Source organism: Bos mutus, chromosome 3, assembly GCF_027580195.1.
Source record: "Bos mutus isolate GX-2022 chromosome 3, NWIPB_WYAK_1.1, whole genome shotgun sequence".
NCBI classification, from domain to species: Eukaryota; Metazoa; Chordata; class Mammalia; order Artiodactyla; family Bovidae; genus Bos; species Bos mutus.
Genome location: NC_091619.1, coordinates 11,604,617 through 11,736,792, shown reverse-complemented (window position 1 = coordinate 11,736,792; position 132,176 = coordinate 11,604,617). Strand labels below are relative to the sequence as shown.

Here is a 132,176-nt window from a genome sequence, read left to right as displayed (position 1 = left end):
GCGGTGCCCCTGCCTCCAGCCTGGGGCCTGAAGGAGAGCACCGCACCTAACTGGGTGCTGACCTGGTACTTGGGAATGACTTTCATAAAACCGTTGTCTGTTAGTCCTCTCACTAACCGCCACACCTTGGGCAAACTCCTTGACCCCATGCCCTGAGTTTCCTCAGTCATAAGATGGGGCTGATAAAAAGAGCTCATAATCCCTAAACCAAGAAACCTGGGGCTAGATAACTCATGGAATCCAGTTTGTTCAGAGCTGAGAAAGGAAATAAGGCATATCTTATATAAGAGAGTGGTGCAGCAGTGTCTGGAGCAGGGCCCTGAAGACCCCTGGAAGCAAGCACACTGTGAAAGACACCAGAGGACTGAGGGGTTTCCCCGGAGCCCGCACAGTCCTGCGCCTCCGCAACACATGGCCTTAGTCCTCTGCTGCTGGGCACGTGGTGCGTAACTAATATTTGCCATATTGATTACACTGGGATGGCTCTATAACTAAGGAACTGTCACTTGGGGAGCTCGGTTTCACAGGTACGCAGAGTGATCACAGCTTAGGCTACACTGTGGGACAGGGCATCCTCTCATTCCTGCCACTGAGAAGCGGCAGGGAGTGAGCTTACAGCCACCCTGCACTCCAGCATCAGGCTCTCCGTTTGCAACAGAGTTACTATGTGTCTTTAACACTCAAAGTCTCTTGAGAGCAGTCTGTTTGTAGAGGGCTCTGGTTTCTCACTTTCAAGTTATTTGTTTTTGAATAGGGCAATAGGAACAGAATCAGCTCTATAGTTTGAAGAGTGACCCAGAATTTTTAGGGGTGTGAGGGCACAAAGAAGGAAAGAATAAGTTCTTCTGATAGAGGCATGGAAATGTACAGTGGCATGATCTTAAACTGTCCTCCCAGTTAAATACACTATAGAAGTAAACTCAGTTAAAAACATTTAAAATATTTCACATGACTTAATCCTATATTTACTAATTCATTTAACAGTCAGCACTTGAGCGCCTACTGTGGACCAGGCACTGTTCTGTGCCCTGGGGATGCAAGGTGGAACAAAACAGACGAGGTCCTTGCTGTGTTCTGAATGGTTATGTCCTCCCCAAATTCACATGTTGGAATCCTAACACCAATGTGATGATGTTAGAAGGTGAGGAGGGCTTACTTGGAGAGGTGATTGGATCATGAGAGTGGAGCCTTCATGACTAGGATTAGTGCTCTTATAAAAGAGATTGCACAGAGCTCCCTTGCCCCTTCCACCATGTGAGGACACAGAAGTCTTTGATCTAGAAGAGGTCTCTTTTCTGATCATGCTGGTACCCTGATCTTGGACTTTCAGCCTCCAGAACTATCAGCAATAAATTTCTATTGTTTTTAAGCCACCCAGTCTGGTATTTTATATCAACAACCAAATGGACCAAGATAGTTCTCCTCTCTGAGAGTTTCCATTCTAGCAGAGAGAATGAAGTCATCTAATTATTCATTGTTGTAAGTAAGTGGTAGGAAGGCAATAAAGCAGACCGATGGTGCTAGAACTGACTGGAAATGACTGTGCTAGGTGGGGTGGTGAGGGAGAGTTCTGTGAAGTTATCTTTAACATTAGAGAAGAGTACGAAGAAGCTGGCTTACAAACTGCTCACTTAGAAGTAAGTTCTTGGAGGAAGGAAGAGCAAGTATAAAGCCTTCAAGCTGAAAAAGGCTTGAGATGTTTGGAGACCAACAAGGAGACATGTAGCTGGAGCAGGGTGAATGAGGGGAGGAGCTGTGGTTTGAGAGGAAGGCAAGGAATAGCTCAGGTAGGACCTGCAGGCTGGGCAAAGCAATGTGGATATTAAATGCAATGAGTGGCCGTGGAGGGTGTGAGGAAAGAAATAACCTGCTGTAATTTATAACAGACTGGTTCCAAATTGGGAAAGCAGTACGTCAAGGCTGTATATTGTCACCCTGCTTATTTAACTTATATGCAGAGTATATCATGAGAAACGCTGGGCTGGAGGAAGCACAAGCTGGAATCAAGATTGCCGGGAGAAATATCAGTAACCTCAGATATACAGATGACACCACCTTTATGGCAGAAAGTGAAGAAGAACTAAAGAGCCTCTTGATGAAAGTGAAAGTGGAGAGTGAAAAAGTTGACTTAAAGCTCAGTATTCAGAAAACAAAGATCATAGCATCTGTTACCATTACTTCATGGCAAATAGATGGGGAAACAGTGGAAACAGTGTCAGACTTTATTTTTGTGGGCTCCAAAATCACTGCAGATGGTGATTGAAGCCATGAAATTAAAAGACGCTTACTCCTTGGAAGGAAAGTTATGACTAACTTAGACAGCATATTAAAAAGCAGAGATGTTACTTTGTCAACAAAGGTCCATCTAGTCAAGGCTATGGTTTTTCCAGTAGTCATGTATGGATGTGAGAGTTGGACTGTGAAGAAAGCTGAGCGCCGAAGAATTGATGCTTTTTAGCTGTGGTGTTGGAGAAGACTCTTGAGAGTCCCTTGGACTGCAAGGAGATCCAACCAGTCCATCCTAAAGGAAATCAGTCCTGAGTGTTCATTGGAAGGACTGATGTTGAAGCTGAAACTCCAGTACATTGGCCACCTGATGCAAAGAGCTAACTCATTGGAAAAGACCCTGATGCTGGGAAAGATTGAGGGCAGGAGGAGAAGAGGATGACAGAAGATGAGATGGTTGGATGGCATCACTGACTCAATGGAATGAGTTTGAGTGAACTCCAGGAGTTGGTGATGGACAGGGAGGCCTGGTATGTTGTGGTTTGTGGGGTCGCAGAGAGTCAGACACGACTGAGTGACTGAACTGAACTGAACTGAATTTATAACTACTTAAGGAGCGTCAGAATTTTTTTTATAGTGTGCTCTGGTCTATGATTTTTCTTACATCCTTAATGGAATTTATAAGGAAAAACTTTTAAAAAATTTATTAAGGAGAAAATGGGATAAATGGAGGAAGTAGCATCAACATGTATACACTACCATGTATACCTGGTGAGAAGTTGCTATATAACACAGGGAGCCCAGCCTGGCACTCTGTGATGACCTAGATGGGTAGGATGAGGGGAGGGGAGGGAGGCTCAAGAGGAAGGTGATATATGTATAATTATGTCTGAGTTGCATTGTTGTATGGCAGAAACCAATACATTGTAAGGCAATTTTCCTCCACTTAAACTAAAATTTTAAAAAATTTATTTTCTATATTTTTGGCTGTGCTGGGTCTTCTTTGCTCCACTTGGGCTTTCTCTCTAGTTGCAGTGGCTTCTCTAGGGTGCACTGGTTTCAGTAGCTGGGGCATGTGGGCTTAGTTACTCTGAGGCATGTAGAATCTTCCTGGACCAGAAATCAAACCTGTGTCTCCTGCAATGGCAGGCAGAGTCTTATCCACAGTACCAACAGGGAAATCCAGGAAAAACTTTTTAAGGACTTTTAATACTCATTCCAGTTACTGAATCTATTATGCTAGTAGTCACCCAGGTTACTAACACTGCCTTCAGTCACAATTTAACTTCTAAAATCAAATCATCCCCCACATTATGAAACCTGTGATTGTTGGAAATAAGGCACTTGATCTAGAAAACGTGGATTTTGTACTGTGCAAAAATATCCTGACATTACATGAATAAGTATTTATCAAATATTGGTTTAAGTAACTGTGTATGGAGCAAAATTTAAATAAGATAAGCCCTATATGCAAGCCACATAGCATTATATATGTCACAACTTAACTTGCATTTCCCATACTGCTTTTAGGGAAAATCTACTAACAAACAGCCAGGTCACTTCTATCACCCCACACCACCCCACACCTCCCTGCATCACTCCTGCACTTTTTTTTTTGGCCGAATGGCATGCAGAATCTTAGTTCTTCTACCCAGGACTGAACCTGCATTCCCTGGAATGGAAGTGTAGAGTCTTAATCACTGGACCCCCAGGGAAGTCGCAACTCCTACACTGTTTTGATAAGTGAAGATTTTGATTCCGAGCCTAAGCCTGTCAGTGACTCATTGCAGAAGCAACAAGAGGAACATAAGAATGGGTGTTCTGAATTCAGTGTAGCGCCTGCTACTTTAAGACCTCTGACCAAAGCCTACTCACTCACCACAAGAGAGCAAGCCAGTGATTTTCCTTTGTTCCTAATGAAACTTTTACCTCCATAGGTAGCTTATGTTTGCCTAGGAGACAAACCAGGTCATGTTAACAGTAAACTCTAATTCTATGGCCCTCATCTCCACTCATGACAGTGGGACCTTTATTTCTCTCCAAGCTTCTCCCATCACCAAGGTGTCTCTTGCAGGCTCACAAACAAATGAACGCAAACTCCACTGCCTGCTGAGGCCACCGTTGCCTGCCCTGCTTCATGAGGGCCCTTCCTCTGTTGTCAGCACCATTAGCTGAGCCACTTGAAAACGGCCACCGTTGTGTCAGCTGCTCCACTGCTGCCAAATGTTGTTGCCACCATATGTACTTCCAGTTTATGTGGCTGAGTTTCTCTTTTAGTCACTTTTCCCCTTTTCATTGTGTTCCGTTTCTAGACTAAGGCATGAGACCAGAGGAGAGTACAGAGCTGGACTGGAGGATAAATATAACTTGTAGATGTTTTTCTAAATCCATAACTGAACACTAAGGTTATATAACTTCACCAACCCCAAACACCCGTCTTTCCCGGAACCTCTTGGAATTCATGCTCTGTCTTAATTCCCCCTCTTTGTGTGATGCGATGACACGCCAAGATAATAAAAAAAGTTATAAAAAAAGATTCTCGTTTCTATCTTGCTGGCCTTCTCCTTTTCTCCCTCATTTAGCTGCTTCAAGCGAAACCAGCTGCCCTGGTGTGAGCTGCCAATGGAGGGGCCCACATGGCAAGGACAGGGGGAGGCCTTTAGCCAGCTGCTGCTGCCGCCGCTAAGTCGCTTCAGTCGTGTCCGACTCTGTGTGACCCCACAGATAGCAAGCCCACCAGGCTCCCCCATTCCTGGGATTCTCCAGGCAAGAACACTGGAGTGGGTTGCCATTTCCTTCTCCAATGCATGAAAATGAAAAGTGAAAGTGAAGTCGCTCAGTTGTGTCTGACTTGCAGCGACCCCATGGAGTGCAGCCCACCAGGCTCCTCTGTCCATGGGGTTTTCCAGGCAAGAGTACTGGAGTAGGTGCCATTGCCTTCTCCACTTCAGCCAGGAGCCAGCAAGAAACTGAGGCCTGCCATCTAACAACAAAGGACTGAATCCTACCAACAACTGTGTGAGTGACCTTAGAAGGGGATCCGTTCCCAGCAGATCCCTGAGATGACTGCAGCCTGTGGAATAATCCATTTCCCCTACACAGCTGAACATGCCTGTCTCCCACCACGGGGTCTTCATGCTCCCTTCAACAACAGCTATCTTCCCAACACATCCTGTCTCTGTGCCCATGTACGTTCTAGGTCCTCTGCATAAAACCCTCCCCTTCCTTCTCTCTCTCCTGCCTTCTCATTGTCTGCAAGCTTCCATTTATCCTTCAAGTTTCAACTCCGATATAAAGCCTTCACTTGATGTAGGCCCGAGTTCCTTCTTCTAGTTTCCTTTGCCCCTTGCATAGTTCTCTACATAGCACTAATGACACTGAATTAAAATTTTTTTTGTATTTGCTTATCTGTTAATTAACCAGGCAGAAATTTTCCTAAAAGGTAGGGACAATGTCTATTAATATTTGGTATCTTAACACTTATTACAGTGCCCCCAGGGCTTGACTGACTCACTCAATGCATGCATACTTATGTAATGTATAAATCTAATACACAAATGCATAAAGAGAGGGAATTTTAGCATCTGGCAGGCAAAGTGGATGTATATCTTATCTTGTTATAGATACTCTCATTTGTACTCAAATTACTATGATAATGCTGTGAAAGGCTAACTTTTAGTACAAATTTTAATTTAATAATTTTCTTCTGACTTACAGATAACTTTCTTTTCCTATTTAATATTACTAAATCATTGAAATACTAGGAAGATTACTCTTCTAAAGCTTAGTTGATGTGCTTTTGATTAAAAACACTTAATTTAAAAGATGTTTGTTAATATGTCTTTTTATTTACCAAGCTCTATCTAGGCAGGTGGAAAACATGTCCTATAGATTGAGAAGCATCAATAATTATTTCCAAAATATCTGGGAAACCATTGTCAGTCAAATATAAGTGTGCATGAAAGAGTAAAATGTAAAACTTAAGGTAGTCAACAAAACGTTTGTATTACTGCTTTTTAAAGTCTGGGAATATTTGATTAAAGTGAGCGTAGATAATAAGTGTGGTAGAAAGGACATCTTCAGTTCAGTTCAGTCGCTCAGTCGTGTCCGACTGTTTGCCACCCCATGAGTTGCAGCACGCCAGGCCTCCCTGTCCATCACCAACTCCCAGAGTTCACTCACACTCACGTCCATAGAGTCGGTGATGCCATCCAGCCATCTCATCCTCTGTCGTCCCTTTCTCCTCCTGCCCCCAATCCCTCCCAGCATCAGAGTCTTTTCCAATGAGTCAACTCTTCGCATGAGGTGGCCAAAGAACTGGAGTTTCAGCTTTAGCCTCATTCCTTCCAAAGAACACCCAGGACTGATCTCCTTTAGAATGGACTGGTTGGATCTCCTTGCAGTCCAAGGGACTCTCAACAGTCTTTTCCAGCACCGCAGTTCAAAAGCATCAATTCTTTGGCACTCAGCTTTCTTCACAGTCCAACTCTTACATCCATACATGACCACTGGAAAAACCATAGCCTTGACTAGACGGACCTTTGTTGGCAAAGTAATGTCTCTGCTTTTCAATATGCTATCTATGTTGGTCATAACTTTCCTTCCAAGGAGTAAGTGTCTTTTAATTTCATGGCTGCAATCACCATCTGCAGTGATTTTGGAGCCCAGAAAAATAAAGTCTGACACTGTTTCCCCATCTATTTGCCATGAAGTAAGGGGACCAGATGCCATGATCTTCATTTTCTGAATGTTGAGCTTTAAGCCAACTTTTCACTCTCCTCTTTCACTTTCATCGAGAGGCTTTTTAGTTCTTCTTCACTTTCTGCCATAAGGGTGGTGTCATCTGCATATCTGAGGTTATTGATATTCCTCCCGGCAATCTTGATTTCAGCTTGTGCTTCTTCCAGTCCAGCGTTTCTCATGATGTACTCTGCATAGAAGTTAAATAAGCAGGGTGACAATATACAGCCGTGACATACTCCTTTTCCTATTTGGAACCCGTCTGTTGTTCCATGTCCAGTTCTAACTGTTGTTCCTGACCTGCATATAGGTTTCTCAAGAGGCAGGTCAGGTGGTCTGGTATTCCCCTCTCTTTGAGAATTGTCCACAGTTTATTGTGATCCACACAGTCAAAGGCTTTGGCATAGTCAATAAAGCAGAAATAGATGTTTTTCTGGAACTCTCTTGCTTTTTCAGTGATCCAGCAGATGTTGGAAATTTGATCTCTGGTTCCTCTACCTTTTCTAAAACCAGCTTGAACATCTGGAAGTTCACGGTTCACGTATTGCTGAAGCCTGGCTTGGAGAATTTTGAGCATTACTTTACTAGCGTGTGAGATGAGTGCAATTGTGCGGTAGTTTGAGCATTCTTTGGCATTGCCTTTCTTTGGGATTGGAATGAAAACTGACCTTTTCCAGTCCTGTGGCTTACTAATGAAAAATCACATGCATGGACATTTTCCTGCTGAAAGTAGAGATGGGCAATGAAATTTCTTAGTACCTGCTTGAGGAATTCCCATTTAGTAAAATTATTATTTTTTTCAGAAGGCATTAAAAGAAAACACCCAAAAACAGAAGCCAGTGGAAAGCATTAAATCTCAAAAAAGAAATTAAATGAAGCAAACTACAGATTTGCAGAAGAGAAAGTAGGAACAGAAAGAATGGAACAAAAGTAACAATCACTAAGATGACAATTAGGAATTACTGAGCATTTGTGATGTCTCAAGTACTATGCTGTGTATTTTCAATGTATTATCTCATTTAATTTCCACAAAAACCCAGTGAGGTAGGAGCTATTATTCCCCACTTTTAATGAGGAAGAACTCATCCTATCAAGGTCATAAATAGGTGGCTTACTCCAAAGCTAGCTCTTTTCACCACTTCACTAAGCAACCTAACATTTGAAATATGCATACTGCAAAGAAGAAAGTTCCTAAGCAATTGCAGATAGCCTGAGAACCTTCTACAGTTGGTATAGCTGTCCTGACACAATTCATTTGTCAACAGCATATCATGCGTGCCTGCTGGATGCCTGGCATTGTTCTCAGTGCTGGGATACTGCTCTTGAACTAGATGAAACTGGGACTGATAGTGACCCAGACAGATAGAGAAGGGTGACACCATGTAAAAGATGTTACACCTTTCACCAGGATGGAACCCAGATGAAAGGAGATTACTATTTCCCATTGGACCTATGGGAGGTGGGGATCAGTTCAGGCTGTTCAGAGATGGACAGAAAGTCCAGATGAGAAGCACTGGGATCCAGACACTCCTAACTAAGGGCTTTTCCTAATCCTCCAATGTGGAGAGTTTGATAATTAAGAGCTGAAGTACCTGTTGCTATTCAGTTGTCCTCATTTGCTAATTGTTGATTTATAAGGCTTTATCTGCAAAGCATTCCATCAAATATTGCTCATCAACTCGGTCATTCAAGAAATATTTATTGAGTGCCTACACTGCCTTGAGGATATGGAAATGGACAAGATAGACAACATTCCTGCAGCTTTTATTCTAACGAGGGAGACAATGAACAAATAACCAGCTATTATTAAATAAACATGCTAGTTGCAGAGGGTTACAAATGCCTAGCTAAATAAATATGTTGTTGCAGAGTGTTATGATTGCTATTGTTGGGAGGGGACAATTTCCCCTTTCCTCTCTCGGTTCTTTTAACTAGTTGAATAATTAAAATGATATAAGCCAGGAGACATAAGGAGCTTCCCAAATGGCTCAGTGGTAAAGAATCCATCTATTAATGCAGGAGACACAGAAGATGCAGGTACAATACCTGGTCAGGAAGATCCCTTGGAAGAGGGAATGGCAACCCACTCCAGTATTCTTGCCTGGGAGATCCCATGCACAGTAGAGCCTGGTGGGCTATAGTCCATGGGGCCGCAAAGAGTTGGAGGGACTGAGTACACAAACACACACATACACACACACACATGACAGGAGAAAACTTTAAGTATTACTGGGAATCCACATAGCATGAAAGATTCCAAAAGCTGTCAGGCTAACTGAGATCTATGTCATCTTGGGCTCCAAAATCACTGCAGATGGTGACTGCAGCCATGAAATTAAAAGACACTTGCTCCTTGGAAGAAAAGCTATGGCTAACCTAGACAGCATATTAAAAAGCAGAGATATTATTTTGCTGACAAAGGTCCATTTAGTCAAAGCTATTGTTTTTCCAATAGTCATGTATGGATGTGAGAGTTGGACTATAAAGAAAGCTGAGCGCTGTAGAATCAATGCTTTTGAACTGTGGTGTTGGAGAAGACTCTTGAGAGTCCCTTGGACTGCAAGGAGGTCAAACCAGTCCATCCTAAAGGAGATCAGTCGTGAGTATTCATTGGAAGGACTGATGCTGAAGCTGAAGCTCCAAAACTTTGGGTACCTGATACAAAGAGCTGACTCGTTGGAAAAGACCCTGATGCTGGGAAAGATTGAAGGCAGGAGGTGAAGGGGATGACAGAGGATGAGATGGCTGGATGGTATCACCGACTCGATGGACATGAGTTTGAGCAAGCTCCAGGAGTTGGTGATGAACAGGGAAGCCTGGTGTTTTGCAGTCCATGGGGTCGCAAAGAGTCAGACATGACTGAGCGACTGAACTGCACTGATGTCATCCCAAACTAAAAAGAAAGGGGTAGGAGTCTGGGACTTCAAAGGAAAATAAGACAATTCACAGGAAAAGGAAAAAAAAAAATCAAACATTTGGTAAACAAATGTTTTCTGGGCCATAAACAACAGGACACAGACAGGAATTTAACAAACAGACTTTGTTGGATTCTGTGAAAGGAAAGTAAAAATGGAGTCGGTATTGCCAAGAGAGCGCTCTAAAATGGAACCAGGAAGGTATTAAGGAAGTGTGACTTATGCACACTTATGTAACTTATGTCTCAGCCTGTTTCAGCCAGGAAGGACTCTGACCTTTTGACCTGATGAAGTCATCCAAACACCTGCCAGAAACTCAAGATACTAATTGGACCCTTCCCCTAAAATGACTTGTGACAGTATCTGTTTGTTGCACATTTACCCTAAAATGACTGATTCCTTAGGGACAAATATTTTCTGACTCTAAAGTCATCATAATTCTCACTAGGCCACTATGAGGTTGTTACCTCATAGCCTTTTTTTGGCTTTAACAATCCCTGACTCTTTTCCTTAGAACACTCTTTCAGGGTAACCTAAATCTGTGTCTCCTGAATTGCAATTCTTAAAACTCCAAATAAAGTCTTTCCTTATTTGCAGCTTCCTGTATTACTTTCTGGCTGACAGCACTTCTCTGTCTACAACAACTGGTTCACCATACACTACAATTATCTATGTTGATAGCTCCTTCCTGGAACAAGTCTTCTAATTCTTGTAGGCAGTGAGGGGGAAGCTCAAAGTTTCTTCCTGAGTCTTTTGGGGCTTGACTGTTTCCAGCTCAAAATAATTCATTAGATTAGCCCGTATACTTATGGATTCTTATGGATATGCTTATTCTCTGCAGCTGTCACCACTGCAGAGAATAGAATAATAGGACAGAAATAAGACATCCTCCAGAATATTCAGAGAGCTCTTAACCAATTTTCTCTCAAAAAAGGATAACAGCTTCATCTTCTCAACAAAGGCTCTAATTACTAATTATGTTTATCACTGCAAATCAGTCTTGGCATTGTAATTCCTTTGAATTATCTCATGTTGTTCTATAGATATGAAGTTAAAAGGCATTAAAAAAAATCTTAGATCGAATGATGTAATCATATCAGAGCTTCTTGAATGGACCAAAGAAGTACCAACATTGTTTATTAGGGGAAAAAATGCCTCATGAATAAAATGATATTCTTCAAAAAAAAGAAAAAAAATTCACATGCCAAAGTGGCACATTTTGGGGTGACTTGTTCTGAACTACTACACTATAGAAATAAACAGGGTTGTCCAGTAGAGAGTAACCCAGGGAAGCATCTTAGGAAGAGTGGTCAAGGAGACACATTTAAGAAGTGACATTTGAATGGAGATCTAGATGTGAGTAGGTAGCAATTCTGGTGACCAAGGGAGGAGAATTTTGAGCAGAGCAGCCAGTGCAGAGACAGACACAGAGGGGAGGTGCTTCAAACTAGAGGGTTTCTTGACCGTATTATCATGCTCAGGTGCATGAAACCAAGTTCTAGGTATCTGTTTTGTAATGGGGGCAGTAATAGGGTTTACTGTTATTCCATCTACAACAATAGTGGTATAGCAATAAACAAAAAAACACTTGTGACCTTCTTGCAAAAAAATTATTCATATTCTGAAAGTTACAAAAGGCCTCTGTTTCACATGTTAGCAGAAAAACAGAATTTAGAGCCAGAAGATGTATCAGATATCATCTAATCCAACTCTTCCTTTTAGAAATGAAAACAGAGGTCCAAAAAGATAAAAGTTTCAGGGTCACATGACTTGACAGCAGCAGAGCTGAGATCAGAACTCCAAATTTGAGACCCACGTGTTTTCCTTAAGAGTAACAGATGAAATATTTGTAATTGGAAGGCACTCAATCGACTTGCATTAAATATTTGTCTTGAAAACGATAAACCTGATCTTCCTCCTCTTAAATTCCTCCCATTTCGTTTTCTATTTAGCTTGAAGTTCTCCCAAATTCGGCTATTAAAAAACTTGACTAAACTGTTCACCCCTTGATTTGAACGTGCAAGCAGACTGTGAAACACCTTTTGGCCACCAGAGGGAACTGAAGGCTGCTGCTCGGAGTAAATCTCGTTTCTGCACCCAAGTTCTGAGTAGCCTAAAATCTCTGCGGCTGAATATGGGGAGGCAGAGTTGGAAGCAGGAAGCGGACGCAGGGCTTTGGCTCACATACCTGTAGCTCCCACCTGCTCACTTGACCAGCCCAGGGCAGCTGAGGGAAGTTACCTTACCTTTGTTGAACATCTCAGCCTCAGAGACCAGATTTACAAGGCTTACAGAGTTGACAGGGCCAGGCTTACTAGTGACAAACGCCTGCAGCAGCACTACCACGCAGCATATATAACAACGATGAAAATTTGGGTTTGAGGCCACGCCAAGGAGATGTGGACTCACTCCGGGGATATGTGACTTTAGTTTACAATTATAAAGAACGCAGATCAGCTGTTATGAGGTTACTTATTAATTCCCAAGAGTATCAGAAAGAGGAATCACTCTAGAATAGACTGTAGGAGGAGAAAAAGGAAATGCCACTTACATGGGAGGAGGGCCAGCAAGGGGAAGACATTTATGAAACCACTGCCCCCGAGCCTGATGAGTTAGGTCCACAGCTGGCTCCTATGCTAAGTTGCTTCAGTTGTGACCGACTCTTTGCGACCCTGTGGGCGGTAGCTCACCAGGCTCCTCTGTCCATGGGATTCACCAGGCGCGAATACTGGAGTAGGTTGCCATTTCCTTCTCCAGGGTATCCTTCCAACCAGGGAGGAACCAGCGTCTCTTATGTTTCATGCATTGGCAGGTGTGTTCTTTACCACTAGCGCTGTCTGGGAAGCCATAACTGGCTTCGATGAATTCAAATAAGTGCATGGAACCCTGACAATACCAAAGTGTCTCTATCTGAGAGTCTCCAACGCCAGGATTAGTTTACAAAAACAGTCTAAATTGGGGGCTTCTGTCCTTCTCTCTGGGACCTTTTGCTGCTCTTCAGAGCCTACAGAGAAGTAAACGGAAAGGAGGAGCGTAAGTAGGAAGCGCAGCAATCCCTCTCCGATATCAGGTAGTCATAACCAAAGGTATTAAAAGAAGGCGTACATATGAAAAGGCTGGTCCTTTCCTAGTAGTATGACTTAGGCAAGTTGCTTAATTTCTCTCAGTCTCCGTTTTATCAGGCATCGAAGAAACCCCTATTCAGGACTATTTCCCAATCCTCACGGCGGCGGGGGCGGAGTGACAGGGAAGTGGATAACCCGTCAGTTCCAGCAAGCGGAGGAGCCCGCCGAGGGACACGCCCCCTCCGCCCTCCACCCGCGGGCTCCGATTGGTCCCCTTCGAAGGGGGCGGGGCCCGACTCTGGGCTATGCTTTGGTCGGGTAGGCAGCCGCGCTCCCAACTCTCGTTGGGGTCAGCGTCATGGCGGGTTGTGCCTGCGGATTCGTGCGCGCAGTGCTCGCCTTTCTGCTGGCGCCCGCGCTGGTGACTCTACTGGTGGCGCCGGCGCGAGGCCGGGGCGGCCGGGGCCACGGGGACTGGGACGCCGCCGAGCTGCTGCTGCCGCCGCTGCCGCCCCGGGAGAATGCGGCGCTCGTGGCTCGCTTCGTGACGAACGTCTGTGACTGGGGCGCACTGGCCACCATCTCAACGCAGGAGGGGGTGCGCGGCCGGCCCTTTGCCGACGTCTTATCGCTCAGCGATGGGCCCCCGGGCAAGGGCAGCGGCGTGCCCTACTTCTACCTGAGCCCGCTGCAGCAGTCGGTGGGCAACCTGCAGGTGAGCCGGAGGGGCAGTGTGGCTTCGCGGGGCTGGAGCGCGAGCCTTTCGACTACCGCTTAAATTCTGCCTGGAAAGGAGAGCCGGCCTCGTAGAGATGAGTTTGAACTCAGCCCAAACCTCTGGATCTTCTCTCCTGCGCTGGCTAGGCGTGCATTGCAGCTTTCCAATTGTTGGGCAACTACATACCAAGAATTGCCCACACGTCCTTGTCACCGTGCCACGCACTTGGGGGGTATTCTTTACCAGCACCTGGAGGACTTCTCACCTGAGTCGTCTTGGGGCACGGTGTCTCATTAACTGGGTTTTTATTATTAAAAGTTCTAGGCCTCAGGTGCACATCAGCCTCCCACGTAGGGAGCAGACCGGACTGGAGAACTAGGTCCTCACCCTTTGTCCACCTTTTGGGGCAGAGCCAAGTTAACACGTCTCCGGTGGATTTCTGATGCGTCGAGTGGTATCACAACCTGGAAACTAGAGCTATGCTGAGTCCAGGGATGGAGCAAGATTTGGGGAAAGTTCCTTTTGACAAAAGATACCTAGATTTGAGGTTAACATTGTTTATGGGTGATATTGAAAGAAACCTGTATTTGATGAGGCACTTGTGTGCCAGGATGAGCTTTCCCTTCATCTTCCACTCATTCTGTCTTTTAATCACTCTTTGAGGTGGCTGTTACCACCCTGGTTCTGCAGATAAAGAATTTGCCCTAAGCCCAGTGGCCACACTGGAATTTCATGCCAGATTTGTTGCCTTCAAAACTCAAGTCATGAACTGGTGGTCCATGAGCTGAGTATGTCCCACAGATGGGTTTTCTTTGGCTCACGCAGAGTTCTGTTTTGTTTTTAATAAATTTGTATTAGTTACCAACATTCAAAAATGGAGCTTGCAGTTAGAAGCCTAAATTCCTAACTTGTTGAAAAATGGGAAGATCTATGACACTGGGAGCCTGCATACTCTGAGCTAACCCTCCTTTAGTTAGGGTATATACATCCCTGTTCCTCTATTTTCTTATTCCCAGTCACCCACTCCACTCCCTTAGACATTTGCTCAGAGCAAGTTCATTTCAGTTTCATCAGTGATGGTCCATCTTGGCTTCAAATACAGTCACCTGGAAAGACTTTAAAAGTGCAATTCCAAAGCATTTTACTAAAAACATTTTATTATAAAACAATCCCCCAAATCCCTCCTGACGCTTCTAATGTTGGGAGGGGGTGAGAACCACTCCTATACACTATTATATTTAAACTTTTGCTGATATTATCTTCCTCATTTCAGGAAATGAGTAAACTCACACTCAGGTGCAGAGACTCAATTGTGACTAGTCAGCTAATGGCTGTCAGGTGGAACTCAAGTCTAGTCTTTGACATCTCTAGAAAATGACAGTGATGAGGCACTTACCCAGTGAAAAGGCATGCCACCTCAGCATCAGTCTGACTCTGATTCTGTCGATTAACCAGTCAAAGTTGGTTTCTGCTTTCCATTTTTTCTCCTCCTTCTAACCCATCTTCTTCTGACTATTTCTATCCACCCTACCCACCCGAATAACATGAACAAAATACCACTCAGCATTGCCCTCTGCCCAGAAACCTCTAACAACATCTGGCAACTTAGACCTGCATAAGATTGACCTGGGTGTTTGTTAAAAATGCAAATACCTGGGATGGGAATGGAACCAAGAAATCCGCATTTTAACACGCTCTCCAGAAAGGTGGTTCTTAAAGCCCTGACAGATGCCAGCCTATAAAATACAGTTTTGACTCCTTGGCTTGGAATTGAGGCCCTTACTACCCACAGCCCTCTACCTCTCACTACTGTGTCCCTAACCCCTTCCCCTCAGAAAGCTTGCTTTCATGCAAATTGGGTTTTCACTACTCACAGTCTTGTTGTATACTTTCCCCATTCTGTGTTTTTGCAGTTGCAATGACCTTTGCCTTTAATACATGTTTTCACTTTTGTGCTGATTTTGACTATCTTACAAGGCTCCCTGGAGTTTCCATATCACTCCAGGTTGCTGATATCTCCTTACACTGAACTTCAAATATGCTTACCTGTATCATTCGCTTGGCAGTGTTTATGTGCTGCCTTTTGACCTCTTCTATGTCTTTGTTTTGCATTTTTAAACTTTGTTTATGTTTGACTTTTCAACCAGATTATAAACTCACAGAGAAGGGAAAGACCTTGTCTGAGTCTCCCCATTCCCTATTTTTGGTCTCCCTAGAGCCTTGCCTAATAGGTTTTGCTGACAGCAAATTTTTGGCCTAATAATTCCAAAGAGATCTCTTTATTGCTCACTGTTTTGATGGGTCACTGTGAGATGGCAAAATCCCACACACAAGACATTTGAGGTTTAAAACACTAAATGTAGCATGTGAATTTTGCTGTAATCTGTCAACAAGCCTTTTATGAAGCTGATTTCTGAATAAGAAAGAATTAGGAATTTTGCTTATATCACATTTTTAATTTACGAATTCTCTTACTGGTAGAACAGGAGTGAGCAACTTCTCCAATTTTGAAATCACATGACAGTTTCTGCTAGCATAAGATAACCAAGAAGCATGATTCAGCAACTTTCTTGCTTAAATTGTTCAGTTAGCTAGTTGAACCACTGTGGTATTTTTATGCATTAGTTTCACATTAGTCTAATCCTTTAACTCTTTCAGTGAAGGTTGGAGATCAGCCTTGTATTTGGGTGGTAATGTAGTTATAATTCCTCTGGTAAGTATGGGACAAATTAGGAGTCTAAGAAAAAGAAAAGTGTTTAACATAATTCTTACCAAATTAGTTACTTAAAATATGAAACAACGTCCAACACACTTTTTTGGAGAGAGGATAAAGATCAATCTCTATCCAAGTAGTATTTTCCCAAGTGGAAGGTGGTATTTTCCAATTCATTGTTTCATGAAAGAATGATCAAGTTCTGGGGACAATGTGTATGCAACTTGTGAAATTTATTACCTCTCAGAGACAATATTTCACATGAGAGGTCTTCATTTTCTCTCTACAGGAGAATCCATATGCTACACTGACCATGTCTTTGGCAGAGACTAATTTCTGCAGGAAATATGGATTTGATCCCCAGAGTCCCCTCTGTGCTCACATAATACTATCAGGAACTGTTATCAAGGTAAATATCATGTAAGAACAGATACTAGTTTTGGAAGATCATTATGTTATTATTAACAGTGAAGGAAGACATATTTTGAGAATAAAATAAAATTTGTGATTGAGGTACAGAGTTAGAATATATTCTAATATGTAAAGTAATTTCATAAAAACTAAAGGTTTTAATTGGTTACTTTCATGTAGGTGTTCAATAAGATATTGAACTATTCAATTGAGCAGATAGATGTTCAATAAGAAAAAGGAACTATTTTTAAAAGCTGAGCAGATGTAACAGCTATTAGGCTCCTATATAAGGAACATCTGCGCAAAGTTCATACTCCTGACCATGTTGTACACTGTACAGTATTTCCCATGTTTGGATTCCTTGTCTCCATATTTAACAGTGGCTTAGAGCAGAAAGCAGATTAAGCATATTAAAAGGGGAGTATGCACAAATCAGTACACACAAATCCCTTCATTCCTATACACTAAAAATGAAGAATCAGAAAGAGAAATTAAGGAATCAATCCCATTCACCATTGCAACAATAAAGAATAAAATACCTAGAAATAAACCTACTTGAGAGAAAAGAACCATATACAGAAAACTATAAGACATTGATGAAAGAAATCAAAGATGACATAAACAGATAGAGAGATATGTCAAGTTCTTGGATCAAAAGAATCAATATTGTGAAAATGACTAAGCAATCTTTAGATTTAGTGTAATCCCAATCAAATTACCAGTGGCATTTTTCATAGAACTAGAATAAAAAAATTTCACAATTTGTATGGAAATGCAAAAGACCATAAATAGCCAAAGCAACCTTGAGAAATAAAAATAGAGCTGGAGGAATCAATCGTCTTGATTTCAGACTATACTGCAAATCTACAGTCATCAAGACAGTATGGTACTGCCACAAAAACAGAAATATAGACCAATGGAACAAGATAGCCCAGAGATAAGCCTACACGTCTGTGGGCACCTTATCTTTGGCAAAGGAGGCAGAATTATACGATGGAAAAAAGATAGTCTTCTCAAGAAGTGGTGCTGGAAAAACTGGACAGCTACATGAAAAAGAATGAAATTAGAACACTTCCTAACACCATACTCAAAGATAAACTCAAAATGGATTAAAGATGACCAGAAACTATAAAACTCTTAGAGGAAGACATAGGCAGAACACTCTTTGATATAAATCACAGTAAGATCCTCTATGATTATCTCCTAGAATAATGGAAATAGCAAAAATGGACAAATGAAATCTAATTAAACTTAAAAGCTTTTGCATAGCAAAAGAAACCATAAACAAGATGAAAAGACAACCATCAGAATGGGAGAAAACAATTGCAAATGAAGCAACTGACAAAGGATTACTCTCCAGAATACACAAGCAGTTCATGCAGCTCAACAACAGAAAAACAAAAACCCAATAAAACAATGGGCAGAAGACCTAAACAGACATTTCTCCAAAGAAGACATCCAGATGGCTAATAAACACATGAAAACATGCTCAACGTTGCTTATTATTAGAGAAATGCAAGTCAAAATTAAATGAGGTATGACCTCACACCAATTAGAATGACCACCATCAAAAAATCTACAAACAATAAATGCTAAAGAGGATGTGGAAAAAAGGGAACCCTCTTGCATTGTTGGTGGGAATGTAGATTGACAACAGCCACTGTGGAGAACAGTATGGTGATTTCTTTAAAAACTAGGAATAAAACTACCGTATGACCTAACAATCCCACTACTGGGCATATACCCCAAGAAAACCATAATTGGAAAAGATACGTACCCCAGTGTTCATTGTAGCACTATTTACAATAGCCAGGACATGGAAGCAACCTAGATGTCCACTGATAGATGAAAGGATAAAGAAGATGTGTACGTATATACAATGGAGTATTAGTCATAAAAAGGAATGAGTTTGAGTCAGTTCTAGTGAGGTATATGAATCTAGAGCCTGTTATACAAAATGAAGTAAGTCAGAGGAAAATGTTGTACATTAATGCATATATATGGAATCTAGAAAAATGGTACTGGTGACCCTATTTGCAGGGCAGCAAAAGAGACTCAGACATAGAGCACAGGCTTATGGACGTAGAGGGGGAAGTAGAGGGTGGGATAAATTGAGAGAGTAGCATTGGCATATATATATGACCATGTGTAAAACAGAGAGCCAATAGGAAGTTGCTGTATAGCACAGGGAGCTCAGCCTGATGCTCTGTGACCACCTGGAGGGGTGGGGTGGAGGTTCATGAGGGAGGGGACATACGTGTACCTATGGCTGATTCATGTTCATGTATGGCAGAAAGCAACACAACACTGTAAAGCAACTAATCCTCTAATTAAAAATAAATTTAAAAAATTGAAGACAAGAGTATCTATATTAAAAACTAGAAGTAAATTTAGATAGTGGGGGGTGAGTGCTAGAGAGAAGAGGTTAAATAAAACAGTGGGAAGGGCAAAGGGCAAGGTGTCATGAGGACTGATCTGATTGCTAAGCCAGTAGGCAGACGTCTTGACCTTGTCAATCATGAATACCTCAGATGGGTTTTAATCATGGTCTCAAAATTCTGTGTGGCTGCATTTCTGGAGCTGAGTGTTCTTCAGTAGTCAGAGAGAGGGGGAAGGCAGCAGATGCACTTGAGTTCCACTGTGCTTCTTCTAAAGACTTCCATCCTTTATGTGCACCCGTCTACGTGTTTAACATACGCCTGCTGTGGGATGAAATTGCTAATGTCACACAGCATAAGCACCAGCAGTATTTTATTATAGTACTTTGTGCCAACTACTCTGATAGCTCAAAATTGCTATTTCACAGTGAAAACTGGTACTCATGATGTTCTCCCACTTCATTATAGTACATGTTATCACCAACATTTGAAATCTCCATTGTTCTCTGCATTTCTTCAAGCTTCTTTTACTGCTTAAGGTCAAACTTTGTAGTAGATGTTAAAAGTGCTCAGCACAAAGGGAAAAAAAGGCGAGAAAAAATTACTACTATGTGTAGTGATGAACGTTTTAACTAAACTTGTGATTATTTTGCAGGGTATGCATATATCAAATCTTTATATGGTATACACCTAAAACTAATACAGAGTTATAAGTCAATTATTGATCAATAATTAATTTTAGAAATAAAAATTTTAAAAATCAGGATTTATAACTAAATAAACTCTTTAGGGTTTGTGGAATGCTAGAATCACACATTCTTAACAGCCAAGAAAACAAAATGTTATTGCTATGAGTAGGTTTATTTTATATATGTCTTTTAGGTGAGTGAAACAGAAATGGATGTTGCAAAGAATTCGTTATTCATTCGACACCCTGAGATGAAAACCTGGCCATCCAGCCATAATTGGTTCTTCGCTAAGTTGAATATAACCAATATCTGGGTCCTGGACTACTTTGGTGGACCGAAAATAGTGACACCTGCAGAATATTATAACGCCACATCTCAGTAAGTATTTACACACCTGCCATCTTTCTAATATTGCAGCCCTTATCAGTGGTCCTCAATCTTCTAAAGCAAAGGGGTCTTAACCATTTCCTGTACCATGGATCATTTTGGCAAGCTGGTAAGGCCTACAACTCCCCTAGGAATAGTATTTTTAATACGTAAAGTACATAAGATTACAAAAGAAACCAACTATATGGAAATACATTTATAAAAATATTTTATAAAATGTGGGGTATATAAAATATAGGATATATAGTAATATGTTGGCTTTTTAATGAATACATTAAATAGTAAGTTCCAGTAGAGAGTCCATAACCTTTCTGTACTTTCAGAGTAGTAAGAACTGAATATTTTAAGACATCAGCAGCAACAGTGCCGTGATATGAAAGTATCTGTAATTTCTATATTTCTGTTAGTGGCCATCACAGGTACACTGTCACCACTTAGTTTATTGCCTACATTCATCATTAAAGAGAATAATACGTTTCAGTTAGAACTTAATGAGAATGAAAACCTCTTTCCATCCCAGTTTTTCCCCATCACAGACACCCTGAACTCTATCTACAAGCTAGGACATCAGGTGGAGACTATATATATTTTTTTTGCCTGCGCCCCATGGCTTGCAGTATCTTAGTTCCCTTATCAGGGTTTGAACCTGGGCCACAACAGAGAAAGAGCTGAGTCCTAACCACTGGGCAACCAAGAATTCCCAAGACCCTGTCTTAGGTCTGTGCTTGTGGAGCCTAGTTCTGACCCATGATGGCATTTTCTCATGAGAGTCAGACCCGGGTAATTTACCCAACATGAAGGATTCACATGCAATCTGAGCATGTGACCCAGATCCTCAGGCCCTGGTCCTGTTGTGCCTGTGGGAGTGTGTGGTATATCCTGCCAGGAAATGGACATTTGGAGGGAAGGAGCAATCAGAGAGAATGAAAGAGAAGAACATAACCTGAAGATGGGAAAGGGTGGGAAAGAAGGGTGTGATCAAGTTTTTTGAAATTAGGTTAGGGTTCAAATGAAGGAATAGAAGGGACTGGTACTTTTCCCAGGCGGCACGGGTCATGCTGGCCTGTCGGGCAGCCTCAAGGCCTCGTGGATGGTGATGACAGTAACAGCAGCAATAACAGCGGTAGCAGTGGCGTCTGGTGGGCATTGTTGGCTGGTGCTAACTGGCGGCTTCCCATGTCTGAACTCACTCAACTCTCACCGCAGTCCTATGAGTTAGGTAGTCATTTTTTCTTTTCTTTTTTTTTTCTGGATGAAGAGCTGATGCACAGAAAAGTCAGAAACTTGCTTAAAGTTTTAAGAAGCAATAGTGCTGGGATTCAAAGCCCAGCATTCTAGCTCCAGAACCTTCACCTTGTTTCTAAAGGAGGTTTTGCTGCCCCCCTGGTCACATCGCGGGCAGCTGGCCAGGCTCCAATTCCAGTGTAATTTAAACACTTTCTGCTTGTGACAGACTGGCTGCTATTTGTGGAGGTGAGCGTGTCCATGCTAAGCTAGACTTTGTAGTTTGCAGCTCAGGTTTGGGCTTAAATTCTCAGCATTCATGTATTCTGCCTTATTATATTGTATAACAGATCTGTTGGTGAACCATTGCCTTTCCATCGTGACTGTAAATCTCTTCACAGCAAAACTCAAGTTTTAGTTTTGGATTTTCATTCCAAACAGAACCTAGTGCATGGCACAGAGTAGGTGTGTAATAAACACTGGCTACTTGTCAGGCTGATCTTTTGAGACAGATTCTTGACTGTTGTTTGAATAAAGAATCTAACAACAACAAAAACGAATCAAACAGTCATGGCATTTATTCTGCTGTTGTGCCTGCAGGAGAAGAGGTCCAGGCCAGTGATTGTGCTCTGGACCTGAAAGCCATCTTTTCAGGAAGGAGGACAGAGGCAGCAATTATAACATTATGGCTGGGCAACAAATTATCAAGGAGGATGGTCAGTAAGATGACAGGCCCACTCTTCAAGGTTAAAGTTCATTTTTATAGGACATAAAAGTCTCTGAAGTACAGTTATCTTTGTCTAAATTACATGCCTGAGGGCAATGTTTGCTTTAATAACAAAATAAAACTGGAAAAGAAAACTCATAAGTCTGCACATTGAATAAGTCAATGAAAAAGATAAATTTGAGGTTTCTACTTTATTAACATGGATGAGTGGGCCTTTTCTGCAGCTTGGAGATAAGAGGGAGCATTTTTCCCTGTCCTTGTGAGAGGAGGGCAGAAGACTAGCCCAGGGTGTGACCCCTCCTGAGACAGGATGCGAGAATCCTAGGAATGGGCAGTGCCTTGAATGTGACCTGGAACAGATGCTTCTGACTCCCACCCATTTCAGAGTCCAGGACTGGGTCCCCCACGTTTCCACCCACCAGGTCTGCCAGCAGGATTGTTTAGTAGCCCAAGAGAGTGTACAATAGTCCTTGTCTTGCTAGACTTGTATTGAATGGAGGGTGGTAATGTTTACCAGAAGTATTTGTAGATGTGGTTGGGTAAGCAATTCTCATAAGTATCAGCAATTGCCTCCTCTCAGTTAAGGCTGAGCAGCAGGCCTCTGGGGAAAGACAGAGGTAATGAGAGGTCAATGGATTGCAAACGTGCCCGCCCTCCCTTACCTGGAGATGGATTTCCTGATGGAAATCCGTGGTCAGGGCTACAACGGGAAAATGGATCGCGGTCACCTCCCTGGCTGAGTGCTGGAAAACTGCTGCTCTTTTGCTCTAATGTTTGGGACCCCCTTCTGTCTCATCTGTCTTTTAACTCTTCCGATAATCTTGAATGAGATGGTCACAGTAGCCACAGCTGCTGATCAGTGTTTTGTCCTGGCAGTGCTTGCTAAAGTGCGTCAGCATCATACTTGGAGAGGTGGGATGAGAGCTGAGATGAAGACCCTAGGCCTGACCCTAAACCAGGACTCATTTTAGTAGTGAATTTTTTGCGTGTTAGCAATCTCAGATTTTTCTTTACTACACTAAGTGGCCAAAATTAACTTGAGATCTTAAAAACTTTTAGATCAGAAGTGTTTCTAGCCCTTCCCAAGAATGAGTTAACTTCTCATTTGTCAGTTTAATGAAATAATTTTTCTTCCTCTCTCTTCCCCTCTCTAGGTGAAGCAGCATATGGCGAATTTAACCTCATGTGTGAAATTTCTGAGGAAGTTTCACGTAGATCTGAAGCACTTATTGTTTTTCTATGGAAAGTTTGCCAGAAGATTAGCCAGTTTTCTTTCTTTGCTTGCTTGCTTACAGGGTTGAGTTGGATTATTACTGGATTTCTTGGAGGATGAGATTGTTGGATATATTATATATTTTTTCATATTTTGAAGCCATTTTCAGAGAGACATGTCTTTATGATCAGCATTTTATTCCATTAATTCCAAATAGTTTGCCAACAGTGCTCCTTGAAGAGGAAGAGTTACCAGTTTTAGATTGACCATTGGCATTCGAAAGTACTCAAGTATGTGTTCTTAATTCCTGAAAACCCGCTGTGCTGGGGAGAGGGCCACGCCCCCACAGCTGCTGCCTGCGTCTGTAAGGGCTCCTATTACAGTGCACCTGGATAAATCTTGCCAAGACAAACAAACAATGATGAAACACAAGTGGAGCCTCCCACTCGTGGTCCACTTACGTTTGACAGTCCTGGGTGTTGTTAATCCAACACAAGGCAAAACTATCTCTTATACAGAACATAAAAAAAAAATACTCTTCAAGTCTAAAGTGATAAATATCTAGAACAAAGGATGATAAAACTTCCTTAATTTGACTTAATAAAGGAAGTTCATAAAATTTTCTGAATTTGATTTCCCCAGCTAAGTGGACACTGTGTAATTAGTTTCTTCTACTCAAAATACTTACACACAAGCACTTTTTTTTTTTTTCATCCCAAAAGGGGATTATGAAATAAAAAGATGGGGGGGGGCATTTTATGTGTAAGTTATTTCTGGTGTTCTTTTATAACATTTTTTAACATCAACCTGGACATGGACTAGGTTCAACCAGATCCAAAATCCGTCTTCCAACTCTCTCAATAATGGCCCAAGCCTTTTTCAACTTCTTCAGATCTCTAAGGGGCTTCTAATGCTGTTACTGCCTAAGTCAGGTCATCAGAGGGGGGACAACACGGTTTAAAAAATCACATCTCTTCAGAAGGGGAGAAACTTTGCTTTTATTACCTATAGACAGGATTTTAGAAGACTCTACGAGATCCTTTATAAGAGGTGTGTCAGGAATCAAGCAACTGAATCCTTAAATGGCTAAGAGAAAGGAAGTTGAATATGAGTTTGAAACTACAAAATGAACTTACCTGCAATCCAACAAACAGCTTCTCTTTAAGAAAAATCATGTGTCTTAAACTTGGTGGAGAAGGTTTCTTACTCAAAGCATTAATAATAAAAAGCATTATTTTCATGAAATGTGTCATTTATTTTCTTACACAGAGATGGTAATATTTATTGCACTTTTTTTCATTGTCCACTGCCGAAATCCCTTTGTGTTTTTATTTTAGCAGGTTGGTAAATTAACTTCTGGCTGATTTAAAGCTTAAAGTGAATAACGTGACCCTTTCCTATTGGTAAACGATTCATTGTGTCTTAAAATTTGGAGGTCTGCCAGACTGCAGTCTTTGTCAAGGGTCTTTCCTCAGGGCCTTGGGTGGCAAGGTAACTTGTGATAGAATTAAATTGAGAGTATCTATCTGTATTTTCCCTTTACTCAGTTATTGTGAAATTTCTCTTCATCATTTGGTACCATGTAAAAATACCTGTATTCAAGTAAGATCCAATTATCACAGAGGAGAGTCAAGCACTTTTTCACTGAAGGTTCTGTGGCTTCCTTTTTAATTGAATGTGCACATTAAGTCCCCATTATGTTCTGATGGGGCTTCCCTTATAGCTCAGTTGGTAAAGAATCTGTCTGCACTGCAGGAGACCCGGGTTCGATCCCTGGGTTGGGAAGATCCCCTGGAGGATGAAATGGCAACCCACTCCAGTATCCTTGCCTGGAAAATCATGGACAGAAGAACCTGAAGGGCTGCAGTCTATGGGATTGCAAAGAGTAGGCACGACTGAGTGACTAACACTTAACATGTTCTGATTGATCACCAGGGGGCAGTGTGGACCACTTTTTGTGTAGATGCTGGTTTCTTGTACAGTAATCTTCCACATGCTTACCCAAGTGGCTCAGTGGCAAAAAAATCTGCCTATAATGCAGGAGACACAGGTTCCATCCCTGGGTCAGAAAGATACCCTGGAGAAGGAAATGGCAACCCACTCTCCCGCTCTAGTATTCTTCCCTGGGAAATCCCATAGACAGAAGAGCCTGGCAGACTATACAGTCCGTGGGGGTCACAAAAGTCAGACATGACTTACCAACCAAACAATAATTGCCCGCTTATACATGGGGATCTTTTCCAAGGCTGTCCCCAGCCCTTGCAGGTGCCTGAAACCCAGGGTCGTACCAAACCTATATGTACTATGTTCTTTTCCTATACATACACATGATAGTTTATAAAGTATGGGGTCGCAAAGAGTCAGACACGACTGAGCGACTGAACTGAACTGAGAGACCATATGAGTTGTCAACATTACCCTTGTACTTGGGACCATTAAAAAGTAAAATAAGGGTAACTTGAACACAAGCACCGTGATATCAAGACTACTACTACTAGCTGACAGGTACTGCTGCTGCTGCTGCTAAGTCGCTTCAGTCGTGTCTGACTCTGTGCAACCCCATAGACGGCAGCCCAGCAGGCTCCCCCGTCCCTGGGATTCTCCAGACAAGAACACTGGAGTGGGTTGCCATTTCCTTCTCCAATGCATGAAAGTGAAAAGTGAAAGTGAAGTTGCTGAGTCTTGTCCGACTCCTAGCCACCGCATGGACTGCAGCCCACCAGGCTCCTCCATCCATGGGATTTTCCAGGCAAGAGTACTGGAGTGGGGTGCCATCGCCTTCTCCAAACTGACAGGTAACATACAGCGTCAATTCGCTGGGCAAAGGGATGATTCATGGTGAGATTTCATCATGCTACTCAAAGCAGCACACACAAAATGTACAAATTGTTTATTGCTGGAATTTTTCATTTAATATTTTTGGGCTGAGGTTGGCCACTGGTAACAAACTGCAGAAAGCAAAACTGTAGATAAGAGTGGACTGTGGTACACAGAGCTGATCAGGTCCAATGGGCTGGGATGGGATGGGTGACCTCGATAAGATGACCCTGGAGTAAAAGTAGCCCAGCAGAGCAAAGGAGAGAAGCTGAGGCTGGTCTGTGCTGCTGCTGGCGACTCTCGTGGACTTACCCCTCTCTGTCATGCGCTTCATTACCTGCTGCAGAACTGGGGCAGAACCCTGACCCGAAAGAGAGAGGGGATGAGTGTTTTGGACTCAGACTAGCTTTGGCCCAGAAAGCAAGGCAGGCCCTGATCAAGAAAAAATCAGAAGTAGGGAGAGGGAGTGGCTTAAGAACCCTGAGTTTCTAAGCCCAGGGGGCTGTACCTGGTGGATGTTGTCTTCACCCTGGACTTGTGCTTCGCTGGTCAAGGCCATTTATCTTTACTAGACTGTGGCCAATAGTCATGGTTCATTCTGTCTTTTAGTCCAGTTTTAGATTCCTTTCAAGTATGAGGTGGAGTGGGGACCTTTATGACTTGAGGTTCAGCTCCATGAGATCAGTGCATACATATTCTGACTGGAGGTTGTTCATATCACATTTTCCTTCTTAGTAACAGTCAGACTGAAGATCACAAAATCGTTGAAGAGGAGACTCTACTTTCCTGTAGTGGGGCATGTTTTCAGATTTAGAACTGGGGGGAAAAAAAAGTTCTACTTGATGCAAAACTGTTAGGTCAATATTGTAAGGGAAATTCCAAACTGTCACTTCAAAAAGAGGTGCTCTGTATATTTTCATCTGAGAAGACAAGGGTAACTTAGATCCTTTTGGAAATTAAGGAAGGTATAAATTAACCAGTAACATTGTATCTTTTTCTTAATTTTTCCTTATACTTATTGTAAGATATATATCTTTGTGGGGGCTTCCCTGGTGGCTCAAATGATAAAGAATCTGCCTGCAATGCAGGAGACATGAGTTTGATCCTTGGGTTGAAAAGATCCCCTGGATAAGGGAGTGGCTACCCACTCCAGTATTCTTGCCTGGAGAATTCCATGGGCAGAGAAGCCTGGTTGGTTACAGTCCATGGGGTCACAAAGAATCAGGCACGACTGAAGCAACTTAGCTTGCATGCATGTATCTTTGTACAGAAAATACACAAAATAAAAGTTTAAAAATTAATAATCTCACCAGCCAGCATGACTGCTAGTATTCTGATGTGTTTTCTTAGAAGAAACATCTTTGCTCCCAGGAAATGTTTAACTAAAAAGAGCATGTTATATGTTGATTGGGTATCACACTTCCTTCACTTTCTCATAAGCTTACATTACTAGAAACCATTCATAAAGATGGTTTAGAATGGCTGCAAATATTTCATCAGATTGATCTCTTTCAGCTACCAAATAATGATCTGTGTTAGTACTCTGTTGCTAGTGACAGAAACCTGAGTCAAAGTAGTTTAAGCCAAAAGAAGAGTTCATTGATCTTAAAATATTCCTTCAGAATCAACTCTTCATCTCCTGGCTCCTCTTTCCACTGTGTTGGTTTTAACTGAAGTCAGCAATCTTAGGGCAAAAAGGATGCCTCTTTCCCAGCCATGGGAGCCATTCCTGGATAATCTCTATCTGAGAATGAGTTCATCGGCCAGGTTTCCATCCTGTGTCTTTCCCTGCAGTTGACAGTTCAGCTCAGCACTGGTCAGAACCACATGGATCAGACAAATTTTGAAGTGGAGCTCCTGAAAGGAAAAAAAGAACCTATGTTAACTGAAGGGAGACTGGATAGGCCAAAGTTAAGGGCTGTTACTGATTTCTCCAGTATTTGCCCATTTAAATTACTTCCAATTTTTCCTTGTTATAAGAAAGAAATCTTTATGCGTGAAGTATTTTCCATATCTCTGTTTGTTTCCTTGGAGAGATTCCCAGCAGTGGAATTCCCAAGCCAAAAGCTGGTGGAATCTATTACACATTGCCCTTAAGACTTTGTGTCAATGAACAGCCCTGCATCAGTCTATGAAAGTGTTCACTCTACACTGAACTTACAGGTAAAAACAGTCTGTGATTTTAATCAGCAGCTCTTATGTAGCGGTGTATGTGTGTGTTTAGTGCTCAGTCGTGTCCGACTCTTTGTGACTCCATGCACTGTACCCCGACAAGCTCCTCTGTCCAAGCTCCTCTGGGATTTTCCAGGCAAGAATGCTTGAGTGGGTTGCTGTTTCCTCCTTTAGGGGATCTTCTCAACTCAGTGATCGAACCTGCATTTCGATCTGCATTGGCAGGCAGATTCTTTACCAGGGAACCGCCTGGGAAGCCCCTAGGTAATGATGACACTACCTGTGTGTGCTCAGCGGCTCAGTCACGTCCGACTCTTTGCGACCTTTGGGTTTTAACTCACCAGGCTACACTGTCTGCGTGATTTTTCAGGCAAGAATACTGGAGTGGGTTGCCGTTTCCTCCTCCAGGGGATCTTTCTGACCCAGGGATTGAGCCCGAGTCTTCTGTGTCTCCTGCTTTGCAGGCAGATTCTTTACCTCCTGAGTCAAACTCAGTAAACACTCGTTGCTTTTCTTTTCTTTATTCAAATATCAGTTGGTAACTATAGGTTGAGTTTTCTCAAAAATAAATGTTATGTTTGTCATAGGACTTAATTTTATAAAATAGGTTCACTCACAGCATTTTTATTTAATCCTTGCAACAAGTCCAAGAAGTAGGTGGAACACACATTATTTTTCTTACTTTGGGGAGAAGGTTGGGGTTCGCAGATAGGTTGCGGGAGTTCACACAGTTGCCTATCAGGCCCTGTCCTTAAATCTAGCTCTTTCCCCAAGTATCCAATGACCCTTCATCTGCTGGTGATATCTGGGTCTTTTGAAGAAATGTCTTGCCATTTGTATTAAAGATGTGTAGTAAAAAAAATAATTGGCAAGAAATTATTTTTCTTTGTAAGAAAACCTCAGGTTTTCACATCTCTCAGGGCCAGCAGCACACAGGAAAGAGTGTGAGCTCAGTTCAGTTCAGTTCAGTTCAGTCGCTCAGTCGTGTTCGACTCTTTGCGTCCCATGAATCACAGCACACCAGGCCTCCCTGTCCATCACCAACTCCTGGAGTTCACCCAGACTCACATCCATCGAGTCAGTGATGCCATCCAGCCATCTCATCCTCTGTTGTCCCCTTCTCCTCTTGCCCCAATCCCTCCCAGCATCAGAGTCTTTTCCAATGAGTCAACTCTTCGCATGAGGTGGCCAAAGTACTGGAGTTTCAGCTTTAGCATCATTCCTTCCAAAGAAATCCCAGGGCTGATCTCCTTCAGAATGGACTGGTTGGATCTCCTTGCAGTCCAAGGGACTCTCAAGAGTCTTCTCCAACACCACAGTTCAAAAGCATCAATTCTTCGGTGCTCAGCCTTCTTCACAGTCCAACTCTCACATCCATACATGACCACAGGAAAAACCATAGCCTTGACTAGACGGACCTTTGTTGGCAAAGTAATGTCTCTGCTTTTCAATATGCTATCTAGGTTGGTCATAACTTTCCTTCCAAGGAGTAAGCGTCTTTTAATTTCATGGCTGCAGTCACCATCTGCAGTGATTTTGGAGCCCAAAAAAAAAAAAAAGTCTGACACTGTTTCCACTGTTTCCCCATCTATTTCCCATGAAGTGATGGGACCGGATCCCATGATCTTCGTTTTCTGAATGTTGAGCTTTAAGCCAACTTTTTAATGCTCCTCTTTCACTTTCCTCAAGAGGCTTTTGAGTTCCTCTTCACTTTCTGCCATAAGGGTGGTGTCATCTGCATATCTGAGGTTATTGAGATTTCCCCTGGCAATCTTGATTCCAGCTTGTGTTTCTTCCAGTCCAGCGTTTCTCATGATGTACTCTGCATAGAAGTTAAATAAGCAGGGTGACAATATACAGCCTTGACGTACTCCTTTTCCTATTTGGAACCAGTCTGTTGTTCCATGTCCAGTTCTAACTGTTGCTTCCTGACCTGCATACGGATTTCTCAAGAGGCAGATCAGGTGGTCTGGTATTCCCATCTCTTTCAGAATTTTCCACAGTTGATTGTGATCCACACAGTCAAAGGCTTTGGCATAGTCAATAAAGCAGAAATAGATGCTTTTCTGGAACTCTCTTGCTTTTTCCATGATCCAGCAGATGTTGGCAATTTGATCTCTGGTTCCTCTACCTTTTCTAAAACCAGCTTGAACATCAGGAAGTTCACGGTTCACATATTGCTGAAGCCTGGCTTGGAGAATTTTGAGCATTACTTTACTAGCATGTGAGATGAGTGCAATTGTGCGGTAGTTTGAGCATTCTTTGGCATTGCCTTTCTTTGGGATTGGAATGAAAACTGACCTTTTCCAGTCCTGTGGCCACTGCTGAGTTTTCCAAATGTGCTGGCATATTGAGTGCAGCACTTTCACAGCATCATCTTTCAGGATTTGAAATAACTGGAATTCCATCACCTCCACTAGCTTTGTTCACAGTGATGCTTTCTAAGGCCCACTTGACTTCACATTCCAGGATGTCTGGCTCTAGGTCAGTGATCACACCATCGTGATTATCTGGGTCGTGAAGATCTTTTTTGTACAGTTCTTCTGTGTATTCTTGCCATCTCTTCTTAATATCTTCTGCTTCTGTTAGGTCCATACCATTTCTGTCCTTTATCGAGCCCATCTTTGCATGAAATGTTCCCTTGGTATCTCTAATTTTCTTGAAGAGATCTCTAGTCTTTCCCATTCTGTTGTTTTCCTCTATTTCTTTGCATTGATTGCTGAAGAAGGCTTTCCTATCTCTTCTTGCTATTCTTTGGAACTCTGCATTCAGATGCTTATATCTTTCCTTTTCTCCTTTGCTTTTCGCTTCTCTTCTTTTCACAGCTATTTGTAAGGCCTCCTCAGACAGCCATTTTGCTTTTTTGCATTTCTTTTCCATGGGAATGGTCTTGATCCCTGTCTCCTGTACAATGTCACAAACCTCAGTCCATAGTTCATCAGGCACTCTATCAGATCTAGGCCCTTAAATATATTTCTCACTTCCACTGTATAATCATAAGGGATTTGATTTAGGTCATACCTGAATGGTCTAGTGGTTTTCCCTACTTTCTTCAATTTAAGTCTGAATTTGGCAATAAGGAGTTCATGATCTGAGCCACAGTCAGCTCCTGGTCTTGTTTTTGCTGACTGTATAGAGCTTCTCCATCTTTGGCTGCAAAGAATATAATCAATCTGATTTCAGTGTTGATCATCTGGTGATGTCCATGTATTGAGTCTTCTCTTGTGTTGTTGGAAGAAGGTGTTTGTTATGACCAGTGTTTGTTATGACCAGAGTGTGAGCTCTGAAGCCTTCAAATCCCAGCTCAAACACTGTGCTGGTGCCCTATGCAAATGCTCTGTGGGAGGGTCCCCTTGGTGGTTGGGGATGATGCCTAGGATGGGAGGGGTGGCTATGAGCATTATTTAGTCTCCATCACCATGTGGGATGGCCCACAGCCGCTCATGACATGGATACACTGGTCAGGCTGTAGAGGAGCAGAGAGCCAACCATTTTCTCAGTAATAACACTGCAGGAAGGTCTCCCCTGGCATGTGTCAGTCACTGGTCTTCGCTGAGCCTTGGGGGAAGCCCTCTCCCATCATGCCTCGGTGTGTGCCATGGAGGAGCAGGGCTAAACCTGCTCAGAGGTCAGCCCAGGCACCCAGCTGTGGAAGAGCCAGGGAAACTGTAATTTGATGAGACAGCCGCTAGAGGTCCTCGTGGAATTGCATTGAATTGCCCAGGGAGGGTTGGCCCAGAGCAGGAAAATCCTCTTTACTCCTCCCGTCATGTAGCGAGGGCAGCTGCACCGCTGGAATTACAGCCCCCTCTGTCTTTTAACCACTCTGTCTTCCCCATAAGCTGGTGAGTGTTCTAAGGGACAGTAAAGGTCTAATGTGGGGACCCACAATCCCTCTCCAGCAGTCCCTAGAGGTAGGCCCCCTTCAGGCTAATTTCTGGGGCAAGAGGACATATGGCTATTTTTTGGGTGGCGGGGCGCGGATTCCCAAAGTCCAGGAGAAATATCAACCACCTCAGATGTGTAGATGATACCACTCTAATGGCAGAAAGTTGGGAGGAAATAAAGAGCCTCTTGATGAGGGTGAAAGAGGAGAGTGAAAAAGCTGGCTTAAAACTCAACAGTCAAAAAATTAAGATCATGGCATCTGGTCCCATCACTTCATGGCAAATAGAAGGGGAAGAAGTGAAAGCAGTGACAAATTTTGTATTCTTGGGCTCCAAAAGCACTGCCGATGGTGATCACAGCCATGAAATTAAAAAACACTTGCTCCTTGGAAGAAAAGTCGTGACAAATCTAAACAGGATATTCACAGCAAAGACATCACTTTGCTAACAAAGATCTATATAGTCAAAGCTATGGGTTTTTTTCCAGTAGTCATGTATGAATGTGAGGGATGGACCATAAAGAAGGCTGAGCATCAAAGAATTGATGCTTTTGTATTGTGCTGCTGGAGAAGACTCCTGAGAACCCCTTGGACTGCAAGGAAATCAAATCAGTCAGTCCTAAAGGAAGTCAACCCTGAATATTCATTAGACGGACTGATGCTGGAGCTGAAGCTCCAACACTTTGGCCACCTGATGTGAAGAGTTGACTCCATAGAAAAGACCCTGATGCTGGGAAAGATTGAAAGCAGAGGATGAGATGGTTACATAGCATCATGGACACGATGGACATGAATCTGAGCAAACTCCAGGAAATAGTGAAGGACAGGGAAGCCTGGTGTGCTGCAGTCCATGGGATGGCAAACAGTCAGACCTGACTGAGCGACTAAACAACAACCAAAGGCAGCCTGGGCTTAAAGAGGACTTCCGAGCCAGCCAACTGTCTCTGCCCCTGGCAAGTTCAGTCAGTCCTTCCCCTTTGCAGATGACAGAAATGTGACCTGCATGAAGTCAGAGCATCGCCAGCACAGTCAGGCCTGGCAGACCCCTGAAAACCAACATCCAGAACCTTGAATGGAATCCTGGTCCCCCTGCCTGCCCTTGGGTCAGTGTGGACGACCGGCAAGGAGCAGCAGGATCACAGCACCCAAGATGTACTTGTGGCAGGGCAGATGACAGTGGGCAGGGCTGAAAGGGGGAGGGCGGCACTGGAGAGGCAGGAATAATTAAACCTAAATATAAGTTCTGAATAGAGGACAACTAGAGGGGCATCTAGTTCAGTCCTTGCATCTCTTTTTAAGAAGAAAGGTTCTTTATTTTTTTTTTTAATGTTTAAATTACAAATACAAATCAAGACCACTTTTTATGTAACAAGCACATACTGAGCTTCAAGTATATGCAAGGCACTGCACCAGGTCTCGTGGTATTAGATAGCCCTCCAAGTGCTGCTTTTCTGACACGGGAACCCAAATATCTTTATTTATTTCTCAGGATATTTTTCAGTATCAAGTAATGGAAAATTCACCTGAAAATTCAGCCCCTTCATCTTATGACTGAAGACACCAAGACCCAGAGAGAGAAAGTGATTTGAGGTCACATGGCAAATTAAAGACAAAGCTGGGAGAAGATCCCTATCCGTGCATTCCCATAGTAGCAGCTCTCCGCGGCGCCATGCTGAGGGAAGGCCATTTGGTAGAGTCAGAAGTGAGTCTAAGCCCTGGCTGAGGCAGGGAACATGAAAACATTCACTGATGCTAATACAGTTATGAACTGGGTTCTCAGATGTACTGGCGTCTCATAGTTTGAAGCTTGCTCATTTCAGAGGACGATTTTGTGTTTGCTCAGATATCTAGGAGCAGACTTTTTAAAAAATTTAATTTTTATTTTATTTTGGAGTGCAGTTGATCTACAATGCTGAGTTAGTTTCAGATGTACAGCAAAGTGATTCAGTTATACATCTACATACAGCCATTCTCTTTCAGATTATTTCCCCATATAGTTTATTACTGAATATTGAATAGAGTTCCCTGTGCTCTATAGTGGATCCTTGTTGATTATCTATTTCATATATAGCAGCGGGTATGTGTCAGTCTCTAACTCCTAATTTATCCCTCCCCCCACCTTTTCTCCTTTGGTAACGATAAGTTCGTTCTCTTACGTCTGTGAGAGTTTCTGTTTTGTTAATAAGTTCATTTGCATCATCTTTTTAGATTCCACATATAGGTGATATCATATATTTGTCTTTGTTCGACTTCACTTAGTATGATAATCTCTAGGTCCATCCATGTTGTGGCAAATGGCATTATTTCACTCCTCTTTTATGGCTGAGTAATATTCCATTATATATATGTACCATATCTTCTTTATCCATTCATCTGTCGATGGACATTTAGGTTGCTTCCAAGAGTGGACTTTATGAGACTTCTAAAGCTAAACTTATTACCCAAACCAGTCCAGGAACTGGAATCACGTGTTCATAACAAACATGAGCACTAAGTTCTGACCTGGTGTTCAAGAGCTGCAGGATGCAAAAGAGGGCGCATACCATGGGGCCTTGCCTCCCCTTCTGAGGACTTGCCTACCTCATCCCTCATCTGCTCCTCTCTGTCTCCCACCCTCTCCACAGATGCTGGGACCACCCCCTTACCATTCCTAGAAAGATTTTAAATCCCCCATAATCTGCCCCAAACATTTAACAACTCTCTGGGGTCCTTTTCCCAGGCAACTATGGTGAGCTCACCTCCTTTGAAAGACATCAAAAGGAATAACTCTTTCCAACACCTTCTATATCAAGGACATAAAAATATCATTGTATTCGTTCCTCCAACAGTCCAATGAGGAGGGCATTGTTAGCCCATTTAGAAGAAGGGGTTTCAAACATTATCAATGTAGTCAATAATCAGGCAGGTAGTTAATGGTAGGACTGGAATTTGAACTGAGGTCCAGCTGTTTTAAAGATCATGTTCTCCCACTGCCAATAACCAGGACCCAGAAAAGCTAAGTTCTAATCCTTATTTGGCCACTGCCAGCTTTATGACCTTGGGCAAGTTACTTAATTTTTCTGAATCTTAGTTTCCTTAACTATCAGGTGGAAACCATATACCAGTATTGACTACCTTACTGAGTCATCATGAAGATTAAGCGTGACGATATATGTGAGAGTGACACGCAAATGTAAAGGCATCCCCAAAGCAGAAAAGGTTCTTTTTCAGGTGGAAGGTCTTTGACCATCAACAGTGATATTCAGTAGGTTATATCATCCCTTGATGGTATCTCTTTAATTTACCTACACCCTAGCTTATTTTTACCATCTCTTGTCATTTTTAAAATCTTTTATATCCTTGTGCAGTCTTTTCATTTATGTTTTTCTTGTGTTTGGACATTAGGTATGCATTTCCTCCTTAATGTCTCCTTAAAGAAAATTGTCACTTAATTTTCTTAAAGACAAATAATCTTTTGAAGGGAAGGGCCGCTTAAGTAAAACTCCCACAAATTAGACACAAGTACAATTATGAAATTTACAAATATGTTTTTAATGGTTCTGCATTTTCAGCATCTGTAATATTCAAGGCTGCTTCAAATGCAAGGTACAGAATATAAAGCAAATAGTATAAGAGAAGTTATTGGTGGCTCCTGGTTCAAGATGACGGAGTAGAAGGACGTGCGCTCATCTCCTCCTGTGAGAGCACCAAAATCGCAACCAACTGTTGAACAACCATCGACAGGAGGATGCTGGAACCCACCAAAGAAAGATGCCCCACATCCAAAGACAAAGAAGAAACTGCAGCAATAATGTAGGAGGGGCACAATCATGATAAATTCAAATCCCATATCTGCCGGGTGGGGGACCCACAGACTGGAGAACAATACCAAAGAAGTTCTCCCACTGTGGTGAAGGTCCTGAACCCCACGTCAGGCTTCCCAGCCTGGGGATCCAACAAAGAGACTGGGAATCCCTGGGGAATCTGACCTTGAAGGCCAAAGGAGTTTGATTATAGGAATTCCACAGGACTGGGGGAAACAGACTCCAGTCTTGGAGGGCACAGACAAAATCTTGCGTGTACCAAGATCCAGAGGAAAGGAGCAATGACCACACGGGAGACTGAGCCCTAACTACCTGTTAGTGTTGGAGGGCCTCCTGTGGGGGCGTGAGTTAGCAGGGGCCCAGCACAGGGATGAGGGCACTGGCAGCAGCAGACCCGGAAAGTCCTCCATGGCATAAGCCCTCTTGGAGGTCACCATTAGCCCTACCAGAGAGCCTGTAGACCCCAGGGCTGGGTTGCCTCAGGCCAAACAAATACCAGGGAGGGAGTGCAACCCCAGCCATCAGAGATAATTGGATTAAAGCTTTACTGAGCAGGGCCTTGCCCACCAGAGCAAGACTCAGTTTTTCCCACAGCCAGTTTCTCGCATCAGGAAGCTTACACAAGCTTCTTAGCCTCTTCCATCAGAGGGCAGACAAAAGATGCAAGAAGAACCACAGTCCCACAGCCGCCAAAACAAAAATCGCATTACAGAAACTTAATCAGGATGAAAAAGCAGAAAGTTATGTCCCCAATGAAGGGGCAAGATAAAACCCCAGAAAAGCTACTAAATGAAATGAAGATAAGTAACCTTCCAGGAAAAGAATTCAGAATAATGATAGTGAAGATGGTTCAGGATCTTGGGAAAACAATGGAGAAGATGCAAGAAATGTTTGTCAAGGACCTAGAAGAACTAAAGAACAAGCAAGCAGAGATGAATAATACACTAGAAGGAATCAATAGCAGAATAATTGAGGCAAAAGAATGGATAAATGACCTGGAGGACAGAATGGTGGAAATCACTGCCACAGAACAGCATATAGAAAAGAGAATGAAAAGAAATGAAGACAGCCTAAGAGACCTCTGGGACAACATTCAGCACACCAACATTCGCATTATATGGGTCCCAGAAGGAAAGGAGAGAGAGAAAGGACCTGAGAAAATATTTGAAGAGACAATAGATGAAAACTTCCCTAACACAGGAATGGAAACAGTCAACCAGTCCAGGAAACAGAGAGTCCCAGGCAGGATAAACCCAAGGAGGAACACACCAAGACACATGGTAATCAAACTGACATTTAATGACAAAGATAAAATATTAAAAGCAGCAAGGGAAAAATGACAAATAGCAAAAAAGGGAACTTCCATCAGGCTATCTATCAGCTGATTTCTCAACAGAAACTCTACAAGCCAGAAGGGAATGATACAATATATTTAAAGTGATGAAAGGGAAAAAGCTACAATCAAGAACACTCTACCCAGCAAGACTCTCCTTCAGATTTTATAGCGAAATCAAAAACTTTCCAGACAAGCAAAAGTTAAAAAAATTCAGCACCACCAAACCACCTTTACAATAAATACTAAAGGAACCACTCTAGGCAGGAAACACAAGAGAAGGAAAGTGTGTGTTAGTTGCTCAGTCATGTCTGACTCTTTGCGACCCCGTGGACTGTAGCCCACCAGGCCCCTCTGTCCATGGAATTCTCCAAGCAAGAATACTGGAGTGGGTTGCCATTCCCTTCTCCAGGGGATCTTCCTGATGAAGGGATCTAACCCAGGTCTTCTTCACTGCAGGCAGATTTTTTACCATCTAAACCACCAGGGAAGCCCACAGAAGGAAAAGACCTACAGAAAATAAACTCAACACAATTAAGAAAATGGTAATAGGATCAAATGCACCAACCCAAAGACAAAGACTGGCTGGGTGGATGAGAACATGTGCATGGAGGCACTTCCACTTACCACATCACTCTGCTTGACCCCACCGAATTGTGTGTGATTATTTTATATTGTTAGGTTAATCATGTTCCCGTTATGGCTTGCAATTGTAATTATCTTTAATTTTTTTCTTCCTATTGATTGTGAAAACTGATAAACATCGTTTACTATTGTGATTATGTAACAGTTACTTAATACCATTTTATCATGATTGGTCAACAGAAAAATAATAAAACTCTATCACCAAAACTACCATTTAGTAGAAAAACCTGTAATCATTTTTTAAATCCAGATGCATTTCAGAATTATCTTGGAGTATTTTGAAAAATACAAATGCCCAGGTATTGCTTTTTCTCTCCAGAGCTCCAGATATGTTTCTAATGAGCAGCCATGTTTAAAAACAAATGGACTATATGATGATCTTTTACTTTTACCTAGGTTTTTTCAATTTTTCTGTTTCACATTCAGGGCCCCTATTTTATTTAGTTTATGTTTTCCAATTTCTCCATCTCTTTTTAAAAATGTTCTTTCTCAAGCCTTTAAATCAAATGTAGTAGAAAAGCTTTTGTGCTGAAGCTCCAATATTTTGGTCATCTGATGCAAATAGAGGACCCATTGGAAAAGTCCCTGATGCTGGGAAACATTGAGGGCAGAAGGAGAAGAGGGCATCAGAAGATGAGATGACTGGACGGCATCACTAATGCAATGAACATGAAGTTGGGCAAACTCTGGGAGATGGTGAGGGACAGGGAGGCCTGACATGCTGCAGTCCATGGGTTGCAAAGAGTCAGACATGACTGGGCGACTGAACAACAGCAACAAACATATAAATAACATATATGACATATATATTTTAGAAAACTTATGAATTTTTGTTTAACTAAAAAATTTATGACATTTTGATTCCACTTGTTTGACTTAGTATGAATGTGCTTAGTCGCTCAGTTGTGTCTGACTCTTTGTGACCCCATGGACTGTAGCCCGCCAGGCTCCTCTGTCCATGGGATTCTCCAGGCAAGAATACTGGAGTGGGTTGCCATGCCCTCATTCAGGGGATCTTCCCAACCCAGGGATCTAACCTAGGTCTCCCGCATTGCAGGCAGATTCTTTACCATCAGCCACCAGGAAAGCTCTTATATGAATAGAATGCTAGATTTCTAATTGAAGAAATAGATATGCAACAAGCAACAAAAACTTACTGTATAGCACAAGGAACTGTAGTCAATATTTTGTAATAACCTATAACGGAAAATAATTTCAAAAATAATATACATGCATATGTGTAACAGAAGCACCTTGCTGTGCACCTAGTCAGCTATACTTCAGTAAAAATATATACGAAGAAAAGATAAAGTTAGAGATAAGCAAGTAAAAAAAAGAGAGGTTATTGGCTTATGAAATGGAAAAGCCCACGGGCAGGCCTTTAGGTGTGGCATCATCCAGGTTCTCAATGGATGCAGTAAGTGTAAGTTTTCAACTTGTCATTACACATTTCTTGTTCTGCCCGCCTCTGGGTTAGATTCATTCCCCAGCAAGTTTCCTCCAATTTGGGAGAAAGATGGATTGGATATCAGACATACCTGATCGTCACAAAGAAACATCTTTTCCCATAGCTCTTCTGTGGGAGAAAAAATCATAAGTTGGCCTCCAAGATTTCCATACTTTGGTGTATATGCCTCTCATTATCTCCTTGATGATGTAAAGGACATGTGACTATGATGAGATAGCACTCCTGTGATTATATTATTTTATCCTGGGTGGCCCAGATTCAATCAGGTGAACCCTTTGAAAGCAGAGTTTTCTTGGACTTCCCTGGTGGTCCAGTGGTTAAGAATCGACCTGCCAATGCAGGGGACATGGGTTCAATCCCTGGTCCCAGAAGGTCCCGTATGCTATGGGACAACTAAGCCCACACACCACAACCCCGTGCTGCATCTACTGAAGCCTGTGAACCCTAGAGCCTGTGCTCCGCAACAGGAGAAGCCACCACAGCGAGAAGCCAGGCACCCCAACTACAGAACAACCCCCACTCACCACAACTAGAGAAAGCCTGAGCACAGCAACAAAGACCCAGCACAGCCAACAAATAGATGAATAAAATTATACAAAAAAGCAGAATTTTCTCAAGGTGATTGCAGAGTAAGTCAAAGAGATGTGCTCTGGTTGGGCTAGGAGGAAGCAGACATCTATGCAGTGAACTGCCTACAAGGGCCATAAGGGAATGCAGATATTCTCTAGGGTCTGAGACAGTCCCTAGATAATCATTAGCAGGAAAATAGAGATCTAGCTCTATATTTGTTTGGAAATAAATTTTGTCAATAACCAGTGACCTTTGAAGAACACCTTGAGCTTCAGATGAGAACTGCAGCCCCAGCCAACACCTTGATTTCATCCTCGTAAGCACCTAAGCAGAGAACCCTCTCCCACTGTGCTTGGACTGACCTACATTACTATGAGATAATAAATTTGTGTTGATTTAAGTCACTTCATTTGTGATACTCTGTCATCCAGCAGTAGAAAGCTAACACAACTTCTGAACATTCCAGTGTATGAGTTAGGATCTTTTGGTTGTAAGCAATAAAAACCAACTGTAGGTAACCTGAGCAAAAACAGAAATTTACTGGAACAGTGTTCATAGAGCCACAGAACGTGAACATTTCCTGGGATGGATGAGTCCAAGCAGAAAAAATGAATGAAGAATGTTTCTAGGTCTTCTTTCTCTTTCTTGAGATTTAAATTCCACGGAGAAAGAAGGTGATTGGCTTTACATGACAGCCTCATCAACATTGTAACCAGAGGGGAATAGTTGGCTTTTTAAACCGAAATTGACAGAGTGACATCAACAACATGGCTGAGTAAGACATACCTCATGTATAATCCACTCTCTATAACAACAATTTGACATCCGTCAATGGACAGAAGTGCCTTTGTGGGAGCTGTGGGATCCAGCACCATATACCAAAGGATTCAGAAAGAATCTTGCCTTGCTGACTTGTTGGGTAATGTGCATACAGACCTTATCCTGGCTGCGGATCTTACAGTGGCCCATGAACTGGCTCCAGCCGCTCTCATCCATGGTATGGGAGCCCCTGGAAAACACTATCTCAGACAGTCATCCACAGACAAGAGACCCTTTGTGGAAGTCCAGGTTCCAGAGAAGAAATTCTAGCACTCTGTTGGAACAAAAAGTATATGCTTTTGGATGTATTGGCATGGGTAAGAGGAACAGCTTTGACTTGCATCATCCCTTCCCTGAGGTGGCATAGCTAAGGAATAAACATCTTCTCAGGCCTGTGATTTCTTCTACAGGGCAAAGTGAGAGCATGTGAGTGATGCTCCTTAGCTGTGTGAGGTGCTCCTCAAAGGGCTAATTTCTCTCTCATTACATCCAGAGTACTGAATCATGATCTATATGAGTAGGGGGCAGGAAGAGATAGGACTCCTAGGGGCACTAAAGGGATGCAGATTCTACTAAGTGCATTGTGGGCTCCATCAAGAAGCTAGTCCACTAACTCTGGGGCTGTCTTGCCTGCACATCCCCCGTCAGAATGGCTATCATCAATGAGTCTACAAATAACAAATGAAGAAGGGGTGGAGAAAAAGAAACCTTTCTACACTGTTGGTGGAAGTAGAAACTGATGCAGCCACTATGGAAGACAGTATGGAGGTCCCTCAAAGAGTAAAAATAGAGCTACCATCTAATTCAGCAATCACAGTTCTGGTCATACATCTGAAAGAAATGAACTCAGGATCTTGAAGAAATATCTGCACTCCCGTGTTCATTGAAGCATTATTCACAATAGCCAAGACATAGAAAAAAAACCCCAAGCATCTGCCAACAGGTGAACAGATAAAGACAATGTGGTGTGTATATATACACACACACACACACACAATGGAATATTATTTAACCATGAAAAACAAGGAAATATGCCATTTGTTATAACATGGATGGAACTTGAGGGCATTATGCCAAGTGAAATAAGTCACATAGAGAAAGACAAATGTTATCTGATATCACTTATATATAGAATCTAAAAAAGATGAACTTATAGAAACAGAGCAGAATGGCAGTTACCAGGGGGTAGGGGGTGGGAGGAATAGGGAGATTTTGGTCAAAGGGTACAAACATACAGTTATGAGGTAAATAAATTTTGGGCACAGCAAGGTGAGGTGGCAAAGATGAGGCCCCAGGGAGGTGTCTGGGTGAGGTTCTGCAGGGATTGGCAGCTGTTTCTGTTCCAAAGGAGACCTCTCAGGAAACAGCAAGCACTGGCCTCCCATTTCTTTTCAGTCTAGGGCGTTCTCTCAGCTCCTGACCCTGCCTGTACCCTCCCGTAGGTCCCCGTCCTATCCCACTGCACTCACCAGAACAAGGCTGTCACTACTGGACAGCTATTGTTTCATACAATACCTTTCCATTTCTGCCTTTCGTGATAAATGATTCTGGTAGGGTTGTTAATCATAATGTCTCATCTCTAGGCTTGTCTTGTTCCCACTGGAAACAATGGTTGATCCAAGAGGTGAGCATAAGACCCAGCCTGGGCCAATTAGATCGTTTGCTGAGATTGATATGAGGATTTTGAGTGTTTCTGTTATCTAGCAGTGTAACAGCTATCCCAAATTTAGTAATTTAAAACAAAACCTGTTTTAGGTATTTATGATTCTGTGGGTCAGCAGCTTAGGCTGGGCTCAGATAGGCAGTACTCTGGTATCAGCGGGCATCACTCATGTGACTGCGGTTCCCTGGTGACTCTGCTGTGGCTGGATGATCTAAGATGACTTTACTCACTTCCCTGGAAGTCAGTGCCGGCAGTCAGTTGAGTTGTGTCCCCAGCAGACTAATCCAGCCTACTTCCTATGGAGAAGCCCGGATTCACCTTTTGGATTCCCATGGCACCAAGAGTTATGGCAAGTTCCAATGTGCAAAGGTTTCTCAAATATTTGAGGGATTTTTTAAAGATGGGAGGAAAAACATGCTTTATATTGATAAGAAGAGATAAGGAGAAAGAAGAGAAAATTTCTGGAATAAGGTCCTTGAGAGGCAAGGAAAAATGGAACCCAGCAGAGAGGGTGATACCAATATAATAGGTAAGAATGTGTATTCACTGTAGTTATAATTTTGGTTTATTTCATTTTGAATGATATTGAGGATTTTTCATTCATTTAAAAGCCAGGACTTCCCTGGCACTCCAGTGGCGTTCCATCTGCCTGCCAATGCAGGGGACATGCTGGCACCTAAGCCCGTGTGCCACAGTTACTGAAGTCTGCACACCTGGAGCCCATGCTCTGCAGCAAGAGAAGACACTGCAGCGACCGTGCACAGCAGTGAAGATCCAGCACAGCCATAAATAAATAAACATACAAACAGACATTTTAAAAAGCCATCTGCTACTTCCTTTTCTATGAATTTTCTGTTACTCGTTTTCTAATATGTTTTTAGACCCTTACAAGCCTGAAAATTTCATGAGGGTGAAGATTCTTTGTTTTACTCAGTCATATCTTCAGCATTATAGTACAGTGCTTGGCACACTGTAGGCATTCAAAAAGTATTTGTTGTGGACTTCCCTGGGGGTCCAGTGGTTGGGAGTCTGCCTGCCAATGCAGAGGTTTGATCCCCAGTCCGGGAAGATTCCACATGTTGCAGCGCAAGTACTGAAGCCTCCTGTGCACCCTTGAGCCTATGCTCTGCAAGAGAAGCCACCACATTGAGAAGCCTGAGTACAACAGCTAGGGAGTAGCCCCTGCGTGCAGCAATGAAGACCCAGTGCAGCCAAAAATAAATAAATAATAATTTAAAAATAGTGTTTGTTGTAATTGAACAACATTTGGGTACTTATCATGTGTAAAGGTACTAAGCCCTTATGACAGTGCTAGAATTGTATATGGAATCACTCAATATTTACTTACTCTTTGCCTGGCTTCTTTCACTCAGTATGATTTTGAGGTTCAGATATGTTTGTCTGTTACTAACAGCTTATTCCTTTTTATTATTGAGTATTATTTCATTATGGATATATCATAATTCATCCATATATTCGGTGATGGATATCTGGGTGGTTTCCAGTTTTTGGCTATTATAAACATAAAGTTGCTATGAATATTCACATATAAGTCTTTGTATGTAAATATATTTCCTTTACTGTTGGGTAGATACCTAAGAGTGAATTGGCTGAATCTTATATTAGACGTATGTTTAACTTTTTCATAAACTGCCAAACTTTTTCCAAAATTGTATCATGTTACACTCTTATCATCAAATGTATGAAAGTTCCAGTTCCTCCATATCCTTGTCAACACTTGATATGGTCAATTATTTAATTTTAGCTATATTAGTAGGTTTGTAGTGGTATCTCATTGTATTTTAATTTGTGTTTCCTTAATTATTAGTGATGTTCAGCATCTTTTTCATGTGCTTACTGACCATTTATCTTCTTTGAGGAATTTTCTATTCAAATATTTTATCCATTTTCTTGTTGATTTAATTATCTTAATATTAATATGAAGGAGTTTTTTTAATATATTCTGGATATAAGTCCTCTGTCTGATACATGTATTTGCAAATAATTTCTCTGAGTCAATGGCTTGCTTTTCCAGTTTCTTAATGGTGTTTTCTAATGAACAAAGGTTTTAATTTTGATGAAGTCAAATTTACCAATTATTTTTCTCTTGTAGTTTGTGCTTCAAATGTGTTAACATAAAGATTTTTCTATTTTTTTCCAGAAGTTTTATGGATATTATGTTCTACATCTAGGCCTATGGACTATTTCAGTTAATTTTTGTGTGTAGTATAAAATAAGGGCCTGTTTTTTTTTTTTCACCATAGAGATACCGTTGGTTGGTTGGTTGGTTCTCCACTGAATTTTCCTAGTCCCGTTATAAAAAACCAATTGACCGTGTATGTTTGAGTCTATACCATCACAACTATTATATGGTAATCATGTCTCTCTGTATGCTTAATGTTTTGCACAGTTATTTCACACTCATTGCTCCTCTTTTACAGAGTTTTCCTGGCTGTTCTTTTGCTTGTTTGGCATTATTTTTGTCCTGAGATGTAATTCCCTGAGTCTGCCATTTTGAAGTGTACAACTCAGTGGTTTTCAGTATATTCACTGTGTCAGACATCATCACAACAATCTACTTCTAGAACATTTTGATCATTCAAAAGAAACTTCATACCTATTAAGAATTAGTCCCAAGTTTCCCCTTCCCTTGTCCTCTGAAAGCTACTGATCTACTTTCTGTCTCTATGGCTTATTATAGGCATTTTGTATTAATGCGATCATATAATATTTGGTCTTTTTGTGTTTGGCTTGTTTCATTTAGCATACTGTTTTCAAGTTTCGACCATGTTGCAAGTATAATATTTTATTGTTTAGATGTACGATTTGTTTATCTATTCCTCAGTTCGTGGACATCTGGGTTGCTTCCAGTTTGGGGCTAGTTTGAACAATGCTGCTATAAACATTCATGTACAAGTTTTAATGTGCACATGTTTCAGTTCTCCTGAGTATATGCCTGTGAGTAGAACTGCTGGGTTGTGTGATAATTCTATTCAAATTTTTGAAGGAAATGTCACACATTTTCCATAGGGAAATTTCCCACATTTCCACCAGTAATGTATGAGTTCCAGTTTCTTAACATCCTTACCAACACTTTGTGTTTTAAAATTTTAGCCATCCTAGTGTGTGCGAAGTAATAGTTCACTGTAGTTTTGATTTTCATTTCCCTAGTGACCAAAGATACTGATCATCTTTTCATGTGCTTGTTGCAGAAATATCTATTTAGATCTTTGGCCGATTTTCACTTTTTTTTTCTAGTTGAGTTACATTCTGAATACTATACCCTTATCAATATTTGATTTACAACTATTTTTTCTATGGATTATCTCTACCTTCTTGATTGTGTCCTTTCTGCACAAAAGTTTTAAATTTTGGTGAAGTCCAATTTACCTGTTTTTTTTTTTTTTTGATTGCTTGGGTTTTTTTTTGAGTCCTCACTATTTTTTGTACATTAATTTTTCATGCAAACTTTCAACCAAGATTATCTTGTGCTAAAACTTTTGTTGGTATTTGTAGAAGTATGGGTTGATTAATTTAGAGAGAATTGTGGGCTTCTTAAAAAGAAGTTTCCTATCAAAGACCAAGATACATCTTTCCATTTACCCAAGTCCTTTCTGTATTCTTCAGTAATGTTTGAAAGTTTGTTTCACACAGATCTTACACTTTATTATACTGTATAAATAATACAGTTTATTTATGAGTGTTAATCTTTTTCATTATTGTAAGTTGGTTCAATGTTTAAATGCTGTCAAATAACGAGTGTTTGAAGTATTATGTGGGCTCTTCTGTTTTCTATGGTCCAAATTCAAGCCAAGTTCAGATCTGCATCCTCAGCAATTTGCTTTATCGGTAGGGACGCTGAGGTCTAGAGATGTTGAGTGACTTAATCAAGGCCGCCCAGCAAGCAGATAAGAGAGATGGCACTAAGACCCAAGTGTTCTATCTCCACATTTTACCTGACTCTGAGTCTAGAGCTCTGTCGTCTCACCAACCACCATAAAATACACGAATCTAGGAGAGCAGCGAACATTCTTAAATGCACCGGGAACTTGTATTTGCTTAAGGTGAACTCGCTCAGTTGTGTCCGACTCTTTGAGACCCTACGGACTGCAGCCTACCAGGCTCCTCCATCCGTGGGATTTTCCAGGCAAGAGTACTGGAGTGGGGTGCCATTTCCTTCTCCAGGGGATCTTCCCGACCCAGGGACTGAACCCAGGTCTCCTGCGTTGTAGGCGGACGCTTTACTGTCTGAGCCACCAGGGAAGTCATGTATTTGCTTAGGGGCTGACTACACCAATCAAGATAGGAATTAGATAAAAATTAGACAAAAAGAAGGAAATGGCAACCCACCCCATTAATCTTGCCTGGAGAATTCCATGGACAGAGGAGCCTGGCAGGCTACAGTCCATGGGGTTGCGAAGAGTCAGGCATGACTGAGCAACTATCACTCAGACAAAAATTAGAAAGAAGGAAAATAAAACAATGGTTAAAGGAGACGACAAAAAAAAAAAAAAAAGCAAAAATTCAGACAGACACATACACACACCCCAAACCCTCAAACCTCCAGAGCTTCCTGCCTGTGAACCGAAAGGGGGAGTGTGAGTTTCTTGGCCCGGTTGGCAGGTGCCTTCTCAAAGGCCCATCGTCCTCCACTTCCTGAGGAGGCAGCAGCAGAACAAAGCCAGCAGAGACTCCTTTCCTCTTCTTCATCCAGTCACAGCTGCCTCAGCCTCTGCCTCCGGGCACCATCCTGGGGAAGGACAAGATGAAGTGGACTGCACTTGTTATTGTGGCCATCTTGCAGGCACAGTTCCCAATTACAGGTAAGCCTGGATGTTTCGATGGAAATGAACGTTTAGAAACTCTTTGTACATATGTGTGGGATGGAGGGAGAGAGCAGAGGTGTGGAGAAGAGCCAATGTCTCCTTTAAATCTTGCCCTCCCCAAAGCAATGGGCAGCTGAACAGGGAAGGGTCTGTTTCTATAGAGACATCTGCTTCAATATGGCCAAGTTGGAAATTAGCTTAGAGTCAGCTGCTTGAAAACAGACCTGTGTGAAGTATGGATTTTTCCAGTGATTAAAGGAGAGAGGGGGAAGGATGAGGAGGAACTGAGGCAGGGCTTGTGTGGACAAGAGGAGAGGGAGAACTTAACAGAAGCTGGGAGGGACCAGAAAATATCACCCGGGCCACGTTTTGTGCTGAAGCATTTTCCGAGTCTTTGTGTATTCTTCTTTTACTACCTTGCTGGCTCCGTCACTCAGCTGCCTTCCTGCTTCGCCAACAAAGAATGTTTCATGTGCTGTTGGGCAGAGAGGGTCATGGCTGGGGTCATGGCTGTGGCTTACGTGAAGCATCTCCATGAGCCAGGCACTGACTGGGTTAACGAAGGAGGGACGCGGCCTTCTTCAAGGCCCACATCTAGGCTCAGCTCTGACATGGCTGCCCCTGCGCCCCACAGCCAAGGGCTGCTTGCTGACACACCCACCCCGGGCTCCGTGACTCACCCACTGCCCCTTGCTTTAGGCAGCTGTCTGTCTCAGGCCAAAAAGCCAGAGATGCTGACAGCATGTAGGGGACAGATGAGAGGATGTGACTTGTTAGGTCACCACCACGAGGAACAACCAACCAACGAGAGAACTTACTCCTCACTTCATTTCAGTCCCCAGAGACTAGCTTTTCTACAATCCTTTCATTCCCACTGTGTTTTCCAGCTCAGATAATAAGAAGAAGAATTGAAAAGAAGACAAAATGGATTCTGTCTGGGGTTTGGCATCTTGGCATTTTTACAAGAAATGGGACAGGCTGTATTTGAATCTAAAAAAGTGGGAGAGTGGTCAAAAACCAACGCCTTTTCTCCACTGTACAGCTCACCTCAGCGTGGGAGGGCGTTTGGCAACAATGGCGGGAGAGCCGGAGAGGCCACGGGCGCTTTTGCTCCTACCGGAGAATACGGCACAGCCCCGGCCTAGGGCCTTGGGGGTTTCGAGGACTAAGTAATCGTGGGGTTTTCTGTAACATCACAGCTCTCTTCTCAGAAAAGGGCTTGCTGGGTATGAGTCACGTGGTACTGTGGGGTAAGGACACCAGGGCGAGCCCAGAGCAGCCCATCCTTGTGTGCAGGGCAGGGGGGGGACCTGTGACGCCATAAGAGCCTATGAATTCAATGACTTCAGAGGGAACAGATGACAGCAATAGATTCAGACCCTGGGCTTCAAGTGGGGGACTGTACGCAGGAGATAATTTCACCATCTGAAGTTTTTTCAGGGGTCTATTTGTTTTGAGCCTTGGGGCTAAGGCAGGGACAATAGAATTAGAAAAGAAAAGCTGCTTGAGTGGTAGTGACTGCCAGGCGTGGTAAACAAAACCCCACCCAGAAGACAAGATGGGGGCCATACCCATTTCCACAAGCAGTGTACAGGAAGAAAAGCTTTAGATTCATCTTTCAAAGCCACTTGCTTTGCCAGTTTGGAGATTGAAATTTCAGCTATTTTTAGATGACGCTCCTAGCCTCATTGAGGGAGGGCAAGGGAGGCTTAGAGGGTCATTTAACACCAAGGGCCACAAAAGGCACCCGTGTAGGCTGAGAAGACACACTTTATGATTTCCTTTGGAGGAAAGGCTGCTGATGAAATTTGAGTTGCGGTCTTCCTTCTTTTCTCGCTCAATTAAGTTACTTACTCCCCAGACCCGTTTAAGATTTCTTCTTTTTACTTAAGACTTTTCCATTTGTTTTCTTGCAATTGCCCAGATCATTAAGATCACAGCAAATAATGCCCCAGTCTGTCTACCTGAGGAAGTCTTCTTGGGTGAGTTTGCTAAGATAGTCACTTGAAGCTGAAAGAGATTAAGATGGAGTGCCTAATGGTATGGGCAGAGTTTTGTCTGCAGAGCCCTCGACTCGTCAGTGCCTTTAACACCAAGGTGGCCACTACCTCACAGTGGTCAATGTGGCCTTGGTCCTTCCTTTGCAAGGAAATGCAGCTTTGACACACAGGCTCAGGAAAAGGTGATGTGGGAAGGGTCAGGCCAATTACAGTGCTGCCAATTTCTCAGCTGTGCAACCTTAGGCAAGTCACTTAACCTCTCTGGGCCTTAGTTTTCTCACCTTTAAAGTAAGAATAGCCTTCATTGCAGAGCTGTGAAAATGAGAAGTAAATGTTGCATGTCTGATACATACTAAACCGTCCATACGTAAAAGTTGTATTAATTTTTATTACTATTACACCCTGGACTGTTTTCTTGTTTTCATTACCCAGTGACAGGAAATGGAAACCCACGGTTAAGATTCTTAACCTGCTTTTGATTGTGTTGTAGAGCAGCACTGGACATTTTCTCCATCTGTTGAGATCCAGTTCACCCTCCTTTTGGTTTCTGAGCATGCCCGTAACAGCTCGGGAACACAGTGGTGATCCCTGCCAATGGGAGGCCCAATTGTGAACAAGTGTCAAACCTTTGCTGGGTCATAGGATGAGCGTTACAGCAACCATTTTTATTTTTCCGAGATACTTATTTTCTAGGGGATATTCCCTCAACGTGAAAATATGACGAATAGATATAAGTAGTTAGGGGGAGCAAATTAGAACACAGTTTGCCTGGTCATCACTGGTCAGGGTGGCCAACCAGAATTTTAGCCAAATGGTTGGCGTGGCTGCGCAGTGACCAGGGTATTTAACGGATTTAACTGAACACTCTTTGCAATCAGACCTTTGCTTAAACTGCTTGGGGCCGTGCTTGAGGGAAGCTTTTGAGTGACGCCAGGACGCCAGGAAGTTTTTCATGGATGGCACGTTCACCAGTGGTTTATTTTGATTTCTGGTCATCTGGCTCTACTTATCCACATGATCTGCTTCATTTTATACCACGGCCTTTCTCAGATTTGCTAGCCTATTTACACATCTGCTGCTGCAAAACATTCCCCAGAAAAACAGCTGCGAAGTTGTTGCTTAGGTGAATAACCACTGCTGAATTTTTTTAAAAAATCATTTTATTTTTGCCTTTGTCTTAAAAAAATTTTTTTAATTGGATATGCACTTTTATTTTCAAGAATCCCTGAATATGGTATTTTCTGTTTTATTTCAAAGAATTCAGGCACCACTAGGGAACTGTCTTGCTTTAGAGTTGTCCAAACATACTCTAATCCTTTTTCTCCTGAGCCTTATTTACCTATGGGGGCTTCCCTGGTGGCTCAGCTGGTAAAGAATCCTCCTGCAATATGGGAGACCTGAGTTTGATCCCTGGGTTGGGAAGATCCCCTGGAGAAGGGAAAGGCTACCCACTCCAGTATTCTGGCCTGGAGAATTCCATGGACTGTATATCGCAAAGAATTGGACACGACTGAGTGACTTTCACTCATAGCTAACTGATTAAATAAATAGCAGCAATTGTTCGAAATAAATTTCTTCTCTGTTTGGGCCAAGGTTAGTTCTTATCAGTACTAAAGTGACTGTAGATTTAACCAATTTGAGAAAACATAAAGTCCATTTGGTTAAAAATAATCAAACTAGTCATTTGATCTGTTAATTGAAACAAAATGATCTATTTAGTCACTACTCATACACAACTACTCCTTCCAGTCTAAAACACAGTCTGTTTTCTGAGGGAAAAGATGCTTTAATCTTGCTCAGAGATACCCGAGCACTTAGCACAGTGTTTGAAGCAGAGCTCACACACAGTAAATATTTGTTGGGTGAATTAAAAGGGTCGGTGAACGAATGAAGTCTAGACCTTTCTGTGTGATTAAATTCACTGTAATGGTTTATGGAGGGGCATTATTTAGACTTTTCTTCTAGAGAACTTAGCGTAAAACAAAGTACTTTAAAAATTAAACAGGTGGAGAGAACAAGGCAGTTTGAGTAAATAGACTGATTAAAATTATTTATAAGGACGGTCTAAGATAAAATCCTACCACTGTTAAAATTTTATGATTGGACCGTAAGAAATTTTTGATATTCATTTATTTGAGACCTACAAAAATGATAATTTCATATGATTCAACTAATACTATATCTTGAAAAGTAGACAAGGAAAAATATTCATTTTTCTGGTTTGGCTTTAACATTAAGGAAAAGCAGAAAATAAAGAAGGCTACCACTGTTGGAGATTAACTAATGGACTAATAAATTAATGAAAGGCAAGAAGGAGAAAAATAAAAATTTGTGGATTAAAGCATAAATCAAATTATTCAATTGTCTATTTCAAAATATAGAAAGAAAAAAAAAGCAGGATATCTAATCATTATAGTCCAATATGGTCTCAGTTACTATGTAAATATCTCAACTAGCTATCATTTTTTTCTGTCTTCATTTGAAATATTTTACAAAAAATATCATAAAATCAGAGGAAGTTATAAATTTGAAAAGAATTCCATTCCAAAATTTTCCCAAGTGTCTACATATCTTTATATAGCTATTATTTGCTGTTCAGTTGCTTAGTCGTGTCCGACTTTCTGCAACCCCATGGACTGCAGCACACCAAGCTTCCCTGTCCTTCACCATCTCCTGGAACTTGCTCAAACTCATGTCCATTGAGTTGGTGATGCCATCCAACCATCTCATCCTCTGTCGTCCCCTTCTCCTCCTGCTGTCAGTCTTTTCCAGCATCAGGGTCTCTTCTGACCCTGAAGTCGGCTCTTCGCATCAGGTGGCCAAAGTATTGGCGCTTATTACAGTTTTATTACAAAAACAATTTCATGTGCTTTTTTCCTTAATATTTTATTCTGAGTATCTTTTTTATGCTTAGCTTTCATAATTATTTTTAATTGTTATGTTAATTCCATAATTTATGCATCGTATTTTCTTACTTATTGTTGGATATTTGGGCTATTTCTAATTTTTGTTATTATAGCTAATCCTGCAAGAAAATCTTAACATATATAGCTTAAAATTTTTTTTTTCTGACTTACTTCCTTGGGCTAATTTCTCTAGGGTTGATAATTAAAATAATAGGTTAAAGTAAAAAAACATTTCCTAGGATACTTTAGACTTCTATTGAAGTCTAAACAGTTTTTCCATCAAGGAAAGAGAATTGTTTCCCTAACTGACCATCTGCAAGTGTTTCTTATCTTTTCTGGAGCAGGCAATAGGGTGGAGGGACAGAGGAGGCCATTGAACCAAAAAGATCTGGATGGAAATCCTGATCCCTCACCATCCTTTCACTGTGGCCTGTTGCTTACCTTCAGAGCCCCGTTCTTCTACGAGATGGCGGTAGCGATGTCTTGCCTCATAGAGAGCAGTGTGGGCTGGAAATACTACTTAGAAGTGCCTGTACACAGAAGTGCTGCAAAAGCAGTAATCATTATGATATGTGCCTCAGTTTCCCAACCTACAAAACAGAAAGGATATAATGTTTCTGGTAGAAGAAAGTAGAAAACTTGGTACTAACATGCTTTCTTTTTCTTCCTCTGTCACTAAATTGCAGTGTAAACTTGGGCAGAAATCTCTTTAGTTTTTGCATCTGTAAGATGAGAAGAGAGCTGAACACCCCTTTCAGCTACAAAATGAATTGCATGGTCTTGTAAAATTACCAGACTTTTAAGAACGTTTGAGTTGCCTACCGTCTCACTGGTATTGGCTCATAGAATTAGGAACCTAAATCTTACTCTTCCCTGAAGCTCCAATAAACAAATAAAACAAACACTTAAAAAAAAAATCCAGACTTCTACCTTATCACATATTTTTAACTCTCTAAGTGGAAGCTCCCACTGTGAAAAATCCAAGGACAGAGTCCAGCATTTTCTGGCTTGTCCCTTACGCTTGTGCATCGACCGTAGATTTATGGCCGCACAAGGACTTTGTTGGTGAGAATTGACTTGAAGAGAAAGCAAACTGCTGTCTGAAGCAGTCAAATTGCAGTGGTGGAAATGTTAGGAGCTTCCACCGTCTGCTTTGCTTGCCGGTTATGATTTGTGATACTCAGCAACTAATTTTCAGGCTCAAGGGGAAAAAAATAAATAGAAAGCATTTGAACAAAGACAGGCAGGACCCTTGCTGGTCCAGACCAACGTTCTATTAGTGCAGTTACCCCTTTATATTTACAAAACGCTTTCCAGTACCTTCACTCATAACTCTCCTATGGCAAGTCGGCCGAAAAAGTAGTAAGATTCTCTTTTTATAGAAAGAGAAATGAGGATCAGAGGTTTGGTGACTTGCCTGAGTAGAACCAGGCCCCAAACACAATTTTTCTGACCCCTTGTTCAAGGTGTGTGCTCTCGAATGTTCTATGCAGCCTCTCCACCAGGCTTTTTGTCAACTTGCAATATTATACATGCGATGACTGAATTCTGAAGCAGACTTTTGAAGGTATTCCCCTTAGTTAGCATGCATTGTGATTTTCCTTTCAATTTCTGAAGTAAGAAATAACTGTTTTGATACTGAGTATCCTCATTATATATTTTTTCCTTAGTATAAAATATTTGGTTGTTAATATAGGATTGTGTTTTCCTCTGGCATATTACTATAATTCTGAACTCATGTTCACCCCAAATGGTAAAATCCATCTTTCCTGTTTTTCTCTTAATAAAAACACATATTTGGGAGCATTTCTTGAGAGGGACCAACCTCAGTTTGCAATTCAACCAGCTTCTGTGTGTGTAGGGACACCTCCTTGCCCCTACCACATTATGCATAGGTGGAGATCAAAATATAAATTAAATTGTATTTGAGAAGATTTGATCCTAAATAATAGCCTTTAATCGATCTGTTTGGTAACAATGTATCTTCATTGAGTGTGTAAGATTTTGTGGGGTGAGTTTTTCTAAAAGAATAGTGTACTATTAATATTACACACAGACCTTGCGTCGAGATTTGGTTTCTTGTATAAATCCTAAAGGAGTGGGAGAATTGTCTTTAAATAACAAATGTCTACAATCAATTATTAATTATTTATGTCAGATTTTAGCCTTGAGCCCACTTACATCTGCCTGGGCTGAGCTCTGAGAGTGCAAAGCCTTTTGCTATTGGCTGGGGCAAAGCAAACAGAAAAGAAATCTGATGTTCAGAGCAGAAGCTTTAAATTGCCAGATTCTGAATATCAGTGAATCTTAGTGGGGCTGCTCCCCAAGATGCCCGGCAAGAGGACTGGGAAAAGAGAAGTCCCCCGGAGATTCTCCAGGTGTCTGTAGGGCTGCTGGCTCTAGGTGCGTGGCTTTCAGCAAACCCCAGAGTTGGGGAGAATGGCTTAAAACCAATATCACCATGTAAGATTAAACAAATCCCCACTTTTCTGTATTGCTGTAGGTACTAGAAAGTCAGCTGTGTGTTCCTACATTTCACCAGTTCTGCATCATGCGATGTTGTTCTGATTCTAAACTGTAATGTGAACGTCAGCCCTGAGTTAGAACTGCTTTTTCTTCTTATGGGCTGGGAGACTTGGAGTGAGTAGCTATTATAGGAGAAGAGTAGAAAAGATAGACTGGAGGGGTGGAGGTGGAGATTGCCATCTGTGGCCCTGGGAGGCAGACTGGCCAGAGAAGCCAGGAGAAGGCAAGTGAACCGGGAGACTCCAGCATGGGGCCGGCTCAGTGTGGGTGCAGCACACGCGTGTGCTGGTGTGTGTTTGCCTGTGTGCTCTGCTGGGGGTAAAAGTGTCTGTGCCCCAGTGTACGTGTGAAGGTGTGTGTGAGGCTGTGTGTTTGTGCATATGTTCTGGCGTGTCCGTGGTATGTGTGTGTGCTAGTCTGCATGCAAATGAACGTGTCTTGCATCTGCTGGCATGTCTCTCCATGTGCACCAGTGAGTGGTTTTCTGTGCATTTAAGAGGAAGCTGGTGGCAGCAGGACAGCTCTGTAGAAAGAAGGGCAAACATTGCTTGAGCTTAGAGCTGGCAATCTAGGCAGGAGAATGGCAGAGCTGAGACGTCGCTGAACCCATTCCAGGCATTCTTTGCAGAAGGGAGTGAAGACAACTTCTGTCCAAACTAGAATCTCTAGGATTATGGAGAGGTGTGAGCAACTCCTTCATAGAGACCCTTTTCTTTCTCTCTCTTTCAAACTTTTTATTTGGAGTAAGTTGATTATCAATGTTGTGACAGTTTCAGGTGAACAGTGAAGGGACTCAGCCATACATATACACGTATCTATTCTCCCCCAGTCTGCCCTCCCATCCAGGCTGCCGCAAAACATTGAGCAGAGTTTCTTGTATTGTACAGTAGGTCTTTGTTGATTATCCATCTTAAACACAGCAGTGTGCACATGTCCATCCCAAACTCCCAAACTATCCCCTCCCCACATCCTCCTTCTCCTGCCCCTGCAACCATAAGTTTGTTCTCTAAGTCTGTGAATCTGTTTCTGCCTTGTAAATAAATTTATTTATATAATTTTTTTTTAGATTCCATATATAAGAGATGTCGTACAATGTATCTCCTCTGTCTGACTTACTTCACTCAGTAGGACAATCTCTAAGTCTGTCCATGTTGATACAGAGACTTCTCAGGTCACTCAACTGCCCTAAGTACTCCCCTCCTAACTCTCCCTTTTCCCAAGCCTGCTCTCTTTCTTTCCACCTTCCTCTCGGTTCCTTCTGCCTAGAATGCTGACCCTGCCTTGCCCCCTGCTGTGGAAACCCTGTCTTCCTCTTATAATCAAGTCCAGATATGTGAGGACCTCCTGGACTCACTGTTGACATTATTAGCAGCATTAAGGGGATAAAGGAAGGTGGAAAATTGTTGTTCTCATAACTCATAGTTAAAAATCCAACACAAATGTTCCCTACAGTGAGCCCTTCTCAGAGTGGAGGCCCAGCACACAGAGTTTCAGGAACACTTACCAGTGAGCAGAAAACGCCACCAGTTCCCCAGTTCTCACCAGTTCTTCCCACAGTGGTCATCCTATGAGTTTTGACTAAAATAGTCAAAATACATTTGATGCTTTTCTTTCTTTCTGCCCTCAAAACAGATTGCTAAGCAATTCGATAAAGTGGCTCTTAGTAACCTATTTTGGCTGTCGAGAGTTGGTATTGCCAGACTGATAGTTTTTTGCTGTAGTTGTTTTTATGTGTGATAGTTATTTTCAATATCTGGTTATTCAAACCATCTGGGTAGCACAATGCCCTTCAGTGGCCTCCTCAATCCACAGCTGGGAAAGAGAACACGGGGTGGGAAGGGAGAGGGAGGAGGTGCCCAGCAGAAAATGCTACAAATGGCCTCATTTTTGCTGAAACTTCTGCTGGCACGTTTTTAGGCCTTACAGACCTTTCTAAGGTGACAAGAATTTAATTCTCTGCCCTGTGTTTTCTTTGAAGCACTCAGCTGAAAACATGATTTTTTAATTTTAAATTTGCTGCTTTAAAGCAAAATCTGCCATTCTTGCTAAAATACTCAGAATTTTATGTGTCTTTGTGCTACCGCTTTGATCCAAAGGAACCAGAGCAGTTTGAGAAAACTGTTTTTTGGTGCTCTGAGGGTTGAAACTGCAGGTGACAGTTTAATAGAACAGTTTAAGAAATGGGGCACACGCATAGACTGTGTGGTCATGAGAAACCTCCAAACAAAATGTCCCAGGGTCTTTAGGTTTGTGACTTATTTTTGTAGTCACAGGAGGTGGATGGGGCAACGTATGTTGGACCACAAAAGGCTGATGGGTGTGTAGTAAAGTCAAAGAGAGCTCTTCCTAAAGAAAGTGAAGGAGAGTGTTAGTCACTCAGTCATGTCCTACTCTTTGCGACCCCATGGACTGTAGCCCGCCAGGCTCCTCTGTCCATGAAATTCTCTAGGCAAGGATACTGGAATGGGTTGCCGTTCTCTTCTCTAGGGTATCTTCCCGACCTAGTGATAGAACCCAGGTCTCCCTCGTTGCAGGCAGATTCTTTACCATCTGAGCCACCAGGGAAGCTTTCATTTAACAGTGAAGAAAATATCTGTTGGTGGCATTAGAGACACAGAAGAATATAATTTGAAAGACTAGTTTTGTGGCAATGTTATAGGCTATGGAGGAAACTTTGATGGAAGAGGTGTCATAGAGGTCATAGAGTCATAGAGTTGGTGGCAGCAGGAGGTGGATGATAGGGGATATAGTAAATTTGGAGGTGATGGTGGCAACTATCACGATGGTCCTGGTTCTTGCATTAGAGAAGGCTATTGTGGTGGGGGGCCAGAATATGGAAACCACGGTAACAGAAATGCTGATGGTAGCAGAGGATATAATGGTTACAGTGAAAGAGGACATTTTCGCAGTAGTAACTATGGTAGTGGGGGATACTATAATGATTTGGAAATTATAGTGAATAACAGCAATCAAATTATGGGCCTATGAAGTGGGATGGTTTTGGTGGAAGAAGCTCAAGTCCCTATGTTGATGGTCATAGATCTGGTAGTGGAGGGGTGGATATGGTATCAGAAGGTTCCAACAACTCAGCAGAAAAGGGCTAAAGTTCTTAGCAGGAGAGAGCGAGGAGTCATCAGGAAATCTGCAGATTACTTTGAGGCAGTCCTCCAAAATGCACTGAAGGGGCTGTAAAAATGTGCTACAGAAGGAACGATGACCATAGTCAGAAAAGGTATTGCAGCTTAAACAGAGAACCTTCTTGTTCGGGACTGTCATAGCCACAGTTTGCAAAAAGTGTAGCTATTGATTAATGCAATGCAGTATCAGTTAGATATACATTCCTGAGGTCTTTTATCACTTGAAGCTTTGTCTTTTTCCTTTCAGTATATCAGGTATATTGTCCTGTAAATTGTGGTATTGATACCAGGAATAAAAAATTAAGAAATTTTTAACTTAAAATGAAAACAAAAATTTTCACTTAAAACAAATTGTTTGCTAAACCAATTGACTTATCATTGAGTGAGTATTTACCAAGCACTTCTCATATACCCCAAGGCAAACAAACAATCCTCTACATGGTTGGCCCAACCAGCCCATTAACCAGACCAGTCTTCGAGAGATGGATGCTGAAAAGAAAGAGAAGCTTTCTTTCTTTAAGAGAAAGCTTCCCTAGTTCTATAGGTCATGTTCTCTGGTTTTACGAAAAAGTCTTAATTTCCCTACAGGCTTGCTTCTTTATGGTCTAGTCTGATTTCCGTCATTTTGTGAGCCTGTGCTAATTTCCATGCTGAGTTTAATAGCAAAAGAGGCATATATCAGGAGATACCACCCAGGACTTCTAAGTTAGGCTTGAGAGCTTCAGAAATTTTCCCTTTGATTTCTTCAGATTAGAGAGGAAACTTTGTCTTTTCTTCTACTTCTCTATCAACACTTCAAAACCCAGACCTATATAAAATACACAAATGCTTTATGGACAAAATGAATCTTGCCTGTTTTCTTTGGATTTCAGTGGGAACAATAAAGATTGAGCTACAAAAGGTTGGCAAAGAGGATTTTTCTATTTCTTTCTATTAAATGTAGAGGCTTCAAAAGAACAGCTCAGAAAGTCAAATAATTGTATCTACCACAGCTCACCCATCCATCTCCCTGCTGACCTGGCCTGTGAAATCCCCTTTAAAAACTTGGTCAGCTCTCACCTGCCCATTGCAAATGCCGTATTGTTAAACGTTCCTATCCAGAATTCCACAAGGGAGGCTGCTGTAAAGCAAATTCCTTCCATTTCAACAGAGCATCTCATCAGGAATAGTTCTTTAGGGTGAGCAGAAGGGTACCTCTAATTTTCAAAGCTTTGTAATTTCATCTTGGAGAGGGAGCTACTTGGATACCAAAAACGGCTTGTGAATAAAGTTATAATCACGAGCTCTTGCAATCCAAAGTCGCCTGGGGGGAGGATGTGAAAGGGAAGGTTTGGAGAGCAGTTTTTGATCTTCATGACAATTCCTTGATTTTTTTCATTAGGAAAAAAACACATCAGTTTCTAGCTATGGCTCTAAACTCAAAGCCTCATATTTGAAGCCAATCTAATTTCTGGTTTGGTTTCTGACCATAGCTTCCTCAGAAAATTCCTGTCAGCCATTTTTAAGAGCACAAAATGGCTCCTCTGTGCCAAAGGATAAAGAGAAGATTTGGCTGTTTAGGGATTTTTAAATTTCGGGTTGAATATTTCATAGCAGCATGCAAGCCTGGAGTAACTTCAATTAAAAAGAAAAAAGGCATCTAACCTCCAAATTGACTAATCATCTCAGACTCGGTGCAGAATGATTACCCAAGGAAGACGGTACTGTGCTGCTTGGTCCTCTCTAGGGAGTCCTCTCAATGGGCCTAGGTGCTGTCCCTGTAATGAGTCCTCTCTAGGGAGTCCTCTCTATTTTCCTGGATGCTTTCCCCATAGAATTCCTTCAAACCCACAGTCTTTCTCCATCAGATATGATCATGGGACTTTACCTTTCTCTTCCATCACCTTCATTCCTTTTCTCTGAAGGTTTTTAAAAAATCCTTTCCAAGGGAATATAAAAACTCACATTTAATGGGATTTTGAATTATGCAAATGAAAAATAATACAATACAAAAAATTATTAATTTTTGTCTCGATTTATGTGCACTATTTACAATAATGTGGCTCTAATTTTGCATTTATTCCTGTGAGAAATTAACTAGAATTTTGGAAAATCATCAGGAATGAACCTTTCGTATAGTGTAACTACTTTGTAATCAAAAGTGGCTTTGGTAACATCATGATTAGCTGGTGTGGATATGGGGAATGCTGTCAGTGAATTTTACTTTCAGTGATAAGAATGGAGCCTCTCTGGAAAGATTTTCTGTGACCTAAGTGGGGCTTCCTTGATATGACAGAATCACAGAATATTTGAACTGAAAGAGATAGATACCTTTGGGTTCTACTTCTGGATCTTACCAGAGAAGAAATGGTGGTCTAAGAGACAAAAAGCACTCTGGCTCTATTTACTTGTGTGCGTTTAGCTTTCTTTCTGCCTATCCTCTGTCTTGCTCCTGACAGGATTCTGGGAGGAGTGCTGATTTGATCTTCTCTTAGGGGCTACGCAATGGCACCCCACTCCAGTACTCTTGCCTGGAAAATCCCATGGACGGACAAGCCTGGTGGGCTGCAGTCCATGGGGTCCCTAAGAGTCAGATACGACTTAGCGACTTCACTTTCACTTTTCACTTTCCTGTATTGGAGAAGGAAATGGCAACCCACTCCAATGTTCTTGCCTGGAGAATCCCAGGGGACAGGGGAGCCTGGTGGTCTGCCGTCTTTGGGTCACACAGAGTCGGACACGACTGAAGTGACTTAGCAGCAGTAGCAGCAGCAGGGGCTACAGGAGAGCAGGTGCTGTAAAGCAAGGCCCTCCTGCAGCCTGTTGCCCTGTAGGTCAGGGCCTGCGGCATTAATGGACAAAAATCTTAAGAACAGTGGGAACTTGATGTGTAGAAGCTTGAGTGGAGGGAGAGTACTTTTTGTCTATATAAAATAAAAGTTTAATGAACAAACAAGTGATCCAAATTCCTTATATTATTACTATATCTAGGTTCAGAAAATGCCTAATATATGTAAATGACAACTCAAAAAACCTGCTTTTTAAAACAAAAAAAATATTAGCCACATACAAAAGGACCTTCCCCCTGCTAGATGAGGCTCTTTGAAACTTTGGTGGAAGAGAATATTATAACAACACTTACTTGGGCGAATGCTATCAAATTATTATTAATGGAAGAATTCATGTTCTAATTCAACTGTTTTCATGAGTGTGAGTTTTCACTTAGTGGATTTTCGTAGCATACATGTGTGCATGCTAAGTAGCTTCAGTTATGTCTGACTCTCTGCGACCCAGTGGACTGTAGACTGCCAGGCTCCTTTGTCCTTGGGATTCTCCAGGCAAGAGTAATGTAGTGGGTGGCCATGCCCTCATCCAGGGGATCTTCCTGACCCAGGGATCCAACCTGCATCTCCTGCATTGCCGGCAGATTCTATACTGCTGAGCCACTGGGGAAGCCCTTTCATAGCGTAGACAGACACATTCAACTTTCTTAAAGGAGAGATGTGTCCAGATTTTCTCATCAGTTGTTTACCAATGGATGACCTTCCTAGGATTAGCAAGATTGACCCTTTGGACTTGGAAGAATTTCCTTTTAAGAGCTTTCTGTGATGTGGTTCTACCTGGGTATAGAACCTCCCTGCTTGGCACCCCATTGATGACTAAGACAGACAGATAAATTAATGGCATCTTAAACATCTCTGTTGTGACTGCCCGGGGCCATGGAGACCACAAGGACAGTGACCCACTGATCAAAGGCCCTGGCAGCCATCTAGTCATGACAGGTCCTCTCTAGCTGGAGAGAAAAGACTACAATGAGAGAAAATCGAGTTATCTTCCTATTAGTGAAGAGGGTATGTTATAACAAAACATTTCATTGTTGGAAATAATATCAGAGGTAGAAATAAAATACAGAGCATAGCCATCCTTTAAAGCATCCTGAATATATTTTCTGAGGAAGCACTATTACACGTCAGCTACTGCACCGTGATAAGTCCCAGTTGCTATGCTCAGAGAACTCACAGTTTCGAGACACGACAGAGGTCTCTGACTGGTCTGGTGAAGTGATATGAGCTGCGGTAACAGTCAACACTTGTTGAGAGGAGTTTGTTTTCCGCGTTGTTTACATGCATTAGGTCAGATAGTCCTCTGGCACTTTTGCTGGTGTCCCCATGATGCAGGCAGGGGGCTGAGGCCCAGTGGCACATGGCTGGCATGAGTTAGAGCTGGGCTTTGACCCCAGGCAGCCTGGCCCCCACTATGAACTATATTGCCCCTGGGAGATAACAGCTTACATTTGTTATGAACTTTGCGGTAAGACTTGAAGTTTGCTTGCCACAAAAAGTTGGGAAAGGGCAGATCTGGTGTTAGGAACAGAATGTCTTACCTCAGGAAGGGCTCTTAGTAGCCCCCTGCCCGTCCCTGGAAACTCATTCCCCACCCTCAGAATGGTTCTGGGATGAAGAGCCTGGGGACCTCACATCATGGCCCTTGGGACTGCGGTGTGTAGCTCACTGCCACTCAAGGCCCAGCACTGACTTCCCTCCATGGGGCCAGCTGCTCACATGAACCAGCTCTCCTCATCCAAAGGAGCTGACTCCTGAAGGTCTTGTTCACTGACGTCTATAACAAAGGCATTGTTTCCCAAACTGTATTCTGCAAGATAGGAATGCTGTGCCACAGCAAGAAGGGATAGACGTACTGGAAACACTAGTTTGAGCAAACTTAAGGAAGGTTTTTTTTGTTGTCATTTCACTGCAGGACTTGTCAGAACCTTCTCTCTGCAAATGTGCCTTACACATCCCCAGAGGAAGAGAGAAACAATATCTAATAGTGTATGAATTGATTTGACCCAATTTGGCATTTATTTTTTCAGAGAACTGCTATTAAATGGTCTGCAGAATCGTTCGAAAAAAGTTGAATGGAGAACAGGATCAAGTAGTTCAAATGTAAGGGCTTTCAGAAAGCTACGCTGGAGGAGCAAAGGGATACACATTGGGGTCGCAGGATTTGAATGGGTAGGACTCATGCAAAGAGGGGAGAGGAAGACACCCCAAGAATGGGAGGAATGTATCCAAGGCAGGACAGGAGTATGAATGTAAATGCCCAGGTAAGGACTTAGATGCTCCATTCCTTTTGAGCAGCTCTCATTTCCTACTCATATCCCCATGGCAATCAGGACAGGCGAATGATTAGGGGGACATAATTTAGGGACACCGATTGGGAGGATTGTTCCAGTGAAAAGAGAGGTCAGTAATATTTTACCCTTCTTAAATAACCTAGGTGCTAAACTCTGCAACGGAAACTCCCAACAGCCTGGGGAAGGTTTAGCATGTCCTCTGTAGCGGATGATGCATGCTCATACCACACTGGCCTCCCCCTCAGTGCCTGGCCTGCCTTCCAGCTGCCTCCAGCTGCACCCCTCAGCCTCGCTCTGGCGTTTTGTGCACCTGGCCGTGCAGGAGGCGGTGCAGGAGGCGCTGGTGGTGCAGAAGGTCCAAGGCCCTGCAGCGGCAGCTCTGGGCCAGGGACTGAATTCAGACCCAAATAGCCTTGCCGTCACATATGCTAACCCTGCACCACCTATTTCCACAAACTTGCCAGTATCATGAAGCCCTGTTGTTAAGAGTGGTGACTAGCTGAAATGGCAACCCACTCCAGTACTCTTGCCTGGAAAATCCCATGGACAGAGGAACCTGGTAGGCTACAGTCCATGGGGTCACAAAGAGTCGGACACGACGGAGCGACTTCACTTCACTTCACTTTCTGCTCCTGCCAGACTCCCCCACATATGTACTATATCTGTTTCCTAGGGCTGCTGTAATGAAGTACCATAGCTTGAAAACCAGTTAATGGTTTTCTCACAGTTCTGGAGGTTAGAAGTCCAAAATCAAGGAATTAGTGGAGTGTTGTTTCCTTCTCTGAGAGAATCTGTTTTATGCTCTCTCCTAGCTTCTGGTGGTTTGCTGGCAATTTTTGGCATTCCTTGGCTTGTAGATACAACACCCTGAATTCTGCCCCCAACTCCATGTGGCATTCACCCTATGTGGAAGTCTGTCTCTGTATTTAAACTTTCCCTTTTTGTAAGGACACAGACCTATTGGGTTAGAGCCCACTCCATTGACCTGATCTTAACTTGAGCATCTGCCAATACATTATTTCCAAATAAGGTCACATTCATAGGTACTGAGTGGGGAGAGGTTAGGACTTCAACAATCTTTAACAGGGTATGATTCAATCCATAACACCCACCAGTGCTTCCTGGGAATATCTCCCAAATAAAGTACTGGTACTCCAAACTTCATCTCAGAGTCTGCTTCTGGAAGAACCTGAACTAAGATACCCTTTTTAAAATTGGTACCTCAGAGGGGATACAGAGAGATTGTGAAACTTTCCAAGTACCATGTTCTTTGCTGAAATTATGGTTTGAGTCAGCATTTTAGTTTCTTACCTAAACACTAGAATATGTTTCTCAACCTTTCCTAAGACTATCTAGAAGGGCGGTTTCTATGATGGCCCAGTTTATTTGTTTTGAACATTGGTTGTTATTCACCATGATGTGGTTCAGTGAGGAAAGAAAAGAGGCATGTCAAAGGCACAGGGGTCTTTGCCATCAGGCATCGCTAAGGGAAAGACACTTCCAGCCCAAGGCGTAAGTGTTTATTTCCAGCCTGGCTGACTGTCAAGCTCCCACTGAAGTAACCGGCATGGAAGCAGACTGCAGGGTTGCCGAGCCAGCTCTGTCCCCTCCCTTCCTCCGGAGGATGGAATAAACATGTCAGAGGGGAGGGTGCTTCCCATCTCGGGAGCACCGGGGTTGCCCTTTAGAAAAACATCGCCAGCACATTCTGCAATCTCGAAATGAATCTGAATGGTAATTCAAGCGGCAGGGCTTGTTCTGGATTTTAGACAGTTCCAGACCCTGCTCCAGGCCCTCTTTTTCCAATCTCCATCCAGATTCCACATAACAGTGGTCTGGATGGCAAAGGGACTCTGACAGGAGGAAGGGCCAGGGTGGCAGTTGCGGCTGCCCCCTCCTGCCTTCTGTGTGGTCTCCTTCCTTGGCTGGTGAAAGAACAAAGTGTTTGCAGTGCTGGGGCCCCAGCTGTGAGGCAGGGTGGTTCCAGTTCAGTTTTGAGTTAAGAAATGCTTTAAACAAGTTCTTGCAAAGAGTCACCAGGAATTGGCCATTTCTCTCTAGAGCTTTCAACAGTCCATGAGCATTTTAGAAACAGGATTAGGGCCCTGATTACAGGGAATGGCTGTGTGAGTGTGTTTTAATTATGAATAGATTCTGATTCTAGTGAGACACTCTTGTTTCCAAATACAGATGCTTAGACCAGGACCAAGAGTGACTTGACTTTCTCTAGTATTACAAGTGGAGAAGGCGATGGCACCCCACTCCTGTACTCTTGCCTGGAAAATCCCATGACGGGGGGAGCCTGGTAGGCTGCAGTCCATGGGGTCGCTAAGAGTTGGACACGACTGAGTGACTTCACTTTCACTTTTCACTTTCATGCACTGGAGAAGGAAATGGCAACCCACTCCAGTGTTCTTGCCTGGAGAACCCCAGGGATGGCGGAGCCTGGTGAGCTGCCATCTATGGGGTCGCACAGAGTTGGACACGACTGAAGTGACGCAGCAGCAGCAGTATTACAAGAAGGTTGTGTGTGTGTGTGTGTGTGTGACAGAGACAGACAGAGATCAAGAGAGACAAGAGAGAGACAGAGAATTAGGAGGCAGGAAAGGGACAGGAAGATGTATTAAAGAGATATTCGTGGCAAATAGTATAATTTTTAGGATTTCTTTCTCTTCTTGTTAGCAACCAGCACCTCAAGAGAGCTCTGGGATGTGGGTGTGGGAGGAGAGTGTGTTGACTAGGATAACTGACGAGAATAGAAAGAGCACTACTTTTATTCTGCTGCTGGAAGACGGCCCCCTCCTCTGCTAGAGAACGCCACTCTGTGAGGTTCAAATCCTCAGGAAGGAATCCCTCCTGCTCAGCTCATTTGACAGAAAGGAAGGTCCTAGCTTCTGAAGTAGGACCGTCTTCATTTATTTCAGATTCCTTCCCTCGTTGCCAGCTTGCCATTCACCTCTAACTCCACCTCTAATGACGTTTGTCGAGTGCCTCCGCACACCTGGTGTTTCCCCGCAGGGTCCCATCTCACAGCCCTTCAATCTTATGACAACCCCCTGAAGTTGGCAGCAGTTCTCCATTTTATGGATGAGAACACCAAAGCTGTAAGTGACTTAAGAGGTTCGTCTCAGGACTTGTCATTAGCAAGTGGTGCAGCCTAGGTTGCATGCCTGCCATTGCTGGGCTCCTCGCTGTGCTGGGCTCCACCGTGAATACAGCTGCAGGAAGAGGTGCATCAGAGGAGGGGCTGTGGTGTGGGATGCTGAGAGCAGACCTGAATCTCTCTTTGGGTGACTTGGGTGCCGCTGACCACACTTCTATCCATGGCTCTGAGACAGACCTGTCTCAGGCACTCTCCCAGGGGCACAGGGACAACCACCAGACACCCGCGCACACACCTCTTGCCAGCACCATTTGCTCACCCACTGATGCGTGGTGACAGGGCTGGCTGCAATTGACCGAGAGCTGCTAGTAAACACTTACTGGATGCTCAGAATGGGTCCGGGAGCAGTTAGTCCTAGGAAAGACCCGTCCTCTGGCCAAGTCCCCTCCCTAGGGGTAGCTGGTCTTGACTAATGTAAAATGTGGTCTTCCCTTACGTGAGGAGAATTGTTTCTCAAACTCATCTCCCTCCTTCTTGGCATTGCTCAGACCCCATCTCTGGTTTGAAGACTTTGCAGCCCACGCAGCCAGCAATAACCCCTCCCTTCACTGAACTCCTCAGGTTTTCACCATCTGTCCTTCTCAATGGATGATGAAGAACGTGGGTTCTGGAGTCACACTGACTGGGTTCAAAGCCTACCTTCAGTACTTTTCAGCTGTGTGTCCTTAGGAGAAAATAAAGGCTTTCTGGATCTGGGGCTCTTCATCTGTTTAATGTGGATGATACCTATCTCAGAGGGGTTTTGTGAGAAGCAAACTCTTTAATGCTGAAAAGCATTGGGCTTGGTGCCCAGCCCATGAGCCCTTGATATACACCGGTTCATAAGGTCAGTGCCCTGGGCTGTCATTGACTGCTGACTCATGTCATCATCCAACTCTTGTATTATGAATGAACTTTCTATGTGGTTACACTTCATTTTTCCAATGGAAAGATTCTGGAGGCAAGGTCCCTGACACTGTTGTTTTTTTCATGCCTAAAGCATTTACCATTGGACTGTCTTCAATGAAACCCAGTGGTTAAACAGAGCTCAGCAAACTTTTTCTCCAAAGGACCAGGTAGTAAACATTTTAGGCTTATGGGCCATAGGTCTTTTTCACAACTACTCAACTCTGCTGAAAGTCCCTCAGTCGTGTCCGACTCTTTATAACTCTGTGACTATACAGTCCACGGAATTCTCCAGGCCAGAATACTGGAGTGGGTAGCCTTTCACTTCTCCAGGGCATCTTCCCAACCCAGGGATAAAATCCAGGTCTCCCGCATTGCAGGCAAATTCTTTACCAGCTGAGCCATAAGGGAAGCCCAGGAACACTGGAGTGGGTAGCCTATCCCTTCTCCAGTGGATCTTTCTGACCCAGGAATCAACCTGGGGTCTCCTGCATTGCAGGCAGATTCTTTAGCAACTGAGCTATCAGGGAGTAACACAAAAACACCCACAGACAGTATGCAAGCCAGTAAGCATGGCAATGTTCCAAAAAACTTTGTTTACAAGCAGGTAACTGCCCAGATGTGGGCTGTAGGCCCTACTTTGCCACACCTGGTTAACAGCAATGGAAACAGAAGTCAGATACTTGGGTCCAAATTTACATCCACCACTTAATATGCCCACTTTTCCAGGTTTGTGTTTGAAAGAAGGCCCCATCAGTAAGTGTCTGCCTGTCTCTGCCTGATCCCAGTCCATGGCACCAGGGAGACACCCGAGGTGTCCTCCTTAGGCAGCTGCACAGCTGAAGTGGGCGGTTGACTGCAGTGAGCAGAGAGCACAGGTGTGGAACTTAAAACAAAAATGGTATACATTTGCTGGGGGAGCATCTTCAAGGTCAATAACTTTCTCACTGAAGTGAAATGGAAACACGAAGTGATTTGGCTGGGCTGAGGGATAAAAGCATTTGTTATTTTCTCTAATTTGCTGTGTTCATGGGGAGTTTAGTCATAGGAGTTTCTATTCTTAGGAACTCACAGCACGTCGTGACACACATCTTATTCACCCACAAAATAATTCTGTTCTACATAACAAGCCTTTACAGGCAAGGGGTGGAAGGCAATTATGAGAAATCATGTGTGTTAGGATTGTTACCAGTGCTTCAAGAGCATCAAAGTTAATTAACAAAGCATGTGTACAGACCCCCTCTCTAATCTTACCAGAAGCTCAGGTTATAATGAAAGGATGACATTCTATTTTCAACTTTCTTATAATCCTTGAAATTGTGTTGATTTTGAAAGTAAAAATACAATATCGTGTTAAGGAAAGTCAAGCACAGGTGAGAATTATAGAGCATTTAGAGTCTGGCTCAAAGTGGTAAGTGTTATTGTAAGACAAGAATGTATTGGGTGATGTCAAGATCTCATCATTGGGAAAATGGGAAGCTACATCATAAATGTCTGCCTGATCATCCTAAGCTTTCTCATTGTAACAGGATGAGTTGTTTTCTAATAATAATAAATCTTATTAAGGAGAAGTAATAATCTCCTTTGGGACAAGAGTAAAATAAATTGAATTCGGTTTGTCTTCAAAATATAATGAGTATTTCTCCAGTGCAGCATAAGAAATAGAATATCACCTAGGAGAAACTTATGTAGGCAGTGATAAAATGGGAAAATATAATAAAAGAAAACCCACATGCCCCGTGGAGGAGAAGCCCGCTGTATGTGTGATTGTCATCTTGTGAGTGGTTTGATCACACTTCATGGTTTTGCCAAGTGCTTTACTGTAAATTACTGTATGAAAAATTTATATCACTTTGAAATGTATAGGTTAGCCCCCTTTTATTGGCGGAGAAGCTAAAGTTTAAAGAGGATAGGTGATTTGCTCAAGATTATTCACTGGTAGAGGTGGAAATTGAATTTTATTCTTTTGGATCCAAATCCAAGCTTTTCTCCCACACCGTTACATGTGCACAGGTTATGTGTGTGTCTGTGGCCTGGAAGGGTGGCATGCAAAGAGGTGTACAACCTTACAAAAAAGAATGCACTCAACTAAAATTTGCACATGAACTTCATTGTTACAATACTTTTCATTTTCTGTTTCCTCTTAGAGGTTAAATTTTCCATTTCTGATTTTAACCCAAAGAAGAGCTAATTACATTTTATGGGCCACTCTTGAAGAAGGCAAACTGGAAAAAATATACAATGTCAACTAACTAGCCTAACAGGATGTGGACTCTTTTTTTTTTTTATGTTTAGCTTTTTATTCTCTTTTCCTTGGAAAGATCCATTTTGCCATATTTTATTTTTTTAATTAATTTTTATTAGAGTGTAGTTGCTTTACAATACTGTGTTATTTCTGCTGTACAGCAAAGTGAATCAGTTATATGTATATATATCCCCTCTTTTTAAGATTTCCTTCCTGTTTAGTTCACCACAGAACCTTGAATTCCCTATGCTATACAGCAGATTCTCATCAGTTGTTTATTTCATACACAGCAGCATATATATGTCCATCTCAGTCTCCTGTTTCATCCCACCCACCTTCCCCCTTCTTGATGTCCACATGTTTGTTCTTTACATCTGTGTCTCTATTTCTGCTTTGCAAATAGGTTCATCTGTACCATTCTTCCAACATGTACCATATTCTTTCACATATACGTGCTAATATACGATATTTATTTTTCTCTTTCTGTCTTAGTTCACTGTATATGACAGTCTATAGGTCCAACTGTGTCTCTGCAAGTGGCAGTATCTTGTTCTGTTTTACGGCTGAGTAATACTGCATTGTATATATGTACCACATCTTTTTATCCATTCCTCTGTTGATGAACATTCAGGTTGTTTCTGTGTCCTGGCTATTGTAAATAGTGCTGCAGTGAACACTGGTGTGCATGAGCTTTTGAATTATGGTTTTCTGCAGGTAGATGCCCAAGAGAGAGATTGCTGGACCATAAGGTAATTGTATTTTTAGTTTTTTAAGGAAAATTGGCTCTACCAATTTACATTCCCCCATAGTGTAGGAGGGTTCCCTTTTCTCTACATTCTCTCCAACACTTACTGTTTGTAGATTTTTTTAAGTTATTTATTTTTGACTGTGCTGGGTCCTCGTTGCTGTGCATGGGCTTTTCTCTGGTTGCGGCGAATGGAGGGCTACTCTGTTGCAGTGCTCGGGCTTCTCACTGTGGTGTCTTCTCTTGTGGAGCAGGGGCTCTCGGTGCGCGGGCTCAGGAGTTGTGGTGCAGGGCTTCGTTGCCCTGCAGCATGTGAAATCTTCCCAGACCAGAGATCCAACCTGTGTCTCCTGCGTTGGTAGGCAGATTCTCATCCACTGTGCCACCAGGGAAGTCCTGGTTTTAGATTTTTTGATAGTGGCCATTCTGACCAGTGTGAGGTGATATCTCATTGTAGTTTTAATTTGCATTTCTCTAATAATTAGTGATCTTGAGCTTCCTTTCATGTGCTTCTTGGCCATCTGTATGTCTTCTTTGGGGAAGTGTCTACTTAGGTCTTCTGCTCATTTTTTCACTTTTTAAAAAAAATAATGAGCTACATGAGCTGTTTGTATATTTTGGAGATTAATCCCTTGTCACTTGCTTCATTTGCAAATATTTTCTTCCGTTTCAAGGGTTGTCTTTTTGTTTTGTTTATGGTTTCCTTTGCTGTGCAAAAGCTTTTAAGTTTAATTAGGTCCCACTTTTGTTTATTTTTGTTTGTATTTTCATTACTGTAGGGTGGGTCAAAAAGGGTCTTGCTGTGATATATGTTAAGAAGTGTTCTACCTATGTTTTCCTCTACAAGGTTTAAGTGGCCATCCATAATTTAGGTCTTTAATCTGTTTTGAGTTTATTTTTACTACTAACTCTTGTACAATTTAACTCTAGCGACAATTGTACAGGAAACAAAATATCTACTTTTTTTGATATTTGGTCTCGGGTTGCATCAAATAGCTTTTGACTGAGTCCTCAGAGCAGGGCTTTTCAGCCTCTACACGGTAACATTTGGGGCTGGATAACTCTTTGCTGTGGGAGACTGTCCTGTGCTTTGTAGGATGTTTAGCATCATCCCTGCCCTCCCCCACTAGGTGCATTGGCAGGTGGGTTCTTATCCACAACATCTCCAAGTTGTGATAATCCAAAAAGTCTTTGCTGCTACATCGCTTCAGTCGTGTCTGACTCTGTGCGACCCCACAGACGGCAGCCCACCAGGCTCCTCCATCCCTGGGATTCCCCAGGCAAGAACACTGGAGTGGGTTGCCATTTCCTTCTCCAATGCATTCATGCATGCTAAGTCGCTTCAGTTGTATCCGACTCTGCGCGACCCTATGGACAGCAGCCCTTCAGGCTCCACTGTCCACAGGATTTTCCAGGCAAGAATATTGGAGTAGGTTGCCATTTCCTATTGCCCAAATCCTAGGGGGAAAGGTCTGCCCCTGGTTGAGAACTAGTGCATTAAAGCCATCATTTTCGTTGGTCAGTCACTCAGTGATGTATTAGGCCTGATGGACAATCTAGTCTGACTTCATTTTGGTCATTAAGTTGCCCAGTACAGGCGGCTAAGCACTTTCCCAACATCAGTTGAAGTGAGGCAGCCTCAGGGCTGCCCTGTGAGACTGGCTTTTGGATGGCTCTTCCCAACAGTGGCAGCTATAACTCATGGAAGGCAGCCACTTGGCACTGTGTCTTCAAGTTGGCAAATTCCTTCTTCTGTTTTCTTATTTCCATCTAGATGGTGGGATTGAGGGAGGTCGGTTTCAACAGGAAGTGGAGAGAGCATAGATTTATGAGGCAGCCAGACTTTAATTGAAACTCTGGCTTTACCTAGCTATGTGACGTTGGGCAAGTGACTAGACCTCTCTGAAACTGCTCCTTTTTAAAATTTTAATGAATTAACTATCGGTTGCACTGGGTCTTGGTGGCTGCGCATGGGCTTTCTCTAGTGGTGGTGAGAGGGCTACTCTTTGTTGCGGTGTGCGGGCTGCTTCTCGGGGAGCACAGGCTCTAGGCGCGCAGGCGTCAGTAGCTGCAGCACGCAGGCGCAGTAGTTGTGGCACATGGGCTTTCGTTGCTCTGTGGCATGTGGAATCTTTCCAGATCGGAGATTGAATCTGCATCCCCTGCATTGTCAGGTGGATTCTTATCCACTGTACCACAAGGAAAGTCCTAAAACTGTCTGTTCCTTTATAAAATGAAGATTGCCTACCTTAAAGAACTTGAGAATTAAAGATAATGTGTGTCAAGGGCCTGGATGGAGCAAGGCACGTGGTAAGCCTGTGATAAATGTTTTCTATGCTGCTGCTGCTGCTAAGTCGCTTCAGTCGTGTCCGACTCCGTGCGACCCCATAGACGGCAGCCCACCAGGCTCCCCCGTCCCTGGGATTCTCTAGGCAAGAACACTGGAGTGGGTTGCCATTTCCTTCTCCAATGCATGAGAGTGAAAAGTGAAAGTGAAGTTGCTCAGTCGTGTCCGACTCCCAGCGACCCCACGGACTGCAGCCTACCAGGCTTCTCCATCCATGGGATTTTCCAGGCAAGAGTACTGGAGTGGGGTGCCATTGCCTTCTCCATTCTATATCTATAAATATTAATAAAAAAAAGAATGAACAGCTGAATGGATAAAGTAGAAACGTCAAAAGGAGTGTCAGGCAGTGACCAGGTCCCTCTGGGCTGGTATCTAGGATTTTCTGACGATCCCTGAAGCGTATGCCTATCTTCAGCTCCCTGGAGGCCCTCTCAACCTGTTCTCACTTCAGTGTCCCTGCTTCTCTGACTCTTGAAGGACCTGCATGTTCCAGAAGAAAAGGTTGGAAAGGTGTCAGTTCACGTAGAAATATGCCAAAGCATTGTTGATCTGGGGTTTGAAAAACAACCAGTCACTAAGCCACAGAGGGATAGAAATGTGAACAGATGGGTGGATGGGAAGGCAGTTCTTGCTAAAGCAGCACAGGAGCCGCTGCCTTGGCCAGAGCTGGAGGAGAGGCTGAAGGGTGGGAAGGGTGGCAGAGAGCTGCCACAGGCCTGGATCCCAAGGCCCAGCCGCTGGCACCCATCACATTTGCAGCAGGGTCTATACTAGGCACCAAGGAGAAAGGGAAAGATCCACAAAAGCGTGCTTTGCCAGGACAGCCCCGGGGAAAATGATGAAGGTGACTTATTTGGGGCCACCTCTCCTTCCTCTGATCATGGAATTTATGTTTGGTAAAAACGCTAGGGGATCCCCTTTGTCCCCATCACTTTAGGTTCACTGGCCCCGAGAAAGGAGATGGCAGAATTGAAAAGCTGGAGGCTGAGCCAGAAAGATGTTGGAGGTGGAATTTAGGTCACAAATGGGATTCGGGAGTTCTAAGTTTTTTCCAGTTAACAGTTTGTGATTCCAGATCTACAGCCCAAGATGGACTCCCAGACAAGTACTCTTTCTGCACTACCAGGTTCCTTCCTCTTAATCCCATGTCTTATTTTAACTCTAAATTCTAGGATAATAGGTATTCAAGGAAATCAGTACTGTTTCCAAATCAAACAACCTTTACAATCTTTATGTCTTAATTTACTTGATGCTGCCCCTAAAAGTGCAAAGGTTCTCCTGCCCTAGAATACTAAAGAAAATGAGAGATAAACAAACATGATCTGGAAGTCAGTAACTCTACTGCATCTTATTTAAAATTGGGTGGATTTTGTTACCTGTTTTTAGAACCGACAATGCACACATTAAACACAACATTTTTCATATTTTAATGATTACAAGGTCAAAGCACACTGATTATGGAAAAGAACAAAGAGAAAACAAAAAAATCATTTAAAAACTTTTGCTACAAAAACTCATTAGGATGTTGGTGATCATCCTTCGAGGTTTGAATATGGGCATTTAATTTTGTGACTGTTTTTCTCATTTAACGATAAATCATGGCCATTTTTCCTTCTTGTTAAATATTTCTTTATATCAGTTTTAGTGCCCATAGAGTGCCATAATTTATTCTACCACTGCTTATTGTCAGAAATTTAAATGGCTTCACACATAATTTGGCGCATTATGAACAGAGCTGCTATAGACATTTCTATGCATATATCAGATCGACATTTGGGGTTATTTCCTTGGAATAAGTTCATGGCAGTAGACTTTCTAGGTTTCCCCTCCCTTCAGGGTCTCTACTTTCTGGGGCCTGTTTCTGGTGCCTTCCTGGGCCCAAACTTTGCATCACCCACCTTTCTCATGAAGCTGCCTAAACTCCAGGCCTATCTCCATCTGTTGGCGATCTCATGTGAGACAGGGTGCACAGCACACCTCTCCTGGCCTGCTCTTCAAGGGGCAGAGCTGACAGCCATTGTAACCATGGTGATCAAGACCAAGAAGGGTTTCTTCTATCATTCCCTTCAGACATTTATGATGGTAACAGAGGACCACAGAGGACATATCCATCCCAAGAAATCTCTCAGGGAATGGAGGGAGGCAGGTACGGAGAGTCCCCAAATCTCAAACTTTTAACCAACTCGGTCCCTGGTTAGACTCTTGTCTTGCCTTACTGTCTCCCTGGTTGTGGTCTTTCTTCCTCCTACCCTATGTCCACCTCTCAGCTCCACCTATGAGCCCCTGCTCATCAGCTGGTATTGCTAATTTCTCTCTCGGCCTAGCACCTCTGACATCCAACTGCTTCTTCCTTGAGTTTCTTCTTCCTACTGCCTGCTCTACTCTGTGCAGAGAGTCAGATCCTCCACAGGATGGGGTTTAGGATATTTATGGAATAAACAGAGTGGTCGCAGGCATGGGTAAAGGTGACTGGAGGTAGGGAAAAGGTGTGGCCATCAGGGTTCTGCACAGGTGCATCTCATTTACATGTTTCTGGATGCATGTTGAACATGGGGATGCTTAGCACAATCTGAGGCTAGAGTTTTCCAAACTTTGACAATTGTAAGAAAAGCCTCTGTCAGCTCTCTGACACCAAAATGCTATTCATTAGACACACCCATGCAGGCCCAGTTTTAGGATCAGGAACCCCAACCAGCCCCAGTTGGTTCACACTGGGCAAGAGCTGACTCCAGATTCCTGTAAAACAGCTGCAATGCATGAGTCTGGAAAGGTACGCAATTAAAGAGAGGAAAAAAAAAAAAAAACACCTAAAGCAGATTTAATCAATGAAGGCAGTTTAAAAAGCAAAGGGGTTTTAATAAGCTGTTCCGTAATCTATTGTTTTGTAAGACAAGTCCAGGAATTTCTACTAGTATCAGCTTCTGTTAACTCTTTGTGGTATGACTGCCCCCCACCTCCAGCATTTAATGTGCACTTACCAGTACCAAGCTAGGGGCTGAGCACACACCATCCGTTGTTGCAATTATTCCTCTCAAGCATTTGTAACAACCCCATGATATCCAGATTTTACAGATCTTTATAGAAGAAACAGGCTCAGAGAGGTTATATAAGATATTCCAGACCACATAGCTAATACGTAGCTAGTTCAGTTCAGTTCAGTTGCTCAGTTGTGTCTGACTCTTTGTGACCCCATGGACTGCAGCACACCAGGATTCCCTGTCCATCACCAACTCCTGGAGCTTGCTCAAACTGTGTCCATTGAGTCGGTGATGCCATCTAACCATCTCATCCTCTGTCATCCCCTTCTCCTCCTGCCTTCAATCTTTCCCAGCATCAGGGTCTTTTCCAATGAGTCAGTTCTTCGCATCAGGTGGCCAAAGTATTGAAGTTTCAGCTTCAGCATCAGTCCTTCCAATGGATAGGATTGATTTCCTTTAGGATTGACTGGTTGGATCTCCTTGCAGTCCAACTGGCTCTCAAAGAGTCTTTTCCAACACCACAATTCAAAAGAATAATTTCTTTGGTGCTCAGCTTTTTTATAGTCCAACTCTCACATCCATACATGACTACTGGAAAAACCACAGCTTTGACTAGATGGATCTTTGTTGGCAACCTGGATTTAAAACCCAGGACTGTCTCATACAAAAGCCATGATCCTAATTGCTGTATCATTGTTGAAAACTTTTTCCCATACTGGATTTTGAAAGTACTCCTAAGATAGCATGAGTACTCCGCTGAAATCTTTCAGGTGGCCATCGGGGCCACCAGGCCTCCTCTCCTCCAGATCTGTCCTCCTTGCTGTGTCTGAATGGAGGTCCCTGAATTGCCTGGAAAATCCCGTGGACGGAGGAGCCTGGTGGGCTGCAGTCCATAGGGTCACTAAGAGTCAGACATGACTGAGCAACTTCACTTTCACTTTTCACTTCCATGCATTGGAGAAGGAAATGGCAACCCACTCCAGTGTTCTTTCCTGGAGAATCCCAGGGACGGGGGATTCTGGTGGGCTGCTGTCTATGGGGTCACACAGAGTCGGACACGACTGAAGTGACTTAGCAGCAGCAGCAGCAGAACTGCTCTGGGGGCAAGAGCCAAATGGAGAAGGAACTTAGTTTTGTAGGATAAGGCCCTGCAATAGGTCTCTAGCCCTCATTTCAATTATGAAATCCAATTAGTACATTGGATTTTAAAGTCTGATGTAATCATTGCCTTCTCCCACACTGGTGGTTTTCGACGCAATGTCACACTCAACATTGCACTAAACTCAATTGCATTAATAAAGATTTCTCTGTATCCAGGCCCTAGAGGGGTACAGAATACGAGGCAAAGCTCATCCTCTCTGAGGAACACATCATTCATGCTCTTAGCTGATCCTTAAAACAATCCAGTGATGCAGATTGCGAGAAGCCACAGTGCAAAATAAAAGTCCGGCAACACAACCACGAGACCACTCTTGCCTCAGTGCTAGTTACTACCCCAGTGACTACGTTCACGCCTCTTTCCTCATCTGACCCTAACAGCAGACCCGAGAGGTTGATGGTGAGGAACTTATTTCCGTGTCACGGAAGGGCAAACTGCAACAAAGTCCTGCTCTCACTAGTGTGAGGGGCCACCATGTTGATTAAACTCTGAATCCTCAAGTCAACACAATACAGTCTCCGGAATACCCCAAGTACCTGGCCATGTCCCATGTGAAAGGAGATTATCTGAGACTTTCAGACAGGGTTGAAGCTTGTCTCTAATCCTTGGGCAGAGGCTTTGCTGAACTGGCCCTAGACCTCAGCTGTACACGATTAACACAGAGAGCAAAGGGCTCCCAGGAAGCAGGCTTTATCTATCAGCTGTCTCCACCTCCCACCTTTTCCACCCCCACAAGTCACCCTGGACCAGTTGTATTCCCATACTCGTCCTGCCCCACTAACAACTTTGGAAAGACTCAGCCTAGATCACCCTGTGAGAGCACCCTATCAGATCATGTACTTATTTCACAATCCCTAGAGCCCCAGGAAGATGGTCCAGGACCCCCCGGCTGCACCTGTAGACACACAGATTCAGCAAAAGTAAGAGCATACCAGGTGTCCGAGGTCTCTGGTGGGGTTTAATGCCGTGCCTGACCAGGGTACGTTTTTGCCAAATGCTTCCTGAACAAATGAATGATTCTAGATAAGTAAACCTAGTAGCATCCACCTATAGAGAAGGCCTATAGAACAGAAAGATCGTGGAATTAGGTGGCCGGTTTTTGGGTCTGAGCTCTGCCATTAGCTAGCGATGTGGCCTTAGGAACATCACTTGATTTATCCAATCCTATTCTTTTGTACGTTGTGGGAGATTTGGACATTGGTGATTAGCAAGTTTCCTTCTAGCACTGGAACTCAGACATTTTGGAAAAGACAGGCAGAAAATAAATCTACGTTAACATCATGAGTGGAGCTTGAGCCTGGCTCCCTCCTTCCTCTTTTCATCAGTCAGATTTCTCCTCCATTCCCTGCTGACACCATTATCAACAGATCTACTGTGTTAGGAAAAGTAAGGGTAAGAGAAAGACGTGGAAGAGGAATGGGAGAAAGAGGAGGGAAGAGAATTTGCAAATTCCCTGTCCATCCTTCTTCGTCCCTTTATCCCCTTGGCAACCACACGTCTGATCTCTGTGTTGCAACAGCTGTCTCTCGATGCTTCCTCTGTGAAACAGAAAGGGGAAAATTAGAGAAGAAAAGGGGAAAATGGAAAGAAAAGAGGAGGAAAATTAAGTAAATGGCAGTGGTGGATGGTGGGCAGGAAAGTTTTGAGGTGGCAGTGAAATAATTTCTGCCTGCCTAAAAGTGGACTATGTATGAAATCCAAAACCCTCCCCCCACCTCCCACTCCCCATTGCCTTCCTCTCTGCCCCCAGCGGACCCCATGGTATCCTGGGAATGACGCTTTCTGTAGCTGCGGGGCCTGTTCCTCCAGGCTGACACCACACTGGGTGTCCCGTCTGTGGACAAGACTGCCATTTCAGCCTCCTTCCCTCTACCCACCCACAGAGGGGTCGCTTTGAGATGGAGTCGAGTGGTTCCCCACCCCCACTTGGGGCTAACTGAACTGTCAGTTCAGGAAGGAGGTTTTAGGGGATGGGGTGTCCCCTACCTGGGGCTAACCCTAGCCGGGGAGTTTGTTGATGACTTGAAGCTGAAGAGAGCAGCCTATGAGAAGGGAGAGGAAAATTCCCCTCCCTACTAGAAAGCGGCTTCACAGAGCTCACCAGCCCGTTGTTCTCTTGGGGTTTTTGTTTTGTTTTTTTCCCTTTGTGCACATTGGCTTTTAAATTGTACAAGCTGTTGCCTACCTTCATCTCTAGAAGCACTGAAACATGTTGGACTCAGAAAAGTAAGTGATGGTGAACCGGGGAATACTGGACGGAATGACAGAGGCAAGGTCTCCTGCTTTCCTTGGCGCTTGGAGGCCACGCCTCTCTGTGGACAAGCAGTGTGCCCACCACGACGTCCAGCCTGCTCGCCTCTTCTTCCTCCTCCTCTCCCACACATGTGGAATGCGACAGTCTAACGCCTAAGACAATTTTAACAGTACGCGCTTCGAGATCCTGCACACCCCGCCCCACCCCCCCACGTTTTTCATTGTGGTAAAATACACATAACATTTACCACCGTAACCATTCTTAAGTGTGCACTTAATGGGATTGAGTATATTTATATTGTTGTGAAACCGCCACCACCATCCATCTACAGAAGTCTTTTCATCTTGCAAAACTGAAACTCTATAGCCAGTAAACAATAATTCTTCCTGCACGCCTCCCCCCAGCTCCAGCCACCACCATTCTACTCTGTCTCTGTGATTTTGATTGCTCCAGGTACTTTGTATAAATGGAATCATATTGTAGTTTTCCTATTGTATCTGGCTTATTTTACTTAAAATAACATCCTCAAAAGTTGCCCATGTTGTAGCCTGTATCTGTTCCTGCCTTTTTAGAGACTGAGCTCTTTTCCATTGTGTGTATACGTATGTTGTTTATCCATTTATCTGTTGATAAACATTTATGTTGTTTCCACCTTTTGGCTAGTGTGAATAATGCTGTTAGAACACAGGTCTAGAAATGACTTCTTCAAGGCTCTGCTTTGAGTTCTTTTGGATACATGCTCAGGAGTGGCACTGCTGGGTTCTGTGGTGGTTCTATTTTTCATTTTCTAAGGAAGGGACTTCTAGACTGTTCTCCTCAGTGGCTGCATTCCCGCTGGTAGTGCAGTGTTCCGATTTCCCCACATTCTCCTTGCTGCTGCTGCTAAGTCGCTTCAGTCGGGTCCGACTCTGTGCGACCCCATAGACGGCAACCCACCAGGCTCTGCCATCCCTGGGATCCTCCAGGCAAGAACACTGGAGTGGGTTGCCAGGTCCTTCTCCAGTGCATGAAAGTGAAAAGTCAAAATGAAGTCGCTCAGTCGTGTCCGACTCTTAGCGACCCCATGGACTGCAGCCCACCAGGCTCTTCCGTCCATGGGATTTTCCAGGCAAGAGTACTGGAGTGGGGTGCCATTGCCTTCTGCACATTCCCCTTAGTACTCGCTATTTTCTATTTTTGATAGTAGTCATCTTATTTTTAAAAAAAATTTTGGTCATGCCACATGGCATGTGGGATCTTAGTTCCCTGACCAGCAATTCAACCCATGCCCCCCGCAGTGGAAGTGTGGAGCCTTAACCGCTGGACTACCTGGGAAGTCCGATAATCGCCATTTTAATAATATGAGGTGGTGTTTTTAAAAGAGATGTCAAAACTAGGATTTCAGAATTCATAAATATAGAATAAAATATACCAAAAAGTGACTATTTAATTTAACAAATAATGAGTTTAACACACATACAAATAAAATAGCTGCTTATGTAGGTTCCTTCTGAGATGTCAAAGGAGAAAAGAGAGAAGGAGAGGCGGAAATAGAAAGAACGGGAGAAGAAAAATTAAGTAAAATGGGGGCAAGATGAGGTGAAAATGTGGAAGGGCTTGAGGGCAGTCTGGAATGATGTTTTGGAATCAGAAGTCCACGGGCCCTCTGAATGTACATCAGCCCTCCCGCCTGTATGTCTTTGCTTCAGGGACATGGATTGCTTTCTGCTGTGGTTCTCTGTGTTGGGAGGGACACGAAGGTGAGCCAGCCACTGTTCCTTACTCTGGCCAGAAGGTCAGAAAAAGGGGGTGGAGATGAGGAGCATTCCTGGGCAGAAAGGCCAGCTTCCTCCAAGGCCTGCCGCTCCAGCACCTCAGTGTGGACACAGGTCAGAAGTAGGGCTGGGTGGGATTCAGCCTTGTGTTTCATGTACTTTTAAAGCCGCTTTTGAAGGGATGAAGTCATCTCGGTTCTTTCATTTCGGGGAAAGTGCCTGTGAGAAAGGGGGAGGAGGAGAGAACTCCAGGAGGGGTTGCCCTGGTTCAACAGAGCTGCTGCCGCCCAGCAGCTGGGCTGTTGCCCTTTGCAAACCGATCAGCCAGGAACCCCTCCACCTCGTTCCCACAGGCCAGTCACCTCACAGTTTACGATCTCAGGAGAGAGGACCCAAGTCCCTGTCCTCAGTCCCAGTCTCCAAGGTGCTAGTTTTCTGGGCAAACCCAGCCTTTCAGTGAACAGCAGCATTTTGCTTCTTTGGTCCCTGAACTGGGTCACACTTCCGTGGAGTTCCATGACCCAGCCAGATGAATAGGAAGAAAATGAACAGAGCCGACCAACAGACACAGCATTGCTGGCGTCTCAATGGGAGTGTCACCTATTCGTAAAGCAGGCAGAAAGTCTTTAATTAACCCTTTTTCCAGACACAAAATCCTGTGATAACATTTTATAATATTTGAATACATATTTTCAAAGAAAGTGATGAGGGAGCCCTGTTGTCTTTGTTATTAGAGTGCTAATTTCACACCACGTATATTTTAAACACACATGGGTATGTGTGTGCTCAGTCGCTCAGTTGTGTCTGACTCTTTGCAACCCCATGGACGATAGCCCGCTAGGCTCCTCTGTCCATGGAATTCTCCAGGCAAGAACACTGGAGTGGGTTGCCATTCCCTTCTCCAGGGGATCTTCCCAACCCAGGGAAAAAACCTGCGTCTCCTGTATTGCAGGTGGGTTCCTTACCACTGTGCTACCTGGAAAGCCCTAATTGTCATACAAGAACACAAACCCCGTACCTATAGAACAGAGGGCGGGGGAAATCCTTCTAGGAACTCTTCTTTCTCTTGTCCACTTTTATTCCGCAGTGACACATCCCTTTTGGGAAAATCCTGCCCTGGATTTTATTAGTCTCGAGTAGGCCTCACAAAATCCATTATGTGTCTCTCAACCCTGCTTTTCGAGTTGCCTCTCCATAAGGTGTGGACTAACGAGATGGCGGGGAAGCAGCTACCTTCACACTCGTAGAGGAGACTGCGCCCAAAGCCAGCCCCGTTCTTCAGAGACTCTTGGGACAGGCCTCCTCCCTCTGCTTGCCATGTACTCGCTGCCCTGAGCTTATTTTATAACTGTTTCAACTACAAGAATATGCTCCCATAACTGGCATTAAAAGCGTGAGTGCACATATAGAAAGGGGAATATTGGTTTTGCTCCATCAGAAAAAGTCTGTTTTCTGCTTTTAAAAAAAGTCTCAAGATAACCATTATGTCATCTTAACAATAAAATTATTTAAAAATTTTTGTTAGCACACGTGCTAGTAACATCTTAGAAACGTATCCTGATTTTCACTTTACAAGGTATTGTCAGTATCATCTGGGTTGAGCCTCATTACAAACACTTTGAGAGAGGAATTGGCGTTCCCATTTGACAGATGGGGGACTGCAGTTCTGGGTGGCTGACTGAGTTCCTCAAGGGACGACAGCTAGAAGCAATGATGTGGGACAAGGACTGCGTCTTCTCATGCCCTCAGGTGCTCTTTCCCTTTGGCTCTGTTGTCTGTCACACACACACACACACACAAACCACCGGACAAAGCGCTGCTGGAAAGACAGTGGGTCCAGCTCTCACAGTGTGAGAATAGTGGCCCCTCTGATTGGTACTGTCAAGTGTGATCAGTTTGGGCACTGGGCTGAGGCTGCCGGTGGGTCCTGGAGTATGCCTGAGCCTCCTCACAGCGGGGGCCCAGGAGCGCCTGCCTGGAGGACGGGTGTCGATGGTCTAACCCAGCCTCCACAAAGACGCCTCTTCCTAACTCATGCAAAGGTGTGTGAACAGCTGGCCATGGCCCAGTGTCAGTGGTCAGAGCTCTCTCACAGGGTGGGAGGGGGTGTTTGTGTGCTGAGCCCTCCTAGCAGGCAGCAGATCCCACAAGCCAGAGAGAAGGATGTGGTAGCAGAGACTGGCCTCTGCAGCGTGAGAAACAGACATGCCTGCCCATGCCGGTGTGCCCGCCAGATTGCATGCTCTGCCCTGGGCTGAAGTGAGGCGCTGCGGGGGGAGCCTGGGCCTGAGGAGACCAGAGTTCTGGTCCCAGTTCTGCCACTGATCCCTTTCTGTTTTATTTTTATGTTTCAGTTGACACAGTATTTTCACATAAGCAATCTCTGCTGAGCCCCACTGCAACCCTGTAGAGTTGGCCCCTGATGCTCACAGAGGTTCAGTGACTTGCTCGTTGTCCATAGCACTTGGGTCCCCAAGGCTAGGGCACTTGCCACCTCCCTGAATTGTCTCTCAAGAGCTGTGGTAATTCAGGCAAGTCCTGTGTCCCTTCTGAATTTGATTTCTCATAAGAAAAATGAGGGGGTTGAGGCAAGAATCAAACCAGTTTCTTGATCTTGCTGTGATCAAAACATGTTTTCTTTCCACTGACTTTTCCATGTTGCTCATTTCTTTGGCCGACAAATGCTTCTTCTCTTGTTATCTCTCGGGAGCAGCTGAGCTGAGGTTATCTGCCCCTCAGAGCATGGTGGTGTGTTCTTGAAGGGGTCCGGGGGTCAGCGTGGACAGGGAGGCAAGGGGAAGGAGGCTCTTGGAAGGTGGCCAACTGCAAATCCTGTCCCTCCCCCGACTCCAGCACCCCCATCATTTTCTTTTTGGCTAAAGTCCTGGTGTTCAACCTCCTTGTCAGCGTGCGGCTTCTTTCCCCCATGCCCACCCTACAACCATACTGGTCTCCTCTGGGGCTCAGCCAGAGGGATGAAGAGAGCAAAGCTCATGTTGTTCTTGGTGGGAAATAGTTAAACCCTACCCAGAGTGTATGTGGGGATTTAGGGCTGGAGGCAGGACAGAAAGGAGATCTGTCCTTTCTTGAGGACAGACAGAAAGAAGGTCTGTCCTGAGCTCTGGCCCTCACACTCCCCACGCCTGCTGGGGTTTCAACTGCTGAGGATAACGTGCTAGGCCGAGAATACTCCCCAACAAGAGCCTGGCACTCGGACCCCTCTGCCTGCTAGTGCTTCAAGAGTAAGACGGGGGCCCTGATTTGGGGGTGCTCACAGGAGATCATTTTCTTGAGTCTCCAACAGTCTAAGGCCGGGGCTGAGCTTCTGCAATTGAACAGTTGCTGAGCTGTTAATCAGTCTACTAGCTGTGGGGCTTCTACTCTGAAACGTCTGGTGAGGAGTGGCAGGCGGGAAGGGGCAGGGCCACGAATACCCTCCTGGGCTCCTGACCTCCGCTGTCCTGTGCCCCAGGCCATCTGCAGATCTGCTCAGGCAGGGATGTCCTCTCCTCTGTTTTCCTAAAGTGGCAATGGTAGGAATTATATGTAGGACATGCCTTCAGTTGCTCTGGCCAGAGGGCTCCAGCTGGCACCTCCTCCTCCAGGACCTCCACCGCTGGGATTCCTGAGGGGGAGGGACAAGGATGGGGCTGCTGAGAGCCAGGAGCCCTGCCCACCCCTGAGACTGAAGTGGAGCCTTAAGGAATCCCCATGCCCATAGGCAGCACTTGGGAAAGGGAGAAGTCAGTGGGAGGAGAAGGGGAGGGTTGGGCAGGTGGTGTCTGAATGATGATCAGAGGTAAAAGAATGAGACTCCTGAAGACTGAGTTAATCTCAGAGAAACAGGAAAAAAATTAAAGTGGGTCACTGGCTTCTGTGCCAGAGCCTGAGGAATGGTGGCAGGGAGGGCTGTGGCTGCATCACGCTGACCGGTGCGTCCCTGCCTCTGCCCCACTCCCCCTTGCAGTCCTGACCTCCCTGCCCCTCAGGCAGAGCTGGGCCTGTGGTCCTCCGCCCCCAGCCCTGCCTCACCCTGGGTGTGGGCGATCTAGGGCGGAGGGACACTTGCTGCCTCTGTTTGAGAGACCTCTGATTGTTGCTTCAACCAGTCCAGTGGGCAAACCATTTCTCACATCCCTCAAGAAGTGGCTGAGGTCCCCTCTGGGCTGGAGGAGGAAAGGGGATTGGCACCTCTTCTCGGACAGTTCATGCCCCAAAGTCTTAGCCAAGGGGCACTGCTGAAAAGTGCTGGGCAGATGCAAAATACTTTCAGTGTCATTATCATCGCCAAGACGGGGTACCTGGTGCACCGCGCCCCCGGCTGACCTCCAGAAGCAGGTGCCACACTGCAGGTAAAGTGGGCCTCACCCCTCACAGAATAACACGTTCCTCCACCTATCGCTGTGTGACTTCGGGCAGATAACATAATGGCCCTGAGCATCTGCCTCCTCTCTGTAAGATGGGGAGAGTATGCTCCCTCTCCCTGGGCAGGCTCTGAGGATTAAATGAGATACACTTTATAACCAGTGTGGGGGAAAACATAGGAAATAGTAATAGACACCCTGGTGGGGAAAAACTAGCGTGAATGCTGTAAAGGGCATGCAGACATCAAAGGTTGGTGGGAAAGCAGGGTAGGAGGCAGAGGGTAACGATTCATAGGGTCTGGACAGCAAATCCCAGAGCAGGGCTGGATCTTCTTCACTGGATACTGTAATGGATAAGCTAAAGGTGTTAGAGTGTTGGTTAGCTGCTCTGTGAGCACAGCCATCAGCATGGGGAGTGGGCTGGGGGGTGGATGTTAGATCAGATCGTGCAGCTCAGAAAGGGCCCAGACCAGGGCCCACCCCAGGCCCCTCCCTCCTGCCACCACCCCTCTCCCCTCCCAGGGTCCTTCCCCGTACAAGAGGCACAAGGCATTTTGGACCTGAGTCCAGAAGGATCCCTTAAAGTCGCTCCAGTCCTCCGCGGTGCTGGGAGGCCTGAGGCCCGGGCCGTCTTGCTGCTTCCGTAGCAGCTGGGTTTCCTCTGTCGTCTGTCAGCCCTCCGTGCTCTTAAAGGTCAGCACCTGGCCCCAGTCTGCAGGGGCTTTGCTTCTGGGGAGGGCAAGAGATTGGAGAGGGATGTGGGCAGAGGAGGGCAGGAAGGGAACGCCAACCCACTGTTTGGGTGCCAGCCCATTGCACACTCACAAAGAAAAGATGCTCACTCCACCTGGCCCACAGCAGTGAGGAGAGCTTCAAAACACAATCTAGGTAAAACTGGAAAGTCAGTGTCTGGATGGGGTCAGGTGTTGGTAGGGTAGACCCACCTGCCTTCTTTCTTTATCACCAGTACCTGCAGGAGCTCAGCATTTCATGAGCAGTGGGGAGACCATATGAGCTTGGGGCTTTGGATTCTGAAAGGTCAAGAGAGAGAGGAGATGTCATTTTGACTCCTTCATCCCAGAATGGTGGGGAACAGAGCTGTCCCTAGTGGGGCGGGGATGGGGGTTTGAGACCATCCTCAGGTCGGAGGACTTTTCAGGGGACAGCCTCTTCAGGGCCTAAGCCGCCTTCCAAGAGTTGTCCAGAGGGTGAATAGAGCAGGACCCCAGAGCAGGGGTGGTGTAGGGCAGGTTGCTTAGTCAAGATTCACACCCAGTGATTTTTGCCAAAGGCCGAAATCAATTTCAGTGCAGGCCTCGGGCCCTTCTCAGCACCCGGCACAGGCTTTTTCTCTACCTGCCCTGTGCCTCAGTGTCCCCTGTGAAATGGGCAAGCAAGATTTCTTTATGAGTTTCTTGGGGCTAAATGGAGTGATGATTTTATGATTCCCCTCTGCTTTCCCTGGAGACACTTGGGACAATGGTGCAATTTACAATGTGTCTCCATCTGGAGTACTAAGTAGTAGTCAATTCAATAAGCTATTTCTTAAGCCCCTGATGGTTCAGAGGGTAAAGCGTCTGTCTGCAATGCAGGAGACCTGGGTTCAATCCCTGGGTCAGGAAGATCCCCTGGAGAAGGAAATGGCAACCCACTCCAGTACTATTGCCTGGAAAATCCCATGGACGGAGAAGCCTAGTAGGCTACAGTCCATGGGGTCACAAAGAGTCGGACACAACTGAGTGACTTCACTTCACTTTCACTTAAGCCCCTAATGCACAGAACTGGATTGCATCATGAACTTACTGCATCTGTTCTCAGGAAACTGGGGACTTCTTTGGTGGGTCAGTGGTTAAGACCCTGCACTTCCAAGGCAGGGATGCAGGTTTGAATCCTGGTTAGGGAACTAAGATCCTACATGCCTCAATGTGTGGCCAAAAGGAAAGTAAGTGTTTCAAAAATAAATAAGACTTTCCACACAAAATAATCAGAGCAGGAATTCTAATTTTTTCTTTCAATTTCAACCTGTATTTGATGGCACTAAATTGTGCATTCCCCATGGGCTCTCAAAAATCCTACCCTCACCCTACTCCCAACTTTCTCCCCTGAGACAAAGAGAAAGCTTAGTGTGTGTGTGTTGGTCACTCAGTCGTGTCCAACTCTTTGGCTCCTCTGTCCATGGAATTCTCCAGGCAAGAATCCTGGAGTGGGTTGCCATTCCCTTCTCCAGGGGATCTTCCTGTCCCACGGATCAAACCTGGGTCTCCTGCATTGCAGGCAGATTCTTTACTGTCTAAGCCACAAGTTCATCATAGCAGGGAATCTGTTTGGGCCAAAAACCAGAAAGGGCCACTGAACCTACCAAGGGCATCCATAAACCAATCTGAGATCAGAGTGGAAGCTGAACCCAAGACCAGCAGAGTCCCTGTCCCCCAACCCCTAACCCCAGCACGTCTCACACAGGCAAAGAGAAGCTGGTGGCCAAGGCAGAGGATGGCCTGAGTGGATCTGAAAGACAGAAAGCAGCCAGGAAAGGGCTTTTCACCATTTTAGACCCAAAGGAGGCGAAGTCAGAGCACCAAGATGTCCTGTTCTTTTTTTATAGAACCCCCACTTTAAGAGAAAACTTTAGGAGAGCAGACAAATGAAAATAATTTTAACAAAGGTATAGCTTTGACTACACTTAAAATTTTGTAATGCTGCTGCTAAGTCGTTTCAGTTGTGTCCGACTCTGTGCGACCAGATGGACAGCAGCCCACCAGGCTCCCCCGTCCCTGGGATTTTCCAGGCAAGAACACCAGAGTGGGTTGCCATTTTCCTCTCCAATGCATGAAAGTGAAAAGTGAAAGTGAAGTCGCTCAGTCGTGTCCAACCCTCAGCGACCCCATGGACTGCAGCCCTCCAGGCTCCTCCATCCATGGGAAAATTTTGTAATAGATGTAAGTTATTTCCAAGGTTTTGTATTCTATTATACATAACAAGGGAGAAGGCAATGGCACCCCACTCTAGTATTCCTGCCTGGAAGATCCCATGGATGGAGGAGCCTGGTGGGCTGCAGTCCACGGGGTTGCTAAGAGTCGAACACGACTGAGTGACTTTACTTTCACTTTTCACTTTCATGCATTGGAGAAGGAAATGGCAACCCACTCCAGTGGTCTTGCCTGGAGAATCCCAGGGACAGGGGAGCCTTGTGGGCTGCCATCTATGGGGTCACACAGAGTTGGACACGACTGAAGTGACTTAGCAGCAGCAGCAGTAGTCACCATCTGCGGTGATTTTGGAGCCCAAAAAAATACAGTCTCTCTGTTTCCATTGTTGCCCCATCTATTTCCCATAAAGTGATGGGACCGGATGCCATGATCTGTGTTTTCTGAATGTTGACCTTTAAGCCAACTTTTTCACTCTCCTCTTTCACTTTCATCAAGAGGCTCTTTAGTTCTTCTTCACTTTCTGCCATTAGTGTGGTGTCATCTGTGTAACTGGGATTATTGATATTTCTCCTGGCAATCTTGATTCCAGCTTGTGCTTCATCCAGCCCAGCATTTCTCATGATGTACTCTGCATATAAGTTAAGTAAGCAGGGTGACAATATACAGCCTTAATGTACTTCTTCCCCGATTTGGAACCAGTCTGTTGTTCAATGTCCAGTTCTAACTGTTGCTTCTTGACCTGCATACAGATTTCTCAGGAAATAGGTCAGGTGGTCTGGTATTCCCATCTCATGAAGAATTTTCCACAGTTTGTTGTGATCCACACAGTCAAAGTCTTTGGTGTAATCAGTAAAGCAGAAGTAGATGTTTTTCTGGAACTCTTGCTTTTTCGATGATCCAGTGGATATTGGGAATTTAATCTCTGGTTCCTCTGCCTTTTCTAAATCCAACTTGAACATCTGGAAGTTCATGGTTCATGTACTGTTGAAGACTGGCTTGGAGAATTTTAAGCATTACTTTGCTAGGGTGTGAGATGAGTGCAATTGTGTGGTCGTTTGAACATTCTTTGGCATTGCCTTTCTTTGGGATTGGAATGAAAACTGACCTTTTCCAGTCCTGTGGCCATTGCTGAGTTTTCCAGATTTGCTGGCATATTGAGTGCAGTGCTTTCACAGCATCATCTTTTAGAATTTGAAATAGCTCAACTAGAATTCCATCACCTCCAGTAGCTTTGTTTGTAGTGATGCTTCCTAAGGCCCACTAGACTTTGCATTCCAGGATGTCTGTCTCTACATGAGTGATCATACCATCATGCTTATCTGGGTCATGAAGATCTTTTTGTATAGTTCTTCTGTGTATTTTTGCCACTTCTTCTTAACATTTTCTGCTTCTGTTAGGTCCATACAATTTCTGTCCTTTATTGTGCTCATCTCTGCATGAAATATTCCCTTGGTATCTCTAATTTTCTTGCAGAGATCTCTAGTCTTTCCCATTTTATTGTTTTCCTCTATTTCTTTGCATTGATCGCTGAGGAAGGCTTTCTTATCTCTCCTTGCCATTCTTTGGAACTCTGCATTCAAATGGGAATATCTTTCCTTTTCTCCTTTGCCTTTAGATTCTCTTCTTTTCTCAGCTATTTGTAAGGCCTCCTCAGACAACCATTTTGCTTTTTTGAATTTCTTTTCTTGGGGATGGTCTTGATCACTGCCTCTTGTACAGTGTCATGAACCTCCCTCCAAAGTTCTTCAAGCACTGTCTATCAGAGCTAATCCTTGAATCTATTTCTCACTTCCACTGTATAATCATAAGGGATTTGATTTAGGTCATACCTGAATGGTCTAGTGGTTTTCCCTCCTTCCTTCATTTTAAGTCTGTATTTGGCAATAAGCATGGGGCCATGTCAACTCTTTCTCCAGCCGAATTAACCCTATTTTCTTTACTTTTTATTCCACTTTCCAAGCTGTTTCTCAGTGTCCTGACCCTACCAAAGCTTCTCCAGTTCTTCTCCATTTGGCACATGTGGAGAAGTTCTAAACCAAATACCGAATGTTCAGAGAAAAGTGAGAACTGTGTTTCTTTTACTCCAGGGCAGGATTGTGTCTTAACCACAGGACTACTCTGACAAGTCATCTTTACCTGGCCCAGGTGTATTCTCTTTTCAGATCCATTGGATGTCTGCCTATTTGGATCTCAGCCTGGGGTGGGACTGGGGTAGCAGACCATGGGGCATAGGCCACTGAGAAAATGGTTCAGCCAGTTTAGTTTTTGGACTCTGAGTAACCCTAGCTCAGCATGGAGCTAGGTGTTTTGGTTTGGGGCATGGGAGACAACAGAGGAGTAGAAAATGTGGCTCCATAGTCAAGAAGCTCACACCCAAATGGGTAATCAAGACACAGGGTCGAGAGCAATAAAGAATGTAGTCATGAGAAACTGGTTGGTGTAGGGAAAAATGGGCATTTGCAGGAGGAACTCAGGCAACCTTGACTGATGGGTAGAACCTGGATGCTTGCATTGACAGGAGGAGGGCTCCCAGGTGAGGGATCAGCTGTGGTCCAGACACAGAGAGGGCTGGGGTCAGTGAGGCCCCAGAAAGGCAGAACTTAGGTGGGAGTGATATGGGCAGGGGACACAGGCGGAAAGTTAAGTGACCAAAGTATGAGACACTGAAGCCACACGGTGGGAGGGGAGGTTTGCAACGTGATGCAAAAGCAAACCGGAACTTCTAGGCGGTTTTCAAAGGAGGGGGGAGGGGGGCATGACCACCACTGGGCTGCAGCCTGCGGATCAAGGCGGATGTGTCATGTCATGTAATTGCCACCGTCTTGTGGTCACAGAATCATGGTCATGGAAACTAGATCGGCAGGTCTAGCGGAGCCTTTGAGTTTATCGAGACTGACCACCTTTTCTTTTGATTTCTTTCTGGTTTGGTTTTCATTCCAGTTACTGTCCCTCCCCCACCATTTTCAAAGTCATACACATTTTATTTAGAAAATGTTTAAAGTACAGAGAAGAGTAAAGAAACAGCCAAACCCTAGTTATCCCCCATCTCTGTAGGGGAACCACTGTTACTTGGGTCACTGATTTCTCCCCAATCTTTGTTTTTACGCACTGGCTTTCTTCCATGCTTGATATTGAATAGTATAAATACCACATTTGTCCATTAGTCCTGTGGGTTTGAATATTTTTAGTGACAGTGTATTTTAAACCCTTTTAATGACCAGGACCTCATTACATCTTTAAGCACACTGGATCTTTTGAAAATACAGATGGCTTTAAAATTTTTTTTTATTTATGAAGTATTACATGCTTACCTGGATAATCTGCAAAACATAGAAGTGTAAAAACTTACACCATTCATAATCCTATTGTCCAGAAATCACCTAATCCGTTGTTGATATTTTGTGAGTTTTTTTCCTAGTTTTCTTTCAAAATAATGTGCATCTTAAAAACAAAATTGGAATTACATCACATACAATTTTAATCCCGCTGTACCATATCATACAAGTTTCCATTTTTGACAGTTGTTAACATCATGTTAACCTAACACTTACTGAGTACTAAGCAGGCAACAGACCATCCCGAGCATTTTATATATACTCACTCATTTTAATCTTCACAACAGCTCTTGAAGATAAGTACTATTTTTCGTTCCCATTTCACAGAGAAGACAACTGAGGCATGGAAGGTGGGATTTGAAGCTGGACGTTTTGACTCCAGAGCCAGCATTCCTACCCACCCTATGGCCTCTCCCACCAGTTCTCAGTGAAGTTTTTTTCACTGATCTGAAGTATACACACACACGCTTGCACGCTGAAGCTCTTTTCCATGAGACAAACCTTCAAATATTGAAAACATCTCTGAGGTCCCCACTGAGGTCTTGCCTTTGCCAGGCTTAACAGCTCCATCTCAGCCATTCTTCATGGCTCCAAGGCCCTTCACCGGGCTGCCTTTCACTCGGGCAGGGCCAAGTTTCTCTGTGTCCCTTTGGACAGATGGAAACCAAAGCACGGTGTGGGGCGACCTGCTCAGGGCCAGTTGCAGCAGCCTCTCTGCCCGTGTGTGCTGGACCCAGGATGCCCGCCAGTGTAGCCAGAAACTCAGCGGCTTTTACACATAACACCTGAACTTCAGCAAGCCCCTCACAACGCCATGGCCTGGCTGGTCAAACCTTCTGATTCTTTGCCTGGTCCTGCAGAGCACAGCCCGGAAAAAAGGTGTTTAGGAATTTCCAGGGGCCTTCATGCGGCTGGACTGAGAACTTCCAGGACGGCCTGGATCAGGGTCTGGCTGGCCTGGCTCTGTGAGGTGGGAGGGGAGGCCAGCTGTGTGGCCGCAGGGCTGGTGGCTGTCCCCATGGCACCTGTGGTGTCTAGCTGGCTTCCCAGGTTTACACTGTGATTTCCCAAGAAGGCACCAGCAGTCACAAGAGCCAGTCTGCACGAGTCTGCATGGGTGCCAGGGGCAGCATGGAAGGGTCATTCTGGCTGAGCACTGCCACGGCACAGCTGGCACGTGTAGGAGCCCCCGCACCCATCCCTGGGTCTGTCTGAGAACGAGCAAGGCAGCTTTGTTTGCCTGTCAGCTGGCACTGACCACTTGAGGTGGGGCTCAGAACATGTTCCACGTAAAACTGCCCAAGATCATGGACTTTGTCCTTAACACCTTAGTCCTTGTCCTTAACGCCCTCTGGGAGGCCCCTGATTTGATTTCGCTCAGGGTCCTGAAAGAGGAGGGAGAGTAACGCAATGAGCAGTTCATAGTAAGGCATCCTTAGCGCACGGAAGCTCACTGCGTTACTCCTCTCAGGGTCACTTCCACCGAACAGAGACCTTTCGGAGACCCACATGCCTTCATCTGAAGACACTTTCCAAGAGGGGACTTACTGCTGTCCCTCAAGTTATAACTGGGTGGCCGGCAGCCTCTTCATCTTTGCACATTAAGAACAAACACAGAAATCTGGCACTGATCCTTCATATCCTTGTGCTTTGATTTCCCCATCTGTGAGATGAAGATAGTAACAGTACACCCCTGACAGGCCTTGATGAGTATTAAATGAGATGATGCATGCAAAGCTCTTAGAATTAAAGCTGGACCATAGTTAGCCTTCAATATATTTCGTTCTTATACTACTGTGAGTTAATTTGATTATACAGCAGCTTCACATGTATTATGCCATTTTATCCTTATGACAACCCTCTGAACTTAGTTATTTTGCTCTGATTTTATAGGTAGAGGAAGGAAATTGAGGGATTAGGTATGCAGTTAAGTAGAGTGGAGCAGAGCCAAATACTCCCTGAAAGGGTTGCTTTTTTCCCCTGCTTGGCAGGGGTTCAGGGTGTTCAAAGGCCTAGCCCTGGGCCTGGAACCCTGGAGGCACAGAGAAGCTCCAGAATCAGAGCCCACCTTGGAAAGCTCACCAGAATCTCAAAGTCCAGCAGCCTGGGAGACATGCCATTTCAACCCATTATGTTATATTCACCTCTGAAGCTTCACTTCTAACCAGATCCCTGACCTCTGAAGGGGGAAACCAGGGTAGCTCTTTCTGTTCCAAACACACATAAACACAGAGAAAATAATATACTAGACTGTATGTACATATTTCAGTATGTATCTCTAAAAGTTAGGGACTTTCTAAAAAGGTAACTACAATACCATTATCCCACCTACACAATTTACTATCAATCCCTTAAGATTGTCAAATATATGGTCAGGGTTTACATTTCTCCAATCTGCTTTTTTTCCTTTTTCAACATAACAGTGTGTTTGAATGAGAACCTAACTGGCTTACATGCTGCTTCATCTCTTGTATATCTATACTTTCCTTCCCCACACCCCACCCTCCTCCCAACCCTCTTTATTTCCTTGAACTTTCTTGTTGAGGAAGCTGGCTGTTTATCCCATAGTTTTCCACAGTATGGATTTTGCTGACTGCATCCCTGTGGTGTTGTGTTCTTGCCTCACGTACTATTTAAACTGGCAGCTGGATTTGGAGGCTTGATGGGATTCAGGTTTGGTATTGTAGCATGTATACTTCAAGGTGCTTTGGTGTATTTCATCAGGAGACTCATGATGTCCCTTTTGGTGACATGAGAAGACATTGATGATCACTGCTTAGTTTTAGAGCTGCTATTTCACTAGAAGTTAGCTCTTCTTTCATCTATTTAGTGGAACATTTCTATAAAGTCCTCACTAACTATTTGGTTACCCTTATAAATACACAGAATAAATGCTTATTTTCACTGATTTGTTACCTTTGCATAAAATGATAAATACAAAGTTTTATGATCGAATTCAAAATAACCCCAGGAGGGGAGAATAGGTAAGCATATAGAAGAGCCATGGGCTGAGCATTTTTGGTCAAATGATAGGTGTACAGAGGCTCATTCCACTACTCTATTTTCCTGTATGTTTGAGACATTTTGTAACCAAAAGTATGGGGTTTTTAAGTAAAAAATATTAAGTAAAGCCTTGGTGCCCAAGCACCCTGCAAAGGAAAGCAATGGATGTGTTGGTTTTTCTAGCGTCGTGATGAGTGCATGGACTTAAACATATTTACAAGTTCTAATCCATTGTAGTCATTTTGTTATGGATGTTTAAGTGGTTCTGTTGTTGGCCAGGGGAACCTCTTCAGGTTGGCCTCAGAGTTCTTCTTGACTCAAGTCCAGTACTCTGACATCATCCACAATATTGATGTTGTGAGTCCTGTTTGAGTTGTGAGTCCAGACCTGGGACGTATTTCCACGGTTGGGCTCTGTCTTTCCCTAAGAGTCTTTTTTGTGCCTGGCCACTGTAACCAAAAGACATGTCTCTTTTGGACTCTGTAGCCAGGAACAGAATTTTCCTCTATACAATAAGCAAGTGTGACTTTGCCACCCTCTACCCCCATTGCCACTGCACCCCCACCCCCACCCAAGCAGGTGTCTCAGCGATGCGTTGATCGTGCTGGCGGGTGGGTGGAGGGGAAAAGAGATTAAAATCTGACTTTAAAGGCCCAGGCAGTAACTTGCTTGAGGCTGGCTCCCCCTCCCCAGCATTTGCCCCACCCCCAGACTCAGAACCAGAGAGAAGGAAAGGAGGGCAGTGAGAGTGTTTGGTATCTCTATTTATCTATCTATATTTAGGCAGATTTATCTCGAAAGTAAATCAGAGAGGAACATTTAGGGAGGAGGTAGTGGGGTACCTCCGGTTTACATAGCTTTATCTAATCTGCCAAGGGTCGGGGGCAGGGCCTGTGTAGAGCAGGCAGAGCCCTCCAGAGACCAGCGTAAAATGAAAAGGGCACAGAACACTAAAGGGGAATTGACCGAGGTAGGCTTTCGGATACGCAAAGTGTCACCAAGTAGAAGACAGTACGCACAGGTGAACCTCCAAGGGCAGAACCAGACCTTGAGGGTCGGTGTCACAAGGAGGCTGGTGACCAACAGAACCACCCAGTAATAGAATGCCACGTGAAGCAGGGAGAGTTCCCAGGGAGAGTTCCAAAAGGTCTAGACAATCTCCAGTCAGGAATGTTTTGGAGGTTCTTGTCTGATGGCTGAGTCCACACCCAAAGGGAGAACATGGAGTCGCTTGTGGCAGAGGAAAGAAAGACCCAGGGCTCACAGTGGATACACCAACTGTATGAACTCGGACAGTTCCCCACCCCCACTTTTTACACGGTGGGGATAACAGTCATTCCTCATCCTCAAGGGGGGTTAAAGGAGAAGTAAGCTGAGAAACTCTAGGGATTCTGGAGGTATGACAGAATGACCCTCACATCTGCTGGGAAGCCGAAACTAGACAAGAAGCAACTGCATTTGTTTTCAAAACAATATCCAGGTTGAAACTGCTCTCAGACAGAAGTTGCATGATAGAAAGACCCAGAGTGACTAGCCTAGGGAGGAAGAAGCCAGGCTTCTCCTGGGGGTAGTGGGTGGAGGCTCCCGGGGAGGCTGGTCATTTCAGAGGGCAGAACTACCCAGAGACTCTATTAGCGAGTCTGATATGGAAATATTGTGTTTCAAGTAGAGGTCTCAGAATAGATTTCTCTGTAAGACTATGGGTGTGTGTGTATGTGTGTGCAACTTAAAAAAACAACAGCCTGTGGCAGATTCATTTTGATATTTGGAAAAACTAATACAATTATGTAAAGTTTAAAAATAAAATAAAATTTAAAAGAAAAAAAAAAAAAAAAAAAACTTAAGAAAACACTTGAGGAATCCAACTTTGCAAGCTTGATCTATAGAGTATTTGGACTGTAGGGTAAAGGCCTCACAGGCAGACTTGCCAGGGAGGCCAGACAGCAGGGTCCAGAGATGAGGGTTTGTAAGTATCAATATGTGTCCACAACCCTGTGTGCCAGGCTGCACAGGGCGTGAACCAGGCCAGTAGGACAGGGAAGTTTTAGCCTAGGGGGCCACCGAGCCTGCCTAGCAGCTGTAGTATATGGGAGCGGCATGATGAGACACGAGATGGGCAGCAGTCTCATTTACAAATATGTATTTAAAACATTTCCTACACACACCTCTGCCTCCTTTGATTTTTAATTTAAAAAATGACGAATTAAATATAAAAGTTAATTTGGAGTGAATAAAAGTAAAATTGTGAGGACCCAATTTTAATGGCGGCAAAATCCTAGTAGAAGTACAGTTGCATCTTTTCTAATCCGGATGTAAAACAGTGATCTTGGCTATATTGTTACTGCCTCCTTTATATAAACCCACAATTTTTCCTTAATTTTGCTGCATCTCAACAGATGCAAGTCAGTTTTGTTAGACTCGCTTTTCGCCTTGTATACACACTGAGTGTATAATGCGTATAGCCACACTTAGTAAGAGGTATAATTCTGCCAACCTGAGCTGCTGCGTAGAACACTTCCTAAGTTTTTTATTGTGAGTGTTTCTCAGAATAGCATTGAAAATAGTACTTTCAGGAAAATATAAGTGAAAATATATTTGATCTCAAAATGAGGAAACCTTTTCTAAGCATATGACTAAAAGCAAAAAAATTGGTGATTTAAATTGCAATTTATATGCGTGAAAGACACAAGATGAAAAGTAGATGACAAAGTGGAAAAATATTTGTAATGAGTATCATGGGAAAACTGTGACTATCCCCAGTATGTGACATACTTTTTGAAACAAATCAAGAAACCCCAGCAGCTAAGACGGTAAAGAATCTGCCTGCAATGTGGGAGACCTGGATTCAGTCCCTTGGTTGGGAAGACCCCCCTGGAGAAGGGAATGGCAACCCATTCTAGTATTCTTGCCTGGAGAATTCCATGGACAGAGAAGCCTGGCGGGCCACAGTCCATGGGGTTGCAGAGTCGGACACGACTGAGCGGCTAGCACGAAAGAAAGCACATCGGAAAAAAACAAAAAACAAAAGCAAGCAAGCAAAAGTCATCATCTCACAAGTCATAAAATGAGAGGCACACACAAAGAAAATGCATGAAAAGATATTCAACATTACTAATAATCAAAGAAATGCAGAATGTAAAATTAGAGTCGGTTTTTTCCTTACGGGTAGGCTGTTTCGGTTTTTGTTTGCTTAATGATAATACCCAGGGTCGGTGAGACTACAGTAAATTAGAGCCTTTCAAAAACTGCTCAGGGTAAACTCTCACCATCTTTCTGAAAAGTAAGTCAATCCTAAGTTTAAAGAGCTCCAAAAAATGTATTCTTGTTGGCTGCATTTTCCTGTGTCTTAATTTATTTCTTAAGATGTAATCAGAGGAATTTTTATTTATTTATTTATCATCTACAACACTATTTATAATACATATCAACAATAACCTAATTTCTAATAATAGGCAGAGTGGCTAAATAATTGTATATAGCAAAATAGTAAAAAAAAAAAAAAAAAAACTAAAAACATAATCCTAAGTAGAATCAAACAAAACCCCTAAGGTTTTGAAAAAATACCTTAGAATAAGCCTTTAAAAATATTGCAATATGTTAACAGTGATTATGTTTGAGTGATAGAGTGATGGGTAATTTTTATTTTCTTTTTCATCCTATTCTATATTTTCTAATTTTCCTATACTTAACATTTCTACTCCTGTTACCAGAAAAGTTATAAAGAATATAAAAATAAATATTTCACTTTTGAATTGAAAAATCAAATTCATCCTAACACTTACTCAATTACCAGAGAAAGAGCAGGTTTGGGGCACAAGGTCCTATTAGAGCTGAACTAACTGTTCATTAGATCTCCAAATGGATGTTCAAGTCTGGATTTCAGGGGAGAGTCAGTGTTACAGATACAAATGCTCGAGTCAACAGCACATGGGTGGGATTTTAATGCCCTGAGAATGAATGATAAGATCACAAAAGGAGTGAGTTTAAGCAGATTAGAGAAGACCCTTATTCTCTCCAAGACATCTGGGGGGCATCAGCAAAAGCAGCAGTGCCCCTGTGACCACCACGGTGCCCACAGCAGGCTCTTAGAAACATTTCTGCAATGACTAGGAACAAACAAATGAACTCCAGGGACTGATTTATTCTAAAACCTCAGATCATTTGCCTGTACCCTTTCCTTCACCTCCCTCGTTTTTCAGGCCCAGTTCTCCAGTAATGGCATCATTCTTGAGAATAAAATTATGTTTGGCTAACAAAAAAACGCCAGATTAAAAAACGCTGATACAATGCTGAGGACCATCTTAATTGTGTCATCATCAACAGTAGCCACTTCAGCACTCTGGGAAGTCAGCCAGTACTGGAGGCCAGACTGAGAGTCGATCCCCTTCTTCAGTGATTCCTCTTGAGTAAATGTGCAACTGAATTGTACAACTGAAAATCGTATGTCTCCATTTTCCAATTAAACAGATTAGTCTGATGGGCCTTTGTTTAGAGCCAGCACATTTGGATTATTCAAGTGGATTCAACTCTGCAAATGAATAAATCCTGCTTGCCAAAATTTTAAAAAGAGATTTATTTTAAAAGCAGATCACTTATTTCTAGTTTTAGAAACTTCCGTTTTTGAGTGCAGTTTACTTCCTTTATGTGCTTGAGAGAGCGGCTTCCTTCCACTGCTTGGAAGAAAGAGAATATTTTATTTTTAATCCCCGTCATTCACAGTGGATCAGTGAAGTGAAGGAGCTCTGTCTAGGAGAGACCAGTTGACCAGGAATAGGGGTATTAGCTGTTACAGATTTGTTGGTTACAATAAGCAGAACGCAGGGCTTCCTAGGCGGTGCAATGGTGAAGAATCTGCCTGCTAATGCAGGAGATGCACGATACGTGGGTTTGATCTTTAAATTGGGAAGATCCCCTGAAGTAGGAAATGGCAACCCACTCCAGTATTCTTGCCTGGAAAATTCCATGAACAGAGGAACTTGGCGGACTACGGTCGACAGGGTTGCAAAAGGTGGACACAACTGTCATGTCAGGGCTGGCAGGGGAGGTGGGAGGTGAGAAGAGGTTGGAAGTGAAGTGACGGTTGCTCCTTGTGACCCCACAGACTGCAGCCTACGAAGCTCCTCTGTCCATAGAATTCTCCAGGCAAGAATACTGGAGTGAGTGGCCATTCCCTTCTTCCCGACCTAGGGAGTGAACCCAGATTTCCTGTATTGCAGGCAAATGCTTTACCATTGTGCCAAATGGGTTGCCCTGGGAAGAGAGGAGGGCTCCGTAACCTCGGTTTTTCCTGCTTGGGAGCAGGGTAGTGAGGGTGGAAAGATCACCCATTTCCCTCGTGTGAGCCCAGCGACGTGTGTTCACTGTGTAATTCGCTTGACTTAATTGAAGGAAAGCAGATCTGAGACAGCCCTGCTGGGTTTCTAAGAGGCTGACTTGGAGGAATCTTTACATTAAACTGATTGATAGTCTCTCTGTGTCTGTGAGAGGTGTTTTGGCTTCATGTCAGAGCTCCCATCAGATGGGCTTGTACTGTGAGAGGTTTGAAAAATGGTTCAGATGAAAAAGTTGATTCTGTTCAATAATAAATGATATAAACATGTATTATTTATTAATAAAAAATAATAATGATGTTTTGTATTTATAGAGCATCTTTCAAGTGTGGAAACTCTAAGTTCTTGGTGGATATTAACTTACCTTTCACACAATAGAGAAAAAATATTTTGTCAATTCAGCATTTTTGAATTTTCTTTTTTCTTTTACTGGGAGAGGAGGATAGATATTACAGGGATATTTTCTTATAATTATTTCAAGGTAACAAATCTTCCTCCTGCTGGAAATCTTTCCTTATTGGATATCACCTAAGAAGTTAAAAATGAATAGTGATGTCTAAAACGTGTATGTGCTTTTATATGTCTATGCGGGTGTGATATCTATATAAATATTTAATGTTTATGGTCTAAGCCTTCTCCCTCAGTTTTCATGAGTTAGAATTTATTAGCTACTGAACAGTGGGGATATTATTATTTGCTTTTGCACCTCAGTGATTTAAAAGTCAATTATGAATTGATTAAGGGGATTGGAGAACTGTGTCATGTAATACGGCCCCTGCAATTTCGACTGGTTACCAAATGTCTGGAATGAGCAAGTGTACAGGGTGGGAAATAGCCCACAGAGGTACCATATGGATATTAAACCGAGCAGGCAGAGGCCTTAGGTCACTGGGATGTAGCGACTCTGCTGGGTTTCATCTAGTTGGGTTAGGAGGTAGGAACAGAGGGTGCTGAGGAGGTGTACAGGCAGACACTTGTCCAATCACTAAGTCATGTCTGACTCTCTGCAACCCCATGGGGTGTAGCCCGCTAGGCTCCACTGTCCATGGGTTTCTCCTGGCAAGAATACTGGAGTGGGTTGCCATTTCCTTCTCCACAGGCAGACCCTTAAATATAAGAATAAAGCAGAACCTCAAGGCAGGCCCAAACTGTGACTGAAAACCAGGCAAGCCCATAGAGAGGCTAGTCACAACAGCCAGCCCCCAACACTTAGGTCTGGGTTCTTTACTCCTTGTGACATTTAGAGCAAGTGCCAACCAGCTCCAGGGTCCCTGGGGAAGGAATGTAAACATTTATTGCATTCCTATTTATCCGCCAAGTGCCGTCTTTTGAGTCACTAAGGCAGAGAAGCAGGCGGGAAGGCACTAATAACCCAATGCAACAGAATTATTTGAAAGGAAAATTCTCCTATAGAATTCCTGTCCTTTGACCATTCCAAATGGGATGTGGGAGTTTTCAGGTGGTAAACAGAGGTGGAAAATAGGTGATCTGTGGTTGGGGCCCTCCACTGGGGACTTTATGACTTTGTGTTTGCATGAAGGGATGCCGAAAATCAGATAATGTTCACCTCAGAATTGGCCAGGAGCAAATGGCAAAACTTGTTAGCAAGCTTGGAGCCCACAGTAAATTTTAAAAAGCGAGCATGCACCACAATGATGAGCATTCATCATAAACCTTCAGTCACCTCTGGGTTCTGGCCTGGATGCTATCCTTTTGCAGAAAGTAATTTTGGAATTTTGGAACAAGAGTCGGGTCTTATGATGCCTTTGTATTCATATGCTAACTAGCTAATCAAAGTGTTCCAGCCTGTCAGGCTCATGCTACCCAATGACTACTCACTTGACTTAACAGTCCCCACTCTTAAAACTGCTGCTCAGCGTACGTGGATGTACCTATGTGTGTATATATATATGTATGTATAAATATACATGCACATATGTTTTCTCCTATAAATGAAACTGAATTACACTTTATTTTCAGTATTTAGGTGACTCTTGGGCTTCCCTGGTGGCTCAGACGGTAAAGAATCTGCCTGCAATAGCTTTGATCCCTGGGTTGGGAAGATCTCCTGGAGGAGGGCATGGCACACTCTGGTATTCTTGCCTGGAGAATCCCCATGGACAGAGGAGCCTAACAGGCTTCAGTCCATGGGGTCACAATGAGTCAGACATGACTGAGTGACTAAGCACAGCACACAGGTGACCCTTAAAACTCAGGGGGAAAGTTGGGATTGAAAATTCAGGGAAAAAGCAGAGCAGAGGAATAATTATTTTGCAGGTCATCACTAAATGAAAAATTTCCCCAAACCATTAGTTCCAAATTCTAACATTAAAACAAGTCTAAAGTAGTACAACACAAAGATGAACTTTAATGCACAAAATCACATAGCACTTTGTATCAGTCCGAAGACAAACTGATTTTTTTTCCCTAAAGGAGGTCAAAGTGAACCTGGCAAATGGTCAGAAAAGTGTGAAGAAGGCGGGTTTTTTTCTTTGTGAATTTGTTTGATTTGAGGTTCTCTAAATGCCATGATTGGTACCAATCGTGAGATCTGTGCTGAGCCACAAACCCCAAAGCTGCAACCTGAGCCCCCAGTGAAGTTAATTAAGTTTGAGTCTTGGGCCGGCTGATGCCAGAATAAATCTAATGTGTTGTCAGCAGGCTAAGCCAGAAGAGTTGGGCTCCAAAGAGGAATTTCTATGCAGTAAATATCACTTAAATTCCACTCAGAGTTGGAGCTGGTGTCAAAGTCCAGAAAAGCAATATTCCCTGGCGACTGCTGTCAGGAGTGTGTTTATGCCTGGCTATGTATCATCTGAACTCAAATTAGCAGAGAAGAAGGAAAGGGAGTTAATATTACCCAGTTGACTGCTCAAAGAACTGCTTCAACTGTAGCCAGAGAAATATGGATGGGGCATGACCAATCATCAATGACCTCCAAATGACTAGATGCTCAGAATTTTCTGGCAGTCTGGGCTAGATAAATAATTCCCGCTATGAAATAAAATGCTCCCTGAAATATTTCAGGGAAACCAATGCTATCACTTCCCTGTTGCTCACCTATAATGAGCTGGAGAAATGCCACAGGAAGAGGAAAGGAGGAGTAGAGGACTCTGCCTGCTGGTAGATTCCGACCTCACCACCTGCTGGGTTAGGAGGGGCTGGTCAGCCCACGGAGGTTGGTGTGGTAGATGGGAGTGGGGAGTCTTACAGGAACTCTGTATACGAGGCTTGTAAACATATTCCACCTCGCGACAGGTCTTTGGAAGGGAAGGGAGGAAGGAAGGACAGGAGGAAGGGAGGGATGGATGGAGGGAGGGAGGAGGGGGAATATATGGAAAGGGAGACTGAAAATGGGAGGTAGAAGAGGAGAAAAGAGAAAAGCAGGAGACAGTGATATTAATTTAAAAAGGAAATGAAAGATAGAAAGAGAGAGAGCAGGAGGGAGAGAAGGACAGAGGGAGAGAGAGAAAAGAAAAATGAATTATCACGGGCTCTAAGTCGCTTCCGTCCCGTCTGACTCTTTGTGATCCTATGGACTGCAGCCAGCCAGGCTCCTCTGTCCATGGGATTCTTCAGGCCAGAATACAGGAGTGGGTTGCCATTTCCTTCTCCAGAAATTAATACAATGTAGCTTTAAAGTAATAGGCATCGTTTTTTTAAAACAGAACACACACTGCAGATAAATATTGCAATCTTTGAACTTTTCCAGGAACTGTATTTCTCTTAATCTTTCTTTTTGCTTTATCCTTACATTGATTTTAAAATGTTTGCTTTTAAAACAAAGATAATGAAAGTTTTGGGTCAGCAGTGTCATCTTCCATCTCCAGTGATTTACAGGTAGAAAACTGCAAGCAAAATTCTTCCCTTTCTTCTCCATCTTCTTCACTCACCCAGCTTCCTACTTGCCCAGCTTTCTGCTTTCAGAAAAGGGATGAGGGGCTGAGAAAATCAGCTTTGGGGAGTTCAAGGTATTTGGGCCCTGCTTCAGGAGACAGCACCCTTGCCCGTAGCAAGAGGCAGCTGGTCCTAACAGGTACTTCTCCCAGGGAGTTTACTAACAGGATTATTTCTGAGCTATTCTCAAGGAAAGCCGCCCCTAGAGTTAAGATCTGGAGCTAAATTCCTCCTCAGCTGAAGAAGAACAGGGGTACTTAGGAATCCCTTACACCCCATGCAGCAGGGAGACAGCTTCTGTATTTGGTGCTGTTTGTTAAAAGCCCAAGTACATGCTGGGGAAATAAATTAGCTGCCTTCTGAGAATGCATAAACTGGGAATTCAGAAAAACTGACATAAATTGGGAATTCAGAAAAACTGACTTCATCCTGTGTGGTTGCAGTCTTGGGGTGGTTTTGTCCAAGGAGACTGGCTCCTGCTGGGGGGAATAACTATAAACTTATTATTATTTCCATTTATAAATTAAACTTCTCAAAGGAAGAGAATGTAAAAGCAGTTTTATCACTGCCCAGTGAAAAGACAATTGCTATCAGCTACAATTGATACGCTCTGGAGAAAGTGCATAACCAAACATACAACGTAGTCAGCTACAGGGGATTCTTTTGAAGGCAGTTATAAAAGGAATGTGCCTTATTAGCAGTATCAGGATTTCTGGGGGTGTTTTGTTGTTCTAGGGGTGATGGAATGATAAGGTCATCTCCAGGGTGGTTTTCTTCTTAAGTTAGGAAGCAAACTATTACAAACAAACAAATAAGCGAACAAACCTTTTCTTCTTCACCATTTCTCTGACCATCCCCCTTTAATTTGTAGGACATAGCATTCCTGGAAAAAGAAACTTCTTTAGCTGCAATGAATCACTGGTTTAAACTCAGGCAATAGGGTGACATTCTCCTTAATTTAATAATTTTAGGAAATAAATTGATGCAGATTCAGATCAAATTTCAAGCACTCACTTCAATGGGGTCAATAATTTTAAGTTTAAATGTCTGATGTTCCAAAAAATAATGACTCTTTGAACTTAATGTTCAACAATGATTAGTGCAATTTCAAGATCCCACTGAATTGGAGGCTAAAATGCAGGATCAAGAGAAAAGAGATGCCAAGTTACAATCCTAGATTCTAAATATCCCAGCAGACTATCTCCATGAAAGATCTTTTTTTTTTTTTTTTTTTTTGGTGAATAAGTGAATGTGTGCTACCCTCCCTTCCCCTTTCTCCTTACCAAAAAAAAAAAAAAAAATGATGACTTTTTCTGGTCTCTGCTTCCAGGGTTTTAGACATGTGAAGTCAGATGGGAGGCAGGGATGAGTAATTGGGCGCATTCTGGTGTGCTAATACAAAGGATAGCCGATAGGACTGTGGGTTTCTGAGTTTGCTGTCTGTACCTGGCCTGTCTGGAGATTAAGAAGGATTTGCTGCCCCTGGTCATAGGATACACTGCAGTCTTGACTACAATTCCCTGGATGATTCCTGAACCAGAGTGGACAGTGTGACTTCTATGCTAACCAGCCCAGAGCAGTTAATGCTTAGTGGTCACACAGGAAAGCCACATACAGATGTGAGGAAGGGTCGCCAGGATGGCTGGGTGACTGTCCATCCTCCAGAAAGTTGGATCAACCCAAAGGAGCGTCCCCAAGTTCTTAGGGCCAGGGCTGCTAGCAGCATGTCAGCCAAGTCTGTGTGAGGTGACAGGGACTGACGCCACCTCAGGAAGGGGCCATCTGGTGACAGACGAGAGGTGGGGTAGAGGTGGGCGACAGAAAACTCAAAGCGGGGAACTGAGGGGAGTGGGGGGAGGAGACCCTTGAGAGAAAACGCAGAGGGAGGAGCCGCACGAGCCTGAAGACAGGCTGACGCGGGAGGGGAGACAGGAGCGAGGCTGGAGGGGCTGCAGCCCCTCAACCAAGGAGGGCCCTTTCCAGGAGTGACAGGCTTGGTCTGGCACCTTCTCCTTGCTGTCGCATTCTTCTCACAGAGAGAAGCCATGCTGGGGAACAGCCCGGGTGCCTCTTCTCTGTAAATGAGCCTAGAGTGTTCTGTCAAACCTCTCCTGCCAGGGATTGCCTCCAGCCCAAAGGAATACTTAACCACCTTTCCTGCTTTAGACACTTCTGAGACACAGGGCGTGCCCTCTCTCATGGGTTCTTACGTGTGTACACACAGTCATTCATACCTGCAGACACGCCTAGGTCCTGATCCAGGTCGAACCATCTGCCTGTTGGGATACCCAAGGGACATCATTTTTTCTAGCTTCCCGCCCCATGGCTCAGGTTTTGTTCCCTAAACCACACCGGTCCAGCTGCACGCCAGACTCAGGGCCTCCCCTGTGAGCTGTGTTTTGAGAGGGATTCCAGGAAAGTTGACCTGTGACCCAAGAGCAACCCCAAGCCCCAGCCTGGTCCTTGTCCTGGGCTGCGAGAGGGGAATGCCAGTCCCTGAATAGCACTGGCGGGCAGTTTCCATCTGCCTCTTGGGCTTGAAGAGAGCCAGGCGGGGAGAGGACAGGTCAGCACTGACGGGTCTGTGATGGCGGCAAGTCCTGTGTGACTTATACCATGTTAAATGTCCCACGGCTTCTACTGCGGGCTTCTACTGCTCTGTGAATTGACTGGAACCAGCCTTTCACTCCAGCGTCCCATCAGCTACCTACCTCCTGTCTACATATGTATGTGAAGAATGTGGAGTAATTTAGCTATTCATTGATCTAAAGCACATCTAAGGAGTGGAGAAGGCTAACAAAAGGCATTAAAAATATATTTTACTATCGTCTCTTATTGGCTCAGACGGTAAAGCATCTGTCTACAATGTGACAGACCTGGGTTCAATCCCTGGGTTGGGAAGATTCCCTGGAGAAGGAAATGGCAACCCACTCCAGTACTCCTGCTTTGAAAATCCCATGGATGGAGGAGCTTGGGGCAGGCTACTATCCATGGGGTCGCAAAGAGTCGGGCACGACTGAGCGACTTCACTTTCACTTTCTTTCTTATTTAAAAACTCTATATTCTTATATAATATACTGTAGATTGGAAAAGGCATAAAAAATACTGAAATCATCTGTAATTTCAAAAACCAGAAGTGAAAGCACTGTGAATACTTTTACTAATTTTCTTCCTGTACTTCTCTATAGTGATATCTGCACCTCTGTGTACATGCTTATGAATCTAGTGTCAGTCGCTCAGTCGTGTCTGATTCTTGCAACCCCAGGCTCCTCTCTCCATGGGATTCTCCATGCAAGATACAGGAGTGGGTAGCCATTTCTCTCTCCAGGGAATTTTCCTGATTCAGGGAATGAACCCTAATCTTCCACATTGCAAGCAGATTCTTTACCATCTGAGTCATTCAGGAAGCCTGCTTATAAATCTAGACTGAGAATTAAATATGAGTGGTCACAGGGTGCTGCAAGTGTCCCGGGCTCTGGTAGAAGACCTCATTGATTTCTGGTTGTCCTGGTGAGACATCCTGAGAACCCAAATTATGGGGTAATTGAGATAGCAAGAGAGGAGGTGACATGCCAGGCTCCCCCTGTCCCACGTTGCCTCCACCAGAGAAAAGGGAGGGTGGAGGCTGGTTTGGAAGCTGTGGGGTGAATTCCCTCTCATGGGAGACAGCCGTGATCAGAGGTGGCAGGCCGGCAGGCTGACTCTCAGCCCACAATCGCCCACGTCCCCAGCAGCTGCAGGGGCATCAGGCTTTGCAGGGCCTTTGATCCATGAGAATGAAGTACGTCACAGGCGAGTGCTCACGGGGCGTGGGCTCGGCGCACAAGGGTTGCCAAACTGACAAACACACCTCCAGGAAAGCCTTCCAGCTCTGGCTGGGCTTCAGTCAGTCAGCTCCCCGCTCCACCACTCCCCACACAGAGCCTGCATGAAAGGCTTGGGAATGCACCAGCCCTTCCCTCGGGTGACCCTAGCGCCCACCCAGCTCCCAACCTCAGGAACTCAGAAATAACTCTCCCCGAGCTAAGAAGCTGGGCTTTTCTTGCACACTGCTACACACACCCACTCACATTTCTTTTGAACATCTGAGACATAAAGACATAAAATAATCTTATTTCTTCTTGTCAAGCTTTCGGAGATTTAGGACAGAGAGTTGAAAACACAGAATTGAGAGAGGCAGCCCACTCTGGGCTCAGCTTGAGAGCAAGGGTAGGGGTGAATCCAGGCGGAATTTATCATTTATTTCTTCATCACACACTTCAGATCGCTTACTTTGTGCAGGCATTAGCTAGGAACTGCAGAGAAAGAAATATAAAGAAGAATAAAATATATTCTTATGCAGTTTAATTTTTAAGACAGACCTGTCATCAAATCTTTAATGCTGCTGCTGCTAAGTCGCTTCAGTTGTGTCCAACTCTGTGCGACCCCATAGACGGCAGCCCACCAGGCTCTCCTGTCCCTGGGATTCTCCAGGCAAGAACACTGGAGTGGGTTGCCATTTCCTCCTCCAGTGCATGAAAGTGAAAAGTAAAAGGTCGTGTCTGACTCTTAGTGACCCCATGGACTGTAGCCTACCAGGCTCCTCCATTCATGGGATTTCCCAGGCAAGAGTACTGGAGTGGGGTGCCATTGCCTTCTCCACAAATCTTTAGTGAATATGTATCAAAAGCTACAATGTCTGATAAGTCAGAAATATTATCATAAACTTATTTTTAAACAAAATGGTAATGACATTTTCAAACAATGTGCTCAATATGATTTACTTCAACCTCCCGACAACTTATCAGGAAATCCTTCTAAGTTTAAAGCAATGAGCGCAGTTGTCAATGTTGAAAAAAAAAGCACAAGAAATATACTACAGAGTGTCCAAAAGGCTTGGAAACACGGAGAAAGTACTGTATTTCTTGTATCTTTTTGAAAAACAAGGTTAACAATTGGATCCATTTCTTCAATTTAGAAGTACTTTACCTGAACAGGTATCTGAAAGTTGAAGGAAAACATATTAAATCTATCTTTTTGAAAAATGTAACTAAAATTCTGTTTAACAATAAGTTTAACTCATGATTCCTGATTTTTCCGGCACCCCGTAGAATAGAAACAGGTGACCACTGAAGGGAGATTAGTTCTGCTTGAAGGAAGCACAGTTTTCCCAGGGGAGGTAACATTTGATCTGAATCTGGAAAAGTGAGTAAAAGTTTTCAGCTGGACAGTTTAATGGAAGGATGAGCTGAGTAGTCTTCTTGGAAGCCACTGACTGGTCCTCACAGAAGGCTCGTCCTTTCTGGGTGAGACTCAGCCTGCTCTTTGCTCAGCTGCCAGTAGGATGCCGAGGACGCTGACCCTGGGTGGCAGTCCCGCATGGCAGGGCCTGGGGCTGTCCACAGCCTGGAAGCCGTTCATGAAGAAAGGCCTGCCAGTCTCTCTCCTTTGCAGGCTCAGGGGCACTCCATCCTACTTACTCATGCTCCTGCCAGGACATCAGAGAAGGGGGAGGGCACTTTGGAAATCTGACACTTCGTGACATCTGCTCATTAAGAAATCTTGAGTAGTTTTTTTCCTAATGACTAGCTTGAACACGGATCACAGCTGGAGGGAACCATAGTGATTGTTATATGAACAGCCTTATTTTGGAGGCGAAGAAACCAAGGGTGAAATAGTTTCCCTAAGGTCACCCACCTTAGGTAATGGTGTTAGCCCAGACTCCCATAAAGACAGTCTCTCAGGCTTCTTCCAACCCCTAGGTTCTTTGAAATGTAGGGGCAAAATTCATGTGTCTTATGCATCATTGTTGTTGTTCAGTTGCTCAGTTGGGTCCAACTGTTTGCGACTGCATGGACTGCAGCATGCAAGGCTACCCTGTCCTTCACTATCTCCTGGAATTTGCTCAAACTCATGTCCATTGAATTGCTGATGTTATCCAACCATCTCATCCTTATGCATTAATAGTTATCAATCAATCAGCCTCTTAATCATCCAAGCAATTATGTAACGACTGAGTCCTGGTGATGCCTACCACTGGGCTTTCTACATGGTAGAATCAAAAGAAATAGAAGCCAGGCTCTTTCTTTACCCCTGAGTAACATGCATTAGCTGAGTAGAAAAGAATCCTTTAGACACAGTGAGAGTAACAAAGTGCTCTTTGTACTAAAAAAATAATGACTGCAGTGGGAGCTGGTGTGGGCTGCAGCTTTTTGGAAAGGGAGCCTGAGAGGAACAAGGGAGCTGAGAAAGGCATGAAAAGGATTACTAGAGGGAAGGGGAAAGGCAGGATCTGGGTGGAGAGCTATGGGCAGCATTCTGGAAAACTCTTGAGTGCCTGTTTATATACAAGATCACACTTGCTACTACATTCCCAGGCTCCCCGCTTCAACTCACAGCACTTCTCATCTTCCAGGGTTGGTAGGTGATTTTCGCCCTTTGTCCGTACAGGATAAATCAGTGGCAATATTCAAGGGTGAGACGCCAGCTCCATTTTGGCTGCCACATTATTTTTCCTTTGAGGATTGTCCTGGTCTGTCCTGGAAAATTGGACTTGTTCTCTCTCATCAACTAATCCTGCAACAGGGATGAAAGCAGGCTTCAAGGTGCCCAGGCTCCCCATCCTATTTCCACACAGCCCTGAGCAAACCAGCAGGGCCCCTAAACTGCTCAGAGGAGCTGTGACTCTGGTGCCCAGAGCAGAGGCCTGCACTAAGAGTGCTGGGCAGTGTGAGCGGCCCACCCCAGCTCCTGGGGCCACCCAGGATGGCATCTCATGCCAGCTGTTCAAAATCTCCCAAGACACAGGTGGATATAAGAGCTACCCAGGCAGGTCCCAGCAGCCAGCAAGCTGGTCCTCAGCAAATGACTGGATGTGGAAAAACTGGAACTAAAAGGATAAAGGGAGAAGGAAATGGCAACCCACTCCAGTATTCTTGCCTAGAGAATCCCATGGACAGAGGAGCCTGGTGGGCTGCTGTCCCTAGGGTCGCACAGAGTCAAGACACGACTGAAGCGACTTAGCCGCAGCAGCAGCAGAAGGATAAAAAGATATTTCAGGACTGTCCTTGTTAGCAGAACTCCAGGCAGCCATGTCAGGGACAGCATGATGTGCATGTAAGATCACACACCGGCACAATGGAATGTGAGGTAACCTGAGATGGGTTTCTCTGATAACAGCAACAGAGTGTGGGGGTACTGGTCCCGGTGGGGTTGCTCTGTGTCTACGACAGAGAGCCCTGGGGTTGCCTTCCTTTAAGGAGCAGCCTGTCCACAAATGCTCAGATGGGGCTGGATGCATTCCTAGATCTTCCAGACCCAATCAACCCAGAAGGCAACAGGGCCTGAAGTGAAGCACAGAAGAGAACACAGGGCATCATGTTACAATGTAGATCCCTGAATCTTCCTTTAGGGACTAATTCAGCCACTCTGGAGTGATTCTGACACAGGCCCCAGACCAAACCGCAAGCACTGCTGAGAGCTTCGGCTCCGCTGCCAGTCAAGAGGAGTAAAACAACCCCTCTTCACCTAGGAGCTAGCTCAATTATTTTTTCTGTCCTCCGTCAGAATAATACCCTGTCCTGTCCTGCAACCAGGTTAGCTCATGTGGGAAAAAACCAGGAGAAGCTGACAAGGGCAGCCTCCTGGGGCCCTCCCCTCCCCACATGGCCCCTCACTCCTTGGCTGGGTGGGAGAGAACATACCCCAACAGGGGCAGTCCACCTGTGGATTCCCAGAGCTCCACACAGTGCTGCCCCAGCAGAGGGGCGCGTAAAATCCAGCCCTGGCTGCTTACCCTGTGTCAGGGCTCCAAAGGGAAAGCAGCTATGGAATCTGCCAGCGGCATCTTTTGACATTTGGAGTACCCCTCACTGTGAGAACCGAGAGACCTCTGAGCTTCCTCCTGGATCTCTGAGAAGGGCGAGCAGAGCTTGTAGGCTGGAGGCTCTTCGTGGGGGAGGCTTCTGTCTCCAGAGGGCCTTTCTGTCTTCTGGGCCTTCCGGAAGGCCCCGGCCGGTCCTCAGTGCCTTAGGACTGTGGACACGCGCTCAACGCTCTCGGAGACCAGAGCCAGGTCTCCTGATCTGTGCGTGCTCTCCCCACCTCCTCACCCCGCAGGGCCTGGCGGGTCCCTGCCTCTCAGGGACTGAGAACTGACCCTCGGCCAGTTCTCCCTGGCGACCGGGACACAGCCCCTGCGGCCCCGGCCCCCAGGTCCAGAGCGGATCCAGCTGTCCCCCACCCCCACCCCGAGCGTTCCCAGCCCAGCCGACTTCCCCGCAGAGGCCGGGGGCGGTGCGGTTCAGGGGGAAGGGACCGCAAGTGGGGGCGGGTGCCTGAGAGTGTGTGAGCAGTTCAAGTTCAGAAGGGAGATCTCCGGTGATAACCCAGGCCCTGGATGGCTGAGCTCGACAGGAAACCTCGAGCTAGGAGACAGCTGTGGGCCCAGGGGTGGAGCTGCTGCTCCCAGTAACCGCACGGAGAGGCGTGAGCGCCCAGAGCCCACCCTGGCCTCGGGGGGAAGGACCTTAAGATCCCCACACACACACACACACACACACACACACACACACACACGTGCGCGCGCGCACAGTCCAAAGCTCCTCTTCCTCTGGGGCAGGGCTATTCTTCATGAATTCTGTTGGTAACCTTAGGCTGGGGTCCTGCACACCTGGGCTTTGGGTGTGTGTGGTTGGAGGGAAGAGCCCAGCCTCTGAACGCACTTGGTGGGTTGTGACAGCGGAGGGTAGGGCCCACCCCTGGCACAGCTGGGTGGCCAGGGCCCAGGGGTAAGTGAGCACGACCACCTCAGGAGAAGTTCCAGAAGCCTGCCACTGCTTTTTTCCATCTCCTTTCCAGGAGGGACCCCAGATAGGGGACAGTGAACTTGGCCTCATGAAGGCTCAGGTTTGCCTCTAAAATCGCAGAGAATTTACCCTGCCCCGTAAAGTATGTATAATTTCAAATCAGAATAGCATTTCCTCTGACCAGTCTGGGAGAAGCTAAGCTTGGTAGGCAGACCTCATCCTGCCACTTGCCCCCAACCTACCACCGTGTAGCCAAAGGAGCCTAGCACAGGGCCTATAGCAGTGGACCAAGCATGGCCCCAGGCTCAGGGAGCTCCTTGGCTGGAGGGGCTATCAGTCAAGCAGATAGATATATAGGTTTTTGCTATGGATGGTGTGCAAGCCGGGAAAAGTTAGCCTCAATTGCCTGGAGTCAGTAGGAGCCTTCCCAGAGGGCAGATGAGGGCTTCAAAGATGGCCTCTCTGGCTCCCTTCGGTCTGATGGTCTCCCTGGGGTTATTCTGGTAGCGTAGCTCCTGATGCCTCGAAATCTGCTTGGCTTCTTAGGTGCCTGATTCCCGGGGGCAGTGGCTTGAGTGGAGCGGGGCAGTGGGTCAGAGCTGCTTTCACCTGCTGGCTTGGTGCTTGTGTCAAGGATAGGGCAAAGAGGAACTTGAGTATGAAGGTATCTCTTTTCTGCAGCACTGATAATAATAACAGCAACTATAATTGTGCTGTGGACTTTCCTGGTAGTTTAGAGGGTAAAGTGTCTGCCTGCAATGTGGGAGACCCGGGTTTGATTCCTCGGTCAGGAAGATCCCCTGGAGAAGGAAATGACATTCCACTCCAGTACTCTTGCCTGGAAAATCCCATGGACGGAGGAGCCTGGTAGGCTACAGTCTATGGGGTCGCAAAGAGTTGGACACGACTGAGCGACTTCACTTTCACTTATGACTGTACTATCCATCAGGAGTAATCGTTTTTATGTTTATGCATAAAGGTATTAAAATTTCCTAAAATACCATTAGAGTGAACGTTTCTGTATATTTGAATTACTTCCAAACCCCAGTAAGTCATCACCAGAAATGTATTGAGCCACAGTCAAGTTCAAGGTGCTTTGCTAGATGGACAAGTCTGTATCCCTCCCTCCACTTTCTGCTTGCCTAGAGCTGTGCTGCGAAAACATGGACTTATTTAAGGGTTCATGTCATTTGTTTTTGTTGGGTTAACATTATAAATGTAATATATTATCACAAAGTTTCAAAGAACCTAAAAGGGTGCAAAGTAGAAAATAAGTAAAATTTTCCCAAACTCTCCCTCAACTCCTTCCTCTCCAGAGTTACTGTGAATAATGTATTTTGTGTATCCAGCAATCCAAATATATAGGAAGGTAGGTAGGTAGGTAGATAGATAGATATAGATACTTTTTTATTGTGGTAAATTATAAGTCATATAAAGTTACCATTTAACCATTTTTTAAGAGTACGATTCAGTGGTATGAAGTACATTCATAATGTTGTCTACCATCACCACTATCTGTTTCTAGAATTTTTTTTTTACTGTCATAAATTTTTAATTTTTTAAAATTGCAGACTTAACAGTAAAATAATTAACAATACACTATTTTTGGTGGGTAGTTCTATGAGCTCTAAGATTTGGATAGATTCACATAACCATGACCACAAACATGATACAGAGCAATTTCCCTCCCCATCTCCCATATGGATATTAGAGTTTTATATATTCAGGACTCAATCCTCTTTCATACGTGTGATTCAAAAATATTTTCTCCTGGTCAGTGGTTTCTTCTCAAACAAAGAGAGTATACTTAACAAATTGTGTACAAAACTTGTACACCAAAAAGGATAAGCCGTGTTTACAGAAGCTAAAGAGTCCTAAAAGGAGAGATTTATCATAATCACGAATGTTTCCAGAACTTGTTCATCATCCTAAACATAAACCATCCAGATACGTTTTTATGTATAAGTATACATGTGCAGAAGGCAATGGCACCCCACTCCAGTACTTTCGCCTGGAAAACCCCATGGACGGAGGAGCCTGGTGGGCTGCAATCCATGGGGTCACACAGAGTCAGACACAACTGAGTGACTTCACTTTCACTTTTCACTTTCATGCATTGGAGGAGGAAATGGCAATCCACTCCAGTGTTCTTGCCTGGAGAATCCCAGGGACGGGGGAGTCTGGCGGGCTGCCGTCTATGGGGTCGCACAGAGTCGGACACGACTGAAGTGACTTAGCAGCAGCAGCATATATGTGTATCTGGGCTTCCAAGGTGGCTCACTGATAAGAATCTGCTTGCCAATGCAGGAGACGCAGGGGCAGAGGGTTAGATCCCTGGGTCGGGAAGATCCCCTAGAGGAGGAAATGACAACCCCCTCCAGTATTCTTGCCTGGAGAATCCCTTGGACAGAGAAGTCTGGCGGGCCACAGTGCAGGGGTTTGCAAAGAGTCGGACGTGACTGAGTGACTGATCATGCGCACACATATGCAGGCTATGTAATATGCCTTTTCTTGTTCATACATAAATATCATATACGTCATTCCAGAGCTTGCTTTTTAATCTAAGTATCTTGAAGATCTTTCCATAGCAGCACATACAGAACTGTCTGTTGTGTTTGTTTATTTGAACTGCTTTACATAAATATACCGAGATTTATTTATCTGGTTTCCAGCTGGTGGACATTTACATTGTTTGTCTTCTTCTATGTCTTTTTGTTTTGCTCCTGCAGATAATGATGTAATAAATATCAATAAATGTAAAAATGTGCTAATATCTCTGCATACTGTGAGGGTTTATCTGCAGACTAACAGAATAAATTAAAGTCTCAAAGAAATGGCAAAATCCCACCTGGAATTTTTACATGAGGGTTTTGTTCTAGAGCAGATTTCTTTTAAATGGTGCTAATGTTTAAGAGCATACTGTGAGGGCTGTGGGCTGTGTGTGAAAGAACAAAGGCCTGGCAAGACCTGGCCTCTCCTCCAGGCTTCCTCCTGGCCCTGCGACATGCACCACGGGACCTCAGGAGTCACTTCACCTCCCTGACCTTCAGACTCTATCTGCAAAGTGGAGCAAGTAAGATCTGTCCAGCTTAACAGTTCATGGGGTTACAAAAGGGTCGGATATGACTTAGCGACTAAACAATAGCAATAAAACATGTAGATATATATACACATATACACAGATACTGCACTTTCTGTGTGTGTGTGTATATATATATACATGTGCATATAACTTGTTTATAACTGCCTGGCGCAGAGTAAGTGCTGTCCACTAAAATGAGATACTTGTCTGCTGGCCTTGAGGGGCCACTGGGAAGGTGTAATAAATGGAGAGAGCTGAAATGTGGATTCTGCTTACCAAGGGCGGTCACGATCTGTCATTGCTTTCCTCCCAGAGTGCTGATGAGCACGGGCGCCGTCTCCCTCGGCTGTCCTCAGCGTCCCGTGCGTCTCTCTTGGTGGGAAGATCTGTTTACTTTCTCGCCTCCCTGCATGACGGTGAAGCCATTTATTTGTGTTTTTGCTTGCTCCTCACTGCCTAGCACCATGCCTGCATCTCCTAATAACAATGGCCTATCGTGGTCAGGCACTGTGCTAGGTTCTTGCTTACGTGCAATATGCTCCCTCCTTACAATTTCTCAGAAGTCAGAAATTATGCTGGCTGCCTACCTCCAATACACTCACATTCTGAGGTACTGGGAGTTAGGACATATGAATTTTGAGGGTGTTCATTGGAAGGACTGATGTTGAAGCTGAAGCTCCAATACTTTGGTCACCTGATGAGAAGAGCTGACTCATTTGAAAAGACCCCGATTCTGGGAAAGATTGGGGGCAGGAGGAGAAGGGGACGACAGAGGATGAGATGGTTGGATGGCATCACCAACTCGATGGACATGGGTTTGGGTGGACTCTGGGAGTTGGTGATGGACAGGGAGGCCTGGCATGCTGCGATTCATGGGGTCGCAAAGAGTCGGACACGACTTAGTGACTGAACTGAACTGAATTCAGCCCTTAACGGAAACAAAGTTGGTCCGACGGTTAAGAATCCACCTGCCAATGCAGGGGACATTGTTTCAATCTCTGGTTCCGGAAGATTTCATGTACCGCAGGACAACTAAGCCCGAGCACCACCACCGCTGAGCCCATGTGCCACATCTGCTGGAGCCTGTGTACCTTGGAGCCTGTGCTCTGCAGCAAGAGAAGCCACTGCAACAAGAAGCCTGCATGCCGCAATTAGCCCCCGCTCACCACCAGAGAAAGCCCACAGAGCGACGGAGACCCAGCACAGCCAACAACACAAAAGTAAATACAATTTAAACTAGAGCTGGATTACTGATCAACTATACTCCAATAGAAAAGAAAATTTTTAAAAATTATCTGGTACTAATCAATGATGTATGTCAAGTTGGTTAGGATGTTCCCAAATGGATCAGCCTCTCTAGGTGCTGGCCAGTGTGGGCGCTGGTCTCACATTTCATAGTAGGCCAGCTATAGCTGTTAATCCCGTAGGCCTTTCAGCCCTCTGCCTTCTCAAAGAAAGAAGGCCATTTGTGAAGTTAGGATGTCACCTACTGGATCCTCTGAAAAAGAAGGTCTCCAAAGCCTGGTGAGGATCCTTTCTCCCCATCCCTGAAGACCAGTAAGTCGTCCAAGGGTAATACCAACTGGTGGTTAGGACTCTGGACCACATGGTGTCTGGATTATGGATTCAGATAGATCTAGGTTTAACCCTGGCTCTAGACCGCAGGCAAGTTATTAAACATCTCTGAGTGTCAGTTTCCCCAGCTGTAAAGTCATCAAATGGGAAAACTCACACGTGCTTCCTAGCACAAAAGTGGTTATAGCTATCATCCTGTAAGTCTAGCCTAGGTTTTCCCTGCTGCAGTGAAAGTTAGTTGCTCAATGAAAGAGCCACTCCCCGGAGGGGGAGGTCTGGATGCCTGAGGTGCTGCGGTGGACGGGCTGGGCATCACACCCAGCACAGGCACCCCATGACTGCTGCCACTGCCTTCCTGAACACACATGACTTCCTGTTTTCTAAATTCTTAGCCTGCAATGTCATCCCCAGTTGCATCTGAGTCTGGAGGTGCAGCTGGGCAGCAGCCAGACCCTGAGCTCAAGGTTGGAGTGGCAAAAGGAGTTGAGGAGGCTTGGAAGCTGTCTGCTCCTACCTGAACTGTAGGCTAGTAGAATCAATACCATTAGGTCCTACGTACTGAGAGCTCACCAGCCCATCCCACTTACCCCACACACCCTGGGAGGTAGCTATGATTATCCCATATTCATACAGCTAGTTAAACAGCAGAGCCAGGATTCAGACTCAAGTTGTCTGCCTTCAGAGGGTTTGTTCTTGCTGTGATGTTAAAGTGCTTCTTATTAAGGGGGAGACAAGCTGGACATGGGCGGGATTTTACAGTCCCTCTAGATGTGGGAGAATTTGTGTTCTTTGTGCTTTTGGAAGCAGATCTAGGACCAAAGCTATTTTTTTAAAAGCTCTGAAAATTTGAGCTCTCCACAAGTAATTGATGGGTGGTGAGCTTTCTGTCACCTGAGATATTCAAGCAGAGGCTGGGGGTATCAGAGAAGAAATTCTTATAAAAGGTGGGAAGCTCTCTAGAAGAGAAAACTCCAGAAGCATCCAGATAGAGTGGAGAGACTTTGCATCAGATAAAACTTGGGAACTCTTTAGCTGAGTGATCTTTCTGAGACTCAATTTCCTCGTCTGAATAGAAGCGGCATCATTCTTCCCGTATCATACAGAGTTGTTCTGAGGATTAAACCAGATAACTCAAGGGCTAAGCTGAACACAGTGCACATGTAAGTTAGCTTGTCACCATCTGGTGAAGCCAGGAGTTCTCAGGCTGTCCACCCACCGTTGAGCTCCTGCTGTACACCAGGCATTTTCCATATATGCATTGTCTGGTTTTATCCTCATATACACTGAAAGAGGGGTTGCTCCATCTTGAGGTGGGGAAACTGCCCAGGTTTTTTTTGGCATGAAGGAGTGGGGAGCCCTGGTCTACTCCTGCTGCTGCTTGTACCTTCAGAGCCTTTATCATGGTGGAGAAGTTCACCTGAGACCCTGGATTCAGCACGCGCCACCAGACAGGGCACTTCCCCACACACTGGTATCTCATTTCATTTGCATAACTCCCCTGTGAAGTCAGACTTAATAAACCCCTTTTGCAGATAGAGGAATTGAAGCTCAGCGTGGTTAAGAAAGCTGTCCCAAACCACAAAGCTAGTAAGAAGCAGATTCAGAATTTAAATCTTAGGCTTTCTGGCTCTAAGGCTCATGTTCTTTCCTCTTAAGTGGCCTCGTATGTGCTAGGTGAGGAGGGGAAATAAGCAAGTGAAATCAAAAGGCATTATCTGTGCTTTCCAGGCCTTGTTGGGGAGGGAGACACAATGTGAAAAGTTCACAAGCTGCTGTGACTAAGTGTCAAAAGACAGCAAACAGTAACAGCTGTGAATTCAGAGCTTAGTGAAAGTTCTATGTCCTGCAGCCAAAGGTGAGGTGCATCTAAGGCAGAGAGGTTAGACGAGTACCTGGAATCGGGGACTCAGTATCCCATCCAGCTCGGCTCTAACCTGCAGGTGTCCTCAGGAAAAGTATTCTACTCCTCTGGTCTCAGTCTATCAATGAGTGAATTGCATCTAGCAATAGCCTCTCGCTCACCTTCTGGGCTCTCATGAGAATCAAACTTGATCAGGTACAGGAAGTCATTTTAAAAGTGCATGTTGGGATTCAAATGGGAAGTATCCTTGCCAGTTGGATGTGATGGAGTTTGACAGATGCCCTGCTTCTAAAAAGGATTTGCTGGAGGGGGGAGATGGGCATCAGTGTGTGTCTGTAGATTTGGGCTACAGAAGGACCAGGTTAATAAGTCCTGTTCAGTCTGTTTAGGAAAGCTCATAGTCTGCCTGGGAGACAGACAAACAACACAATTCAAATACATCTCGTCCAGAAAAACCAGACTCTAGTGCCTCCAGGCTGCCTCTGGGGACCCAGAATCTTTCTGTTAATGGTCAGTGCCATGAAACTTCCACACTCTGGGCCTTTATGAAGATGACCAAAGGGTGTATAGAGATGGCCGAGCTCACTTTCACTAATAAGACTCATACCATTTTTAGATGAAACATGTGGAGAGACACACCTCTCTGCTGTAGGTGCACCTCACCTTTGGTTGCAGGACACAGAGCTTTTGCCTAGCTCTGAATTCACAGCTCTTACTGTTTGCTGGCTTTTGAAACTTAGTCACAGCAGCTTGTGAACATTTCACATTGTGTCTCCCTCCCCAGCAAGGCCTGGTTCGCCTGGAGCCTCCTCTGGACCTCTGGAGGTCCCACGGGGCCTGTTTCAGGCATCCGATCATGCAGGAGCCTACAAATAGGCAAAGAGTTTATCTGGAATCTTTATTTTGTTGTCATTGTTGGTTGGGGTCTTGAGTACTGCAGTTCAGGAGACGCAGATTCAGGTAACCCTGAAAGAGTGTTCCAAGGAAGAGAAAGCATCTGGGGTTTATGAAGACAAAAAGCCACGAAGCTGTTAAGAGTTGCCTGCTGAGAACTGTGGTTGGCTCTAACATGAGGTGGAAAATATTTGTCCTTAAGGAATCACAAGCTGTTTTGGAGTGTGGGTTCCATAAGTAGATAGATCGTCATGAGTTACTTTAAGGTAAGGGTCTAGTAAGTATCTTGAATTTCTGGCAGGTATTCTGGGTGACATCACTGGGTCAAAAGATCAGATTCCACACAGGCTGAGATGTTCACAAGTCATGCTTTCTTAATGGTTTCCTGGCTCAGTTTTAGAGAGCTCTTTTAGCAAAGCTCATGCAATTTTTATTTTCATTTCACGCGTGCTACCTGGCAGGAAGACTCCAGTTTATCATGCTGTGGCCCACTTCTCCAGTGCCTACCGGATGGATGACAAAGGGAGGCTGGGCAACACCTAGAATCCAGGCTCCCAGTTCAGGCTGACCCTGACCATCTGGACCTGCACCAAGTTTGTGATGAGGGTTGGAGTGAGCCTGTGGGCAGGCAATCTCATGGTGGTGAACAACCGCAGGTCACAGACTGGGTCCCCCTTGCTGCCTGTGTTCTAATCCCGGATCCACTGCAGGAAGTACTTGAAGGTTCAGGGTCAGCTCTTCTGAAGCTCCAGGCTTCCTTTTTGCCAGGTTGTGTTTTGCCCTGGAGCAACTGGAATGACCTAAATAACTGCTCTGTCTCAGCCTGACCACCTTGGGTGAGGCCTGATCCTGGAGCGCCTATAGGATAACAGCAGCCTAGCAGCACTCAGATGGGTCCTAGCCCAGCTGGGCTTTTGTCCCCTGCTTGTCATGTGTCCATCCAGAAGTGGGGGTCCAGAGAGGCTGGCCCTGTGCCCTGGGACCTGGATACAGTGGATTGGGGTTGGGGAACTGGGAAGAATCCTCCTGACTTCCCAGATTTGCTGAGTCTGCCTTGTGCAGGGGATCAGAGTGGTTTGCGGAGGCCCAGATTGGAGGGGAAAGGATCACAGGGTCAGATTCTACCCCCAGCTTTCACTTTGCAGCTCAGCTGGGAGCATTGCTCTTTTGCTCTGCAAATAGGGTGAGATTCTTTTTCACCAGGTCACTATCATGTCTTGGCCTGTGCTAAGAGGATACTGGGTTCTAGGAGGTTCTGTCTTCATTTTCCTCAGCACCACTTTTCTGATATGAAGGTAGCACCTTCTGAATGGGAAATCACATGACTGCTCAGAATGCATCCTCCCATCAAGTGCTCTTTGGTTTAATTGGTGTCGCCTCAACATGCTCTGGTTACCTGTGCAGTTGTGAACACCCAGAAGTTAGGCAGATCAGAGTCCCTAATCCTATCTGGTTTAAAAGTTATTGACATGATTTGACCCTTTCTCCCTCAAATAAATATATTGGTGGTGATTTGGGAAAAAACAAATCATGGTGATAACAATAGCTGATATATGGAGCACTTATTATTAATACATGCCAGGCATTAATTATTTTATTGAGATAATTAAGCCTCACCATTACCTAATGAGACAGTTAATATTATTATCCTGTGTTATGGATGAGGAAACTGAGGCTTAGAGAAGTTCAATAATACACTGTTGAGAAGTACACAAAAATTGCAGTGCACATAAAAGACTGAGGCTTTGCTTTTGTTTTTTGTCTCTTTTTGGCAGTGAAATTTATACTTGTGGTAGGGCATAGCTGTATTGCTAAGAAAGGCTGTGCCTGAGGGACACTGCAGCTCTGAATCTCGGCTCTGCTGTGCGCTGGCCCATGCTCACGCCTAGTCCCTACCCCAGACAATTAAATGAGAACCTGGGGTCAGAGTGGACCCCAGGCTGATTCTCACATGCAACCAGGATTGAGAATGAGAACCCTTAATCAGTATCTGGGTACTTGTGTAAATTCTGGGGTTCTCTTGGGTGCTGTGGATCTGGGGCAGAGGATGGGAAGCGTGAAATAACACAGGTTCTTCTGTTGTTTAGGAAAACAGCCACCAAATAACCCCACTGAATACCTCTCTTAGGGACTGAATGTGGTGGGGACAGAAACAAGATGCTCAGGGAAGGAGGAAAACGGGTCTCTCCCTTGGGGATGGGGAGGCAGGGAAGGAGCCAGAACCTAGGACTGTCTATGGCTCCTGTCTTTGAGTTGTCAACTTGGAAAGCTGCCTGCTGTTCAAGGGAAGCCCCTCCAACCTGGGTGTGGCCTCAAGAGCTAAGACATAAGCCCTAAAAGAGCAGGGACTCAGAAGACCCTACTCAAATGCTAGACATGTTATCCTTATGGAGGAAATTTACAAAAACACCTACCAGTACATTCTCTCATTTGAGTCTCACCATACCCTTAAGGTAGACAGGATGACCCACCATTTTACAGATGGAGAAACTGAGGCCCAGAGAGGTGAGGTGACTTGCCCAAAACCACATAGCTACTTAGTGGCAGAGGAAGGACTATTGATAGAACCCACCTGATACCCAATCCAGGGTTCTTTCTATTTCAATATCCCCTGACATCAAGCAGATGCCCAATAAGTATTTAATTAACCACACAACTGAATTAGGCCCTGGGTCCCTTCAAGGAACTTTCTGGATTATCACTGCCTTCCTCAGTCCCATTCTCCTAGCATGGTCACAGTTGGACTCGGCGGAGGGAAGTTTTCTACCCCGGGGTGTGTGCGGCGATTAATATCCTTTTTTTGACCAAACTACACACAGCACATTTGTCTTTGGTCATAAAATCATGCTGCTGATCAAAAAGAAAGAAAAAAAAGAAATGTGGTCCTATTACTTATCTCTGGGGAGGGGCCAAATCCTCTCCCCCACTGCACTGGCTCTGCACAACACCAAGAAATATTTCTCCTTATTTGTTCTAAATTTACTGTCCAGTAATTTTTCTGTTCTCATTTTATGTGACAGGCAACTAAGCGATTTTCTCCCAACCCTTTTTCTGAATCTCAACCACCCAAATAAATCTCCGCTGACACCCCTCCAGTCCTAAAAGGAAAAACAAATTACCCCAGCTAGGGTGGAGTGGCCACCAAACGTGGCCTTTGCTGGGGGCTGGCTTGTCTCCTTACAGGCCTTCAGTGTGTGTGGTGTGTGTGTGTGATCAGTCCTGTCTGAATCTGTGCGACCCCATGGACTGCACCTGGCCAGGTTCCTCTGTCCATGGGATTTTCCAGGCAAGAACACTGGAGTGGCCTTCAGATCCCCTACTTCAGACTTGACTCAGACAGACAAAACGGTTTCTGAGCAAGGACTATGGGACGTTTACAAAGAAATCAGTGCCTGGGTGGGGGTGGAGCGTCCCGAGTTAGGGAAGGAGTCAAAGGGTTGAGAACAGAAGGATTCAAGAGGGCTGGGGGTGGGGACTAGGGTGCAGCCCTGACTCACCTGCTCCCAGGGCTTGTGGCAGAAGCCAAAACGTTGCTCCTGCAAGAGGGAGGGAAGGGCTGGGCCCAGGAGGTCGGGGACGGAGGGGGGGAGGAGGGGGAATATGCCACCTGGGCTCTCCTGGCCTGCCTCTTACTTGCTGAATGCTCCTGGCTAAATCCGAAGTTCTCCTGCCTGTGTCCACCTGGCGCTGTTGGGAGCGACTGACAAGTTATTACATCAAATGGGTGTTTAGCACGAAGTAAACACTAAAGAAATGTTATAGTTTTCACCCTGGTCAACAGAAGAGGCAGCTGAAATAGGGTAAATAACTTGCCCCAAATCACAGAACTAATGAGGAGGAGGCCTTCAAGTCCATGTTATCCGCTCCCTTACGGGGAGCCTGGTGGGCTGCCGTCTGTGGGGTCGCACAGAGTCGGACACGACTGAAGCGACTTAGCGGCAGCAGCAGCAGTCCCGAGGTAGTCCTGCAGGCGTCCATTAGAGGGCGCCCTCGGCCCGGGAGAGATTGCGGCCGCGGGACTGCGGCTTCCGTGATACCAGGCAGGGGGTGGAGTTAGACGCCTACTACACTCCGTTTTACACTTGAGTTGCTGCATACATACCTGGCAGGAAGAACAGTCTAGGCTAAATCCGTGTCTCCTCTCTCACAGTGCAGTGAGCTTTCAAAAAATGCTTTTCTTGTTTAACCAGAATGTTTACTGTACCTCCTTCCCCGACCCCATTGTACTTTAGTTTGCGTGGTACATACTGTGAGGGGCCCCTTGGCAATTTGGGGTGGCTTCCAGATTACGAGGTTCACACGGGGCTCGCACCTATCTGGGCTCCCATGCTGGGAGGCAACAGCACAGGGTGTTTTCCTGCACGATATGCACAATGGACAATTTCCCCTCCCCCACTTAGTTTTTGCCTCCTTCCTGTCTTCCAGGCTTTGTGGCCCTGCCAGGTGCCAGGTCCACTGCTGGGGCAGGCTAGGTTTCCCCGGAGGTTGGTCCAAGGTGGGAGAGAGGTTGTGGTCAAATGGGGTATGGAGAATGCAGCCAGCCTTCATCATGATTTCCTTGACCTGTCATGGTACTTGCCTCGCTCAAGCAGACATGTTCCTTCACCTGGACCTGGCTAATCAATTTCATCTCTTGACACAGCGGCACAGAGCTTCGGTCTGCTCGATCCTAAACTCTGCTACCTGTTGGATGGGATCCTCTTCATCTACGGCGTTATTGTCACTGCCCTGTTTCTGAGAGCAAAGGTTGGTGCCCCTGGCCTCTGCGGGGAGGGCATGGGCTCCCCAACTCGGTGGATGTTCAGAGGGCCTTGGTCTTAGAAAGTCTCAAGCATGAGTGGTTGGTATCCACGGTAAAGCAGAGACCAACCAAGTGTGCACACTGGGTGGGCTGGAGAGGTGGGGGGTGATGTTTTGCTTAGCCGGACAAGAGTGGGAGGCTGAGTGTACAATTGATTGTACGCTGGTGCTGGAGTTTTAGTGAGGAGTCATACAGATGTGTGAACATTTAGGCGTCTCAAGGGAGAGGTTCTGCTAGGAAAGGGGGTTATGCTTCAGTGAAGAGCAGGGAGGTGGGGGCCTGCAGCCTCTTTCCAGACCCTGCTGTCCAACTGCAGACCCAGGCTTGGCCAGCCTTTTCTCTTCAAACCCGTTTTTCATCCGTACGTGGGAAGGTTAACCCAGAGCATCGGTTTTCACCTAGGGCCCTGCAGATCCTGCAGTACTTGGAGGCGCTGGGGCTGGGGCTGGGGGTGGCCGTGGCGTGGGCAAAGGGAGAGGAAACCTCGGTCGTTCGGACTTTTGTGCCTTAACCTATATATATATATATTTGGATTTTGGACTTTAGCAAAACATTTTATTATAAGAAACAGTGTCTTACTTTCTTAAGTTTGAGAAACGCTGCCCTAGATCATCTGCCAGGTGGTTCCCAATGTTCTGAATCTGCAAGAGCCTGCAGTTTCAGCTGAGGGGCATGAACTGGAAACAGAGCGAGGCCAGGTGCCTGGGCCAGGCCCTCAGAACACAGTGCCACACGGACACAGTGTACCCGGATGCCGGGGTCAAGATGGAGGTGGGACCTCTCAACTAGTCCTCCGACTCCCTGGGAGGAAGCGGCCGGGAGAAAAGCCCAAAACGCAGTGGGCGCGGCCCGGGAGGCCGGCGCTTCTGCGCATGCGCGAGGGCCCGGGCCCGGGAGCGGAAACCGGGGTGGGTGCTGGGGCACCTGCGGTGACTGCGCTTGACCCCTGCGAGGAGGAAAGACAGTTGGGCTCAGAAATGAAGCTTTCACGCCCCGGGGTCCCGCAGGGGCCCAGCCCCAGCAGACAGGGCGCACGCCGTTTGCAGTGGAGAAGCGGAGCGAGGCTGCTCGCGCAGAAAGTAAAGCGCTTTCTCTCTTCTTCCCCATCCAGTTCAGCAGGAGTGCCAACGCCCCCGCCTACCAGCAGGGCCAGAACCCGGTCTACAACGTAAGTCCGCCTCTCCCGGAGAGCCTAGCCTAGAAGTGCACGCCTCTCCTGGGGCGTGGGGGAAACAGCGGCCAGGGGCTCGGCTGTGGGTCTGGTCCGCGGCTATCAGCTTTGCAGGGTTAAAAACCTCTCTGGGACTCAGTTTCCTAACTCGTAAAACGGGGATAGTCACCTTGCCTGCTTCGTGGAGGTGCTGGGAGGATGCCGCTCCCTGGCGGTGTGCTGCGCGACAAGCGCCCACTTAGGTCAGTGCCTGCTCCAAGCGAGCCCCCGCCCGGCAGCAGTTTCACGGACCAGAGGGATGGGGGGTGGAGAAGGAAAGTGCAGATCTTCCCTGCGGTGGAGAAGCGATTTCACTCCCTCCGTGCAATGGGACTTTGATCGAATAGATTTTGCATCCCTCCCCCAGCCCCCCTCCCAGTAATATGTTCTCTGAGAGGCTTTCTGAGATGATTGTGTGGTCCCTGCTGCTTTGTGAGCTATCACTCGTAAAGAACTCCCTGGCCTACCTGCCCCATCCTCCTGAGCTTTCCTTTCTCATCTGACTCATTTCTGCCTCTTCTAGGAGCTGAATGTCGGCCGAAGAGAGGAGTATGCGGTCCTGGATAGGAGAGGGGGCTTCGACCCTGAGAAGGGGGGGAAACCGGTAGGGCCTTTTTGTGTTTGCATGTGTGTGTGTGAGTGTGAGTGTGTGTGCGGGCTCAGCCAGGCAGTTGGAAGAGGGCTCCTTGGGGCCAGCGCGCTCTTCACAATGCTGGACCTTGAGGTGCGAGGCCTGGCCAGGCGGACCGTTGGCCACCACCCCGTCCTCCGCCGCCGCCCGGGGCTCCTTTCTGCCTCACACGGGCCTTCACAGCATGAATGTGGCAACGCTAATACCAGACTCTCAGCAGCTCTGCCTTTTCAGCTGTAGACTCCACACCCTGTGGGAAAGGGAGCAGCTGGAGGAGGCCCGAGGTGGGGTCTTAAGAGCAGAGCTCAGCTTGGGTGTGAGAGCACATCTGTATGCATCAGGGAGCTGGAGGCCATGAAGGCCCCCGGGCGGCTAAGCTGACTGCAGGAGCGCAGGGAGGACGCGGGCTGAGGAGGCGCCCACAGCTGTGTGGAAGGGGCAGAGGGAGGGTGTCTCAGCTCTCCTGGCCTGGATTCCTGTTTCTCCCTTGCTAACTTCTTCCCCTTCTCTCTCCCAGCAGAGGAAGAAGAACCCCAACGAAGTCGTGTATAATGTGAGTAGAGGAGGTGGCATATTTTTCTTTGGAAATTTGGGGGGTAGGGCTGGAGAAGGGCTCTAGACAAAGGTTTGGCTCCTCGCTCTGCGGTCTTTGCCTGACTTGACTCTCACTTCCCCGGGCCGAATGACGCCTCACCGGCTTGCTGGCTGCAGTGGCTGCTTGTAGGAAGCCCCCTCGGCCTGCCTTCCCTCTTGGCCCCTGTGCCTGCTGCTGGAGTTCCCGTATCAGCCTGGTTGGGACCTAGCAGGGACAGTGAGGTCAAGCTGGGCAAGCCCCTGGGAGGGACTCCTGTTCCTAGGAGCCAGAGTAGTCCCTAAGTTTCGCCTCTTGTTGAAAACCTCACCATCCTGGGTGTTGATCAGTGTGTGGGGGACCACTGCAAGGGGTAACCTACTGTAAAGAGACCTACTTCTTCCTATGGTGTTGGCTATGTAAAGAGACAACTAATCTTGGGGCCTTCGCGTGAGCTCTTGCATTGTCCAACATGTGTGTCCTTTGGCTAGGACTCCACGTCTTATCTCAGGCTCTAAGCTGAGCTTCTCAGCTCAATGCCAAGGGCTGGCAGCTCAGAGGTTTCCAAAGGGCTGGGGAAGAGGGTGGGGTTGGAGCTGATTGTTGGAGCCTTGAATATAGAACCCCGCCCAACTTGGGAATCTAGAGGTTTCCTTTTGCAGGGGAGTCCACAGCTTTCTATGTTGGTTGGTAAAACCAGTGTCTCGTGTCCTCTTCTTCAGGAGCTAAGAAAAGACAAGATGGCGGAGGCCTACAGTGAGATCGGCATGAAGAGTGACGTGAGTGTTGTGCTCTCTTGGTTCCCCAGGCTTGGGAGGTGTGGGGGGTGTTCCCAGAGCCCATCCCTTCCTCCTGGCACCTGCAAAAGCCCATGGGATGGCCACCAGAGGCAAAGGCTAATCCAGCTGTGTCATCTCTTGATAGTATGTAAGGTACTCAGACGGGACTGATGCTCTTTAGGATTAAAAATCAAGTTAAATTCTAAATGGCCTATGCTTTTCAAAAAAGGGTAAAATCTGTCAGCATAGTCAAGTGATTAATGTGTATCAAAGTATGTTTAGCACTTGGGATGGTGGGGCCCTTGTTCATAAACGATTAAGAATTTCCAGATGGTGAGCGCAGAGCACTGACCCTTCTAAGTTTGATCCCTCTGTAACTGTATATGTAGCATGCCTACGAAGCTGGCCTGGCTTGTGCTTTACCAGGCAGATGGTCTCATTTAACGCCCACAATAACCTGATGAGACATGTGTGCCCTTCCAGGCACAAGAGGTTCAGTAACTTACCCAGGGTCACGTAGCTGGTGATGGGGAGCCAGAATTTGAACAGACTCTACAGCTGGAGCTTGTACCCATGACATAGTTGAGTATAAATGACTAGATGAGAATTTTTATTTTTTATTTATTTATTTTTTCAGTTCATTTTTTTTAATTTTTTATTTTTTTTTATTTATTTTTTATTCTTCCAATTTTATTTTTAAACTTTACATAATTGTATTAAAAAAAATTTATTTCATTGACATATAGTTGATTTAGTGTTGTGTTAAAGTGATTTGGTGATTATATACATCCTTTTTCATATTCTTTTCCATTACGGTTTATCACCAGGATACTGAATATATTTCCCTGTACTATATAGTGGGATCTTATAATTTATCCATTTTATCAATAATAGTTTGCATCTGCTAATCCCACACTCCCAGTCTGTCCTTCCCCCTACCCTCTTGGCAACCATAAGTCTGCTCTATAAGTCTGTGAGTCTGTTTTGAAAATAAATTCATTTGTATAATCTTTTTAGATTCCATATGTAAGTAATATCATATGGTTTTTGTCTTTGCCTGGCTTAGTTTGATAATCTCTGGGTCCATCCATTTGCTGCAAACAGCATTATATATACAGTAATATTCTGTCATATATATGTACCACATCTTCTTTATCCATTCATCTTTTGATGAACATTTAGGTTGCTCCCCTGTTTGGCCTGTTGTAAATAGTGCCGCAGTGAACACTGGGGTGCATGTATCCTTTTGAATTGTAGTTTTCCAAGATCATATGGTAATCCTACTTCTAGTTTTTTGAGGAACCTCCATAGTGATTTTGTTAGTTAGCCAAGAATTTTGAGAGCTGCAGGGAGGCCTGATTATTCTAAGCAGTGGGCACTGTGGCCAGCATCCATGCAGCCCAGATCCAAGAATAAGATGAGGTTCTGCGCCGGGCAGAGCAAACCTGGGCCTCACAGAGCCTGGCTTCACCTTACTCTGCGGAGGCCAAGGTCTAACCAGTGACCTGAGGGCCTTTCTCTCCCTGGGCAGGGCTGCTGGCCAGGAGATGGTCAGCTCTGTCTGGGGCCCTCCAAGTTGGACCCTTGAGCAGGAAGGCTGTTGCCAACTGTCTGACTTTTTAGCCTTTTCTTGTCTCATTCCCACAGAACCAGCGGCGAAGAGGCAAGGGGCATGATGGTCTTTACCAGGTAAGTGCAGCTGGTGGTGCCTCTGGTCTACACTGCCGGTCCTGCTTCCCAGGATGGCATCATCTAACCAGGACCATGGTCAGGCTCCCTTGTGTTTCTTGTTGGCAGTGCCAGCCCTTCAACAGCTGAACTTGGCAAGCCAAGGGCACCTATTCAGGCCTGTAGTGACTGCTCTGCCAGTCAGTCCCTGAGGCAGGGTTGGGATTCAGCCTTTCAAGCACATCACTTGACTCTAAGGAAGAGGCAGTGGGAGCCCTGGGGGAACAGGGCAGGGCAGACAAGTGGCAGTCGCCCAGAGGCTGTGTGGTCTTGAGTAAAGGACACCGAACAAGCCATTTCCTGCCTCTTTCTCCACTGCTCTGGGCCCTTGCAGAAGCCTTGCTCTGCCTCATCCTCGCACCTAATAGGGTGGGTGAGAAGACTGAAGTAAACAAATCAAGAAAAATAACTTTAAATAGAAAGTGTTGTTGTAGTCGGGCGCTTAGTTTTTGCAAATCAGTGTGAACTGTGCACACTGAGCACAGCTAGCTTTCTCTAAACACGGAGCCCCCAGCTGTGGCAGCGGGGCAGCTCTTGGGCTGCCGAGCTGGTGGGGGGCGCAGGCCAGGTTGCAGCAGACGCCTGCTGGCCTCCGGCCGGCCCACGCGCACACAGGGCTTCTGACCTCCTCTTCTTTTCTCATTTGTTTTTCCCAGGGACTCAGCACAGCCACCAAGGACACCTATGACGCCCTCCACATGCAAGCCTTGCCCCCTCGCTAACAGCTCCTGGAGTTTCAGCACTCACAGGCCAGACCTGTAGACGCCCAGATTGTTAAAGATACAGGATAAAGCATTTACAACCTAGTTCACTCACATTTCTCCACCACCCAAGTATTTCTCTTTATGAATGGGATGCTTCAAGTTGGTCATACATTTGGTCATACCCAGTTCCAAATTCACACAGAATTTTGTCCTTGGACGCCGTGAGAGTGTGCATCCCCATGTGCTTCCTGAAGAGTCCACTGTGAACGCGGCATGTTCTGAGGTTTTCTGGTTTCCTGGGGACTGGGCAGGCCCTACTCCCTGCAGCTCCAGGCTCTTACCTGGGAGTCGGGCCTCCTCCTTCTCAAACACAACTGAATTCAGGGTGTTTTGTAAAGTCCCCAGAGAAACCACAAATGTTAGTGCATGTCCTAACAGCCTGTACTGTTCTGTCCGTTTTTGAGTAGCTTTGCTCCTGCTGTAAATTTGGCTTCAGTTGTTACCCTACCCCCTAATTTCAAGGTAACTGGTGATTGGGCCCAGAAGCGGGCAGAGGGGAAGGTGGGGTAGGTAGCAGTTGGTACTGGTAGGTCAGGGAAGGGAGCAGGGGAGCCAGAGGCCTGGGGAGGGGCATGAAGGAGCCCTCCTGCAATCAAGTGTACATTCCCCATGGCAGAACTTGTATGCCAGGGCCTCTTTTGGGACCGAGAGATGAGAAAGCCTAGCCTTGCCCTCGAGCAGCCCATACTCTCCCAGGGAAGCGAGCTGTGAAGAGTCTGGGATGGAAGAACATAGCGGTGTCATTGCAGATGGTGAACGAGGTGAGCCGGCAGCGAGAGAAGCAAGACCACATTCTTTGCAGCCACTTGCTCACCTCATGGAATGAGACAAACCCATCATGGGGAAGGCCTTGAAGGATGACTTGGTATAGCTTGAACCTAGAAAGATCCCAAAGGACAGTGGCATCACAAAAAGAGCCTCAGCTGACTTGTTGGAACAGGGCTGTGTAATACAAGGGCACATGGCCATGGATGGAAACCCACTCTGCTCGGTCTTAATTTATACTGGTTTGCTAGAGCCTTACTCTTTTGCATAATAAATACCTTTAGTGAAAATGCTTTACTGTGAGCTTCATTTAGACAGTCAAGCCTATAATGGTCATCTAGTCATCAAGGAATCACCTGCTGCCCCTGCAGTGGGGGCAGGACTGCTGATTCTTGGGAGAGAACAGGATGGTTCCCCGGAACATGCAGGAGAGCAGGATGCATCCAGTGGCCCAGCCCGGGGCTGTGCCTGGGGCAAGACGGTGTCAGGATGGGCACGGCCTTCTGTGGGAGGTGATAGGAGAGCCCTGGGTGCAGGGCTCACAGCATGGAGTAGCGGGGTGCAGGTGGGAGAACCAGAGAGAGGCCAGCCGAGGATCCAGGTGTCAGGAAGAGAGAGGGTGTTGGGGGTCATGAACAGCCGCCAGTGCCACAGCACAGAACCTGTCTATAAGGTATGGGGAAGGGACAAACATTTTGGGGGTCAGATTCTGCCCCCAAAAGTGACCCTGTCCCCAGCAGTATTTTGTCTTAACTGTAGTGGCTGTTTATAAGGCCCTAACTCAGTAAGCCTTCCCAGATGGCTCAGTGGGGATCTGCCCGCCAGCGCAGGAGACATTGGAAGATGCCGTGGAGAATAAGATGGCAGCCCACTCCATCCAGTGTTCTTGCCTGGGAAATCCCATGGCCAGAGGAGCCTGGTGCGCCGTAGTCCGTGGGGTCTTAAGAGTTGGATGTGACATAGCAACTAAAAGAACTCATGAAGCCACCAATTAATATTGGGTAGATTTTCAAAGGACATTGAAATGCAAGGCCATGGCTATTAAAAGCCCCTGAGCATTTGGGATTCCGACAGGAGTGACGTGCCTCTGCCAGGCAACTCACGGAGGCATTCGGTCTGTACCCTGGCCTCAGAGGGGAATTGAGTTCCACCCACCAGGTATTCACTAGCACCTTCCTCTTCTGTACCTAGCACTTTGCAAGCTACCAAGAAGGCTAGAGAAGCATCATCACAGACTTAGGGACTTAAAA

At 44.8% G+C, this 132,176-nt stretch overlaps 2 protein-coding genes across 4 annotated transcripts; both read left to right on the top strand.

The window, feature by feature from the left end:
* The first annotated feature begins 13,248 nt into the window (after nucleotides 1–13,248).
* Nucleotides 13,249–24,651, top strand: CREG1 (cellular repressor of E1A stimulated genes 1). 2 transcript variants are annotated; one of them, XM_005892978.3, is made up of 4 exons: nucleotides 13,254–13,661; nucleotides 16,667–16,786; nucleotides 20,049–20,233; nucleotides 23,348–24,651. In XM_005892978.3, the coding sequence occupies exons 1-4, from the start codon at nucleotides 13,305–13,307 to the stop codon at nucleotides 23,349–23,351; spliced, it is 666 nt and encodes a 221-aa protein (XP_005893040.3). In that variant the 5' UTR covers nucleotides 13,254–13,304; the 3' UTR covers nucleotides 23,352–24,651. The 2 variants fall into 2 exon arrangements, with proteins under 2 accessions (XP_070222955.1, XP_005893040.3); XM_070366854.1 differs by lacking the exon at nucleotides 23,348–24,651 and having other exon boundaries at nucleotides 13,249–13,661; nucleotides 20,049–20,237.
* Nucleotides 24,652–47,182: 22,531 nt separating this feature from the next.
* On the top strand, nucleotides 47,183–131,228 carry CD247 (CD247 molecule). Of its 2 annotated transcripts, none has more exons than XM_070366851.1 (8): nucleotides 47,183–47,405; nucleotides 124,320–124,423; nucleotides 125,590–125,646; nucleotides 126,212–126,292; nucleotides 126,840–126,872; nucleotides 127,613–127,669; nucleotides 129,317–129,358; nucleotides 130,054–131,228. In XM_070366851.1, exons 1-8 carry the CDS (start codon nucleotides 47,348–47,350, stop codon nucleotides 130,117–130,119), a joined length of 498 nt encoding a protein of 165 aa, XP_070222952.1. In that variant the 5' UTR covers nucleotides 47,183–47,347; the 3' UTR covers nucleotides 130,120–131,228. The 2 variants fall into 2 exon arrangements, with proteins under 2 accessions (XP_070222952.1, XP_070222951.1); XM_070366850.1 differs by having other exon boundaries at nucleotides 47,187–47,405; nucleotides 126,837–126,872.
* Nucleotides 131,229–132,176: the final 948 nt, after the last annotated feature.

Coding starts and splice junctions, on each gene's coding strand:
- CREG1 (XM_005892978.3), top strand. CDS start 13,305: ATGGCGGGTTGTGCCTGCGGATTCGTGCGCGCAGTGCTCGCCTTTCTG. Junction 13,662..16,666: donor AGTCGGTGGGCAACCTGCAG/GTGAGCCGGAGG, acceptor TTCTCTCTACAG/GAGAATCCATATGCTACACT. Junction 16,787..20,048: donor TATCAGGAACTGTTATCAAG/GTAAATATCATG, acceptor TATGTCTTTTAG/GTGAGTGAAACAGAAATGGA.
- CD247 (XM_070366850.1), top strand. CDS start 47,348: ATGAAGTGGACTGCACTTGTTATTGTGGCCATCTTGCAGGCACAGTTC. Junction 126,873..127,612: donor CCAACGAAGTCGTGTATAAT/GTGAGTAGAGGA, acceptor CCTCTTCTTCAG/GAGCTAAGAAAAGACAAGAT. Junction 127,670..129,316: donor AGATCGGCATGAAGAGTGAC/GTGAGTGTTGTG, acceptor TCATTCCCACAG/AACCAGCGGCGAAGAGGCAA.